Source organism: Epinephelus moara, chromosome 12 (genome assembly GCF_006386435.1).
Source record: "Epinephelus moara isolate mb chromosome 12, YSFRI_EMoa_1.0, whole genome shotgun sequence".
Taxonomy (NCBI): domain Eukaryota; kingdom Metazoa; phylum Chordata; class Actinopteri; order Perciformes; family Serranidae; genus Epinephelus; species Epinephelus moara.
The window spans coordinates 31,731,001-31,875,179 of record NC_065517.1 but is presented as its reverse complement, the minus strand read 5'-3'; the positions used below and the strand labels follow the sequence as shown (position 1 = coordinate 31,875,179).

Genomic DNA, 144,179 nt, shown 5'->3' with positions numbered 1-144,179 from the left:
ATTTTTATTACTGCGCACGTGATTGTTTTTTTTTTTTTTTTCATGTGCATGCATGGAAACTGCTGAGCTAACCATTTCTCCCTCTGTCTCTCCCCTCCATCACCCTCCCTTTGTTTTGATCCAGGCTGAGAATGATCTCAATGAGCTGAGAGCACTGATGCATTCTCCCAACGCCATTGTGGTAAGCTCCCCTTGAACTGAACTGAATGGCAGGCAGTCGGTTAGAAGGCACAACTGGAGGTTCTAGAACGGCGCCGTGACAATGCGGGGCCGCAGGTTCTTGTTGTAAAACACTGAAAGCGAAAAATGTTCTGGATGACTCCTCAGGAAGTGTGGCAGCGGCAGGAATAGACACCAGGTCTAGGGAATGAAAGCTTGGGTCTTTTGCTTGTTGAGCAAAATGTAGTCCGAGTTTGCAAGCAGGATGTATTTCCTGTTCTGTTCCTTTAGCTTTTCCTTAAGATTATTAAGTAAATAACGCAAATTAGGCAGATTTGATTTGTTTTACATACATATATATACCGTATATTTTTCATGGAACTAGAGCTCTGCTGATTGGCTGTTATCAGGCTATTGCAGATATATCGTATTAGTGTGTATGGCAGCACCTACATAACAAACTGCAGGACAGAACTGTGTCATTGGAAATGGTTTTAACACTTCTCCATTATATACAATATCTTGTTTAGTACATATCATTGTCACAATTAATTTTAACAAATTAGGGGATACTTAAAATGTGTCTTTGTGTAAAAAGAAAAGAGAAAAAAAAGCCAATATATTGTGATGAGAATTTTTAAAATCTAAAATATTAATATCAGCTTTAAAACATATTTTAATTTAGATGTTACTGCAAGAGTATAATTACAGCTGCGTCCCAATCAGACACTAGTATAGTGTCATTTCAATAACGTTTAGAGTATGTGTTGCATCCGAACTGGAAAGTGATAAAAATTAAGTGTACTCATCACTCAGAGATTTAAGTGTGCATGCCAAATTTGCTTCATTCTTGAGTGTGGAGTAGGGTTGCAGTGATATACTGGTTTCAAGGTATGCTGTGATATAAAAGTTGACCGTTATCATATCGTGCACATTTGCTTATTATGATATTGGGGGGGAAAATGCAACTGGGTGGAGAATCTGTACTTTATTTTTTTTTTTTTTCAAAGAGGAGGCTTTTTACACATACTTCCTTTAACAAACTGGTTTCAACTTTCAATATAGTAATTTAACGTTTGTTCAATCAAAAATAACCTTTCCTTTTTTATGCCTTAACGGGTCAATCTAACTGATAGTTACATAAATGAAAAAAGATGGTTATTGCACTGTGAAAGCCTCATACAGTTGCAGCCCTAGTGTGGCGTTAATCTCTACAATGTCTTGTCCCACAATGCATTGCTCATTGGAAATAAGGAGCTATTAACAGCTGGGAAAAATGAAAATTAACAGTGAATGGAGGAAAGAGAGCTCCGGCAACTTCCTTGGAAAATATTATAAAAATAAAATAAATAAATATTATGCTTGCAATTCTAATTTTAATTGGCAGTTTGGGGAAAGTCTGTAATTCCTCTAATAATATTTCTTGTTAATACAAAGTCATAAATTGCATGTATACTAACTGTTAAAATGATCCACTGAAAGATTTCTACATACTCTAAAAAGTCTTAAAATGTCCTTTATTTACCAGTAAAAGGCCTTAAATTCAGATTGGATGTGTCCTAAATGTTTTTTAAATCACGTCACTGAGAATTTCTGGTGTTGTTGCTATGGGAAACATTATTTTGAGACAAGGGGAACACCGTTCAACAGGGGGGGAAAGACTTTGGCACAACACCTGTACACGTGCAATGTCATTTTCACCCCCTCTACATATTTAGATCACACAGTGAGTCTGCATCATTAAATTTAGGCTTTGCAAGGCAGTCTGCTTGTCAGTTTATTTTTTCTGCATAAGCCCAGAGAGTATCATAGTGTCATTTTACAGCACAGTACTTGGAAAGTTTGTATTTTCCTTTCTGGTGTGTATTTCCATCACATTAGTCTTAAATGTAGCTTAAAGTGATATTAAAAATTGAACTTGTTTACACCTGCAGACCCCCTGATACTGTGTAGCATTAGTATGGAAATGAGGCTTAGCTCCGGCTAATTAGCCCCAGCTAGCATGCTAATTAGCAGACGAGATGAGCTCCGAAAATGGTCCCATGTGTCTCAGTCAAGTGCCTGCTGCTCTGTGTGTCAGAGGTCTGTCTAACTGCCACTACCAGTCGGGTTATTGAGAGAATGGCTGCAGCTGTTGGTTGTTCAGCTGCATGTACAATGTGGGTAGCCATTTTAGGTCTTGAGTTGTAGCAGGTTAGTGTCGTCATTGTCAACACTGCAGGTCTGGTAGGCAGTTTACTTCTATCGCAGGCCTGGTTGGAGAGTAAGAAGATGTATGTGTGTTCATGCACTCTTTATTTGCAGACCTTTGTGGGTGGATGTTTTTTTTTTTTTTTGAATTTATGTGTAGTAGATTTTAACTGTGCTTTGCACCCGTTGTCAGGGCTTCACCTCCCACTGCATACCTGACATAAGAGAGAATCTTGGTAGCACACATGTTAAAGGAGCTGTATGCGACATTCAGAGCATATCTATGATTCAGTGCGAGCAGGGATTGACATGGAGGTGGTTGAGCTGGTGGCTAGCAGCTAACAGAGCTAACAGAGAACAGAAGGGCAGGCATTACACCTCTGTAACGCTACATTTGGCCACCATGGGTTGGGGCAGTATTATCAGCGATAACTGCAAGCGACTAGCTAGCCAGTGCACATGCTGTCGGACCGTCTACCACAACAAAGAAAAGAGAATCTCTGACTACATAACACAGAGAGGGAGCGTGACTTCATTCCCTGGGCAGGACGCCATTACTCCACTGTATCTTTACATAGCAAATAGTTGTTAATGCTATATTAATGCTCTGAATGTCACATACAGCTCCTTTAACGCTGATCAGCAGTAGCAGCAGCGACTGGTAGACACTTGCCGGTGGTCTTCAGTATGAAGTATGAAGGAAGAGGGCTACTGACATTACCATACGTCTTGGTTACATCTATAAATATGTTGTGATAATGAGAGCATGCTGCCCTGCAATATGCTGCCACCATTTCAAGCTTTAGTGGCAAATGACAGCAGAAATTTCACATAGGGATTTTTTAGATGTTGTTTGCAGCTTTACCTCTACAAACATGAAGCTTTTTATGCCCCTCTGTAGTCGTGCAGACCAGCTGTTGTCTGATCAGCGGTTGAAATCGCTTCTTATCAGTGTCAAAGGGAAACCTGTCGCAGTGCCATAAGCCTATTTGTCATTCTTTTCTTCCTTCCTTCCTCTCTGGTTTTTGATGAAATCTCTTCTGTGTACCTACTGTATGTCTCTCTTCTTTTTCTACTCAGCGTATGAAGTTCCTGCTGCTGCAGCAGAAGTACCTAGAATATCTGGAGGACGGCAAAGTCCTGGAGGCTCTGCAGGTGCTCCGGGGAGAGCTGACGCCACTCAAGTACAACACAGACCGCATCCACGTACTTAGCGGGTACGGTCACAAGTTCAATACCATATCTGTCTCATAAAAGTCATCAGACAGTTCCAACAGTTAACACAAATACACACCTACGAACTTAGATAGCTCTGTAATCACTAATGATGCAGCTCCCACTGCTAAGCCAACTATAGAGCCTGGCTTCTTAACGGAGGCTGGTTAGTCAGAAGAATGGAATATACCTCTCAAGTGACAGGACAGTTTTTAACCCGTCAAATCCACCAGGAAAATGATACGGTAAACAGGTATTTTTAATGTCCACTGTTGTCACACTGCTATTGTTTATCAGGTTACACAACAGATTGTAGGGGAGGATGCTGCTTCTTGCTAGAGATGTGTATAATCTTACAGAGTCAGGGAAAGCGTGACTCTTGACTGTAATCACGAGGCCTTTAAAAACTAGTTTTGACTCATATTTGTAGATAGCTTTCACCGAATGTTAAAAATCAATGGCTTGGATCAATATCCCTCCCTGAGCTTAAGGTTGTGATTTAATATGGTTCTCAAATATACATATTACTTTGAATTCTTTCCTTCTTCTTCATATCAGTAGCTATAGGATCAGTTAATCCATGGTCTTAATGTGCATTGATCACTCAACACTGTCGACGAGCCTGTTTGTCTTAACAGACTGTTACTCAGTTGACAGAACCATCTATTGATTTGTCACTTGTCTTAGGTCGATCTGTTGCCTGTATCCAAACGTGTCCTTGACTGTGTCATTGTGTTTCTGTCAGCTCCTTCCTCAAACGATACCTGAAACGTTGTTTTCTTTTGTATTAAAACTTAAGTACTAATCAGACGTGTAGCACTGCAGCAGTAGAATAAAAATGTTCACCCTATTGTCACTGATTCCCACTGTAATCACTGTATCGTGCTTCAGCTCTTGCTGACAACTTTTTGTTGTATATTTACTGTGATAATCTCACTCTGTATGTTATTTACTGTGTGTTAGAGGAGGGCGATATGGCCAAAACTGTTTTGCAATGTTTTAATTTATATCAGTGGTACCAGAATATATCAAGAAACAGTAATTGTTTTGTGTATTCAATTAAGAAATGCTTTGGAATAAATAGGGCTTCACAATTAATCATGATATTATCGAAAACATAAAATGGCAAATCCAATATCCAACTCGCAGAAGCTGCAAGTTTTTTTAAGAACCTCTGAGACTCTCATTTTCAATAATGTCAGGCAAAAACAAAGACATTAAAAACAATCAATAAGCAAACAAAGAAGCATCATGCATATCAATTAAAACAGAACCTGTTCTGTGAGTGAGCACCAAATATCAATGCTCTTCCCTCAAAGCCAAATGTGGCAGTGAAGAATCACCTGTAATGAACCTTAGGGCTGAGCGGTAGACAGCATCCACTGATTTCAGTGTAGAGGCAGCAGCCTTTCTGTGTATAAAATACCATTATAAATGAAGCACTGTGGTGCTACTGAGATGCCCCGGCCTACTAATCATAATCCAGATGTAAGGGAATATGCTTGTTTGGTACAGACTCCAGCAAAAATCACATCATCATCATTTCTATATTTTTGTTTCTCTGAAAAACAGATGCAAAAATTACCATTCCCTCTGAAATCACCGCTCATATCGCCATCACAATATCTGTCAAAGATCGCGATATGATTTTCTGGCATATCGTGCAGCCCCAAAATAACCATGCTGTACTTCATCACATTTAAGTCAAAAAAGCAAAGAAACAACTTGAGTTAAAAACAAAAGACTCAAAACACTACAACTAAAATTCTTAGGAACAGTCATTTTAAGTCTTTCAGGTTTTTGTATTTACAACTTCACTCTCCCCCTCCATGTCTGCCCAAATCACGTTACCTTATGAGGCAGCTCAATTCGCAGGACCACAAATTCACTCGAGAATCCGCCCCTGATTTGCTGCATACCCTGATCGAATAGCTTCCACAGTAGAAACAGCACTGCCAAATCTCTACCAGTGGACACATTTCTACCAGTAGACAATATATACGGTCATAATGCTTAACCCTACTGTGTATGTTGTTTTGCTTGAGCTGTGTGCTTGTGTCTCCCTGCAGGTACCTAATGTGCAGCCATGCTGAGGACCTGAGGGCAAAGGCAGAGTGGGAGGGCAAAGGCACCGCCTCACGCTGCCGACTGCTGGACAAACTACAGAGTGAGTCTATACACTGGCACAAATACTGCATGACTACAACACTACTTCATGCATCACTCAAATGTCTGCTTTTACCTCTCCTTGTAGCATACCTGCCACCTTCTGTGATGCTACCCCCGCGGCGGCTGCAGACCCTGCTGCGGCAAGCGGTGGAGCTGCAGAGGGACCGCTGCCTCTATCACAACACCAAGCTGGACAGTAATCTGGACTCGGTCTCTCTCCTCCTCGATCACGTCTGCAGCAGGTTGGTACAGCTAGCACGCTGCTCGGGCTTCTCAAGACCTCAGTGTTAAATTATTCTGCTGTTGGCTTCCTGTTATAAAAGTAAACTTTTCAGACATGCACTGAAGGCCTTGCTTTGCGTTTGTCCTCTGTGTCTGAAGTCTTAACTTATTTACTTTTTTATATCTCGTCTCTCTCACTATACGAGTCTAGCTGCACAACTCTTGTTTCATCATTTTTAACCTTTCTTATTTTCTCCCTCTTATCCTCGCCACATACTGTATATTTGATTTTACTGCGATTGCAACATGTTGCAGTATAGACGATACAAGCTGTCAGTGAAGATCTTAACCTTTGGTCTTTGTCCAAATTACAGGAAGCAGTTCCCCTGCTACACCCAACAGATTCTGACAGAGCACTGTAACGAGGTGTGGTTCTGCAAATTCTCAAACGACGGCACCAAACTAGCCACTGGCTCCAAAGACACTACAGTCATAATTTGGCAAGTGGACCCGGTGAGTGTGAAACCAACGCTACCACTTTTTTACGATCTTGTCCACAGCTAAAATTACCCAACAGGAATTTGGTGGTCATGACTTTTATATTCACAGGCAGGTTTTTCCTGGCATTTTAAAATATGTATCTTAGAGTGATGAACTTTCTTTGAATTTACCATGATAACACTTATGTACATGTAGCTGTTTGAAGGACTTTTATTTTCTGTCTTAGATTATGAGATATTATATACAGAAATACAGAAGTTACCACTCTGTAGCTGTTTGGTGAAGTCTGTCATTGTCATTAATATGGTATTCTTCATTCATTGCATGCTAAACAGAAACTCTGATCGGCTATCTCTTTCTGTAAGAAACACTGGTGTCTGTTTTTATATAAAGTAGAAAGTCTGTTTACAGAACATCTACTAAATAAGACAAATGGCATCAATTCAATGAAGTCTTCACCAGGTTCTGTTATATTGACTTGGAAAATGCTTTAAAAACTCTTTAGTGCACTTTTGACATGGATTTAGGAAAATTCATTTGTCACGCTGACTGGACTCAGTTATACCTTCAGAGCAGTCTGGAATCTCTTTGAATTTACTAGAGCTGCACAGATGAATCGATTAGCTGTCAACTATTAAATTAATTGCCAACTATTTGATAGTTGAGTAATTTGGAGTTGAAATTCTGTGATCCCAGCTTCTTAAATGTGAATATTTTTTAGTGTCTGTTCTCCTCTATGACAGTAGATTAAATATCTTTGGGTTGTGGACAAAACAAGACATTTGAATGTATCACCTTGGGCCCTTTTTACACAGAGATCGCGCTACAGGGCCTCTATGAAGTCCTTTATTTATGCCCCCTATGTTTCTTTACACAGAACCAAACAAAAGTAGCATCATGTCCCTCCCGTGTGTGATTTTAGATAGCATACTGCCATCGTGGAGGCAAAAGAGGCGTGAGGGCATGACATGTAACACAACAGCATCGGCTGCCAGTGTGACCAGCAACGTACACATCGGCAAAACACGTCAATAACAATCATTTACTGTTTCTGTTACATGATGGCTGATCTTGTCCTCTGCTCTGAGAGGAAGGAGCTCCCGGACATCAGTGTTTTCCCAATTTGCACACATCTTCGCCAGCATTCTTCTTCGAGTTAGCTGCTAACTGCTTTTAAAATCTCCCGTGATGGGTCATACATAACACGTCTTCAAGAAGTCACATTATAATCAACTGAAGCTGCCACACTGACCACGAAAGCCACATGCACTCACGCTGACACTGCAAGGCTCAACTTAATTTTCATGCAGCTGGTCTATTTCTTTCTCTGTATGCGGCTGCACGGCCCTTTAACACATTAAAACTACATAATACTGTGTAAAACTCAGTTCAGTCTGTTTAAATTGATTTAAATGAATAGTTTATTGTGCCAGAGGCAGCGTGACGCACAGAGCAACCTTGTGTGTGTGTTTTTTCATTCCGTATTAAAATAAATCCATCAGATCCATTTCATTAATTTAGTACCAGATAATATAATCCAAGCTTCCAAACCCTGCATTATCACTTAGCATAGCCACATGGTGCACACACCTGGTGTAGCAGGTAAAAACCTGCTCTGTCCCGCATATAAGATGTGTCACATCCATGCTGCATGTGTCTGCAAACAAGGGTCCAACCTTAAATGTGTCTGAATTAATTTGATCGTAGTCCTCTTGGTCTTGTCTTTGTGTAGGAGAGCCACCAGTTGAAGCTGCTGCGAACCCTGGAGGGTCACGCGTACGGTGTCTCCTACTTAGCATGGAGTCCCGATGACACCTACCTGATCGCCTGTGGACCTGACGACTGCTCTGAGCTGTGGCTCTGGAATGTTCAGGTAACATTTCTGCATGTTTCCGACCCTTACCGCACATAATCATAATCCTATACTTGTGATACCTCTTAACGGATCATGTTTCCATGTGCCAGCCCCGTTTTTCATGTGAAATATTGCACAAAAGCATAGATCGGTGATGTCAGAGACTTGAGCTGTCTAATTCAAATTCAGTAAACAAGCGAGGAAAGAAAAACACGCCTTCAGCCTCCTATGGATACTCCGTAGGCTGTGTGTACTCAATGACCTCTCCCTTCTCCTCCCCTCCTCTTTCCTTTATCCACCCCTCCCCCACCCTTACTTAATGTTTCTTCTTGCTGTCCCCCTCCCCCCCTATTTTTCTCTGCTCTGTTTTTCCACTGTCTCTGCCAATCCCGGTGATGAGCAGACGGGGGAGCTGCGGACCAAAATGTCCCAGTCCCATGAAGACAGTCTGACCAGTGTGGCATGGAACCCCGACGGCAAACGCTTTGTCACAGGAGGACAGAGGGGACAGTTTTATCAGTGTGTAAGTGGACAGTATTGTTTTTAATGGAATGTGTTAGAAAGAGTAAATGCTTCCAATATTTATCATCCATTTCCTCTCAAGACCCATGAATCACCTCTGTATTCAATCAGAGCTAATGCCTGGTGTGTTTTCAAAACAGGTGAGGAGGGTAAAAAAAAAAAAAGGAAGACACTGTATGTGAGTCATGTCTGTTAAACATCTGCTCGAGTGCTGTTCTGACCTTAAGCAGGCCGCTTCTAGATAATTGGATCTTTCGGTGTATTGATTTTTCCAGCCATGAACCCGATGAACCCATAAAGATGATTTTTTATCATGTTGTGTTAGGAAGATGGTGCATGCCTGTGTCCATGTGTGTTGTGCATGGCCAGGTCTCTGTGTAGTTGATAATGTCTATAAATGTTCCTAAGCTGGAAATGAAAATTTTGACTGTCAAGCTGCAGAAATGGCTCCGAAATATGTATCGTAGAGATGTCTAAATGTATAGCAGTTTCAGTGGTGTTCTTTGAGGAATCTGTGATATGTTGTTGAGAGGAGGGAAAGCAATTTGACCTTACATGTTCGTCAAATCTAACCTTTTTTTTAACCCTCTGAGACCCACCGTTGACCCCTTTTTATCATAGCAGGTTAACAGTATATGCCACATAGAAGTGGTAGACATAAAGCAGGAAACCTTAAGATTAATTCGATACTCTGTCACCATGTTGTTTTGATCAGCATCTAGTCAGATTTGTAAAGTTTATAATGTACAGGGGCTTAGAACAGTGTGTTTTAAGTATAGATGGCCATTCCTGCTCAATGCTCAATTATGTCTCATAAGTTGTTGCAGCAATTTTGGGGTTTATATAATTTGTTATGAAGACTTGATGCAAAATTCAACCATTTTCACCATTCAAGAATTGATAAAAAATGGTCAGAAATCCCTCCAGAATAAAATATTAATACACAAAGACCTTGAGGGACACCATAGAAAATCCATGCTGTGATCCGGTTTTTAAAACTTTTGACATTTGGTGATTTCTCCAATCAGATGGCGAGCACTTCTGTCCTGGAAACTACTCATGGACCCTCTTAATGTCAATATACCTATAAAAGCCATCCGCCCTCTAAATGCATGAGGTCTCTAGTTTGTGGCTGTGAAGTTTTATGAGGCTTTGTTTATCCCAGGGGTCACAATAGGTCATTTTATACAGTGACGTCCATTTCCAAACAGTGGTCATGCTACAATGAAATGGCTCCTATTTGAGCTAGCACAATTATATATGAATACATTTGGGCTTATTGAATCCACAACAATCTCAGCTGTCTAGTGATACCCAATTGATGCAAACTAAGACAGTGGTTCCCAACTGGTGGGTCACGGTCCAAAAGTTGGCCGCAGGTCCATTTTTGAATGGGCAGCAAGTGATTCGAGAACGTGTCGAGTTTGTAAAAAAAAAAAACGCTTTATTTTGGAGTACATTAAATTTCCGGCAGAGCTTTTATTTCAAAGTGCTGTATCCTGCTGTAGAGTGAGTGATTAACAGACAGCTACTTGACAGAGACAGCAAAGTAGCTCGACGACATAGCCAAACACAAGTATGATGCTAAATAGAATAAACTGTGTGGACCTTGAACTATTGACTAAGGAGAAATCCAGACCCCGTGGCTGGACCAGTTGGGAACCACTGATCCAAGACATTTTAGGGACCTTATTATGCAGAAAGATTCAAATACACCAATTTTAAAATAGGTGGAAATTATACATTTATGCTGCATGGGAAAAAGTGCACAGTTTTTGCCAAAAGATACATGGGATTAGCATTTAATGGGCATGTCTGTAAGAGACATTTAGGTAACCAGAGAACCTGTTTTCATTCACATATCTTGAGGTGAAGGGTCAAGAGACCCCATTGAAAATGGCAATGCCAGTTTTTCCTTCACCAAAGTTTAGCTTAAACTTGGAACGTTATTTAGCTCCTTCCCGACAAGCTAGCATGACATGACTGGTACCTTCCCCCTAGCTTTGAAAATGAGCACTCCTCAGCCTCTCAAAGACAGTAATGTTGGCCAAGAACACCAGAGCTCCTGCTGTCTCTAAGGGTTAAATTGTCTGCTTGTTTTACTGTGTTGGTGCCTGAGCAGAAAGAGAGTGCATCTAACAGGTCTTCTTTTTAAAAAAGGGTAGCTATTTTCCTGAGATGAGAGCTCTGCTGCATTTGTTGTCAGGACCTGGACGGTAACTTGCTGGACTCCTGGGAGGGTGTGAGAGTGCAGTGCCTGTGGTGCCTGGGCGATGGCAGAGCAGTGCTGGCCTCGGACACACACCAGCGTATCCGGGGGTACAACTTCGAGGACCTTACTGACAGAAACATGTACGTGTCAGCCCTAATAGTCCCTGTACTGCAGTGTGTCTAGATGAAGGAGTGATATTTAAAGCTTTTATGCAGCCACACCTACACAGGTGTTTAGTATATTTGCACTTCTCAAAATGGCTGACTGTGTGCTGTTAACATGTCCTTTACAGAGTTCAGGAGGACCACCCTATCATGTCTTTTACTGTTTCAAAGAACGGAAGATTAGCTTTGTTAAATGTAGCAACTCAGGTAAGCTTTCTGACCAACTCACTGTTTATTTGCTCCTAAAGCGCACCACCATTTTGTTTCTAGAAACATGCAGGACGTTTCAGCAGTCTGTTCTTTTACAACCTTCTGCAGGGAGTGCACCTGTGGGACCTTCAGGACCGGGTGCTGGTGAGGAAATACCAAGGTGTGACCCAAGGCTTCTACACCATCCACTCCTGCTTCGGAGGACACAACGAAGACTTTATTGCCAGTGGCAGTGAAGGTACAGTATATATGATATTGACAGAGATAACACTGTGGCTCTTTGTAATAAACTGTAGCACGTCCCCGCTGACTTTGTGGGAGTAATGTGGCTGTGTTTTGATTGTGTTTAGTAAAAAAAACATAGAGCTTCCTGCACTATAAGTCATCTCTCAGAGTGGTGTGATATGGAGCCATTACAGGGAAATAAAAATAATATCTTCCTTACTGCCTGTTGCACAGGATCTCTGCAGTATTGCCTCATATGGACAGGTTTCTTTCTTCTTCATATTGCTCTAATCTCTAACAGTTATCTATGTGTTCTTATATTTCCTCCTGTGCACTGACTATCTGTACTTCCGCCTGTTTTATTGGCCGTCCCTTCTCTACAGACCACAAAGTGTACATCTGGCACCGGCGTGGCGAACTTCCCATCGCCGAGCTAACAGGCCACACGCGTACCGTTAACTGTGTGAGCTGGAACCCGGTCATCCCAGGACTAATGGCTTCCGCCTCAGATGATGGCACAGTGCGTGTCTGGGGTCCTGCACCCTTCCTCGACTCGCAAGAGGCGGACGGACTCAACGGTAATTGTCAGATCTGTTTTTAGCATAGTGCAAGTGATCGTCGTTTGCTCGAAAACTGTCATTGTAAAGCTAGTGTTGGTAGATTTTGTCATATTTGCTGACACTGTCACTTCATCCGCACAGTATTTTATGAGATAAATAGTGTAGGGAAGAAGTCATCTTCCTCCTGCTCCTCGTATTAGTGCTTCTTTAGGCATTCGCTAGTGTAGGATCCATGAATTAATTTGGAAAGGAATGGATTTTGCAAGATTTGAGATGGTTTATATTTTTTTATTGTTTGTGATTGTGGTTATTGGGAGAGTCTGCTCACATGGATATGGGTGGTGTAACTTATAATCTTTATGAGCATCTCATATTCACCTGTGTGCTTTTTTGGTTGGAGAGAGAGGGTGAGTGGGTCGCCATATTTGTTGTTGACCGCACTCTTTTTCTTCACTGTGATCATTTTGATTATACGTTTAAACATTTTTTTTGGATCTCCGTGAAGCTTTTATTGGCATGTCAGACCAGTAAACCAGGCCCAGCGTCCACCTCTCAGCTACTTCTAGTTTGTTTCCTGCAGTCGCTACATAAAGAATCTACCACAGCTGAAGGAAAACAACCAAACAAAGTCGAGGAGTTTCTAACACAGCTGTAGATCATGTCAATCACTGCTCATGAACTGCGGACAAACTAGGCAGCTCTGCTAAAATACGAATCAGGATTCTGTTACTGTGTTGCCTATTTCTCACCTTAAATGTTTTCAGAAACATGTTTTAGTGTACTGTTTAGCTGTAAAATGAGAACATTTGTGACCCGGCCAGTGGGCGGATCTTTGTTTTGGCTTGACTGTTTTCATCATGGCGGCCAGGTCACATAGAATAGGCGATGCGGTACCACAGTCTTGATTCAGATTTGGTCTGTGCTGCCTAGTTTGACAGTTTGAGCTCAGTTCATGAGCAGTGATTGACAGCTGTGTAGGGAACCCTAGGCTGTGATTAGCCGCTTTCATTTAGCAAATGCCATTTGAAGCACCATGAGTAGGAATATGATTTTTCAGACTGTGTGTATGAATGACTGCTGTAGCAAATATGACAACATGTTATTTTATAAGTTACCAACCACAGCTTTAACCACCAAAATTATCATTGCAGCTTATGTTGACTATTTAATAGAGTGGATCCCAACTTGTCCAGCCACAGGGTCTGAATTTCTCCTTAGTCGTTAGTTCACTAGTCAGTCCGTCACTCATTAGTTCAGTTTACTACACTCAGCATCGTACTTGTGTTTGGCCAGGTTGTCGAGCTATTTTGCTGTCTCTGTTAAGTAGCTGTCCATTAGTCACTCACTCTACAACAGGAAACAGCACTTCAGAATAAAAGCTCTGTGCTAGAATTATCTGTGCTTCAGAATAAAGTGTGTTTTTTACAATCATTCAGTATGGACCTGTAACCCACTTTTGGACCGTGACCCATCAGTTGGGAACCACCGATTTAAAACTTTCTGTACAGAGTTATGGCTAGGGTTGGGTATTGGTATGCAATACCTTAAAGTTATTGACAGAAATAACCCAGTTCCAAGTATTATCAACACAACTCCAGTCAGATGATACCTGAATGCGATCCTTTTTGCTCTGGGGGTCTGATCCCAAACCGTCCCAACTGCCCACCGGATCTGCAAACTCTCTGTCGCTGCCGTCTCTGAAGCGTTCACATTACGGGTATCAAATGAACCACTGGAAGCTTTGGTATCAGTGTCACTTAAAGGGTACTCTCATCAGTACTGGTATCACAATTCTTTTAAATGATACAGAGCTATAAGTAAGAGCTTTTTGGTGTCAGGTTACCTTTTGTTCAATGTTCTTAAATGACATCTCTTTATTTACCTGATGTTTTCCCTCTCTTCAGAAAACTGCAGTAACATGGACAGTTGATGGTCACTTATGGAGCAGATGACATCTCTCTTTAACAACAACCCAAGAACCCCACAATAAAACAAAAATAGAAACGGGCGAATCGAATCTCAACACCAACCTAAAGCAAGACGAGAATAACAAACAAAAAGCCACCAAGATGAAAAATAAGAGAAAACAAAAGTGAGAAAAAAACGTCTCCCGACTGGCCTAGACAAAACGGTGGAGGTGACGACGGACATTCTGAAGATTCGGGTGTTCATCCAAAACCTGACCCCTGACCCAGAGGAAGACCAGCCAGTGTCCCCAGCGGGCTACGACCGCCATCCACTGGCGAGCTGTAACGGCTGCTTCTCCTCCTCCAACTGACCCGTCTTCCCCCCACCTCGCCGCATGGCCACCAGCCGTGCCAGGTCCTCACAGAGTTTCCCAGGAAACCTCCACCTTGAGCTTGGAGCACATCAATTTCCCCCCTGTGATGCCTCCGGACAGACACCGCAGACCAGCCGTCTATCATTGGACTACACCTGTCTGCCTGTTTGTCTCTCACATTACCTGTATAATGTCTCCATGGACATGGGTGGGGTGTTGCTGGGGGAGGATGGTGCATCGGGAGGGGGGGGGATATAGCAACTCTTCTGTATGTATGTTTTCCTCCTCTTCCCCACTCTCTTGCTATATTCTTCGATCTGTTGGACAAAAGGCTGAAAACCCATCGTACAAACACTGACCGACCAGCTGACAAAGAACACACACACACAGAAAAAAAGGCTATGCTAAATGTTGGAATTTTTTTATGATAGTCATAGCGTAATTCTCATTTAAGAGGTGAATCTTAGCTCAAGTAGTGCCCGTGGAACGCTTTAGCTTGAAGATTCCACTTTGTGTTTCTCGACATTAGGAAACTTTTTATTCCTTAATTTAACTTCTAACAAGGACAGTCGCTGTAACGTTTCCAGCTGACGGCCTCCCCTCCTCTCCTCCTTCGTCCCCCCTCCCCCCCTCTGTCGAGCTAGCAACCGCACAAACTCCATTACATCTGCCTAAGAGGAGCCGGACAGAGGGATTCACAGGTCACATATCAACGGTGAGGGGGGCGGGGGTCACACGTTGGTGGTGAGGTGGGGTTTCCACTGTCAGGACACATGACCTTTCTAAAAGACGTGAAAAAGTGCAACTCGGGATTGCACGCCGCTGACTGCTGTCCCTCCTCTGTTCGTGTGCGTGTGTGTGTGTGTGTGTGCGTGTGTGTGAGAGTGACTGAGAGCGATTATGCATGCACACATTAGTGTGAGAGTTGACATTTTGTGGGTGAAGGTTTAATTGGCGCGTGTTTTTTTGTACGTGTGTTCAATTCACACCAGCAGAAGATTCACACCCCTCCTCCTCCTCCTCCTCCTCCTCCTCCTCCCCCACGCTCCTAATCCCATAGTAAAATTGTAAAGAGGATTTTAAACCAATTCTAAGTTATCCAAAGCCCCATAGGGACCTCTATCTGTGGAACAAAGAATACTTGAGAGCCATTTTGTAAAAGAAAAACTTTTATTTAATCTGGGGCTTTAATTTTTACATTTTGAACTCTTTTTTTTCTCCTCCTTAACCACGTGGCATTCAAACGGCACTGAGTTATTGGCAATGAATCATCTCTGTGGGGGAAAAAAAGAAAATTTAAAAAAGTGACTGAGGCATGTTTCAAAAAGCTGTAAAACTGTTGTTTATTAGCAAAGGGTCATTTCATAAGAGGAGTGAATGATTGTAATTATTGGAGTAGTTAGCACGGCCCTAGAGATGAGAGGCACCAATAACCAGAGGCACTCTGCCAACCCAGAACACACACAAACTGCCTTCCTGTTCATACAGTTGCACACAAACCTTCAGTATGTATGACACCCCCGACCGCACTTCTTTGAGTGGTCTTTTGTTTTTTTGCTCTCTCGCACCTACTGCTAGCATAAATCCATAAGCTCCTTATGGTCGCCACACTTGCTGTTCTGATGGCTTAAAAGGTCGCATTGGCAGATTGCTAAAGGAATCGAACCCTCACTACGCCTCTATGCACCCAAAAGCAGTGACTGATCATCTTGTAGACGTTATAAAAAACTGAACCTCGCGCATACAAGGCACAGCAGCCTCACATCGAGGGCACCACTCTTGGAGCTTAGAGAGAATTCAGCATTAACACCCCCCCCCTCCCCCCTTCGCTCTCCAGCCAAGTTACCCAGTGGTCAGTGCGCCATTCAAAGCTTTCTTCCTCCCTTTTTCAGGGTATGTAATGACTATTTGCTACAGACTGATATACAGTAAAACATGTTTAAAATCAGTGCTTTTCTGTCTGTTTTTATTGAACTTTTTTGTTACTTAAATTTTTTGTTCACATTATATCATTTTTTTTGGTTGACCTCTATCCCTGTATGATCATATTAAAATATAACCAGACATTTGGAGTCCTCATTTCTTTTTATTTTTCAAGTCTTTATAACCCCGTTATCTTTCTTTTCTATATATATATATTTGTTCGTTTTTTTTGCATTTTTATCCACCACTACTACAAACGAATATGCACAGTAACACCCATGCCAACTGGAGTGGGAAGAGTTTTTAGGAAGTGTGTTACCTACAATCAAATCAGGTTTGAACTTCTCCACCCCTCGCCTTTAAAGAGTTTCCTTCACGTGAGAATCTACTTTATCGCATGTCTGTTGTAATTGACCGTAATTGACTCTTTGGTGTGCCATTGTTGATCGATCCGACCCTTAACCAAATCTCTCGAGGCACACTTGGTGTTTTCTGTAGGTTTAACGTGTGTGTGTCATTGGTCTGATATTCACACTTTGGAAACCTCTTATCTCCACTCCTGGACTGCAGAATGGACTCCTCCTCCATTTCCTACATTGTTTCAGAAGACTTGAGGCAAATATCACACACACACACACACAGTAACAAAGAGTGTCAGTAAAGCCCATCGTTCACCTGCTGGTGACAAATGCTATGTCTGTATGCAACCTGGTGTTTGCTCTTCTTTTGTCTGAGTTTACCAAGGGAGTTGTTTCTGATTTAACTATGTCTTATTTCTCTCTCAGAGTCAGTGGTGGTGGTGGTGGTGGTGGGAAGGGGCAGGGTGGGGAATACTAAGGGCTTACTGTAGCATCTCTAAGTTCCTTGGGCTGTGGCGGGAAAAGGGGTGATGTGTGGCTTTGCGTTCAATGTGTTATTTACAAAAGTGATTGTACTGTTTTGTATTGTTGTGTAGGAAAAGTGTTATGTATGCATATTTTCAATAAAGCATTCAGGGTTTTGAAAAAAAAGAAAAAGGCCCGTGGAAGTTTGATGGGGCGAGAAATTGTGAAGGCCCCCCCCCACCCCCTAGAACAAAGTATCCAGAAACCCCCCGAAACATCAAGAGGGGATCCAGGATCCAGGTCGACCCTGAATCACTGCTTTAGGCAAAGCGTGTGTGGAAGGGTCTGTAGTTTCAAAACCACTGGGTTGAATTTCTGTCTACTTTGTATTCAGTCATTTATTTCTAAATGTCTTGAGAGCAGTTTCTGGAGCCAGAACATCTGGTGAGAGGCTATCTACGATGCCATTAGGAACAATAACGACAATTGCCAATAAAGTGACGTTATTTTGAGTAAGTGTTGTTGTTGGCCGTACGTTTCTGTACAAAACCTGCCATTTAGTTTGGGAAATGGGTGCACGAGGCATGGGTGCTGCTAACGTGAGAATATCTTCTGTTGGGAACCAAAGTGCTTCATATTTAACATAAAAATAAGAAATTATAGAGTAAATCAGGAGTAAAACCACGATATTGTGACATATTTCCATACAGTTTTTCCACCATTTTGTCGCTTTACTTGATTAAAAGAAAATGGCTTTGTGATGAAAAGTGGGTTATTGGGGAGAAAGTGTCGTCATCATCAAATTAAAAAAAAAGTTAAGAGAAACCTTTGAACATTCAAACTGCTGGACTGAAATTTCAGACAAAAAAAATGGTCTACAGGTGTCAGACACGTACATTTAATGCTTTAAAAGATCTTTTCAAGATGATTTTTAATCAAATTTAAGACACAAATAATATTTTTCATACTCAAACACTGCAGGTAAGTATAACTACATGTGTAGTGTCGTGCAGAGGTGGGTTTTATGTTGGTATATGGTTTCTAGACTGAGTTACTACACTGACATCACACAGCCAGTAATATCTAATATTTATACTTACATCATGTGCAGTAACTTTGTTCATTTATTCATTTTATGTGCAATAATTTTATTTTATGTTCATGGCATATGTTGGCACTGCTTGTGTGTGTGTTTATGTGTAGACTATGAATGAATGATATCTTATCCCCCCTTTATTATCTATTTATTACTTTTAGAGTTCTGTTTTATTCCGTGCATTGAATTTCATTGTATTTATTTACAGTGACAATAGAGGGAATTGAATAGTGTTAATCTACATTTCACCAACAGGTGCCCAATAAGACAGTATTAGTTTCAGTGGTGGATTTAAAGACTTGTAACATCAGAAATAAGGACTTCAACACAGAAGAGCTCGACTCAGTTTGACAAAAAGAACTCTAAAAGATGTATAAATTAAATGAGATAAAAACGTTTGTGGCAATTGAGACCTCACAAGTACAATGTGTGGTTACTTAATGACATTTCATGCTTAATATTCATAAAATGACATTTAAGACATTTTAAAGCAGGGGTGTCAAACATACGGCCCGGGGGCCAGAACTGACCTACCAAAGGGTCCAATGCGGCCCACTAGATGACTCTGCACACCTCATATTGATGCACATGTGAAGGTTAAGACTTGCCAGGTTTCAGGAGCAAGTTAAACAGTGAGTAGATACTTTATGTAAAATGCTGCCTCAGAGGCTTTTTCCACCCTGACCAGAATACTGTGGTTGTACTCGTACTCGTCGTCCTCCGCTTATCCGGGTCCGGGTCGCGGGGGCAGCAGCCTCAGCAAAGAANCTCATTTCGGCCGCTTGTACTCGCAATCTCGTTCTTTCAGTCACTACCCAGAGCTCGTGACCAATCGAGAGCTTCACTTTCTGGCTAAGCTCCCTTTTCACCACAACGGACTGTGTGGTTGTGTTTAAAGATATTAAAACATTGTGCAAAATATTGTCAAGCAGCAGCTTCAGTACAAAAGAATCTGTATCAGACTTCTCTCTTAAAACAATGTTGTGGGACCCTGCTGCTGAGGCACTGACAAAACTTCAGACTGTAAATAGTTTATAAGGCAGGAGACGACTTCACCTGCTTCTTCAACAGCTTTCACTTTAGTGGAAACTTATGAAAAAAGTCACATGTAATGAAACAGTAGGCTGACTGGCTGAATGTGGAATAACTGAGACATAGTAGTAAGCTTGCACATATTTTAGGATATCTTGGGCTGTTCATTTGTTTTGTAAATGGATGAACATTCTCACATTGTACTTCTTTACACTAAAAAAAAGGGGAAACATTTGAAGGGGTTATTATTTATTTTTATTATGCAGCAGTTTTGCTTGAGATCAGATTGGGCTGTATGTGGCCCCTGAACTAAGATGAGTTAAACACCCCTGTTTTAAAGCCTTTTAAGTTACTGTAGACACTCTGTAATCTGTTATTTTGGAAAAACACATTGTGAAATGTGTCATGATGAGATAATTTTTAAAAATTTTATTTCACTATTTGTGGTTATAAAAAACATTTTGCTTATAATATTTGGATCATTTTAATATAAACCACTGTGGGGGCTCTATCAGTCTCCACCATCAGACTCATTGCACCACCTGGTGGTGTATTTTAATCCTAAGTAAAAACAACAGCCACCACCTGAGGGTGCAGCAGAGCAAAATATAATGGAGAGATAATCATATATTGGGAGCTGAGAAAGTAGAGACAGAGTGAAACCTTGATCAAGGACCCTCAGGAGGACAAGTGCAAACCTAACTTGATAAATTATTTTAGTGGAATAACCCTTTAATTAGTTTTACATCCTGGTGGCTCGTTCAAAACAGATTTTGAACTGGATGCTCTGCAGCCTTTTCAGCATGTAAAGTGTTGAACAGTGACTTTGAGGAGTCTTCCTGATGACTTAAGGAAAATAACAGGTACTGCTGTAGTGGTGCTGGCTGCAGATGAAAACCATGAAAACTTTACTGAAAAAAATCTAAAATATTAATCCTGTTAATTCAGAAAAACAGAGCAGATTATTTTCTAAAGTGACTGCATTACGCCTTCATAACTGCCTATTAAACATGGCAGCCAGAGGCAGTTACATCTCCTGCAGCAGTAATTACACTAAGACAGAATACAGGATATGAACTTTCGCAGGTGGTGGGAGAAATGGCCCGTGCGTCTCAGAAGATCTCAGGCAGCACATGAGCACAGGAAGTCTGTTAGTCAGTCTGTCACCTCCATCAGGCCTGATGTAGCAGCAGCTGTCACACTGTGACACAGTCAGTCACTTTCTATCAGATGCAGATAAAAGACACAAAGAGCTGCTCCCTGTTAACTGCACAGCTCGTATAAAGAGATCAATAAACATTAATTTACATACAGCCATGTACAGCAGAGTATGAGTGAGCAATGCTGAGGAGCTTTGTATTTGGTTAACAGACTTCAGTGACATTTGGTGGACAGTTAGGCCTTCATCCAGGGAACAAGTGATTGGCTTTGATGTGGACAGCACCACCACATGGCCATTTATAAAGCTGTTTCTATGTCCTGAAACACAAGGTCAAAAATCAAACTTTGTTTACCTGGCTTCCAGTGAACAGGAGGTTAAGGACACTATTTACTTTGCACCACTGCAAATCAGCCATAAGAAGCAGCTGATCCAACTTCAAATCCTGCTGCAGTTTGGTTCATCTGAGTGGAGCAAAACACATTTTACCAAGCATGTAGGAAAGCAGTGACGATGTCTTTTCTGCAGAAGAGAAGCAAATGTATGGACTGTTTCTCTAAATTGGCTTTATAGTACAGGCTAATAAAACTGCACAACATCTTTTTCTAACTTTTTCTTTTAACCTGTATTGAAAACAGTGATTTAAAGTCAGACATCATGGAAAGTGTCAAAAAATAAAATTAAAAACTAAAGTGACTGAAATTGACCAATAAGAAAAGATGGGGAAAACAGAGAGACAGCATTTAAAATCCAATAGTAGACAAATTACAATATAGAATGTTATAATGTGGTGTGGTTGATATATTTTTTCTTGGTATTTACATGTTTGAGAGATTTAATTAGATTAAAAAAAATCTATCAAAAAACTTTTAAACAGGATGATTTTGATTAACAATACTTTCAAAAAAGAAAAAATAACAGTTTGAACTTTACAGAGTGACCAGTAATTCTAAAAATATAAATTCCCAAATCTGTCCAAAACTGATATATAAAACAAATGTACTAATTATTCAGATTCACTGTTGCAAAATGTGCATTGTTCTTCTAAGTCAGCAAATATTGACACTGTTACATTAGAAGGGTGGAAGTTGTGCAAAATGTCAAAATGGATCTCTGTAATCTTGTTAGAAAAACAGAATTTGAAGGGGCAATTTTTTTTTATTTGTAAGTTCCAAGATGGTTCCCCTTTTGGTAAAATTTTCTTTTCTTTTTTTTCCTTATTTATTCATTTATTCCATTAGTTAGTTAATTATTCATCTTATTTTATTTCATTTAATTTCATTTTAATTTATTTTTTTTACTTTATTTTATTATTTTATTTTATTTTATTCATTATTTTATTTCATTTTATTCTATTTTATTTTATTTTATTTTATTTTATTTTTTATTTTATTTTATTCTGTTTTATTATATTCTATTTCGTTTTATTTCATAGGGTCGATGCAATTTAACATAGTTCCTGTACAGAGTATGAGACTAATGAGAGTTTATAGTTACTGCTCATTTTTAACTCTTGTCCCTAGTTAGGCTTTTACATGTAGATCTAAAGTGTTATTAAAAATGTACAGTTTTAAACCTCATGAAACCGCAATTCACTGTAAACATGGAAGGCACAATAAAATACATATACCACAATATATCTAATAGACACACCACTATAGCTACACCAATCCATTTACACTAATACCCCTAAAGTACATTTTAAATTTTTAATATCTGTCCCAGTAATGAGTAACACAGGCTCTAATATAAGTGTATCTGGGTGAAACATGTAGTTTTTATTAACTGTCATAAACCTGTGGAGCAACAGTCATATATTATATTATTATTATAGAGACCCAGCTGACGTGGTTTTGTTTTGCTCCATCTGGAGGGGGCGGAGCGTCCACAGTGACGTCACACCCTCCCGTCTCTCCCTCGCCCTCTCCGCCTCTCCGTCTCGTCCAGTGTCTCGAAGCCGAGAACAGAGCACCATCGCGCGGTCCGACTGGCTGGCAACCGAGGAGCTCCCACGGCAGTCATGGCGGCGCCGTTAGCCCACTTCGACGAGGACTGGCAGGATTTCAACGAGTTCAAGCCGGCCTCGGCGTCGGCCGACCAGCTGGACCAGCTCAACTCCAACGTGGGCGATCCGTCGTCGGGCCTAGACGATTTCTCAGACCTGGACAACAGTTTCTCCGGGGAGATCTGCAGCTTCAAATCCATGGAGGACCTCGTCCACGACTTCGACGAGAAGCTGACAGTGTGTTTCCGAAACTACAACACCACGACGGAGAACATTGCCCCCATTAAACCCATCACAGAGGACAACTACTTGAAAGACGACGAGTGAGTGTGACATTTATTTTATTTACGCTAACTTTTAATCTCTTAGCTAGCTAGCATTGTTAGCCTCAGCAAGCTAACCTACCGTTGATATTACAGTGAGGGGCTGTTAGCTTAGCCGCAATCAGTGTCGTTCAAAGTTTAGCCAGCTAGCAAGGGCATGTTTGTGTAAGGAGTGTGCACTTTATGTGGTATTATATCAAAATATGTTCACATGTGTCATTATTTAACTAATTGATATCATTAATAACAGGAGAAGCAGCAATATAATGCAGTGTTATAAACGACAAACACAAAGTTATATCATATTTTGACTGTTTGGTCCTTGAATGGATGAATCAAGAGTTTGTATGTGTGTGTGCAGAGGAGAGGGGAGGGGTCATGCCACGTTTCCACTACATGATTTCACACTAAATTAATGTTAGCTATTAAACCACTGATCCATACACTGAATGAAAGTTGCTCCCTGCACACTTGCTCTTTATCCTGTGTTTAAATCACCTTCATTATATGACACACAAAAATTGACTTCACTTTTAGGATCCCTGCAGCTCCTCTCACAGCAAACACACACAACATGTCACGTTTCATACAGTACCACTGAAAGGTTGCCCTGTCAGCGTCTGTTCCCACCACCTCTACAGCCCCTCTTATCACAGCCGGAGGTCCTCAGCAGTTGTTGTATCTCACAGACACTCAAATGTCACAACTGCACATTCACATGACAACATGTTATTACTTCCCAGCAGTTAGCCACATTAATCCCACACCGAGCACAGGCTTCACTGTGACTACAGAGCTGTGTGGGCTGTGTATCGCCCTCCTGTTGCCTTCTGCTTTCCTCTGCATGTACCATTGCAACATTAGTGATATTGTTAGATCTAGTTACAGAAGCTTCCCCTTTTCTACCGATAGGGAAGTTATTCATGTCTTTTTGAAAGTGTTGCTTGGATCTGACTGATCTAGGACATGACTGTTAAGCTATCTCCGCAGACAGACGCAGACGACTATCATGCATTGAGAGCTTTGCTTACATAACTTTTACATTAACTGGGTTGAAGAGTTGTGCCAAGTGCACAATTTTTTGTACAGTCTTTTGTATTTTTTTGCCACAGAGCAGCAACATTTAGTCGATATATTTATTTGGCGAATGGCAGAAAATGAATCGGCAACTGATTTTAAAACGGGTGTCGATAATTGATCAGTCGGTTCAAACATTCATCTGTCAAAAATGCTGAATTTCTCAAATGCAGCTTATACAATGCTGCTTTTCCTATGTGTTGTCTATATAAGGGGTTTCACTAAGGTACAAAATTAGCAACATCCACCAGCCAAATGCAGGTAAATATTCAAGTGGCTGGTAGATTTGCTTCACTCACCAGTCAAAAAGTAATCTATGGAGTGGCTGGTATAATTTGAACATTCATTAGCCATTTGTCCAGTGGACAAAAAAATTAAATTTAAAAAGCCCGGTATAATAGTGCACAATATTCATGGTTCTGTTTCGGGTTTACAGTTTGGTACATTTCTGAATAATCAAAAATAATATAACAATAATGATGATTATTCAATGGTGGATCATTGGCCTCTATTCTTACGTTTTAAGGCACTCAAATATTGGCATGCTGTCAATAAGAAAAGATAAGTAACAAAAATAAACATCGCAGAATATAATGCTCCATTGTAAAGCTCCTAGCTGTTGATAATACCTGAAACCTGTCTACCCAGGCTAAGACAACGAGCAGCTGACAGACTACAACTGGTGCACTGCCAAAACCTTCCTGGTAAAACTTGTGCTCCAGAATTTTACTTCTGCACATGCCAGTGATAGGCATAAATTGATGTTTTTGACAGTAATTTTTTGGGGGCACAGAACCGAGAAAGCTACATACCAAATTGAACTTCCTGTACTGAATGCCTCAGGACAAATACACAGCATACCGTTACACCTCTAGTTTATACTATAGCTTTTTCTTCCTCTACATAGTTGTAAACTGAATACCTTTGGGTTGGACGATTTAGGACATTTAAAGATTTCATTCTGGACCCAGCTGGTCACTTGGACATGAGAACTGAAGACTCAGACAAGACCTTGGAGCTTGGACATTAGGTTTTTATTTGGACATTTTATTACCTAACTGCAACTTAGCCACACACGTACACACAGTGACAGTCATAGAAGAGAGCTTGTCTCAGCAAAGCAGTAACAATCCTGCACTTAAAAGGTAACTTAAGTGTTTTTCAACGTTTTTTTTTATTTATTTACATGTTTTTGTGTCTTAGTGACTAAAAGGAACACCACTTTTTAAAATTGATCCAGTATTGCAGTCGGCATCCGTATTACAGGCTTGGTGCACGTTCGCACCATCAGTTAACGTCCACTAAAAGTGTTTGGTTTTGCCACTGACGGGCGCAGCGGACTTCACTCAGAGGCAATAGCAACTAGTTAAAACTCACAAAAGCTGTCTTGGTTTGTCTTTTCACTGTTCCAATAATCACCAACTATGGTTTGGTTCATATAAACCTTCCATTCACCCACTTAGATGTGAAAATATGTAGGCTGTGTACACACTAAAATTATTGTTTATTTAAATGGCATCTGTTGGGTTTGGCGAAAGTGATTATGGGGCTGTTTCTGGTTTAACAAAAAAGGTCTGTCTCTGTAAGGATCATTTCCATAATGTTGCCAGACACTTAAAATAACAATCTGGGCCTGTCAGTGGCAAAACAAGCACTTCTAGTGGATGTAAATTGAGGGTGCGCAGAAACCTTGAGTGGTTACATTACAGCTTGTGTTATTGTTGTTGTTGCTGCTGCTGGCTGCAGCGCTCTCCTTCAATACTGGGCCAGTTTCAAAAATTGTTGTTCCCATTAGTCACTCAGACACAACAAGTCAGCAAATACAGAGGTTTCCTTTTAATAGTGATCTAAATGTTAAGGGGGGATGTAGGAGAGCTGGTCAGACAGGGTGAGAAGCATCTATGGTTGTTGTAGGTAAAGACACAGCGGAAGGAAGAAACAGAATAATTGGACAGCAGCCTGGCGAAGCCCAAAGAGCAGCGCCAAGCTCAGTGAGAGTCTTTTCTGGATGACTGCACTTTTGCAGGACGTGCCTAGCCGCTTAACAAGTTCTCCAGAAAGACCGTGGCTGAGACGAACAACGGGGATGACAGGGAGGAAATGTGGGTGTGGGTGTGGGTGTGAATGAAGAAAGGGAAATGCGTTTGTTTTAAAGCCAAGTCGTGCATGTGGATTATACATATGCAACAGAAAACAACATCCACATGAATATATTCACGCAAGTGAATCAGACAAATTGGCAGCATCGAAGTAGAAACGAGGAAATTGGTCCCCTGAAATCTAGACTGGCCTCATTTTGAAATGTAAATGCTCTCAGTGAAGCTAATCGTGTATTTTGGCATGCACTCACGTGCCCGGCACAGTGTCATTGCTCGAGGCAAAAAAAATGCATCCTGCCAGCCTTTGCCCTATTTAGAGCAACCCCTCAGTCCCCCGCTCCCCAAGCTGTGCACAAGCACTTCAGGGGGAAACATGCAAGTTATGTAAACACTTGTCCGTTTGTGTGTGTGTACGTGTGTGTGAGGAAGAGGGTATGACGATGCAGAGCCACTCTGACACATGGGTTCACAGCATCCATCCTCTCCGCTCGCAGCAGTCACCAGGAATAAAAACACAGTGACTTGCACGTGCAGTTAAATTTAATATTCTGCAGAGACTTGATTATCTGTCATAGTGTTTGAAAACATGCACATGCACACAACTGTTCCACATGAAGGGGCAGTTTATTATATTGTTGTAAAATATATATCCTTTTAATTAAGTCTCCAACAAATCCTGAATAACATAAAATGAATCAGGATGTATTAAATCATCCTGACCCATAATCATCTGGTCACTCCTTACCTGAATAACTACGCACAAGTCGAGTATGATATTTAGAGCTTAACAAACACTGAGTGTTTTGAGCTGGAACATTTGGCACCGAAATAATTCAGATTTCTTACATTGTGTGCATACATACTTGCACATATTTTGCAACAGCCCCTCAAATCCAGATGGATTTCACAGTCGAACAGTAAACTTGTTTGTCTAACAGACTCGGCGCCACCATCTGCTCAACAGTGATAGCTTCTCTGCCAACGTGCGTGCTGCAGAGTATTGTAAACATTCAACAGTCTGCTGGTGTAATGATGACACTGTGTCTGAATCAGCCGATATTATAGCAGACTTGTAAAAAAGACTCTACTGATCTGAACACACAGTTTTCACAGAGATGAATTCCATATGGGCCGCCGAAAACATTGCGGACCTTTGCTTTTAGGTTGAGCCACCGTATGTGCGTCAGCGTTTCTCACCAGGGAATGTTTACTGAGGGAAGATGACGTGTGATTAAGGATTTGTTACATTCGTCATTGGTTTTAAGGAGCTAATTTGAGATGCAGCAGCAGGAACGCAGTGAAGTGGTAAGGGGGTGGTCAGAGGACAGGACATCACACTGCCAAGTAATGCTGTGTCACAGTAAAAAGAGAAGGAAGCAGAGTTTGTCTTATCTGTGGTGAGATGAAAATGTCTTACTTAAGCCCTTTTTCCACAAGACAAAAAAACAAACTAACACCCACCAACTTTTGCCTTTAGTGGGAAAGGTTATAGTCGATATTCTTCCCGCGAAAATTGACTCTGCAGCAGTGGCGGCTGCTGGTCTTTCAAACAGGGGAAGCTCACTTTAAGTTTACATCATAAAATTTGTCACATTGTAGCGAGGCAGTAACTTATAAAAGCAACATTTAATTGAAGCCATTTTCCAACCACCCTCATGCCATAGAACCACAGCAAAACACACCTCAAAGATTTTCAGATGGTTTAAACACCTGAACTGTGTACAAACGGTAAATATGAGCTATATTGCTTATGGAAATAAGGAACTCCAGACAGCACTCTGTCAGAAGACTCCACTCCAATATCTGCATGGGACTGAGCTCGAAATGCGACGATGCCGATGTGTATTTCCAAAGTGCTGTCAATCACAAAGGGGTTAAGCCTTTTAGACAATTCCTCCAATCATCATGCAGACACCGAGCGTCCTCTCCCGCCTACCACTCCATTAGGTCCCAGGGAAGCTGAGCCTCCCAGGAAGTGACGATTTTGTCGCATTTATCCAATGACCGCCTCGCTATGCTGCATGAAAAAAACCTGCTCAGCGCTGTCTCATAGGAATGCTTGGAGGCTCTGCGTCCACCGTGCTGACACGAGAATGTATGACAGGGAGGTCGCATTTGAAAACTGGTGATGAACAGCTGACGTTTGAACGCATCCTAGCGCACGTTTAATGCAATGTAAATTCTTATTTTAATGTAAATTCAGTAGTGCATATTTGATCATTTCTTCTATGATGCCTTGTCAGCATCTGTTATCTAATAAGATAACAGCCTGTTCATCTCCCCTCAGTCATTTCTTTGCAGCAGTAAAAAGTATCTAGTGGACTAAAAGTAATTAATTATGTTATTCTAGTAGACTACCTTAAGTTTAATTTGTATTTTTTGACAATAATAACTTCTATAATAAAAAAATACTATGATATTTACACACAAAAATATCGCGAAACTATGCAGAAATATGTGACCCAAGCTGCATGCTAATATAAACATGACACCTGGTTGGACATGCAGATTTTTCCAGAGCAACTGTTAATAACTTTTGCGTTTCTTTCTCATCTCAGCCACAAACTTCTTCCATCTTTGTCCAGGCAGTGCTCAAAAATCGTTCTGAATAAGTCAGCACTGAGTTTGAAAGAGAGGCTGAATAAGTAACATATAAAAAGAAGCAGCCACCGTAACATTTTAACTGGCTTCCACGCTGCTTTCTAACTAACCCTGTTTTCTGCTGCGCTCATGACGTCAAACATGACACACCAGTAAAGAAACAGGAAGGCATACTCATCTCCTGATAGTGGGAAAAGAGTCTGTCACTTATTTATAGTTGGTTTCCTGTGTTTATAAAACCTGCATACATGTGCTGATTTGGGGCGGAAAGGGTGTTAAATTCTGTCCCTTAGTCACAACATTATTCTGTTTACTCTTCATTCTTAATTAAATCATGAACTCCTCTGTCTTTCCTCCAGGGTCTGGAACGCTCTGACAGATAATTATGGCAACGTGATGGCTGTGGACTGGAAGACATCGCACACTCGCTCCCTACACCTGCCCACCCTCAACATCACAGAGCACGAGGTACCACTGAGACACACACACACGCACACACACACGCACGCACACACACAGTCCTTTAGCGTAACATTTCAAGCACACAGTAAAATGCACAGGCTCCATTTCCATAATCCTGCGCTGCTTTTAAACCTCGCAGAAGAGAAGCCAAGATACAAATGTAAGCAGTTTGCTCCCCTGCCTTCAATCTGCTTAACCACCTGTTTGTTGTCTCATCCAAGTTGCATCTCGCTCTGTCTTTCTCGTCCTCCTAAATCTCTGCCCTCCTTTCCCCGATGGACAGAAGTTGGATAACCAGTCTCTGGATCTGTCTGACGATGAGGAGCTCAGGGAGCAGATGGATATGCACTCGATCATCGTGTCCTGCATCAACGATGAGCCGCTCTTCACAGCCGAGCAGGTAACACGCTCACAGTGGGATGTGTTGCTGTGTGTCTGTCATATGGAAAACTCTTGAGGGCTGAGAACATTTCGGCTTCTTGGGGAGGTGGCATGAATCAAATGTGAATAAATATGCACTGCAGTTTCCTGTATTTGGGGCCTTTCCTATCTTAGGTTGGGTACCAAACTCGGTACTTTTAAGGACACTGAATAAATTATGTCGGCACTACCAAGTACCAGCTCACGTTAAATCCATCAGTGCCACATATCAGTACCTGAGAGCGCATCTGGGTGAGAACGCCGGGTTTAGACAAGAGGCAGAAGTGGCCGAGGTGCCCCAAAGCCTGGAAGCTGGCCACGGAGCTCAGAGGCTGGCAACAGAGCTCCGTGGAGCTGCTTGGTTCAACTTCACACAGGAGGCGGAGGCACCCTAAAGCCAGGAAGCTGCTCCATTGGCTAGTGGGCCAAAACTGCAACCAGTCTGCCGCGAGTTTTGGCGTCTGGTCTGTTTTCTTATCAGTATCATTTTAGCAATAGCCTGTTGTCACTGCTAGACGGGCAGACACACTCACAAACAGAGACAGATTAGCTCTGTGTGTGATTAGAAAAGTCACCCCTGCAAAAATTGAATTTTTTGTTATTACAGAAAAAAGGTATTGTTTGGTACCAGTACCCAATTACAGGTAGCATACGGTTATTGGTTCAAATGTAAATGGTACCCAACCCTATTTGTATCTGCAACACACTTGCATAATATGCAAATTTCTGGTTCATGTTAAAACAGATATGGCCTAAAGAAGTTGCTTCCTTTTCTTTTCTTCTGGCCTAATAATTACTATGAAGTCCAGCCTGTTTGTTCAGTTATGTTTTTCAGTTGTGTTTCAGCTCAGTTTTTTTGTGTTTGCATGCATACACACACAGATGTCAGGTTGTGGATGGGATATTTCTTCCTGGGATGCTTTTATAAACCATTTGCAAATGTCATGATGAGCTGAAATAGCACTCAGAGAGGCAAACTACAAACAGACTGAAGTGAGCAGAACCAAAATAGCATCCTGGAAGAATGGATTTACTGCTCCCAGTTCGCTGGTTATTTTTCATCTGAGGGACTTGAAGTTGTTGCATCTCTAAACATCTAATAATGTAACAACTCACAGCAGACTCCTGCAGTCGTCCTGACACTCTTCATGTGTCTTACACAAACATCAGCTGTGGTGAGACATGCAGGTCAGACTGGACCAGTGTTAATTTTGTTTTTAAAGGGACAGTTCACTCCAAAATGAAAAGCACAGACCTTGATGTAAGCAGTTTCAATGGGGAACTATTTTCTTTCTATTAAACTATACCAGCCAACAATATCACCGAGCAGAAGGAAGCATGCATCTACTCATGGATGATAGGCTCGTGCTCGTGACAGAATGAGATGTAAACTTTACTGTCGTCCTCCTTGGCTGAGCTGTAACGTTAGCTAGCTCAGTGGTGCTAGGTGAGCTAGCAGTAGATGCACGCTTCCTTCTGCACGGTGATACAGTTGGTGGGTTTAGTTTGGTAGAAAGAAACTACATGAAACAGCTCGCAACAAGGTCTGTGGATTATCTTGAGTAACCAGGTCATGATTTCTGGAAAGAGACATTGATGTGATGTCATTGATGAGTTTTTCAAATGTATTTTTTTGGCACTTTGAGCACCACAAGCTGAGTGCCATCTAGTTCCATTATATTGGAGAGAAGGCAGACATCTCTACAGCTGATATCTCCAACACTCTGCAACTCACACCAAAACCATCTAGATGAATAAATGGCACTACAAGCAAGAGGAAAATATGTATCTTTGTGATTTGGGGGTGAACTGTCCCTTTAAATATAATTTTCTTTTGCTGGTAAGCTTGAACTTTAACAGGCAATAATATACAGGAAAACACACCTTCAGGCTGTAAATATCAGTGTGTGAACTACAGCTGAGAAATGACAAACCTCATAAAACACAGAGAGCGATCACACAGTCACATTACATCCTTATGTAAACCTATAAACGACAAACTTACGACATATAAAAATCTAAAACACACTACCATACCCGTGTGAACATATTTGTGTGTCTATTTTTGGGGGTGTCGTTTAGGTGATAGAGGAGATAGAGGAGATGATGCAGGAGTCTCCAGACCCAGAGGACGACGAGAGCCCCTCACAGTCTGACCTGTCCATGCTCTCTCAGGACCTCCACACCATGAAACGCTCCGGCTCCAACACCAGCTACGAGGACCGTGAGTATTGTTGTGTACATTAACAAGAAAAGAAAAAATGTTTTAGTGTTTGTGCTCATCCCTTTATGAAGCAGCAGTGCTTTTTCACACTCTGCTGCCATTTGACAGTTATCTAAACCACTCAGTGAAGTGTAATAGGTCGCGCTGTCTGGTACACGAAGAAACGGCTACACTCACATGCACTAACGTTCTTACGTAATGTGTAACAAATGCAAACCGACAGCAATTACGCTGTTCTTACATGTTATATAATCAACAGCATATATTTGGCTTGAACACTGTTTCTATTGCTACACTGGTGCAGAATGAGCAGTCGCACCAAGTTTGCCTTCAGGCTAAAGATTTTGTTTTAGATATCTCCTTATATTAACGTATTTTTTCCCTACATTCATGTCACTTCCACCTTTGATTCGTCGCACATAGAGGAGATTTTCACACATGCTTTAAAGGGTAAGCATTTCTGTGTCTAAGTGACTAACAGGAACTACAATTTCTGAATCTGGTCCAGCTGCAAAATGGGCTGCAATGCATTGGGGCATTTGTACATCGTCAATTGACTTCCTTTAAATGTGCTTGTTTTTGCCACTGACTGTGGAAAGGATCCATACAGAGATAGAAGTAAGAGTAAGATCCTTTTTGTTCAACCAGAAACAGCCACTAAATCGCCATCGCCAAACCCACCACTCCATTTTAATAAACAGTAATTATATCATCATAAAAAACACGACAGAAACAAAATAAAACTCACAAAAGCCGCCTTTGTTAATCTTTCCACTGTTCCAACAATCATCAACTGTGGTTTGGCTAAAATAAACTTTTAATTCACCCAGTAAGATTTGAAAATATGCTTGCTTTATACACGCTAAAATGACTATTTATTTAAATCTGGTGATTGGTTTGGTGATTCAATTCAATTCAAAACACTTAATTTGTCCCTGAGGGACAATTAAAATGCCCATAGAGTAGCACAACAACACATACAGACAATTGACAAGACAACATAGACAATTAAAAGGATGCTACATGATATGCATTAAAGTGCTGGAAGTGCTTAAGTCCATGAAAAATACTATAAGTCAATATAAAGTGCATGGTGGTGGTGGGGGGGCAATGGTGTGGATACTGAATCAGTGGGGTTGGGAGTTCAGGAGCTGGACAGCCCTGAGTCCTGCAGCCTGGGCAGCGAAGTCTGCGTCCTGAGGGGAGCCACTCAAACACCGGGAACAGGACATGAGAGGGGTCCTGAAGGATTATGAGGATAGTGCTTTTAGGGCTGTTTCTGGTTTAACAAAAAGGATCTTACTCTTTAAGAAAAACTCTATCTCTGTAGGGATCCTGTGCATAATGTTTTCAGACACTTGGAATAACAATCTCAGCCCTTCCGTGGAAGAAACAAGCACTTTTAGTGGACGTAAATTAAAGTGGGTGGTTTAAATTGCTGCCTGTGCAGCTGTCTCGCTTAATACGGGACCAATTTCAAAAACTGTTGCTCCCATTAGTCTTAGACACATAATGTGTCTTAAATCGCGTACTTCTGTACTTACACTTAATATTTTGAGTGCATAAGTGTGTTCACACTGAGAAGTAACACTACCCTGTCGAAATTCGCGCACTACGCCAATGAGAACATAGTGCACATAGTATACTACATAGAAGTGTACTAACGGAACTATGTGATTTGAGACACAGCGACGGCAACATGGGGAAATCAGGTTGAAAAATATCAAACTTACCCATATCTAAGCATCAGAGGCCACTACTTAAATGTGATTATGAATGTTCAACATTGTAATATTGCTTGTTCCAGAAATTCATACACACAACAAGTACATAAATATACTACGTCCTAATCTATGTACACCCTATCCTCAGGGCTGCGTCAGCTGTCTGTGTCCGAGCTGACCGAGACTCTGGAGGAAGTGGAAACGGCAATTCGCCGCTACAGTGAAGAGCTGATCCAGGCTCTGGCCCTGCGAGACGAACTGGACTATGAGAAGGAGGTACTTTGATTTTGATCCTCTTAACTGCGTCAGCTCAGCATCACAACAACGAGGTGACAACATAAACTGCATGTGGGTCTGTTGAGATATTATGAAGCTAAGAACCAGTCCAAAACTGACCCAGTTATTAACAGCATTATGCCGTCTGTACAGTCAGAATCAGTCAGACAGTTCCACAGTAATGCTTGGTTGTAAGGAAGCGTTTAAATGTTAGATTTAATTTGAAGATAACATGGCCATTTGAATGTCTGTTGTGTGTGCTCACAGTGTTGTGTAGGCTGGTGAGAGGTCAGTGAATTGCCCACAGCTTTTCTTTTACATTGTAATTTGCTTCAATGTCATGACGGTGTATTTTTAGCAGCAGATAAAAATAGATTCGTCAAACAGCATTACATCCATCAAGAAGGAATTAAAAAAATAATTTGCAGTTTGATCTTGAAACACATAAATTAAGGACTTCTGTTTGAATAAAAAACAGGTGAAGAACAGCTTCATCTCGCTGTTGATCGACGTGCAGAACAGACAGAAGGAGCACCGCGAGCTGCTGAGGAAGAAGAAGAAGATCAGAAGTACGACGACAACTGGGCCCAACGGCCAGAGGACAGCCAGCACGCACATACCAGGCACGGTGAGTCATGTGGTGACACGGTGTGGGAGGCATCAGCAAAGACAAAAACATATGCCCTGAATGCATGATTATAATGACGATCAGTGGAATAGACACGCAGCCACACACTTCTTCTTCAGAGTATCAGCAGCATGATGCATGAGCTGACAGTTTGCGTGGGAGAGCTGCTTTCACTCGAGCACCAAGACTTTCCTTCTTTCCCTTTAATACAGAAACCGCCTTATCTCTCTTTACTCTCTTTTTCCTTCCTTCCTCTCGCTCCTTGTAGCTCCTCACTCTGGAGGGACTCTCCAATGTCATTCAAAATGGCCTCCGTCAAACTTTTGGCAACACTGGAGGGGACAAACAGGTGCCCCTGCTCTTTCTTTCAACACAATGTGTTTTTTCTTTGCAGACATTTTTCTGTCCTCTTATTTTTTTCCTTTTAACCACTTTACAGCTTCTGCTGGAGTTTGATGTCATATATTCCATCATTGACTTCATCTGTTTTCTCTTTGTGGTTGATTTTAATTGTCGGTTTTGCTTTACTTAGTCATGATTTATCTTTTTTAATAACTTGATTTCTTTCTTCAGTTGTCATTTTATTTATTTTATTTCATCACTTGTCATATTTTGCAGTTTTTACTGTGTTGTCATTTTGTTGTTCCTTTGTTTGAAGTCAAAAGGACACTGTTGCATAACCACTGCCTCTTTAGCTCACATCAGAAAACATTTACTTCATTGAAGGAGCTGTGTGTAGGATTTAGTGACATCTAGTGGTGAGGTTGGAGATTCCAACCAACTGAATGGAAATATAATTCTGACAATATATCCCCCTAAATCCTACGCACTGCTCCTCTAAGTCACTAAGGGTTGAAACAAGCCTGTACTTGTTCATATGTTGACCGTCATGACACTGACATTATATTATATCACCCTCTAACACTTGAGCCTTTTGTGTTTAAGATTAAATTAAAACATTGTACACATAAAAATCTATGTTGTCACTTTAACCATCCACCTGCATGTGTAACAGTATTCTTCTGTTGTGTCTTACATGATGTTCCTTTTTTCAGTACTTGACCACAGTAATCCCATATGAGAAGAAAGCCGGCTCCCCGGCAGTAGAAGACCTCCAGATTCTCACAAAGAGTGAGTGTATTGACCCCTCATTACAATATACACACCAACTGGACCATAATGACAAATTAAATGTGGTCGTCTCCACAGCTTGTTGGTCTTAAAAACAGTTTTCTGTGTTTTGTTTTAGTGCATGTTATGTATTCAAAATGTAATGAGCTGCTCTGTCCTTGTTAGTCCTCCACGCCATGAGGGACGACAGTGAGAAGGTACCCGCTCTGCTAACAGACTACATTCTCAAAGGTAAACACACAGCACATCCTCAGTCAGTTTTAACAGCTTCCTGTGAGTGGGGTAGAAATCTGAGTCAGTCATATTAAGTTGGTTCATTGCAGTAATGAAAAGTGTTCCAATAGTCTTTTTCCATAGACTGTATATAAAGATGGACGACACGTCGTCACTTTCTCCCACTATTCAAAAATGAAGCCAAAATATTCTTTATACGGCCGCTGCCATCTTGTGCTGGTGATGTCATTTGGAGCCAGAGTCAGGACAGTAGCGATCTCCATGGTATTGAGTTCCAGCCCATACACCTGCCCAACCAATCATGAGCAAAGCCATTGATAGCAAGCACACTGATTGGCACGTTCAGCCGTCAATAATGACTTCCTGTTCATAGCATCAAATAAATAGTTATACCCAAATTTATCAGAAAAACGAACACTTGAACAAACACCAGTCTGATAGAAACTACCTTCAATGACAGATGGCGTATTTGAGAACAAATTTGATGAGTCCTAGTTTGGCCCATGTCCCATGTGCCAACATGAAGGGGGCGGGGTTTATGACCTATATTGCAGCCAGCTACCTGGGAGCGATTGAGGTGTTTTGGCTTCACTGTCATGCCGTCTGTCTTTGTTATACAGTCTGTGATTTAGAGGTGTGTGTCAGGGGCAGGTGACTTTTGTTTGTGTCTGTTCCGCCTGACATTCAGACATCCTGCCCCCTGTTGTTTAAAATCAGAGATGCAAAATTCACTTCTCCATTTTCAGGGAAGCTGACAGTAGAAAAAAAAGATGGCACATAGAAAAGTAGCACTCAGCACAAACATTAATTAAAGGGAGGGGAGAAATGCTTTCCTTGCCACCCTTCACTGTTGACCTGTACCTTCCTTGTCTTTCGTCTGTGCTGCATTGTCCTCTGGGTAGCTCTGGTATGAGAGCAGTGGAAACTTGAGGTTTGTGAGGCACTGACACATTAACACAGATTCTTCACCTTCAGCCTTCTCTTCAGAGCCCTGTCAAACGCCCTGCTCTCTTTCTCTCCTCTTTGTAGTTTCACTTTCTTTACCCCCTCAATGCAGCAGCCTTCCCTCACTCACTCTTCGCTGTAGTGCCTCTCGTGCTGTGCGGTGCTTGTGGCTGCACTACACCTACCCTGAAACACATTAATACACCCATGCATATAACTCCCCTTTTCTGCGAGCTTGTAGTAGCAGCTGTTCTCGTGTCTGCTTCTCACTTGTTTCTTCTCTTTACTCACCCCACATTTTTCCCCGTGGTAGTCGCTCTTCCATAGTTTCACAGCTCTCCTTCATGTGCCACAGTGGGTATCAAAGCAGCACTGATCACACTCTGATGTTATCTTGTCTCCACAGTGCTTTGTCCCACGTAGAGCCAAAGGCGAAGCTCCTGTTTCCAGAACCAGTCGTCGGACCATCAGAAGAAAGTTCTGGTAATCTGGAAGAACCCAGACAATGGATTCAAAAATCTTCCTTCCTCCTCAGTTTTCAACATAGACTTTCTTTCCTTGTGGCTTTTTTTTTACTCTGCCACTGTTGTTGTTCCTAAGATTTTAACTCTAGCTATAACTCCTCGGTCTGTATAGTTCTTTTCATATGTAATGTTTTAACTTTTTAATGCCTGAGTGCTACAACCCTGTATATCCTGACTGCATGATGACTCGTCTATGGATGCCAGTAATCAGTATTAGTCCGAACACCTCACTTCCTGATTGGCTCTCGAATGGAGAAAGGTCATGTGTGGGTTTTTTTAATTCCACCGGCTTTATCAGCAGCAGGCCTGTGAGAGAGACGCAGTCTGTTTTGTAAATTGAATGCATTTGCATCCGTGTAGTTCATGCCAGACGGGGAAAACAAATCCTGGCAGAATCTGTGAATATCTAAGTGCCAGGCTGGTCGTGGTGTCGAGCGTAAATCCTGTTTTTCCTGTATGGAAACCTTCGCTTTAACAGCATTAGTTGAATGATTGCGTTTAATATCTCGGGGTTGATAACTCTGCTTGCTAAGGATCAAAGAGCAAACCCTTTAATTTTAAAATCCAAAATCAAGATCCACCCGTCTCTGCATGTTGATTTTGGGTTTATGCTCGGTTTTGGCTGTTAGATGAATGTTCAGAATGAAATATTTTGTATACGATTAAGAGAAATTGCACAGTTTGGGGAACTTTTTACTTTTTGAAAAAGGGAAAAGAAAACATGAAACGACTTGAGAAAGTACACGCTGGATGAACAAACATGTAAAGCATATTTTTGGAGATGGAATAGTTTTTAGTGAGATTAGAAACTTGCCAGTAGCCACCTTTTTGTGACCACGTTGCTACACCATTTTGTAAATGCTGTCCATTGACCTCTGAGCCCTCGAGTAGTGACCGCCACCCCCAACAACTTTATCACGTCCCCAGGAGTCGTCATTACATGAGTCTGAAAATACCTCGTATAACATTATTGCATTAGTAGAAAATGACAGAAATGGTCGTATCATTAAGATAAATAGTGTAGATTGAGATTATGTTAGCTTTGATAAATGTGTAGTTAAGCTTCTGTTATAACCTGTGGGGTTTTATCTATCTGTTAACCCTTTAACTGTTGTGTAAAGTTTGTGGTAGCGCTTTAGTCTGTCAGTGATCTGGTCATGTAGTAGAGGAATATGTGGTGGATGTACTTAAGAGTACGTCCCACTAGATTAGCGTTAGATGAGGCTTAGAAGCTTTAGCTAGTGGTGCCAAAACACGTCAACATGAGGATTTGTTGTCATCCATCTATTTACCTTATGAGACATATGAGAACTTAAACAACCTTAAAGGGGTGCTCCACTGATTTTACACATCTCAATTTAGACGTCATACAGAGGACTACTCAACTACTCAGCCCTGCAATATTATGTTTTGTGACACTGAATGGATTCTCTTAAAGCACTGTATCAATTTTTACTTAATAATTTACGTGCAAAGAGTTGCGGCAGTGGTTCATTTTTATGTTCTGATCTTCAACGATTTGACTCTTATATTTCAACGTAACAACGTAGCACTTGTGTAAAAACAAATAACGGGCCAGTGAAACAGGCAGCATCATAAAGGACGCACTGCAAGCTCCTAAAATTAGATTTTAAAAAAACGCTGTGTACCGCCCATAGCAATATGTTGAATCGTTTAACGGTTAAAGGTAGAGAATGTTTTTGACAGGTTATGCATTTCAGTATATAGTTTAATTTAGCAGTTTTTCAGTTTACTTTCTTGTGCACCACCCAGGACTGTTGGTAGCTAGCTAGTGGGGCAGCTCATTTGACGATTGCCGCTAATAATGCCTTCCTGACCGAAGAGCGTTACTGTGGAAACATTGCACCCACCCTTCAGTTTCCCCCAATGTCGCCCTGTTGATTAACAACGGTACATTGTTAACTATGTTATCACTGTTTAGCTCCGTTAGCACCATTAGCTGTGTTAGCATAGCTAGTGGTGCTAGCTTAGTTAACAATGCTAAAGGAGGTTTGCAGCTCAAAAAGAAGCCACTTATTCACCAGAGTGACCTAGGAGGAGACCAAAGGGTGGCAACCATGTTTCTGCAGCAGTGCACAGGATAGCATTACAAGTGGTGCCACTAGCTAGCTCCCACCGGACCCAGGTTATGCCCAGTTCAGTGCAGCCATGGCTAGCTAACAGTAGAGACCAAACGGTCGGTAGTGGGCACTGTGTTTCTACATGTTAATGCAGCTAGCCAGGTGTCAGTCAACACAGCCAAAATAAAATAAAATAAAAGATAAAACATTTATAAAACAAAACATTTCTCCACCTCTAAATGGATAGCACTTGTGGCCCTAACCCTCTCTGAGTCAATAGAGTGCTGGACTAAAAGGGAAGGTCTTTTGTATTTCAAGTTTTTATCTTTGAAATTAACTGGTTAGTTACCGATTACTGGGTGTCGGGCTAAAGCAAAATTAGCCGGAACTGACTTCCCTACCTTGTATCATATATGTATTTTATCACCAGATTCTTGTGAACCTAAAACAGTTGTTTAATGTCGTCAGTAGTTCCGGAGAGACTTTGTCAAAGATGAGGAAGTAACCCTAATGATGTCACCGGGGTCATCTTGGCCTGACTACAAATTTATAGCAGAAAGCTTATGTTACAAACTCAAGGCATTGAGTTTAAAAGATGTGTTTGTTCACCCAAATGAAAATACTCTATTGAGTTGCATTATGGGAATTTTAGGACCCAGTGTTTTTGGAACTAAAACTCAGGTAGCTCAGCCTGTTGTTTTTTTTTTAATGTGTCCTTTGCAAGTCTCCCAACACATCATTGCAATGCAATATTAAATCACTGTAGCACCCCTTTAAAACAGCGTACCACCAATCTAACACTGCATATCTGTTGGTACACTGATGTTCAGATCACCAGCGACTACAGGTGCACCACACACTGTCGGATCAGGTCTAGTCTAGCTCTCAGGTACGATCATCAGTGTTTCAAAATCTCTTTCTGAAAGGTACTGACATTCCTGAGTCTTTGTATGTTTCTGGAAACTTTTTATCAGCTAGACTCGCTGCACTTTTCACAAATTTCTCTAAATACCTTGACGAGCCAGTGGAGGTCATCACGGCAGCCTCTTGTACTAAACCAGGGTAGCATTACAGATGTTGATTACGCCGTGATTTGTTGAAACACAAGTTAATGCTTTAAGGCCTAGACTCCACTTAGTAGTAACAGTAGTAGGTGTAGCTAGCAGTTAAACAGCACAGTAGCATCCGCTTGGTGTAGCAGTCTAGTGACGATAGCGTAGATGCAGTTGTAACATCCAGCGACAAACTTTAATGTGAGAAGGTGAAACTTGTACGAAGGAATTTAATTTCACGGGTTAAACATTTTAAGCATGTTTTTGGTGCATGTGGCCAGAAGAAAAGGGCATAGGAAGATGACAAGGGGTGTGATAAAGTTAACGGATGTTGGGGAAGATTGCACAAAGTTTCTTAAATTTAAGGGGTCTGTTTTATTCTTTTGTAAAGGAAGACAGAAGCTTGTAGTGCTATATTTAACTATTTATATGTAACTGTTGTTTCTACTGTTGCCAGCTTGCAAACATTCACAATCTAGCATGTGCTACATGCACTTTACTGCTGCAAACATTTCTAATAATGATCAATTTGTTTACAGACGTATAAATATCACACTAAAGGGACAAGTGCATGTCGCAGTGGAATGCAGAAGAACTTAAATAAGCATTAAATTAACCTGTTAAGAAGTTATCAAAAAGGGTTAAACATCAAATGGCTTGAGGCCATTTAAAGGGAAATAAAAAATCCTAAATTGATCTTAATCTTACAAAAGCTTAAATAAAATCTGTTTAGTTTTATAATGAAATGGCAGTCGGCATGGAAGGATCTGGATCTCGTCTCAGGCCAGAGCTCCTCATCTGGTCTCTCGTTAGCAGACATATCAGTGTAACTACAATTTAGAGATTTATATTTATACACATACAACAAGACAAGCAACAGAAGAAGAGGCTGCCTTTGTAAATGCCTGAAAATTTTTGTACATTAAACCGACTCCTTTTTGTTTTTAATGCGATATAATTCCCCAGTTTGGGGTTTTATGTTTACTGTCTCATGTGGTACTGCAGTATATTAATTTATTATGTAAATGTTCAGTTTTGTAACCATATTATTGACTGTCATGGTACAAGTGTTTGTGCCCACATTGCATTGCAACTCATTTCAAATAAATTAATATGTGAAGACTTTTATGTGGTTTTGGTTCACTGTGAGGTATGTCTGTGTGTGTTTCTACTTGTTCTTGTGACATACTGAGGACCGCGGCAAGTTTTTGACCAGCAGAATGAGGACATTTGTGGAAGTGAGGACATTTTGGTCGGCCTTCACTTCTTCAAAGGCCTCTTTGAGGGACCGGGTGTGTGCTTGTGTGTGTGAATTGTGTAACCCACAATTTTATCACAATTTTATTAGATCCATTCTGTACCCACAAATATGCTTTCCTGTTAAAACTACGTATGTCCTAAACACAAGCTTTTCCTGAGCTGAGACAGCCTGTTTTTAGCTTTGCGACAATTTTAAATAACATTACGGGTTTTCTCATGGTTTATCTTAGAAAACATTTTTTTCAGCCAATAAAGGGATACTTTGGAGATGCATGGTTTTCAGTAAACAGTGACATTGGTGATGCTGAAACAGGTACACTTATAATGATTATAAATAAGCTATAAAAAAAAAAAAAAACATTAGTTTTAAAGGTTTTTGTTTTTTACCTCCTACAACAAAGTCTCACATACTTAAAGCAACCCAGTGGCCCCAAAAAAAATTCTGGCATTGTTTTTTTCTGCAAACTACAGATATGTTGCATTTGCACACTATTCTGTACCGGATACGTTGAAATTTCATGTTTCAGTAATGCTGTGGTTAACACGTGGTTAGGTCAGGGGTCAGAAACCTTTAATATAAAAAAACATTTTGGGTCAAAAAAGCTCTCAAATAATCTGCCTGGAGCCACAAAACATATTTTAGCCTTATAATCAAGGTAACAATGAGTCTAAATGAGCAATTAAAATATATGTTTCACCACAAGTAGTGGGGTATTTATGATTGTTTGGTACTTTAACTTTGCAGGGTTGGTGGTAAAAGCAAACAAATACGTCCATGCACTGTTTAATTCTCTGTTGTCCTCCAAGACTTTTTTGGATCTGGAATCCATAGCTAGCTAAACGAGGGAGATCCAAGACAAGCCATCGCTGTTGAGGTTCGGCAATATTTAAAGGAAAAGGCGATTGGCCATATGATGCACATATAGTTGTGTAAAAACACAAAACATTTTTTTTCTTCTGTAATTAGGCTACACATTTTACAATGGAGAATGTAAGAATCACTCAAGGCCTACAACAGTGAAAAATTAAAATGTTAAAAGATAGCTGTTATTAATTTCTATGTATTGTCAAAGCCACAGGGAGCCACTGAAGAGGGGCGAAAGAGCCACATGTGCAAGTCTCACCTAGGAGACTCACCATACACCATCCCTTCCATCTCCGGATGACAAAGTCAGCTCATATACTACATCACTTCAGAAACACTGATACCATACATATGTATGTGCAAATGTAACATATATTGGAGGTTTTTCAGAAATGTACAATGCCCACATTTTGTCATGGCAACTGGACTGCCCGAGGAGAACCTGATATGTAAAATTCTAAAAGCTGCATCCACTAGACAGATTAAAGTTTCCTCAGATTCACCAGACAGACAGATTTATTGCATCACCAAAAAACATCCAAAGACATTTCAAGATGACAAAAGTTTCCAGGCATGCAGAGCTGGATGGAAATTTATGTATGTAAAATAAAAAATAAAAATTATAAATATGCCTCTTACAAAATTACCAAATAAAGGTATACTCTCTCTATAGAATGAAAAATAGACAACTACATTCTGTTGCATCATCAGACGTTATCTTTGGTTTCTTTTGTCTTTTTCTCAGTGTGTGCTCTGAGTTTGTATCCTCAGTTCTCAGCACTAACAGGTGCTTCCTGCTTCCCTCTCAAAAGTAATAGATCTTGACCAGTTTAACATCAGGACTGTCACATCCTCACTTCCTTTTTCCTCCCAGTTGCCACAGTTTCTCCCGTGATCTTGTCATTAGGTACGTTTCCTTTGTTTTCACGGTGTTGTTACCAGCGACACTGGTACTTCAACTGGTCAGGATTTTAGTGAGTAAGTGACCTCGCTTGTCAAAATGTTAAACATCCAAAGCCAGCGCCCTGTCAGGTTCAAAGGTCACCCTCAGGTCACAGGTTGGTGTCAGTGAACATGGTGTGCTCCTTCCTCACTGTGCTGAAACCTTTGACAGTGTCAACGAATTCCTCGTCGTCCATAAACTGTGTAGGAGAAGGACAGGGCTCGTTAAACAGGAGTCAGAGCCTGATTTAAAGTCACTTAAAAGTGTTTTGGCTTGTCTGTGGGCCTAGTTGATTTCCCCATGTTGGGATTTTGGTGCACAGCTGTGGAAATGTGTGCAACACCAGCATTATTGTAAACGACAGCACATGCTTCATCTCTGTAATGTGACGGCATACGTTTTTGGGGTCTCTCACCATCCCACTGTCATGGCCTGAAATGTCTGGGTCCCACGTTTCCTCGTCTCCTGTGAGGGACTTCCCGTCCATCACCTGGCTGACGCTGCGTCTCAGAGAGTTTACACTGAGGATCCCCAGCTCGCCCTGTGGTGGGACCTCATCAATGGGCTCACATTTAGCTTCCAGCACTTCCTGGTGGGAGCAGGGAGAGATAGATATTTATGCCATGCACGTGTGCAGCTGTGTTTCTGTATCTGTGTTGGTGAGACTGGTTTTTACCTCAGTCTTCATGGTGAAGCCCTTGAGTGTTACACTGTTGGAGAAGCCTGTTGTGTCAGGCACAGTGTCGAACTGAAAACAAGAGGATGAGGCTTTAGCAAGGTGTTTCTAAGTAAATTCTGTCTGACTGGCAAACAGAAAACCTCAACTATGTATGAAAATATTCACTGTCAATTATTCTGTGGTCCAGTTTAGTTCATCTGCCTATACTCGCTTGATAATAATGCCTCGATAACATTTAATTGTTTGTATAAGTATTTTTTCTGTGCTCAAAATCAAAGCTGAGGCACGAATAGATCTCCATAGTCAAGTGGCTCAGACCTCAGATAGTTGACTTATCCCTCAGTACCAACTAGGAAGAGACAATCACTGCTGTTTGTGTCTCATGATTAGACAGGATGTGAGTTAAGTAGGAACAGTCCCATCAGAGCTGAAAAAGTGAAAATTGGGAGCTGGTTCTTTTGCTGTATTCGTATGTAAGTTCCTTTTTTTTTAGTATGTCATGAAATGTCATACTATGGTATGTCACAAGAAATTCCATAGTATAGTATGCCCAAAAAATGTTAAAAAGAAACAGTAATAATAATATAGTAGGCCCATGCCATAAAATTTAAAAGAACGTATTATATCATAAAAAATAATTTAAAAAGGCATAGTGTAGTTTGTCATAAAAAGTAAAACAAAAAAGAAAGTCATAGTATCTCAAAAAAGTTTATTATGCCATAAACAAGTTTTTGTCATTGTCATTGAATTAAAAAAAAGTAAAAAATGAAATAAAAATTAAAATAAAATAAAAATGTCGAAATATTTCATAAAGTAGTATGCCATTAAAAATATTATTACAAAAAACTCATAGTATAGTATGTCATAAAAAAGTCACAGAATAGTATAAAAAAAGTAAAAAAAAAAAGTCATAAAAAAGTTATTGTATATTATTCCATATAGTTTTTTGTTTTTTGAAAAAAAAAATCATAGTATTGTATGCCATTAAAAGTCAAATAAAGTAAAAGTATAAACTCATAAAAAAGCCACAGTATATTATGTCATAAAATGTATTTTAAAAATTAATGTATGGTATTCCATTAAAATGTTACAGTATAGTATGTTAAAATGTCAAAACATTTCATAAAATAGTATGCCATTAAAAAAATGTTATTAAAGAACTCATAGTATAGCATGTCATAAAAAGTCACAGAATAGTATTAAAAAAAGAAGTCATAGTATAGTATATCATAATAAGTTTTTCTTTTTTTAAAAAAAGAAAAAAGTCATAGTGTAGTATTTCATTAAAGTAAAAAAAATCATAGTATTGTAAGTCATGAAAATGTCATAGTACAGAATGTCATAAAATAGTTAAAGTTTCGTATGTCAAAAAATGTCATAATATGGTGTCATAAAAATGTTACTGAGAACTTAGACCCCTGATTCTTGTTTCAAAATCATTTAAAATGGTCAGTATAGCTACAGTGCAAATTTAACAGGATGAGTTAATTTTATATTTTAACTAAATACAGCTCAAAAAGAGCGTTCTTTATAATTGAAAATGTCATATTCTACATAGGTCGTTTTCACGGTCACAGCAGATACTGTGTTTTATCATTTCCATGTCAGTAATTAGTACTGTTAGTGATGGCTGCATTCCAGTTAGGTGTTCCAGTTGAGGGGCCATAGCACTGTGTGTTCTAGCTCACTTGTAATTAGTCACACATTTATACAGGCTTATATCTGATGTAGTGAAGAGTGATTATAAAATAAAAGTCACACTCACTAGAACAGAGTTGCTGGGTGGGTAAACAGCCATGGGGCTCCTCTTCTGCATGGGCAGGGCCACCAGCGGGGGCCTCTCTCTGGTGAAGGGAGGTTTGTTCAGGGCCTGGTGTAAAGATCATGGAGGCAAAAGATAAACACTGACCTGCGCTGTTGGGGTCAGACCTCTCATGGCTGTCAACCCTGACATGTAACACAAAATAACTGTCTCTTACCTTATGGAGCATGACGCCCAACACGATGGCCAGCAGCAGCAAAGCCACGGCTGCCATCACTACGATGAACCAAAGCTCACGGACGAGCGGCTGGTCGCCCTGACCTCCCTCTGCCCACTCGCCATCCCCACCACCTCCATCTCCTCCTGCTGCAGGAGGAGTGAGGCTCGGTGAATCTGGAGGGAAGAACGACATTTTAGTAATCAACTATTCCCAGGCTGTAACTGTCCCAACTAACCCAGAATAAAGTATCTCCTCACAATCATACAATCTTTAAGACCTTGTTTTGATATTACACTCTTAAATCATTAAAGGGACAGTTCACCCCCAAATCAAAAATACATATTTTCACTCTTAACTGCAGAACTATTTAGCAGTCTAGATTGTTTTGGTGTGAGCTGCAGAGTGTTGGAGATATTGGCCATAGAGATGTCTGCCTTCTCTCCAGTATAATGGAACTAGACGGTGCTCAAAGCGCCAAAAAATATATTTTATAAACTCGACATTAACAGCAACAATACAACACATAGACATGGACATACAAGATAAATAAAAAGCTGACAATGACAAACGACAGCACAAAAAACAAACCAAAGCCAAAGAAGCAAAAAGGCCAAAAAAGGGTCAGGGTTAGCTAGATCAAAAACAGTCCTTAGCCTGCTTGGCCGCCAAATTCACCCACATTTATTAATGTGGAACTGCAGGGAGTCTATGTTACAGAGAATTTCTTTAAGGATCCTTTGAGAGTATGTCTGATTTTTTTCCAATTTTATGCAATTTAAAACTGCTTGAATCCAAAGAGCATGGGAAGGGGGCAGAGAAGACGTCTATTGTAGCAACATTAAACATCTCGTCAGCAGAGTGACAAAAGCGATTACATCTTTTTTTGGCTTAGTCAGTTGTAGTGTAGGTAGAGTGGCCCCAAATAGGGCAGTAAGACAAAATGGTTCAATCTGTGTACCAGTGAGAACTATTTATTTATGACCGTATCACTGCGCAGGAGGAAGAGTGCATCTACTCATGGACAAGAGGCTCATGCACATGATGGTGTAAGATCTAAATGTTAATGGCTTCTTCCTCAGCTGAGCTGGAACATTAGCTAGCTCAGTTGTGCTAGGTGAGCTAGCAGTAGATGCACTCTTCCTTCTGAGGGGTGTAGTTCAGCAGAAAGAAAATAGTTCCTCCATGAAACTGCTCACAACAAGGTCTGTGGATTATCTTGAGTAACCAGGTCATGATTCCTGGAAAGAGACATTGTTGTTGAGTTTTTCAAATTTGTTTTTTGGCACTTTGAGCACCACAAGCTGAGTGCCATCTAGTTCCATTATATTGGAGAGAAGGCAGACATCTCTACGGCTGATATCCCCAACACTCTGCAACTAAAAAAACTGGGGGTGATTTTAACCAAAGTTCTGTCCAACAACATATGTAGAAATATGTCAGATAATTTGTTTAACAACGACCCTTCTTGTCTAAATGTCTCCTTGGCCTTTTTTGTCCAAACCTCTTTTTCTCCTACATGTATTCAGACTTCTGTTGGGTTTACATTTGATAGGAATACATCACAAGTCAACACTGTGAGATAGAAAGACGATCACACGTGCTGCAGAAGAGATAACACTGTAACTGGAGACATACTTGTTCTATGGCCTAGTTTCTGCTCTGCAGATAGCACCACACACACACACACACACACACACACACACTTAATCAGCCGCTTTTAATCAATTCCTTCAGACTTCTGCACACTTAGATATGTCAGTTTATAAACTGGTGCATTATACAGTGGGTTGGTAGATCCTAAAGGCAACATGATGCTTTAAGGATGATCAGAGAGTGCTAATGTTCCGTGCTTTTACAGAGAAAGCTACATATATATAGTAAAGGTTTAGAGATTCTTGAAAAATAAGTTTAAACTCTGGATGGGCTGATGGAAACAAAAGTGTGTCCATCCAGAGACTCACCAGTACTGACGTCCGTGGTTCGGCCTGTGGCGGGGGTGCTGGCAGCCCCTCGCTGTGTGATACATCGATCAGAAGGGCAAAGACCCGCCGGGCGTTTAGGATCACACCTGTTGCACCATCAATATTTTACACCTGATACTTTTACTTGCCGACTCCTCAGCAGCTCACAGGTGAGAAGCAACTGAAGAGAAATGTCCCCATGTCTTGTTCCCTGCCCCGAGGCTAATGTTTCCCAGAGAGCAGAAGGTACAAACAAAGCACCAGAGCTATATAAAAGAGAGCCTCACATAAACTGCATGTGTGTTCTGCTAACGCTCCAAAACTCCCATCAACCTTTGCTTTTTTCAGCAGTGCCATGGTAACAGCCAGGTGTCAGGTTTCAGTTTACCTGAAGAGGCATCTGATCCTCAGGTGCACTGTTTGTATGTCCACTCTTAGAAGGATAAATGCCCCATGTGTGTTATGTTGACTTCTCATGTAGAAATTATATAATAATACATAACACATTCCCAGAGTCAATATGTAGGGGAGACTGGGGTTGGTTGGCACACTTTTACTCCCTTACACATTTCTCTGGCATAATTTATGTTGAAATATTTAAGCCAAAAGAAAGGTTATAGTCTCAGCTATAGATAAATATGTTTCAATGAACACACATGTTTTCCAAAATTAGCTGAATTGTGATTAAAGTTATGTTGTGCCAAACAGCCCCGTCACATCAGTAAATGAGTGGAAGTTAAGAAAGAAACATTTTGATGTTACATTTTTGTTTCTGTGACCTTCAAAGGACATGAGGGAGGTGGAGCGTGAGCATGCGCGAGAGGACCTGAAAGATAGTGAACTATGCCTGGGCAGGGCGAAGCCAGAGAAAACTTTGGTGGAGGCCCGTGGCGGTCCTGAATTGGTCATCCGACTTAGGTATAGGGGCGAAAGACTAATTGAAGCATCTAGTAGCTGGTTCCCTCCAAAGTTTTCTTCAGGATAGCTGGCGCTCAGAGTCTCGCATGATTAGAGGTCTTGGGGCCTCGACCTACTCTCAAACTCTCGAATAGTTGTGCCAACCAACCCTGGTCTCCCCTACTACTGTCATGATGTACATCCTGTGTGAACTGGATGGAACAGTTTGAGCTCACTGGTTGCATGTCTCTTCCCTGTTGCTCCTGCTGATAATAATACAAAACAGAAAAAGATGTGACTTAATGAGTTCAGGTGCAGTACACATTGAAAGCTATGAGCACAATTACTATTGCCCTAATATGATGTGATAACAGCTACAAATATTATCTGATTAATGCATTAATTATCTTAATTACCTCATTAGCAAAATGTCATCTTATAATTACTCTCTGTGAGTTTAGAGGAAATTCTCTTTTCTCTCTCAAACAATGACACAACTATGTTAGCTCTTATGTTCTTATGTATGTTGTTGGATATTTAACTGCAACCAACCAAGTGTCTTTAACTGTATATAATGTTGCTACAGAATAATTGTGTTTTTATAGTCTGTCTTTGGCTCCAACAAACCGGCTGAAGTGTCTGGAAGTCACTCGTGAATGTTACTGTATTTGTTCCATCAGTGTCTACTTGAATGCCTAGTTTAGTTTTTTGCAATACGCCTTTTCTTGTTTGTTTGTTTGTTTATTGGCAGTTAGAGGATATACAGAAGATAATTTTAAATAGTAAGGATGTATGATACTGCATGTTTTGCCGATATCCAATATGCTGATATATAACAACCTATTTGACCGATAACCGATATCGATATATCCGCTTCTTTCCATACCTAATTTTAGTCATCATCAAGTCTCTTCTGTAGTGGAATCATATTATACATGCATACTCTTACGGTGATGGCCCACCAGCAGATGGAGACATGAAATGCAACACTTTTCAATGTATGTAACAGTAATTGTACAAATTAATTCTGATGTCAATGTCAGACGATACTGATGACATGCTGATGTTATTGTGCATCTCTATTAAAGTTCTATTAGTTAGTTTTAGGTTGTTGTTGTTTTTGGCAATTGTATATCAAAGCACATTCAAGTGCTAAAGGGAGAGAAAAATAAATCAATTAACAAGCCAAAACCTGAACAAAAATCAATAAATAGAAACAAATGACAACAACAAGGTCTAAGTCAGTTTCTTGGACCTTGATGCCATCTCTATTTTCTGAGGGAATATTTTACTTTCCTTATCTTGAACTGTCTTAACTGTCTCACACTTTGACCAATAAGATCCCAAATAAAGAGAAAATTTAATTGAAATAATAGTAGAAATATGAGAAATCACACTTTTACTTGTAACTTTTTAATTGTTGACAAAAACAAGGAAATACAATAAAATTACCAAATAAAAACGTATTAAGTTTGTTCCAGCCAAACAGAAGTAGAACAGAAGTGTGACATTGATATGTTCATGATGCATATTAATAAAAGTTTTAGGTGATATTTGACCTTGTTAAAAAATCAGCTTGAGGAAAATGTAGGCAACAAATGACATTTTTTGTGGTAAATAATCTTCTTAAAATCCCTCTCTCTTACTTAGATAAACATTTTAAAATCTAATGCAGGGTTTAACTGTTTTTGAGAATAGCATGACCTCATTGCTCAAACCAGAGTGAACATGGTTCTCCTTGCAATGCGCTGTATAACCACATGATGGCGCTGAGCAGCAGCTGCTGTGAGTCCAGTTTAATGAGCAGCAGAGGAGAAACTCAATTTGCAAGTACAGCTGCAGTGCCTCTTATCCTCAGTCCCAGCTGTTATTGCAGTCGCACACGTGCACGCATGCTCAAACATACACACTCCTTTTGTCGTCCCGCTCAGGACAAAGCAACACAGCTGAGCTAAAGAAAGTCACTTCTCTCTGCGTCGTCCTCGAATGACCTCTAACTGTACATGTACTGTTGTCCGTCTGCTGTGAGGGAATGATTGAGGATGACAGGCCAGAGGTGCAGCAGCAGATTTAGTAACAGTTTGTCAGGGTGTTCATGGTAGCGCCGCAGGACGCCATGAAACTTTTAAACGTGTGAGCAACTCGGGGGTGGAATCCTGGGATGATTTGTGGTCTTGTTTTCTTCTTCTACCTCAAAATTGTTAAATTAAACATGATTCTGCACAGTGTGCTGGACAATGGAGGCTCCCAGACAATAGGTTTGAATATGATGTATTTTCTGTCTTAAAGTTCCCACCATTAACCAAAAAAAGTGTTTTTCTCTTTGTCACTTTGTTTGGACATTTGACCTTCAGTGTGCGGAATAATGTATGTGCAGAGTTTAACATGAGAAGACCGGTATCACATTCGTCTTGTTGTCTGTGCTCACCTTAAATTGGAGTTTAGGACGTGTTTGTAAGACCAGGATTTGTGACATCACAAATTGTCTGGGAGCCAATTGAAATTAATAAATATTTACATTTCCATAGATTCTTTTCAGTTAGGGAAAAGGAGTAGATGTATTAGAGTAGAGTATTTTTTTTAATAATAATAATACTAAGAATAATAATACTTTCAATTCAATAAAAATACATATTGAAAAATCATCACAATAAATAAAATAAATAAAATCTGACAAATGTTTTTTAAAGCAGGGTATTTTCATGATAATAATAATAAATTCAATAACAATAAATGTTGAAAAATCATCACAACTAATAAAATAAATAAATAAATTCAGATAAAGGTGGTTGTTTTTTAAAGCAGAGTATTTTGTATTTTGTTTTTCTACCACCCATATATTGCAGGTTATGTTGGACTGATATCTGAGGCTGGCCGGGGCCTCTCAACGTTTCTTTTAAACTAACGACTTTAAACATTTTATTGGGGGTCCTGAATGAAAACTGGCCGCAGATAATAAATACAATTATTATGTTTTGTAAAATATTTTTGTTTAAAGCTCAATCAAGAAAAAAATTGAATTTAAGTTTTCTGAAAAATACAGCGCAGTGTCAATTTCTTATGGGAAAAAAGTATCACTACAAAACATTGCAAAGTAGCACAACATAACATAAAATGGGAAGAAAGTTTGCTCTATTGAAAAGTGGGACTATACAGAATTATAATTACACTATACCTGTCATATAAATGTAATTAATTTATTAGTTTTTTCTAGTACTATTAACTTCAGATTCAGATTCTATTTATTGTTATTTTTATGATGAAACATAAAAACAAAATACTGTTTCACATCTAAAACCGGCAAAATTAAAAGCTTTCAGCGCAGTAAAATTATTCAATTGATAAATAGGTAAATAAAAAAATGCAAAAAAGAAAGGTAGAAAATAAAATAGAACTTAATCATTTGAATTACTGATTTGATCCTATTAACTTTTATATGGCTTTTATTTTATCGTCTTTTGTTTTGTTTGTTTTTGTTTTGTTTTGTTTTGTGAAACCATATTGTCATATCATGTTGTGATCTGTGCTTTGTGTATTATCATTTCCCTGTCATAAAGAAAATTAAAAAAAAAATTAATTAAATTGAATAAATATAATATTAAACTTCACTTCTATTGCGCTTGTTTGTTTGTTTTACATAGTGGGTCACAATACAATAAGAAAAACAAAAATCAAAGAACATAATAAACAGAAAATGCCATAAAAGACAAACCAAACTTTAATGAAGCACATCAAAAATTTGAAGATGAAAAGAATGTATGTCTTAAAACATATCTGAAGAGGACCTTTACGAGTGAAATATTTGATATTCAGTAACTTTGTAGAAAAACCCCAATTGAGACAGAAGCTAGTGGAACATGTAAAGGAGTTTTAAATCATCAGGTGTAATATGCAGTTCATTTTCCAATTTATATTTTATTTCAGTTTTATGACAACATTCTCAGACTCCTGATCCAGTGACGGGGTGTTCACTCTGGTAGCAACAATGTCCTTCAAAAGTCCATTAGAAATAAACTTTTTAAGATGACAGACAAAAGCTATTAATCAAAACAAAAATACACTTCTCAGAATCGTTGCATCATTTTCTTGTTAATCACCTCAAGAGTTTGGACTAAACGTGGACATTTAAGGACCTTTATTTTGTGATGAAAGTCAGCAGTGTTAGCTGAACGTTAAGACGCATTTCCTGCAATAAAACAAGGACGACTTAATGTCTGAAACCAACGCTGCCACATAATAATTCCACCAAAACAAGGCGATTATTTAACACTTTCCTTGAATCTGCAGCCATCGCTCCAAAGTCCCAGACATCACCACTCTGGATAAGAGGGGGGCCTCACATTAACTAACTGCTCATTTGATTTATTTTTACAGAAGAGCTCTCCTCAGTCTAATACCCTAATCAGCATTCATACCTTGCCGTGATGATTCGGGACAATGCTTTTTTATTGAGGAAGTGATCTCACCCTTGAGTGCCAGAATCAGCCTTTTTTTACAGCCCATCTCCTCAGGGCCTCATCCATCACCAAGGTGTCTGGGCGACACGGCCGCTAGACACATACTAACTCATTTAAGGAGAGGGACATACGGGGATGTATCACTCAAAATCACTAACTCACTTACTGACGGCTGATGTGGTGAAACATCTCCAGCCTGTTCCAAATCCCTCGGTACACTATGTGAGTTTTAACCACAGGAAAATGAGGAGATTATTTAGCTTCTGCTGACAGATGAGGGGGGATGAAAGACAAATGGGTTCCCTTGGACTGGGATTTGCATCTTTCTTCTTCAGGTGTTGCTGGCTTTGTCTCGTCTCCTTGTATATACAAACAAGATCACATGCTTCATGTTACAGAACCAGTCATGACTGATTGCCACTGAACACTGCACGTCTCCACAGCTGATACTTCCTTTATCGATCATGAACTCAATCAAAAAACATGTAATCCTACAGAATATCTGCTGGTTCAATCACCAGTCTCACACAGGCAGAGCGCTGCTCATCATCCCAATCATTTCCAATTACAATTTCAAAATGAGTAGCATCAAACATGGCTGCTGGAAACAAGCATTAGCAGTTGTGGTGTACTGGGGGAATTCCCTCAAGGAGAAATTTTAACTAACCATTGTAATGGATTTATTAGAAGAAAAAAAAAACAATCCTACATAAGAGGTCGTCAGTGTTTTAATAACAGAGTGCCAAATTTAGGAAACAGGATAAAAACAGCACTGACTTCTTCAATGACATTTTTTTATGGCAACTTATATTGGACTTCTTCATGACATATGATAATATCACGTTTTTATTACTTTTTCAGACACACAATGAGATGACTTTGCTATGACTTTTAACAACTCTTAATAGCACTACACTATGAATCTTATTTTTTTGACTTTGGAGCGACATACTATGATTTTTGTTGATGACATACTATCACTTCTTTTAAGTGCATGGCATAATGACCCTCTCTGTCAAACAATATTATGACATTTTAATAACTTAAAGACATAATATACTATTACTTTTTAATGACTTCTTTTTAGCACACAATTCTATTACTTTTTAAAAAGCATTTTTATCATACTATACTTTTACTTTTTAACACATCACATACTATACTATGACATTTTTCATGATTTCAGATGACGTGACTTTTCATAATGATTTTGGACAACATACTATACTGTGACATTTTTTCATAATTTTGGACGACATACTATACTATGGCATTTTGTGATGTTTTTGCAAGACATACTATACTATGACAATTTTTCATGATTTTTGACGACATACTATGACGTTTTTTGATGGTTTCGGACAACATAAAATACTATGACTATTTTTCATGATTTTGGATGAAATACTATTCTATGACGTTTTTTCATGATTTTGGACGCCATGCGATTCTATGAAGTTTTCTCATGATTTTTGACGACATTACTATACTATGACTTTTTTTTCATGATTTTGGACAACATACTATACTATGACTTTTATTCATGGTTTTTGACGACATACTATACGATGATGTTTTTCATGATTTTGGTCAACATTCTATACTGTTACTAGTTTTTCATGATTTTTGATGACATACTATACTATGACTTTTTTCATGATTTTGGACGGCATACTATACTATGACTTTTATTCATGGTTTTTGATGACATACTATACGATGATGTTTTTCATGATTTTGGTCAACATTCTATACTGTTACTAGTTTTTCATGATTTTTGATGACATACTATACTATGACTTTTTTCATGATTTTGGACGGCATACTATACTATCACTTTTGTTCATTGTTTTTGACGACATTACTATACTATGACTTTTTTTTCATGATTTTGGACTACATTACTATACTATGACTTTTTTTTCATGATTTTGGACGGCATACTATACTATGACTTTTATTCATGGTTTTTGACGACATACTATACGATGATGTTTTTCATGATTTTGGTCAACATTCTATACTGTTACTAGTTTTTCATGATTTTTGATGACATACTATACTATGACTTTTATTCATGATTTTGACGACATACTATACTATGACTATTTTTCATAATTTTGGTCAACATTCTATACTGTTACTAGTTTTTCATGATTTTTGATTACATACTATACTATGACTTTTTTTCATGATTTTGGACGGCATACTATACTATGACTATTTTTCATGATTTTGGACGACATGCTATACTATGAAGTCTTTTCATGATTTTGGATGACATGCTATACTATGACTATTTTTCATGATTTTGGACGACATACTATACTATGGAGTTTTTTCATGATTTTTGGACGACATAGTATAGTATGTCATCCAAAATCATGAAAAAAAGTCATAGTATTTTATGACTATTTTTCATGATTTTGGATGACATACTATACTATCACTTTTGTTCATGGTTTTTGACGACATTACTATACTATGACTTTTATTCATGGTTTTTGATGACATACTATACTATGATGTTTTTCATGATTTTGGACGACATACTATACTATGACGTTTTTTCATGATTTTGGACACCATAAAATACTGTGACTTTTTTTAATGATTTTTGACGACATATTATACTATGAAGTTTTTTCATGATTTTGGATAACATACTATACTATGACGTTTTTTCATGATTTTGGACGAAATACTATGAAGTTTTTTTTATGTTTTTGGACGACATACTATACTATGACTATTTTTTATAATTTTGGACGACATATTATACTATGACTATTTTTCATGATTTTGGATGACATACTATACTATGACTTTTCTTCATGATTTTGGACGACATACTATACTATGACTATTTTTCATGATTTTGGACGACATACTGTACTACGATGTTTTTTCAGTTTTTTGGACGACATACTATACTATGACTTTTCATAATGATTTTGGACGACATACAATACTACAATGTTTTTTTTATGTTTTTGGACGACATACTATAGTAAGACTATTTTTTATAATTTTGGACGACATACTATACTATGACTATTTTTCATGATTTAGGATGACATACTATACTATGAGTTTTCTTCATGATTTTGGACGACGTACTATACTATGACTATTTTTCATGATTTTGGACGACATACTGTACTACTATGTTTTTTCATGTTTTTGGACGACATACTATTCTATGCCTTTTTTTTCATGATTTTGGACATCATAAAATACTGTGACTTTTTTTCATGATTTTTGACGACATACTATACTATGGAGTTTTTTCATGATTTTTGGACGACATAGTATAGTATGTCATCCAAAATCATGAAAAAAAGTCATAGTATTTTATGACTTTTTTTCATGATTTTGGATGACATGCTATACTATGACTATTTTTCATGATTTTGGACGACATACTATTCTATGACTATTTTTCATGATTTTGGACGACATGCTATACTATGACTATTTTTCATGATTTTGGACGACATACTATACTATGACTATTTTTCATGATTTTGGACGACATACTATACTATGAAGTTTTTTTTATGATTTTTGATGACATACTATACTATGACTATTTTTCATGATTTTGGACGACATACTATACTATGACTATTTTTCATGATTTTGGACGACATACTATACTATGAAGTTTTTTCATGATTTTGGATGACATACTGTAACCTTTTTTTCATGATTTTGGACGACATACTATACTATGACTATTTTTTATGATTTTGGATGACATACTATACTATGACTATTTTTCATGATTTTGGACGACATACTATACTATGAAGTTTTTTCATGATTTTGGACGACATTCTGTAACCTTTTTTTTATGATTTTTGACGACATACTATACTATGACTATTTTTCATGATTTTGGACGACATACTATACTATGAAGTTTTTTCATGATTTTGGATGACATTCTGTAACCTTTTTTTTTATGATTTTTGACGACATACTATACTATGACTATTTTTCATGATTTTGGATGACATACTTTACTATGAATATTTTTCATGATTTTGGACGAGATACTATACTATGATGTTTTTTCATGATTTTTGACAACACAATATACTATGACCATTCTTAATGATTTTGGATGACATACTATACTATGTCTATTTTACATGACTTTGGACGGCATACTACACTGTGACATTTTTTCATGATTTTGGACGACATACTATCCTATGGCGTTTTTTCATGATTTTGGACGACATACTATACTATGATGTTTTTTCATGATTTTGGACGACATTCTATACTATGACGTTTTTTCATGATTTTGGACAACATACTATACTATGACTATTTTTCATGATTTTGGACAACATACTATACTACGAAATTCTTTCATGATTTTTGACAACATACAGTATTTGTATGTTTTTTTATGATTTTGGATGAACTACTATACTATGACTTATTTAAATGAGTTTTAATGTCATACTATGCTGTGATTTTTTTTCATGATTTCTGGACGATGTGCTATACTTTGGCGTTTTTTAATCATACTATGCTGTTTTTTTGACACACTTTTTTGACATTCTATGACTTCTTTTAACATATTTTTCGACATGCTATACTCTAACATTTTTCTACATACTATACTCAGATTTTAATCATGCTTCCATATGATATTTTTTGCATCATACTATATTATGATTTTTTTAACGTACTCTTCTATGATATTTATAACTGTTTTTTTGACATGCTCTCCTATGACTTCTTAAATTATACTATGTTATGAATAAGCACTATCACCCTTTTACTAAAGCTATATGTTTATAGTGAGTTTCATTTTCTCAGGATGATTGTATGATGAGAAGATGAGTCAACTTCCTCTGCTTCCATCAGCCTCAACAGGCATCTGATGACCAGCGCTACCCGGAGCCACTGCTGGACTTCATTACATTATAGCTGTTAATTATAAATCTCCATCCAACTGAGCTCTGATGGCCTAAATGTGCCATAACGGGCCTCATTTGAAAATGACAGTCCATTGTCAGGCTGTGCAGAATAGACTGCACCCACGTCCTCGCTCTTAATAAATTTATTTCAAAGCCTTTCTTCTTTTTATCAAGAAAGATGACACTCAGATGATATGAGCTTTGCATTAAGGGGATCATCTTTATTGCCCAAGAATCCACCTGAGAATGAAATAGCACGGCACAGCTCATCCAAACAATGCTTATTTGCATCTTAAAACATCTCTGTTGGCATAAGACATGACGTATATACAGCAAAACGTACAGTACATACATTTAAACCGGCATATTGCTGCCGTCATCTTGTCACAAAAATATGCACATTATAGCGTCACAGTACCTTGAGTAAAATAAGGAGCAAGACTTTTATTCATTGTACTGAGATTCCTTCTGATTTCACCCCTTCATTTAACGTGTGCAAAAAAAAAAGACAAATTTTTAGGTATAACTACTCTTCACACAAAACACACTAACAGATAAACAGAGCGCCATCACCCGTTTCCCCAAACTTTATGGCTAAAAGAAAAAGTAGTGCACAAATTTCATCCTACACATAGACTTCTACCATTGAAAGGACATCAAATGCCTCCCTAATCCAGATTATACAGTATGGCAGCCATTTTACATAGTTAAAGTTATATCTACGGGTCTACAACAACTCTACAACATTATGATTTTCAAGTCCAATTATAATCATGTTGCCTTGAATTTTCACGATATGGTTTACATAGGTATCAGTGCTGTAGCAGAGAAGCTAGTAAAAAATTATCTTACAATGATATCGTTTAAAAATCTTTTTAAAAAATTATTATCCACTGTAATTGCTTTAACCTACTCTTCATTAATGCCACATTAGTAAATAAAAAACAGCAAACGAACAGAGCCACTTTTAAATAAATATCACTTTGCTGTCGTACATTTGTATTAATGTATCATTAAGTACTCTTTCCCTGAAATGTTCTACTAAAATCAGGCCAGTTATAGATTTATGAGATGCTGACCACTTAATAGCGTCCCTTTAATTACTTATATATGGATGTAGTGTAGATAGATACTTTTGCGATACACAACACAGCAGGGATGCAGGTTTATGTGAATGACTTACAGGCCACATTATATTACTGTGGACATATGCTGGTATTAATAGTACGAGTCTTTACTCTTTGGCAAGACTTACCTCTTAGGACACATTTACCTTTTCTATACAAAAAGGACGAACAAAATCAAATCATCAAAAGGCTCCCTAAATGCACTAGATTGCAGATTAACAGGCTTCAAGATGGATCAAAAATAATCCATGAGGATCTTCAAGTATCAGGTGGTCTTTGACAAAAGAAGCTCTACATTTGGCATGTTACTGTTAATATGTCTAGAAGGCGATTTCTTCTGCGTTTATGCTGTTTGTCCATCTGCCTTCGACCTTTGGAAGCAGGTCAACACGCTTAAATTAGTGTCACGAAAAGCAAAGATGACAGTGTCCTCATCGTCGAGAAGACGCTCAATGCAAATTAAACTGCTCCGTTCAAACTGTCATTTAGAGTAGGAAGGGTGTTGCTCTAAAATGTTCCACTGCTTGCCTCTAGAACACGCTCCCCGGCGACTGCAGATTCAAAACCTTATTGTCAAAGCTGAAATGGACAAATACATGGTGTCAAACCCCACCATTACCCGTTATCCTTCACTTCCTGTCCTCCTGACCGCCTGCGTTGGGGGTTAGGACGAACCTGATGGCTGTCTGTGTTGGGGTCAAGCTTTGGCCTCCAGCAGTTCGAGGAACAGTTTGTGCATGGGCACGCGGCCGTCCTGTTTGATGCTGCAGAAGTGCTGGACAGCACGAGCAGCCGTCTGACGGAGGAGAGGGAGGGTCATGATCAGTTTGCCGGCCCGCCGAGGGTCCTCTGGGTGGTGGGTGGCCTCGTAGTCCTGTAGAGCCCCGTGAAGGACGTCCTGGAGTCTCTGAACGGCCTCTGAGTCCTCAATTTGCATCGAGTCTGTAAGGAGAGATGGAATTGAGGAGTTGAAGTATGTCAACAATTTAAATATGTAAAACTTTATTTTTACAAAGTCATAGCAGAATTTCAAAACACCTGATTGTAGATTTTAATTTAAAGGAATACTTCACCCAAAAAATGCGCATTTGTTATCAATTATTTGATCTGTGTTATGTTGAATTTGTGAAAAAACTTTGTTTATTCTCACATGCCTACACGGTAAACGAAGAATCCAAAAACAGAGAAAATTTTTGATGACTTTGCAATTGATCATGTAGTTGTAGAGATATTTCAGTTTGGACAAATCTGTGGACCAACCTACTGTCTGGCCTTACCATCCACAGAGCCATATGCTGTACTGGCTAAATATTGTGCAGGTACAGAGCTAAAGAGCCTAATCTCTGTAGCAACTGACCTGAGTTAGCGAGCGCGATAGCCTTGAGAACCACAAACTCCTCCTTTTCCAGCCCCATGGCTTTATACTTCTTCACCAGCTGCAGGATGGCATTGTTGAGGTCGAGCAGCCCGGCCAGCTTCGACTGCTCCTCGTCCATGATGTAGTCCTCAGCGTACACCAGCTTGTCCTCCAAGGCCAGCGAGCGGAACACCACCCGCAGGATCAAAATCTCCATCCAGCCGCTCTGCAGCAGACTCATCTGGTCGGCCAGAGAGAGGGAGGGGAAGCCTGGGGAGACAAGAGGGACAACATGGACCAGTTATTTGGGGTGCAGAAGAGAGAGATCTTAAACGGACACTCCACATAGGGATGCATTTTATGAAAAAAAGTCTATTTACTTATCAGCTATATGATATCATCGGCCTCTGTGAAGGGAGCTTTATAAAACCTGAGAAAAAAATCACTGATGATGTCATCAGGGTCATTTTGGAATGTGTGCTAGATGACAAATATATCACAGAAATCTGCTTTATAAATTGAGGTATCGTGTTTAAAAGAGGTGAACATTTAATGGTAAGAAAAGGTCTATTATGTTCTGGAAATTAAGGGATCCAGCATTTTTGAAGACTGATCTAATTCAATAGCCCCCTTGCCCCTACCACTTTGCCCTTACCCCTCCGTTTTACGCGTCATGTCTGATTCTTATTGGGATAGAAGTGTAGGGCGAAGTGTTGGGGCTGCATGATCCTCTAAATGAAGGCTTTTCAGAGGCGCACTTCAAAATGAGTTGATTTTCTTTGTTAATAAAGATTTTAAATTATATTATCTTAAGTTTAATGTCATTTCAATGTAATACGGTCATTTTCTTTAGAACAAGCAGAACAACAACAAAAAAAACGATGCTAGTAGTATGCCGAAGTCTCGTTAGCTCACTAGCTAGCTAGCTAACTTTACATTGTTAGCACTGAGGCAGTCCAACAAATTTTATTGTTTTTAGATTTAAAATTTCAATGGGAAAAAACTTTTTTATATCTATATGTGTAGAAAATACTTCCAATATCTCTGAAACTGATCGAAACAGAAAGAAAATTAAAGCAAGCTTTGAAGAAATGGTTAGCAAGTAGTCTCTCATGATAGGGACCTAACAAAAAATAATACAGTGTTGTCCTTTTATGTGTCTTTTATTTCTGTATGTAATCGTTTATATTGTATTAGCACCTGGATTTGCATTTTTGAGGGCATATAGCCTATGATAGATGGCACTGTTTCTTTTTAAATTTAATGTGAGTTCTTTGAACACAAGTGTAGTTCCAAGGTGGCAATCTGAATCATTTGTAAGGGCCCTCCCCCAATCCCACGGACCCCAGTGCAACCCCACAGCCCACATTGTCTATATTTACGTCCCTGGTGTAGGCTGGCAGGGTACATGGGGACAGGGGTCGCTTACATTAGCATGTTGCTAACAGTAGCCAATAGAGCACCGCTAGTTGCCTGGTATTGAAGCAGTTTTCTTATCTGATGACTTGTTTGATTGACTGATAGCATTCAATTTAGGTTGTGAGCAAATCCTGAGCGTCCTGATAACGGCAAATACATGCCTGTAGCCCACACAGAAGAAATCACTGCAGCAGAAGACGAAGAAATCAACGACTACCGATGATGTAGATATTAACCAATACCTCTTGTAACATCGCTCTGAGAGGCAAAGGGGTAAAAATAAGAAACGGGATTGGGCTGAAAGTCATAATGATTCAGCATCTGCTGCACAAATTATTCTTTTAATCTGTCGCCATTTCATAAAGTTCCCAGACTTTATGAAATGGCAGTAGTAAATTGCTGAAGTACCCCTTTCAGTAATTTGGTTAAATCATGTCTTATATTGTATCCAAATTCCCCACTACTTCTGTTTAAATCAGTGATTTCCAGCAGTTTCCAGCATTAATATTAATATCTATTCAGTATAGTAATATCAATGATACAGAATTCCTGCAGCAGAATGATCGGCTCATAAGAAGGCCACATTGCAAAGGGCATAACAAAGGACAGAGGGAGTGAATAGATGTTGAATTTAATTACACTCTGTGGGACACACCCACTTTGATTGACAATTACACCCCACAGGAGCGTGATTAAACCTGCTCACGTCCCCCGCATAAACCCGCATACACACGCTCACACACACGTTTACTGTAATTAAACAGATGATTTTACAGAGCGAGGGGAGGAAGGGGAGGCGTTTGTGTTTTTGACACCATCGGGTGATTGTTATCAGGATCCACTGCTCTTTACAATCACCACGGGGACGTGAGTGGCGCCCGTTTCCCCACTATCGCTCCCTGATTGATTGGAAACGCTGTCTGTGCACAATTTCATTGGTCGATAGGGATCAGTATTCTGGCACTGGACCATCGATCAGGGACAGAGACCTGTGTGAGTGTGTGTTTGGGCGTGTGTGATGAAATCTGAGGCAATATATTGATAGATTTTAAGGACAAATACAAGTTAAACCTTCCATAAAGAGAGAAGAGCGTGTTGTAAAGTGGCGAGGCAGAGGGCACTGAGGGCAGGAAGGAGTGCTGACATTTGGGGAGAATCCTCTTGCCAGCGTTGGCTGTATCATATCAACAGCAACAACACACAGCCAGTCACACCACAGTCGTCTTTAACACACACATTTGACAGCCAACTTGCAGCACGGACTCAAAAAGGCCAAAAGCAAAGAGGGCAGTTGGTCTTTAGCCAGCTCATCTGCCAGTCTGGCCCTCAGACTTCAGCCCACATCACCGTCAATCTGCCTGATAAGAGCGGACGCAGAGGAGGGGGAGCAGCCAGGACAGTAGCCCCATCACACTCACCTCCCCCTGGGCAGAGAACTCAGATGGCCCAGGCCACTTTGCCCAAGACCCTGCTTCTCCCAGCGATGGGGGCCGTGTGGCCTGCCACTCATCCAGAGCTGATGTGACATGGCCATTACGCTGCTAGGAGGGGGCAGTCTTTTTTTTTTAATATCCAGTCTCTGTGTGTTTGTCTTTTATATCTATCTTTCTTTCTTTGTCTCCCGTCAGCCATCGTCGTCTCTTTTACCTCCTCAACCTGTCCCGTCCATGATGCTACTGCCCCATCGTTTCATTTCCTCTTGTCTCGTGATCTCTGTCATTTCATCTCAAGTCACTATTTCTATCTTTTCCTTTATCATTTCTCTCTTTCTGTCTCTGCCTCTGTGTTTCAGTTTTTCTCTCTGTCGTTATCTATTAAACTGCAAAAGTAAAAATTCCCACTCACTGGAGCGACAATGTTTTCAGGCAACAGTGTCATTTTGTTTGCCAAAAGGTCCAACCAATTATTCTAATAATGTTTGTAAGGCTCCAACTTGCACTTTATTTTCAGTATATTCAGTACAGATAATTAATTAATTCACTATTATCATCATTGTTATTATTATTATTTAATAACTGTAATAAAATTTATCATGTAGGGATCTAATATTGTTCGTTTAATGGGTTGTCACTATTGATTTATAATGTGTATTTTTGTACTGGTTGTGTAATTTTTTGCACCTCTGACCAAATTAAATCCTTTTTTAAATAATAAAGTTAAATGTAATTATTTGTTTAACTTGATAGAGTCTTAGAAGTGAAAAAAAGCCTTTCAGATGTCATGTGAGCACAAAATAATTTATGTATTTCTTATTTTATTGAAAGGTCACGTTTGCTGTGGCCAAGTTCGGCAAAGAAATAAATTTTAAAAAACATGTAAACCAGCTGGCCTGATTGTATTGTTCTTGTATTGTTTCCTCCTGTTTCCAGTCTCTGTGCTAAGCTAAGCTAAAGAGCTGCTGGTTCCAGCTTCATATTTATTGTACAGACGTGAGAGTGGTATTGATCTTCTCGTCAAACTCTCTGTAATTAACTGACACTAATGAACACCAACAAACTGCCTGCTACTGATCAGGTCTTTCAAGGTCACCTGTTATGCCTCTCCTTATTTGGTGTCATATATATGTTACCATATCGGATGTTCATGTTAAAAGTCACCAACGTTTGAAATAATGAGATTAATGCATCTAAATGTTTTCTACATTGGCTGCACCATGAGGTCAGATTGTGACAAATTTTAAATAGTGATCTGCAGGCACACTATGGCAAGAGTTTACATTACGTACACTGCTACATGTAGCTACATGCTAATGGCAGTGTAATCTTGCTCGCTGATGTGGTTGATTTCTCCTGGATTTCGGATTATATTCCGCTTGGAACCAACACATTCTCACCAAACACAACAAAGCGAATTGATGTTTTTGTTTCTTCAACGACAAACGCACGTGATTAGGTTTAGGAAAAAAGAACAGGGTTTAGCTTTAAAATCTTACAGGACACAAACAGCGCTCTCCCGGGTGAAAGTCAGTGTTTGTTGGACCCATCCACCAACGGCCTCACCCACCCTACTTGGACTTTGGACTATCCTATGATCTGCAAATTCGAGTCTGGTTTGTGTTTAGGAGCTAGAAGTAGTAACTTTGTTACAGTCATTCACTGGCTGCCATAATGGAGATACAGAATATCTGAAAATGCTGACAAATCAGAGGAGATTGGGCTTTTCGGGAGGGAGTCTTAAAGGGACAGGCACTAAAATGGGGCATTTCAGAACGAATGTGAATACAGGTATTCCAGCACCGACAGTATGATGAAAATTAAGTGTTTTTTGAACATTAAAGCTTGTAAACATGTTCCAGTAGAGACCCAAAATACAAGTATGAATCTGAAAATGAACACTATAGGTCCCCTTTAAAACTCCTCTCCTCTGTCTTAAACAGATGTGAATTGTTTCATGTAAGAAGCCTCTTTATTGGCCTCAACTCATCCGATCTAAGTGCACCTTTTGTTGCATTTTACTTGGTTTTCGTGACGTTTCATAACTTTAAGTAAAATTAGTTTGACAGCTGGATGAATGCACGGCTCCCTGTCTCTCCCTCCCCTCAGGTGGGTATCTGCTGTGTGTACGGGCGCTCTCCCAGCCAAACACTCCACTGGCAAAGGGCTACAAATACACCCATCAGTCGGACTACGTCTGTCTCGTGCGCTGACAGTAAAGAGCCGTCAACGGGAGAAAGGAGGCAGACAGCAACGGCCCGGGGGGTGAGAAGGAGAAGGAGGAGGAGGAGGAGGAGGCGACGATGCTCTCCTTCCTTTTCTAACTGAACAATGGAAATGCTGATGAGAGACACCAAACACCAACACTGACTCAAATGGCAGCTTTATGTCCACTTTGTAGGAAGAAATACGGGGACAAATATAGTACACACACACACACACACACACACACACACACACACGCACACACACACACGCACACACACCTGCTTTGTTTGTTTTGTAAGCATTTCAGAGATAGGACATCAAAAAAAAGCCCAGGTGTTTCCCTGGTGATGTTTTGGGTGTGGATAACCACGGCTGATAAAGCAGCAGGGCTTCAGTTAGAGGAAACAGACGATAAGAAAACAGCACCAAGGAGAAATCGAGACAGATGATAAAGCCTTTAGTGTGCTGGAGCCTGCAGGGTAAATACTGATTAATTTCATTATTAATTAACTCATTGCAGCTGGAAACTTTGAGATCTACGCTAGAATTTAAAACGCATTTCTGAGGTTTTTCTGACTGATCTACAGATAGACCATCGCTTTAAATTTATATTATGTCAAAAACATATAAAAAATGCCCATCATTACTCACTAAAGCTTGAGGTGACATCTTCAAACAGCTTGTTTCATCCAACCAACAGTCCAGAAGACAGCAACTTCCAGCAGGTCAGACTGAGGCTGTCTGTCTGAACAATGACTTAAAATGCCTGTGCAGTGTTAACATACTAATATTAATGTCATCCATATTAAAGGTCCAGTGTGTAGGATTTAGGGACATCTATTGGCAGAGATGGTGCATAATATTCATAAATGTGTTTTCATCAGTTAGTCACCTGAAAATAAGAAGTTCAGAGCAATTATTTGTGACGAGATGAAACTGTTTTAGAACGTTGCAGAGAAAAGTTGCAGCGGTGTGAACTGGCTGGTCTGAGCTCGACTCAAGCCGACTGATGGCGTCACCTGCAACTCTGCTGGTCAAATCGCAGGCGGCTGGTTTTAGAGCGTAAAGCACGTCACCTGTTTCTACAGCAAATCAGCTTTCAATAAAGTTGTCCGTCAAAATGATTGTAGACGCGTGTTTCCTCCGTCCCAGCCAAGACCTCTGTTTCCATCCTCATGGTGTGCCAGTGTCAGATGGTGGGACCCTGCTGCTCGCAGCCGTTTCATCACTACTACAAATGCAGCTGTAGCCAGTATCTCACTATTACTATCCTCATTTACATTTTAAGAAGCTACAAATTATATTCAGCCACAAAATAAACCTGAAAAGCTGCAAATCAGAACAGAAGTACAGAGAGTTGTTGCATAGAGATGATACACCGTCTCATCTAGTTGCATTGGTGTGAACCAGCAGACAGCGCATTGCAAGTAGATGCCTGTTTCAACTCGTCTCGTCCCAAGTCTTTGGTCTGAACTGGGCTTTAGACTGAGCTGTTAATATCTACATACAGAGCAGGTCCTCTTCCAGGGAGTCCACCATGTTGTTTCTACAGTAGCCCAGAGAGGACAAACCAAACACTGGCTCTAGATAGGGCCATTTGTGTTTTTGCATTAGCCTTCATAATTCTCCTACATGCACGCTTTACATGCAAGTTTCAGTTGGTTGCAATCTGCAAACTCACCACTAGATGCCACTAAATCCAACACACTAGACCTTTAAATACAGTCATTAACAAGCAAGAGAACGGAGAATGAAAACAAGCTAAGCAAAATTAAAGCAGGTATAAAATACTTTGTTACAGTGCCGTGTAACAAATTATCAAATATTGGATTTGCTAAAAGGCAGCAAAGAGAAAAGTCTTTAGCCTTGATTTAAAAGAACTTCTAGTGGCAGCAGATCGGCCATTTTGCTGAGTTTGTACCAGATATGTGTTGCATGAAAACTGAACGCAGCAGGACCTGCCCCAGACGACCTCAGCGGTCTCGGCGGTTCATAATGTAGCAGAAGATCAGAAATGTATTATGGTGCTTTGTAAACCAACAGTGGTTTGCTGACAGATAAGAAGCCAGTGTAAAAACCTGCAGACATCAGCTTACTAAGACATCACCTTGTGCTATGTGAGACTGTAATGGAAGAGAAGAAATTAATTTGTCAAATTAGAGCAGCTCAAAAAAAGAAATAGAGCTTCTGAATAAGTGCACGTGCTGCTTTCCATTTGTGTGTGTGTGTGTGTGTGTGTGTGATTTGTGAGTCTCCAAAACAAAGTATCGAAAGCAGACCTGCAAACCTCTGTTGCCACCGCATACGATTACGACCGCCAACATAGCTGCATACCAGCGTTTTAATCCCACTAAGCTGTCAGAATGCACTTCCCCTCTCCTTTCCACCATCTCATCCAAAGGAAAAAAAAACTCAGAACATCCCTTCTGCTGTTCCTGTGTCAGAGGAGAAGCTAATTGTGTTCCAAGTGTCAGGAGGATTTCCGTAATTCAGAGACGGCTGTGGCCCAGGAAATGAATTAAAACTTCCAGGTGGCCACTGGTCATCTGGTTGATATACTAAGAACCCACATTGGTCAGCAAGGGCATGCCACACACACACAGTCACAGTCACAGTCACACACACACACTGAGGATGACTGACAGATAACACACAGCCGCGCCAACATGCCCCCTCTCCTCTGGGCATCTTGGCAACCACAAGTCACAACAATCTCCTCCTCTGATCTGATTATAGACTTAATGTGAGCTAGTGTGTGTGTGTGTGTGTGTGTGTGTGTGTGTGTGTGTGTGGTGGAGTGTGTGAGCGACCAACTGCCCGACTCCACTGACTGACTGAGCGATCGTACCTGGGATGTGTTTGGCCCAGCCGATGTTGACCACCAGCTCTCGATCAGCCAGGTCACACAGCGTGGTCAGAGCCTTGATGTCGCTCTCGGGTACGGTGGGGTCCGGCATGGCGAAGATGCCCTCTGGCTCGGCCACCAGCAGCAGAGACACCACCTTGTTCTCTATCGCGCCACCAACAATGACTGAGAAAGATGGAGAGAGTGAAATTAGATTTTTAATATCATAACCACCTCTATTTAATCATTATTTATCATATGACCAGGTAATTTAGGCCGTTACACAAAAGCACATGTAAAGAAGCACCATCAGAAACAATCACAGACTTTGAGATTAAAGTCACAAATTTATGAGAAAAAATTGGAAAAAATAGTGGAGGTATTTTATTAAGGAAACACTTTGCTTCTCTTTGTAAGGTTGGATCAGCCTCATCACACCGCCTACGCTGGCTGAGGCAGATGGCCAGAGGTTGATGTTGTTTCCTCATCCAATCCATTTCTCTGCAATTTTTGACTTAACAATTTAAGGGAATTAATTTGAATTAATTTCAAGTTTTTTCTTGTACATTTACGACTTAAATTTCAGAAAAAAAAATATGTTTTTTCTCATAAATTTGTGAGGGTTTTTTAGAGCAAATTCATGAATTTAATCTGAGACAATATCAGAGTTTTCTTCTATTAAATTCATCAGTTTTTCCTTGTTTATATATACGTGTTTGATTTAAAAGAAACTCTCATAAATTTGTGACATTTTTCTTGTAAATTTACAACTAAAATCTCAGAGAAAATGTGAGTTTTTTCTAGTAAATTTATGAGATTTATTTCTTCTATTTATTTCTATAATCAAAGTTTTTTCCAGTAAATTATTTTTGTAAATTTACGACTTTAATCTTAAAGGATATCTGAAGTTTTTCATGTAAATTTATGACTTTAAACTCAGACAATAACAGTCTTTTTTCTTTCTTGTAAATTTGTGATTTTTTTTCTTGGAAATTTATGCCTTTAATTTCAGAGAATATTATTGGAAATTTGTGAGTTTTGTCTAGTAAATTTATGACAAATCTCAAATAATCTCAGACAATATCCAAGTTTTTTTTTTCTCAAATATTTTTGATTTTTTTCTCTTGTTTTTTCCTTTGCTCTTGCAAATTTTTGATTTTAATCTGAGCATATTACCTCCCTCCCCTGACTTTTGTGACCCCTGCAGTGCTGTCTTGTGAAAACCATATACCTCCAAATTCAGTGATTTTAAAGCAAAGGGGTTAAAGTGTTCCTCTATGGGTTGAGAAAACCCATAAAGCCATTGAAACCACTCAGGAATATCTGAAAAACTGCATGGTATTATGTAAAAAAAGCTAGAGATGGGTCTTTTTTTTTTAGCTCATCAAAAGTTGAGGTTTTGGAGATACATGGTTTTCACAGGATGGCAGTGTAGTTCATTGCAGCCATTCAAAGCTTCTTCCTACTTCTCACTTCAAAACTACAGCTGGCGTTGATTAATGTCGACTCATTAGCAAATACAAGCTATAAAGATGATGAAGTGTTACAGCAGACAACATCACAGAGAGCATGATTTGACTGTTCTGAACTCTCAGACCACAAATAAAAACAGATCCTCTCATATCAACAACAAACAACCATTATGTACAATAGTCACATTCATCCACCACAGTTAATAGTTTGTACACTTACATGTTTTTTTCTGGGGCAAGGCGTTCTGTGGGTGCAGATACGGGCTGTTCTCAGCGTCTATTCTCCTCTTGTACTTCTGTCTGCCGCCTCGAACCCGGTCCAGACGCACACCTACAACAACACAAACACCACGACATTAATGTTGTAACGATGTAGTTTAACACAAACTGCTGGCACACTCTTAGTATACACTCCATGAAGGCAGACTTTGATGTTTTTCAATCTGGACCCTATTTTCTCATGTTTAAGTGTCTAAATGACTAATGGCAACAACAATTTTTAAATTTGGAAATTTTGGAAACATCAACAGAATAGTTAGAATTTCCGTCGACCAAGATTTTCTGTGGTTGATCACCGCCCTAGTTCAAACAGGTGATCAGTTAACCATCACAATGTCGCCCAATCATCAACTCCCACGTCTTAACGCCTCCTAGGAGACATGAACGGGACGCGTCTAACGCCTGCACAGCAGCATGCATCCTGTAACACGACACCCAGGAACTTCAGAGCAGCCGATGACAACTGCTCATCTTAACGAGCATTGTGGTGGCCTCGTCGCCACGGCGATGGGGATTTAAGAGTGTGTGTGTGTGTGTGTGTGCAGGGGGTAGCAGTCAGTACAGAGAGTAACAGTCACCAGGTGTATCTCTAAAGAAAATGTGTCCAGCGAGTGTGAACGTGACTCAGGCAGCCTTCAGTAGTGGTGTTGGGTTTCCTGATCTACACAGTGTAAACGGCCATAGTGACCCTGAATAGATCTATAATGGCACTCTGAGGGTATTATTTGCCCACTTGACACCTCTCAGTGACACTTCATCCCTTTGAGCCTGCTGCCTCCTGCGCTCACTCTTACCTATGCAGATATTTATGGAGCGCATACATGAACATCCACGTTAAATAACATAATGTCCTCTTAATCAGGCGTGTAAATGTGTTGTAGGGTTGAAGGGTTCTTAGTTTTTTGCATCATTGGTTTGTAAAGCTATTTTGTGTGTCATTTTATAGTTAAGCTATTACCATAACAACATTTTTATAGAATTTCTGCTTTATTAGTTAATGGGCCGTGAACACAGAGAGGAAAGATGGAAAGAGGAGGACACTCGTAACGAAGCGGTGGTGTGAGAACGTGGCCTGTGACCTTTGCTGTGAGCCAACGGACTCTTCCACAAGACCACTATGAAATACCATGCTCAGATGCTGCATGACTGGTTACTGTCATATTTAAAGGTGGACAATTTTGACAGATAGATGCTTGCAGAATCCCCACTGGCCCACATCCTTACAGGTCCTATTACAGTGCTGTATGTAAGCCTATTTATCGGACATGAAGACAAAAAATCCTGTAAATATAGACCTATTTTACATTAGAGATTTCTGTATTTCATTTTTCCTCTAAGCTCCTCTCACTGGTATGAGGTGGGTAGGACTTTGCAAAAGGTGGTGCCATGTATTTCCCTGCACCAATCAGGGTTTAACAATATTTGAATCAAAATCTGAAGACAGTTGTTTGCTAATGTTTTGAGACCTCTGTCAATCAAACCACACCTATTAAACTCTTGATAAGTCATAAATACTTAAGAAATCTTAAAGGCAAACTACTTCAATTTTCAAAATCCATATATGTTATTTGTATGGTCTAAGGCAGTCCAAAAAGTTTAGTAATTAGAACTACCACCCCATGGTTGTATGCCTTCGCCCACCAGTCAAGTTTCATTACAGTTTATGTCCATGTGTGTGAAAACGCAGATCCTTCACACACAGAAGATCTATACAGTCAGCTCAGTTTTGGGATGATATAACGTTGAATAATGGCCAGAAATATATTTTATGCAAAATATTATGATGTCACAGTGAGGGTGACCTTTGACCTTTTGGATATAAAATGACATCACTTCATTATTTTATCCTGTTAGACATTTGGGTGAAGTTTTGTTATAATTACTGTATTAATTCTTGAGTTATGGCCAAAAACATGTTTTGTGAGGTCACACTGATCTTGACCTTTGACCACCAAAATCCAATCTGTTCATTGTTGAGTCCAAGTGAACATTTGTGCCAAATTTGAAGAAATTCCCTCAAGCTGTTCTTGAGATATCACACTCACCAAAATGAGACAGACAAGGTCACAGTGACCTTGACCTTTGACCCTTGACTATATAAATCAAACCACTTCATCGTCAACTTCAAGTGAATGTTTGTGCCAAATTTGGAGAAATTCCCTCATGATCACCACAGTTGCATGGTGCAGGAACAGGTATGGGGCACAGAGTGGGAATTTAATAGCCACCATTCTCCCTGTAGATCAGTTCACTGGAACTGTATTGCCAGACAACAGCGTGGGTCCATGTTTACCTCCTGTCAGCTCATGTCATTCAACTACACTGCAAAACATTGCAACAGGAAAAAGAAGCGAATTTAGGCCCTGATCACATGCGAGGCGCACTGCACCGTTGTTTTTGTTTTAATTGTATGCTACTAATAAAAAATGCTTGCTATGTGTTTTTATTGTTGCCAGGCAACCATGCAATTTCTTTTCACAGTAATCAGTAGTTGGTTCCTAAAATGTTGAGGCAGAGGGTACTTGCTGTAGCTCTGGTTGAGGGTGAGAGGCTGTCAGCAGATAAACAGAGATCTGTGTGGGTACATGAGACCCTATAAAAGAGGGTGGATCACGGGGAGTACCACCAGTTGGTCCAAGGGCTTCGCATCCATGATGGCTGTTTCCAGGCATATTTTAGGATGACTCAGGGGCAGTTTGACAACCTGCTGTCTATCGTCGGGCCGTCTAGCTCTGGGTATCCAGCAACCGCTACCACCAGTCTCTCCTCCATTGTTTACCAACTGTAAACTTGCTGTCGTGACCACCACAGAAGCCCCGCCTCTCAAATCATTCGATTGGACAATAGGAAAAAAGCGGAGATGGTGTGGGGCGCTTTCATTTCAACTCGAGAAAATGCTAGGCACCTAAAAAAAGCCAACAAAAAGCTTCATTCTCATTGAAAACAATTACAAAAAGTCGACTTCAGCTGCTTAAATGCTTTCTGTGTCATCAGGGTCTTAGAATACTGCTGTTGTCAGGATTGAAATGGTCTGTGACAAGTCAGGGGACCATCTAAATGATTCTGAAGCAGTTATTTTAGGGGTCCCCATGTGCAAATACTCCATCAAAATAAGTTCCTTCCCAAGACTTCTTTGCAAAGGTGCCGCCAAAGACGATAGTGCAGAATTCTGATGGGTTCAGACAGATCTTTCCCCAGCGCTGGCACGGGGCGAGAAAGGACTGGCTACGGAGACTACTTTTGGTCCGATGACGGTGAGATGTGAGTTGGCAGTTTTGGGGCTCAAAGGAAGAAGTGAAGAGCTTGCACTCAGGAAGATGAGTGGGGTATTAGAGAAGAGATTGGTCGGGCAAACTCAGTGCCCCCTGACCCCGTGGTGATGTCATGAGGGGCAAACAGTAAGTGTGGATTATCCCGGGCTGTTGGCAGGTGCCTCTCCGAGGTGTGAGATGAGGGATGAGGGTGCTCACTTGTGCATCAGATTAAACACAAACTGCTGGCAAACACTGGACTAAATGAAGCGACTTTGGTCACTTGATATGTAAGTAAAGTATGTTTTATACGGGTTTAATTGTGTGCGCTCAGATCTGACAGTTATTCCAACACACACATCAGAGCTAAGTGTAACTCTTCACAGTGGAATGTGCTGACAACCAAAAGGCCAAGAATAGCTTTGGTGGATAACAGACACACACACCTCCTCCCTGTTCTTCTGTACAGCCCATCAGAGTTCGATAAACACCGACTACTCAGACATTGATCTATTTTTTGCTGCTTTCATCACTCAGCCTTCTTTTGAGAGCGTCTGGATCTTCACATGGGAGGCTTTACAGGTTCCCAAAACGCACATGGTGCAGCAGGATCAGGAACACGGACATCCAGCCGCTGATCCGGACTGATCCTGGTTACCGTGCCCCCCCCGTCCACCACCCACTGCCTCCATCACGGCTGCCTCCACCAGCATGTGTTCAGTATAAACAATCTGCTGAGATATTGTGACAAATGTACACAACACCGCTGTGGCGTTACATTCCCTGCACACTGCCTCTCAGATGAAAAGGATTTGGAAAGTTGGCAGTGAAAAGCACACACATAGTCTCTGTGTTCTGTTCTGATGCTTTTCTCAGAATACAGATTAGCACAGCGTGATTAACACACCTGAGACCAAGTAACGTCAGGCGGCAGGAAGTGGGGATGAGATAACGAGACAAAGGACGGTACTTTACTGACGTATCGCTGCACCACTGACCATTTCTCTTTGGAGCATACATTAAAATACAGGACCACACATTTAGTGGAGAACGGGGTTGGTTGTCATATTCATTAGATCTCGCTACCTAGAGGGCGCTGTAAAGAAATGTAGGTACTGAAATTTCACTGCCTTTGGTTTTGAGGTTTGAGGTCACCTACAGGGTCATTTCAGGGGTGTTGTTGCATTCACAGCGGGCGCAAGAACAATGCGCGCAAGCGAATTTCATATAAAGTCAATGTAAAGACGCAATTAGATGTGAATTCCTGCTGGGCAGGATCTTGAGATCTTGAGACATATGACGCCGATGAGTTTATAATAAAATAATTACTACCATTAAACAGTATGAAGGGAGAGCTAGTCTTGCGTAGCCAGACCTATCTCCAGTTTTGGTTGTTCAGCCAGTGCAGGGCTACAGTCGACCTCCATGGCTTAGAAGAGCTCACCTTTGGGTGGGGTGTATTTCCTGGAGCTTTAAGTTGTTGTGCTGTCGGTCGTAGTAGCCGAGTTGTTTCAGACCAAAGGTTTGAGGATGTGTTTTTCGCAGCGGAAAGAGTTTTAGTCCAACTACCTGCAGCAACAGTGTTCAAAGTCAAAGTAATGGGAATACTTCCAGCCGCTAAGGTAAGTTTTAAATCTTCCAAACTAGCTTGCTGTTTTGTGACGTGCCTGCACAGAGCAACGATTACATAAATGAGTCCGCCGATGTGATAGTTGTATTTCAAGTCAAGTAAAGTTGTAACAAGTTGTTTGATTTTGGGGTAACTATAATATTATTACTGAAATTTTATTAGTAATAAGTGACACTAATATATAAGTGACATAAGTGACGAAAAAGTAATATTATTAGTGTAACGCGTTACTGCCCAACACTAGCCACAACATGTGGTTATTAGCTTAGTCGCTAGCAAAAAGTCACAGTTGAGGATGCTCGTCAAATCCTGTTCTGGGTTGGTTGTTCTTTGTTTTGTTAAATAAGGCTGAAAAGTGCACCAATAGTAATGATTGTTTTCTTGATGCATGAGCTGCTTCAATTTTCCTATGTGCAGTTTGTCTGCACAGCCTGGTCAACCCATAGAGTATTTAGAGATGTCTCTTGTGGGGCGCCTTCTAGTTCACTTAGTAGAGCAGGCGTCCCATGTACAAAGGCTGTGTCCTTAACGCAGCAGCTGCAAGTTTGATTCCAACTCTGGCTCTTTGTTGCATGCCCCCCCCCCCCCCACTCTCTCTTTCCCCATGCCACGCTAGACTTTCCTGTCTAATAAAGGCAAAAATGGCAAAAAATAATCTTAAAAAAAAGAGAAATGTCTCTTGTGCTTCGAGACTTTTACTTTTGTTCAGAATTCAGCTCGTTGCTCCGAGAAAAATTAAATGTTCTCTTTGGGATTGATCATAATGATTATAATTATTAGCTGTTTCAAAGCCATCTTGCTCTTTAACAAGAGAATAAAAGGACAGGGTTTTTTTTGGGGAGTTTTTCCTTATCCACTGTGAGGGTCCAAAGGACAGAGGGATGTCGTATGCTGTAAAGCCCTGTGAGGCAAATTGTGATTTGTGATATTGGGCTTTATAAATAAAATTGATAGATTGATACAAAATATCTGAATAATTGTTCAAAATTAAAAAATATGAAACATGTTTTGTTTTTTCCCTTTAAAATAACACTGGGACAACCAACCCCACAATGGGGATGGGTATTCTCAGTGCACATATCATATTTGACAGTCCATATCTTTAAAACAGAATAAGCGTAAGGACAATAAGGTCACTCGATTCCTTTAGGCCTCCATTACACATTGAAAGAGAATCTATTAGAGATACCGTTTTTGAGGGATTCAAATAAAAGTTAAAAAGTGTGACAACCAGCCCCGCTCTCCCCCACATCTGGATGATAAACTGCATTTTTAAAATATTGCGCACATTTTGCAAACATACATGTTTTTACTGCCCTGTGAGGCGACAGCGACCACAGTATAGAGCACTAAACAGGGCTTAATCAAATCCTGCCCGGGGTCTATATGTCTTTTAGCCATGTATTTAATACGGCTCTGACTCTCCCCATTAAACCTCACAGCTCCTCTGTCTCAGCCTTTACTGCGGCCTCTCCGGGGAAGAGGGGCATTACGAGACACGATGAAGCGCGTTACGAGGGCGCTTACGACGGGAGTTACGAGGGGCAGTTCGCATTTCACGGAGGTCCAGGAATCCCACAAGGCATCTGGAGGAATTTACGAGGGGGGAGGGAAAGCAGGAGGGGGGGTTGGTGAGAGGAGACGGGGGGTTGAGAGGCGGACTGGGATGCTGTTGATGCCCCTACCCTATTAAAAGCAGCTAATTTAGAAAAATGGCAGACACACACACTCTGTCACAAAAACACACAGAGGTGTGTTCATAAATGTGAGTGCAGGCTGACAAAACAAACTCATATACACAAAGTGATACGCGTGTAAAGATGCTATAACTCTGTGTATCCATAACTCACACACACATTTAGGAACACACACGGCAGCAATAAACAGACGCTGCTGTTTGGAGATGAGTAGGTGGGATTAAAGGATCATTCCAGTTTATTACAAGTGGGATCTTATTATCATGGTTTTGGCCGCCATTACTATCACATTATATCAGTGACACTGAGTGCTGAGATCAGGGAATATGGCGACATCGCTACAACAAACTCCAACAGTGCAAAAAAGTTGTCAGTTGATCACACAGGTCGTAAAATAGTCAACAATTTAGCCACATTCTGACTTCATTTAGAGGTAAAAACCAAAAGTGATGCACCTAAAATTATGTGTATATGCACATCTAGATGTGCTGTGTCCATATAAAATGTTTGGATTGTAATTTTATGGTTCACTTTCTTTTCTCTTCCAAATATGTGTGGCTAACATGAAGCTTTGTATAAAGGCCTGGTCATAGCTGCATTCAAAATGACACTATTTTTCATTAAAATCAATTAATTTAACCCAATAGCTGGAATAAATCAGCCATAGTTAGGTTACATTTGTGTAATATTACATTGTGAACAGGCTACGTTAAATCTCTATGTTTCTTTATGTTTCAACAACGCCTTGGTTAACATGTTTAGGCACAACTAGAATTACTACCCTGCAGTTATAGGTTTCCACGCACCGGTCAAGTTTCCTCTCGACAGTTTCCCACAGAAGCACGGTTTCAAAGTGGACACCCAAGATGAGTGTCACCAATTCAGTATCTGACCAAATGACTCTCTGTTTGTTCCTGAGATATGACATTGAGTCATGGCCTGAAAAGTGTTTTTGCAGAGCATTACGATGTCACAGGTGAATTTTGACCTTTTGGATATAAAATGTCATCATTTTATCCCATTTGACATTTCTCATAATCAGAGTATGAATTCTTGAGTTAGAGCCAAAAACATGTCTTGTAAGGTCACAGTAACCTTGACCTTTGACCGCCAAAATCTAATCAGTTCATTGCACACTTGGTGGCTATTTGCACATTTTTTTTACAACCTCCACCTCATTTCTCACTGTGTTGTGTATATAATTGAGCTTCTTTTTTTTTTACAATTGTGATATTATTTTTATATTATTCCTGTATATTTCTCTTGTATATTCAAAATTTTAGTACTACTTATTTTTGTATATATTTTATATTTCTATATTCTCATATATTTCATTGTGATCTGTTTTTGTCTTCTATCTATCTATCTATCTATCTATCTATCTATCTATCTATCATTGTTGAGCCCGTGTGGACGTTTGTGCCAAATTTGAAGAAATCCCCTTCAGGCGTTCTTGAGATATCGCGTTCACGAGAATGAGACAGATGGACAACCCAAAAACAAAATGCCTCCAGCTACGGCTATCACTGGCGTAGAGGCATAAAAACCACCTGGTTATGAATAGGAAAAGATCGTGTTTTGGCTCAAGACTCCCACATTTAGTGGCACAAACGCAGCTGGAAACGCAGCAACGAGTTGTTTGTTGCTCTGTATATACAAACGTAGATCAAAATCTTGTGCCGGGTGTTTGTGGAGAACAGGAAGCAATAGGATCGACAGGAAGGCATCCCAGGCACTCCGAAAAAGTAGAAAAAACGAGGAAGGAAATATTATAAAGCCTTAATTGTAGTGGCTAAATCAATAAAAGAGCCAACATGTTTCGACCACTGCAGGTCTTCATCAGGGCTTTCAAAACATACATTGTGGTGTGGCAATATCTGTGCTGTAGGTTTTGTGCCTGGATTGCCTTCCTGTTGATCCTGTGTTGTTGTTTGTTGGTCTCGAACAGTAATCTGTAGTGGTCTCCACAGTTTGGTAGCTGTCTCTCCTCAAGAGATCAGCTCATATGCTACGTCACTTCAGAGACGTTGATATTATATGTATGAAACGTACAAATGTAACGTATTTTCAGTTTACAGAAAACTCATGATGCCAACATTTTCTCCTGGTGACCGGGCTGATTAATCTCAAGTTTGACTTTAAGAACTATGAAATGCAAATTCACGCAGTTAAACATTAGCAAGCCGTCGTTACAGCGGCGTCCTGTGAGGGGCTGTGAGCTGTAGAGTCCAAAATGGAGGAAGCTACCGTGGATTTTCGTGCTTCAATTTACCTCCTCTGTCAGAGTATAAACTGTTCCACAAAAGACGCACAGTTTACATTAATGAAAACAGGAGTCGAGGGTACAGATAAGTTCTCTAAATAAACTGTGTTGTGACGACCCCTCCTGTGTCTCTGCTCTGCTTCGCCTGCTTGTGTTTCCTCCTCCCCTTGCAGGTAGTGGACTGGCAGTGCAGATCGTGAGCGAGCTGATGAGCTCACAGGCCTACAGAGCTGACCAGTTCAGTCTGCCTCGGTCTCTCGGTCCGCTCTCTCAGCTCCTACACAGCTCCTTTTCCACTCGTACTTGAACTCACACAATTACACGCCTCATCTTTACATTTACTATCCCTTCATCCTATAATTGCACCCACCACAGACTAACACACACACGTTTTATCTCCTCTCCCCTCTTTATTATCATCTCTGGGTCCTACACAGCGTGCAGCAAGTGGCCGGTACAGTAGGAGGTCGCTAATGTTTTCCTTTTTGAGTCACTTCTAAATCTGGACAACAATATGTCAGCAGACAGGCACACAGCCAGACTAAAGGAGCACCTGACCGCTGCCACAGACTCCCTGTGTGGTATGTATACAGTATGTCACCACTCGGGCCATATTTTAAAGCATGTGTAATGAAGTTTGAGGGCATCTGTTGAAAAGATATTGGAATATGAAGCTTGTCACAAAACTATTTGGCCTATTTTACATTTATTCCACCTTAATTTTGTCTGTACATGAGCATAAATATACTGTAAGGCACCACTGTGTCTATCCAGAGATAATGAATTAAAAAAACTTGACTGTACATAAAGCAATTGTCTGGGTTTGTGAGGAAACTTGTCCCATCCTCATTAAATTCCCCACTTGTAAAAATGTATCTCAAACTTTCCCTGCATTTAAATTTTTGGAAAGTCTCGTCCCAGGAGCCCCTAGCAACAACTCGCTCCATTATCTCCCTAGCTGCTGCACACACACTCTTACACACACACTTACACACACACACACACTGGCGGATTTCCAGAAACTATTTCAGAGGAACACTGCTGAAGTAACGACACAATTGAACAGTTAGAAACCCTCTCCTCCTTCTCTAAGACGCGGCTCTGCATTGTTCAACCCTGTGTTTACAGCACATACACAGACCCACACACACGCATCAAGGCTGGCACGGAGGGGCTGAAGTTTAACTGTCAGAAGTTTTAGGTTTCACTGGAGTCTACAGAACTACAGTACGTGCTGTCGCCAGTTTCTCAGGTGAGACATTTAAAGAACCTCAGCTGGTAATCAGGGTATTGTTTCCAGGAATGCAGGACACAGAAACTGCAGTCAGACTTGAGTTCGCCTTCGCTCTCCGGGTGCTTTTTCTCTGTCTCAACCGTCTGAAGGACGAGGTTTGAACCTCTGCCAAGACCAGCAGCCGATCAATCCCTGAAAAAGCAGCTCCAACAATGTTTTGACCCGAGTCTGAGAGTGATTTTTGGTGTATGGCTGACCTTCTCTCAACATGCCCACAGACAGACATTTCACGAATCGACAGGCCTGGCAGGATTTCCTTCTCCTCTTGGTGATTTCACATTCATTGGACGCTGGGCAGCTGTATTCAATGTTACCTGGAGGAGATAAGAGACAAATATTTTTAAAATTGCATTGGAACATTAATTCAACATTACTGTTCATCTTTTTATTGAAATCTGACAAAATTCTCTTACTGAGATTCACAGTTTGTCACATACATCATGTCAAATGTTGACTAATGTGCACATATCATCTCATCACATAATAGACTTGACATTGGATAACATCAACATACATAGTTTGCCTTTTTAAGGGCATATATAGCAAATGGCACTGGTTTTAATCTAATGAGAGTTCTTCTTTGAACCCCGGCATATTTCAAGGTGGCAATCACTCATAAGGGCCCATTCTCCACCTAACACACTCAGTACGTTTACATGCACAGCTTAATCGAGCTATGCTCAAAATTCGATTTTGGCATCTAATCGGACTTCGGTCCTTGTCCCAGTTTACAAGCAACTGAGAAAATCGAATTACTGACGGGAACGTGTCTTCCTCCTCAACACTAGGTGGCGATATGCGTCGTTTCAGCGGGTTAATACGGCCCCCTTTCCGGTTGACCTATTACGTCACTTAATAATAAACAACTGGAGTCAGGCGGCAGACCGGCATTTTCGAACAACAGCAAGATGGATAACCGTACAGCTTTGTTCATCTCGTACGTAATGTACGCGTTACTGATTGTGCAGATAAGGTGCATGCTATCCCTCGTGGTCATGGTGATTTCGAGAGGCAGACAAGAACGCCGTATGCTGTTGGAGGGCTACAACAATAGCATGTCTTGTCTGTTCCGGGGTCATACGCCAGCGCGGGGGGGTGTGGAGCATGCGCACATGCATTGTCTAGTTTAACTCCGATTACGGCGTATACATGCTGGAGAAAATCGAATTCCAATCGCATTATCTGGGTGTCTTAATCGGAGTTGGAGAACTCCGATATTAGTCGGAGTAACGCGTTTACATGCACTTCAGTTGTCCAGTTATAGTCGGATTAAGGCAATAATTCGTTTTTTTCAAGTGTCATGTAAACGTACTGACTATTGGAGAGCCCACTCTCTCTATGGGCTGCCCACCTCAAGGGCCCCAATGCAACCACACTGCCTGCACTGTCTAGATTTACGCCCCTGGATACTTCAGAGAATTAGTGTTGTATATACTGCATAGTGCTGGGGGTATTACGAGAATCAGATTTAAAAAAAGAATGGTCAAAATTGAAGTAGAAGCCGAGATATCCTGACTTTTAGGCCCCCTTTCCCACGGGAGAAACTTAATTTTGGGTGTTGTTCTAGCGCTGCTTGGACGGAGGTGGACAGAAGTTTGTGGCAGTGCATCATTATATAGCGGCAGAAAAGGGGCTAAAATTAGCATGTCCACCCAGGTGTCGTATTCCCATCACTGTCGATCGGACAGCCCTCATACTTTGACACGTCTTTTATGTTGGCATATACACAGCCAATAGATGGCACTAGTTTGCAGAAAACCAAATGAGGCAACAGTGGAAGAAGTCATAATTTTGTACCTTTAAACAGAGGCAGCGGTGTAGGCGCAGTGGTCTGTGCAGCCATTACGTACATCTGACATGTTGATGAAGAATTCTTTTCACTAAATTACCAATTAGTTTCCTTCCACCATTATTTATATTTCTTCAACATCTCCTACAGTTGTATCTCCCTTGAACTACACTACACTGCCTCCATGATCTCAGGTGGCACTGCTCCGTTTCGCCCGTAAAACAGACAAAAGACAAAAAAGAGACAAAAGGCTCTGTCCGTCTCCATATCTAACATTGAGCATAAATGAACCCTTAGTGGGGGATTTTTCTCCAGTAGTAAAGAGGCCTAATAGTTTATTGGCTCCAACTCCAATTTGCAGTGATGGAAACATGACATCCAGTTGGATTCACTCATTTTTGGCACTTTATTTCGACACAACCATCTGTAACTCCTGCAACTCTTTGACACCACAGCCATAAATTCCATCTGTCTTCATCCAAGCAGCACTCAAACATCATTCCAAATTAGCTGGCATCGAGATTGAAAGAGAGACTGAATAAATAAAAACGTTTTCCTCGGCCTCCATGCTGCTTTCTACTGTTTACTAACCCTGTTTAACAGTGTGTTCATGAAGTCAAAGGTGAGACACCAGGGGGAAAAAACAGAAAGGCAAACTCATTCACTGGAAATGAGAAAGGAGTCTATTGCCTATTTTTTAGCAGGTTTTCCTGAGTTTAAAAAAACGTCATATACGTGCTAATTCTGGTTGAAAAAGGCTATTACTTTCTTGTGTGAGTCATGCCCTCAAAACACAGGATCCTACACCTCCCATGATGCAACTGGAAAGGGTCTTTCATTAGACTGTTCCTGCCTGGAAAGTATTCAAACCCTCTAAACTCCACACCTCTTGTTTTTGTGCCCCACGCTTTCTTTCATTAATCTGTAACCTCAAGCAGAAACTGACCGTGATGACATCACTATGACATCATCAGGATTGGTTTCTCAGGCTTGACAAAGCTCCCTCCAAGCTACAGAGGACATAATACAACAGGCTGTGAAATACTCCTCATGATGAGTCAACTGATGCCTATGTGTGAATTCAGTTCAGTGAACCTTTAAATTATGGACACTAAACATTAAATCTTATTTTCATCATGACATTTTGACTTTAACTCACAATCAGTGCAATCACACACACAAAAACACATGTTCCTAACACCTAATTGAGAGTAATAGCCATGGCAGCCAAAAGTGCGCGTTAAGCCCGATGGCGTCCAGCCAGTTGCAGGAGCTCTCAGCTGCCACCCTCGATCAGAAACAGGAAGTATCTGATGAGCCAGACATCAGATCTCCCTGGCTGATCTGACAGCCGTTCATCCTGTTTGCCCTTTGAATCCATCTAGCCAACTTCTAGAGGCCTAAACACATCGCAGCCTGCCGGGTCCTCGACCTGGGCCCGGAGCCCACAGAGCACAGGACAATCCTTTTAAAACACCCAAACTGCCTGCCGCTGCCTCTCACCACTAACGGCTTTCAGGGGTGAAGCGCACACACACACACACACACATTCAGCAGCACCATATGTTATCTAGAGCTTTAAAGCCTAAACTCAAACATGTTGACTATACACATGACACGCTGTAAGTTCAACCGCATATCAGCTGTTTGCAAACAGGTCTTTATTTAAAGCCTTTCTGCAGTTTCGTGTGCACCCCTTTCGGGGTTTGTTTATACCAAAACAAACGACTGCATCTGCACAATGTTGCTAGTAAAACAGGTTTATATGATGCAGCAAGCCACGCACAATAAATTCTGTTACTAAGTATAAAACTGAGCATGAAACCTGCGCCTACGTGTGTTGTGTGTGTGTGTTTTGTCTGTCTCTTACCCTGGATGGTCCTCTTGAAGAAGGCCTTGCAGGCTTCACAGGAGGCCACACCGTAGTGGTAGCCCGAGGCAACATCACCGCACACCAGACACACACGCTTGGCCACCGAGCCCAGCATGAATTCACACTTCACTTGGCTTTCTTCCTCCACAAACCTCCTGGAAAGAAGTGGAGAGGAAGAGAGGAAGGGAGGAAGTGAAGGAGACAAATTAAGAGGAATGTGATCAGATAGCAATGGTGCTTCCATTTAACGTCCGTGAGGCAAAACACACAAAATAAAGGACAGTATAATGTGAGATTTCCATTGGGAACAGAGGGGAAATATCCCCCCACCCTTTTCAAACACATGTTAAACAAATGCCTAACACACAACTGTTTAGAGGTTGTCAGCTTCTGGATGTGAATGTAAACTGAGCTCCTGATTTTGAGCAGATATACCCTAAAAAATGTGACAGAGGAGAAGCATATTTGGAATCAGTACTATTCTGGCAGACTTTAACATGATGCCCTACTTAAATGTCCAGTGTGTTGGAAATAAGGGGACATATTGACAGAAATTGAATATAATAAGTATCTTTCTTTAGTGTATAATCACCATAAAATAAGAATCGTTGAGTTTTTGTAACCTTAGAATGAGCCGTTTATATCTACAAAGGCACCGGGTCATTATCCACAGAGACCACCATGTTACACCTCCATGTTTCTACAGTAGCCCAGAAGGGACAAACCAAACACTGGCTCTAGATAGGGCCATTCACATTTTTGCACTGACCATTGTCATTAGCAGCTCCTCGGTTGGTAAAAACACTGTTAAATGCGTAACTGCTTTATTCTGTGTTTTTACTGGTTGTAATCACCTGGTCTGTTTGTTTTGAGAGGAAGAGACCTCTGTGGATAATTTGTCTCCTGGTAAAAACCTCCTGAACAATGAGTACTGAAGGAATTCTAACCGGGAGAAGTTTCAGCTGGTTGCAATCTGCAATACTCACCACTAGATGCCACTAAATCCCCGGAAATCGTACACACTGCTCCTTTAACTATATTCTGGATTTTTAATTTCTCCTAGCTATTTGGGATCAGCAGGACCCGATAAGTATAAAAAACGTAACATTGTTAATGATAATTAAGTCCCAATGTCCTCAAATTAGACAACAATAAAGTCCCAATATCTTCAAACTAGCCCTTCCTAATTAACAGCCTCTTGTTGCTGTTACATCCACCAACCTGTTAGCTCCTCCATTGTTGACCAGTCCCGCTGTGTGACCATAGAGGCTTGGCGAGTCCAGCCCATTGCTGTGAATGTGGCCTTTCGGGGGCCCGTAGCTGGAGTTCGTGTCCGAGGAAGTGCTTCCAGGACTGGGCTGAGCCGGGCTGACATCGCCCTGAGAGCTGGGGCTGGGGCTGGAGGGCTCACGCTTTATAGTGGAGGGACAGGTGGGGTCCAAGCCCCTCACTGACATCCTGCCCAGATGTCTGGAGAACAGAGAGGAGAGAGGAAACACAGGAGAAGCTTTATTACCACTCTATATGATCCTATATGCACCTTATTGTGATCCATATTCATGAGGGTGAAGGATGTGACTCTCAGGTCAGCTATATATGAAGAGTCACCTTGGTATTAATATTAATGAGTGGCTAGTTTTATTAAGTCAGGCATCATTTACACAGGAAGTAATAATGTGATAAGCAGCTTTGAAAAATCATTAGCATTAAAGCTACGGTAGGTAATTTTTATTAAAAGAAAATAGCTGTCATATTTGCTGAAACTGTCACCACATCCTGACAGTGTCACACAACACACATAATCTGTAAAATTTAAAAATAAAATCAGGTTACTTTGACTCCTTCTGGTGCTGCTAATAGCGCTTGCAAGAATATACAGCACCTGAGTGAAAACAACCAACCGACCCGAGTTTTGTCTAGCGTCCATTTTCCTTAGTTCAGTCTGAATATTTACCACCTCCTGCCTGAAACGTAACTATTGGCCTGTGTTGCGTTCAGGCGTTGTCACGTAAATAACAAATTCCTGCACTTGAATAGACCATAGCACAACACAGCAGCGTGACAAGTGGGCCAAACCCGAACCGAACCCGAGCAAAATGTCTGATTTGTTATCCGAACCTAGTCAGACAGGTTGGCTATCCACACTTTATTAAAGACCCCTGCTTTAATCTATGGATTCATATATCTATTCACAACCACATACAGAGCTACAGTGCACTCTGTTTTGTTCCATCCGTCTCCCAAAGCCTCGAAGACCTCCACCTCTCCACCTCTCCACCTCTCCACCTCCACGCCCCTTCATCCATGCGTCCATCCATCCCCCGCCTTATCTAAACCAGCCGTTTGTGATTTCCCACATATGCAAAGCTGCCGTCCATTACACTGCTTTGTTTTTAAAGTTGGAGATTGCTTAAGCAAACGTAGGGAAATTGCCAAACCAGCAATCATCCGCTTCATTATCGCCATTATGTTCAATCCAAACATGATCATCTTTCCTCTCTCTCTCTCTATTGTCTCTCTGTGTCTCTCAGTTACTCATCATACTCGACCTGTCAAACACTCTGCGGCCTTCAACAGTTAACAGGCTGTTACGACAGTTAACAGCTTTTTTACTGTTAGAAGATGTGGAGAATGAGACACAAATAAATGCTCTGCAGTGCAATTACAGAGAAAATGTTACTGCTAGTTCATTTTTGGGTGTATTGTGCACTTAAGGCAGTCCAAAAAACACAAAAAGTGCAATGAAGAATGGTTTCAAGAACAATATGCTCAAAAAATACACACGTCTTTTGTCTTAGCATTTTCAAAACTATATTTTTAGATGTACTTTCTATGCATAGCTCCATTCTAACTGCTTGAAATAACTGCTGCATGTTGAAGTGTGCATCATTACTTTATTATTGGATCGAGATGTGACCACAACAGACTCTCTGTCACCACAACGACAAGAAAAAAGCATCTGAAACCAGCTGAGGTGTACACTTGGCTCACAGGCATGTGATGAGTGCTCACACACACACACACACACACACACATACACTCACTCCCACAGTGGCGTCAGGCGTTCATGTGCGTGGATGTAAAAATAAAAACCATAGACTGGCTCCTCCACTTCTCTACACACACACTTCAGATTCACGTGATCAGGAACATGCTCCAGCTCCCCCCCCGCACACACACACACTTACAGACACATTTTAAAGCAAGTGTCTTCATAAACACTCCGACACATACAGGCATGCAACTCTTTGTCGCCAGGCCAACTTTAAAAAGACCCCCTTGCTGTCTCACTCGTGTCACACACTTCCACATGTAGAGAAACACACACACACACGTTCAGTATCCACACAGCCGTACGTCTCTCCCACTCTAATCTTGGCCTGGTGTGGTGGATGTCGGCCTCGGTCTGTTTCCTGCCATGTAAATCAGAGTTCGCTCGGCCACAAGTCATTTGGTAGGCAAAAGGACTGGCTGCTGTTAACCACCTCCAGAGTAAACCATGGGCACGCGCTATTGACCCCTCTACAAGCCCACAAAGACAGACGCACGGGCGCACAGTAAGAGACAGACTGACAGCAAATAAACACTCCACAAGAGCCCAAAGTAGACGTTTCTATAAGAAAATCAAGCATCTGCTGTCTTAAAGGGACAGTTCACGCCAAAATCAAAATGACGTATGTTTCTTCTTACCTGTAGTGCTATTTTTCAGTCTAGATTGTTTTGGTGTGAGTTGCAGAGTGTTGGAGATATCAGCTGTAGAGATGTCTGCCTTCTCTCTGATATAATGGAACTAGATGGCACTCAGCTTGTGGTGCTCAAAGTGCCAAAAAAGTACATTTGGAAAACTCAACAGCAATGTCTCTTTCCAGAAATCATGACCCGGTTACTCAAGATAATCCACAGACCTTGTTGTGAGCATTTTCATGTAAGAACTATTTTCTACTACACTACATCCACCAGCCGAATCACTGCACAGAAGGAAGAGTACATCTACTGTTAGTTCACCTAACACCACTGTAGCTAATGTTACAGCTCGGCGGACAAGGACACCATTAATGTTTACATCTTGCTCTGGGTACATAAAGTTCTATCCGACATATTTTCCCCTTATAAAGGTGTTAGGGCGAACACGCTAGCAAATGTTAGCAACATTAGCACTTATGTGGAGTTGTGTTCCTGATCATTTGACGAATGTAGGTCCAATGTTTGCTCCGCTTTTAGCTCTGTTTTGGTCTCCTCCGACTTTTAAAAGAAATATCTGGTTCTTTAGCTGTTAAGTGCTGCAATAATTTATCACTTTTTCACTGAAAACATCCGCCCTCTGGGGCTGGAAATGACCTCAATGAGAGCGCTAACAGTGAAACAGTAAAGTTGTGGGCCTTTATCAACAAAGCAATTAGCCTAAGGACACTAAAAAGCTTCATAGAGTTAGTGGGGACTGTGGCAAAAATTGCTGGGGGGTTTTCGCATTCAACTGAGAAATCTGATCCATCTGTAGAAAAGCATTCTTTAAGATAAGGTAGCCAAAAATATATATATAGTTTTGAGATTAGGACTAAAATTCAGGTATAACGCTGGCACTAGTATTTAAATATTCCCAAAACACCCAACTCTTGTCTTAAAGGAATACTTAACCCCCTCCGAATGACCATTTGTATGTCAATTACTCACCCTGTGTAACTTTGCATTTGTGAACGAAGAATCCAAAAAACTTGCAGTATAATCCAAGTCTCATTTATACAGTCGTGTGCTCGGTGCTTCCCAAACAGACAGCCTTTCCCACGGGAACTTAAGTAAAATTGAAACTTATCAATGCTCTCTCTTCAAAGCCAGACTCCATTGACAAAAACAGTAATTTTACCTTGCTGAACACAGGAGCTGCTGGTCTACCACTGCCTTGATGAGGTAGTTTGTTTGAGTTGTCGTGTGACTTTGGTGAATCCGTACTAACCCTTTAAAACACCAAAGTCACACAGTAACACAAGCAAGCTAACTGATCAAGGCAGTGGTAGACCAGCAGCTCCTGTGTTCAGCAAGGTAAAATTACTGTTTTTGTCAATGGAGTCTGGCTTTGAAGAGAGCAGAGGTAAGTTTCACTTTAAATTCCGTTTCCTGAGAGAAAGGGCTGTCTGTTTGAGAAGCACTGAGCATACGACTGGATAAATGAGACTTGGATTATACTGGGCGACTTGTGTGAGAGTTTGTCAACAAAAGCTTTGAAACAGTTTTGCTGTTGTTAAACGCGGACCCCTATGACTTCAATTAATCAAGAACTTTCTCAGTTTTTGGATTCTCCGTTCAACTTTGAAACATGCAGAAAAAACATTTTCTTAGCGAATCCAATGTAACACAGGATGAGTAACTGACACACAAATGGCCATTTGGAGGGTGAAGAATTCCTCTAAGTGCCCAAATTTTACCTTAATATCCAATGAACAAGCCTTGTAACTCCTCCCCCTCCCCTGTTGCCATGTCTCACCTCTCCAATCCACTTTGAGGACTATAAAAACAGAACACTGAAGAGATTTCAGTTTGCTTTTAAGGTGACTCACTGGTTTACTTATTGGCTATCCATCACAGGCGTCCATATTGGCGTGTCAGGTCTCTGACAGGTACAGAGTGAGATATACTTTGTGCTCTCCCATTATAATGCATCACCGGGTGGAAGATGAGGGGGAGGAGGAGGTGGAGGGGGGGGTTGGTGTTTTGCCTTCATAATGAAATGGCATTAGAGTGGGGTGATCAGATGTGATGTAATATTCACTCTGACAGATTACTAATCTACAACTCAACATAAAAGCCCATCAAAAGACTGTTGGTGCGGCTTCTACAGCGGGGATAAATCAGTGTGTGTGTGTGTGTGTGTGTGTGTGTGGGTCAGTGGGTATTCAAAGTTATCCTACCTTAGCCTTTTGTGTCCCAGTATCCAAAACAACTCTAATTGCACCGTGGCAACAAAGGCCAAAAAAATCCGGCGTGAAACGACAGGGAGACAGAAAGAGAGAAGAAGAAGAGAGGCGGGGAGGAAATTACAAGAGAAGGCAGACAGATAGAGGGAGTGTGAAAAAGCCGGGAAGGGACAGAAAGAAAGGGGGCAGTCCGGTGGCTCATTAACCTGGGGGTGTTGAAAGAAAAGAGAGACGGCGACACTCACTTTCAAATGAGCGCGGTCATAATGCAGACAATGACCCGACGGATGAAGGAGGGTGAGAAGAAGACAAGGACGGGAGGAAAAATAAGAGGGAAGTGACCAAGGGATGTAAAGAAAATGGAGGGGAAGTGAAATAAAACACAAGGCGACAGATACTCTCTGCAATATCACAAAAACAAACTAAGTAACCTTTTAGCCCTAACCCCGAACCCTGAGGAGCAGCTATGTAGGTCAGTGGGGTCTCAGAGGAGGTGGGTTTTTTTGACTAATAAGGAGATGAGCAGGGATCAGCGGCACCCCGAGCCAGCCGTAAGAGCCTTAGTCAGGGTTTGGATGAGGCTGTTAGCAGTGAGATGAGGTGCCTGTGGCTGCAGCTTTGGACCCGCAGGCTCTGGAAACATGGATCGCGTGCCATACAGGGGATCATCTGCAGCCTTTTCTCCCATTATCTGTCTGATTCTGTCACCAGCAATCAGCCGACCTGTACGTCCACATGTCCGCTCATCTTCTGCCCGGCTGTCTTTCCTTTTTATCCTACAATTCCTCTCATTTCTTTGAGCTGGGGGAATGTTATTTCCAATCCTTAACAATGCTGGATGAGATGTTTTCTCAGAGGCGGGTGATTATGCCACAGCTGATAAAAGCACAGCGGTGATGATAATGAACATGATTTTCTTTTATGATTACAGAAAAGAAAGGCAATCAAAAAGCTGTTGCCGGGGTAATCAAACAGCTGCTTCGCACAGCTTTCCACAGGCTTGTTCGCGTCAGGGAGATTTTCACCAACCGGCCTCGGATGACCCGATCTGTTCTCAAACTGGTTGCACCCACTCGTCCTCACTATCAACAAACAAACAGGCTGAACAATCACAACTGTAAGTGATGCAAACAAACCGCCACAAACTATGGGAAGTTTCCATCAAAGTTTTCCCAAAACACTTATTTATGCAAATCCCTGTTCCTACTATCCAATTATTGATTAATCAATCAACAGACAATGATTCAGCAACTATTTTTGATCATTGGTTGATGGTTTGAGACATTTTTAAGCAAATATGCAAAACAAGGGATCAGGTTTTGTTTCTACATTGGGAGGGACACATATGAAACCGGGGTTTGGGGTCCTCTGCTAGGCAATTTTGAGCATCCTGATGAATTCAATGCACCACTTGTTGCCTTTTCTGCATCAGTTTATGGTGAAAATGTCTAATTTTGTCAAAACAAAAGTCCTCTGCTATATCTCTCTATCGTAGGCTTTGGACTTCCTTGAGTCTCGAAGACGTTTTACCTCTCATCCAAGAGGCTTCTTCAGTTCAGTCCTCTTGGATGAGAGGTGAAACGTCTTCAAGAAACTCAAGGAAGTCCAAAGCCTACGACATACCACTTAAGATAAACTTGACTTGGATAATTGAGAATCTTCACCAACATACTGCGGAGGATATATCTGAAATCTACGCCTATGATGCCAAACGTTCTCTACTTTCAAATCTTCTCCAATTCATATCATTGTAAACTTTTCAATGGGAGGTTCTGACTTGATTTGACAAAACAAGACGTCATCTTGGAGTTTAGGAGACACAATTAATTGACTAATCGAGAAAATGATCGTACAATTAAATGCTGAAATTCTAGAAGACTGCAGGTCTATGGCGAATATTTACAGTGGCTAAATTCAAGAGAAGATACATTAAATGCCAAATAAGAGGACGATTTTAAATGTTTATGTGGAATGTATGCATTCCTCTGAAAAAGACGTGGATGAGCAACTACCGCAAAAGTCAGGGCTGGACGATACATCCTGAAAATTATATCGTAGTATTTTCAGGCTAGATATATATCTCGATATATTTTTAAATCTCCCCAAAAGCACTTTATCAATGTTAGGACTGGGAGACAAAATCTAACATAACAATATTTCTGACCAAATACCCTCTTTCATGCGACAAAGTTGTCTGTATGACGAATGGTTTTTTTTGTTATTGTTGTTGTTTTTCAGAAAATATTAATACAATTAAAAAAAAATTCAATTTTCCTTGTCTTTTTTTTACATAGTGACATAAAATCCAAATATAAACATAAGTACATTCATACATCAGTCACAGCTGTCTATAGTAAATCTACATCGTAATTTGCTCCAAGTGAGAATCAATTACGAAACATCGCACAGTTTTAGCGTTTTCATATATATCAGAAATGGTCCTGTGGAATTCACCTGTAGTACCACCCAGCTTACACCTTATTTCCCCAGCGTATAGAAAACTCATAAGATCACCAGCCCACTGGGCATGTGTGAGAGACGCCTCCTGCTTCCACTTAGTAAGAATAAGGCATCTAGCAATGAAGGAGGCAAAGGCAACAGCATTTGTGTAGTGTCTAGGAGGAGGCATGTTCTCTGGGGAAGGGGCAAATTTGACTCCAAAAACCACAGAAAATGTATTAAATATCCAATAATTATTAAGATTTGGACGAGTCCAGAAAGTACAAATGAGGGATCCTGTTACTGCAATTAGATTTTTGATCAATAATCATCAATAATGTGAACATAACGGCTGAGTGGGTTAAGGTAAGGGTTGAAACAAATAGTACAGTCTGGCAAGTTGATACATTTACCTCATTTTGCTGTAATACAGCCTTTAAAACGACAGGAAAAAAAACACAATTTATTCCACATCACGATGCAACGATATCCAGAATCGAAGACGATATATAGTGTTGTATCTCAATATAATATCGTCATATTGCTCAATCTGAGTAAAGGTACAACAATTCTTTCCATAAAGCTGGAAGGAATAGTGGCAATGCTAAGCATGGGCTGGGCAATATATCAATATTATCTGGATACCCAGCTACCAGACGAGATGATGTATCAGATTTGGGGATCAGGATTTCGCAAGGGTCGTCTTTTCCTGGCTTTATTAAAGGCTGCATTACAATTAAGTGACGTTCGAGTTATTCTACCATTTACCCACGTAGTCATTATATCCACATTACTTGTGATTATTTAGCAGAAAGCTCATTGCGTAAAAATTTGGTGAAAGCACCAATAGTCAACCCTACAATATTGTCGCAATATCATCATCAAGGTATTTGATTTGCACCTGTGATGGACCCTGATTCACATCCACCAACTTTCTCAATGTCCTGAGTCATTTTACAAGGTTTATTTCAGACACACAGATGTGTTATGAATCAAACTGACTCTCTGAAGTATTCAAATCAACAGCGTACAGATCATGATACCTGTGCAGCACAAGCAGACACTTCAGAGGCATAAACACACCGATCAGACATCTGAAGGAAAATCTTATCTCACACAGTCTGGCTCAGTTTGCTGCTACACCTCTGAGATACACTTCATGCTGGTTGCAGTCCCTCTGCAGGGTGAAAGTACTTACTCTGTGTCAGAGTGGTAGGTGAAACACTCTGGGAGGTAGAGGTCGACTAAATCCATGTGCACTCTGCCACCATGCTCTGAAGAGAAGAAAAAAAATGAACGTCTGTTTCTGTCTGTGTCTTTTTCTTCTTCCTCTCCTCTGCTGGTTTAATAAACTGTGTCTCTCACTGCACTTGTTTGTCACTTTCTCTTTCCTCTGCCTCCAAACTTTGTCTCCATCTACAGCCTGCTCCTGTGTTGGATCACACTCTCAGCTCGTCTCATTGTCCCTGCGTCTGTCTCCCTGTCACTCGCACTTCTCACCGACAGCCCCCCTACGGCCACTGGCTGCCTTTGAAGTCCTGACTGTTGTGACTAGCTGGCTGTGTGTGACAAGGGTCTCCAAGGGAAGCTGGCCCTCATGAATACACAGCCACACACACACACATTTGAATGGCCTTCCCCCAGAACGCTGAGCTGGCAGCTGATAGGCTGTGCTCTGAGCCAATGGGAGGCAGCCTCTCAGTGGGGCAGGTGGATATGACAACAGAGGATGTTTTAGCTTTGGTTCTTTGAGAGAAGTTCATGTGGGAATGTGGGAGGTGAGTTCTCACATTACCGTCAGCAGATTTTGTTTTTATTGTGGTTTAGAAAAAAAAGACAAATAATTATACACTATGTGTGAATTAAAGGATAAATCTTTGCTCATATTCTGCCCCTAACACGCAGTTTGTATGATCTTAATCAATTAATTTACTCTAATGAATCTAATGTTCAGTTGATTAATAGTTCCAAAAAAGTCTATCCACTTTGATTGTCAGTTATAGGCATTTATCAATGGAAAAAAATCTGATTTTAGATTTTAAATAAGCTCCTAATTTCTGTTTTATATCACTGTAAGTTGAATATGTTTGCGGTTTTACACTGCCGGTAGGACAAAACAAGCATTACATTGGGCTCTGGGAAAATGTGATGACCATTTTTCACTGTAAATATAATAAGATGTAATTAAGAGATGACTTGATAATGAATCATTAGTTGTAGCTTTACTCAGCTTGGTAGAAAGAGCTTAAATACCTAAACAAATCATACTAAATCAGCCCAGTCACCAGAATAAAATGTTAGCATTGTACGTTTCTGCAAACCACAGATATGTTACATTTGTATGTTTCATATGTATCATATTATGACACATCAGGACATTTACAGCTGTGTTCATGGTAAAAAACAACAACTTATTTTTAACCAAATATTGGGACATTTCGAGCTGGGTTTGTGACAAAAAACAGGTATTTTTTCATGTGACTTCAGGACATTTCCAGCTGGGTTTGTAGCGACAAACCTGTATTTTTAACAAGATATCAGCACATTTCCAGTCATGTTTGTGGTGGGGAGAAAAAAAAGTATTTTTAACTAAATATTGGGACATTTCTAGCCAGGTTTGTGGCAATAAAATCAGGTATTTTTTAACATGACTTTTGAACATTTTCAGCCGTGTTTGTGTCGACAAAACTGGGTATTTTTAAAAAGACATCGGGACATATCTCCAGCTATGTTCATAGCTACAAAAGCAGGTGTTTGCTGCATTTCCAGTTGATTTCATGGCAACAATACCGGGTATTTTTTTTACAAGACATCAGGACATTTCTAGCCGTGTTTGTGGCGATAAAACTGAGTATTTTTAACAAGACATCGGGACTTCTTAGGCTGTGTTCACTGTGACAAAAGCAGGTATTTTTTCAACAAGACAAGACATCTCCAAACATGTTTGTGTCAACAATACCACGTACTGGATGTCAGGACATTTCCAGCTGTATTTGTGGCGAAAAAAAAGGGTATTTTTTAATAAGACATCAGGACATTTCCAGCTGGGTTTGCGGCGATAAAACCAGGTATTTTTTTAATGTGACTTCGGGACATTTTCAGCTATGTTTGCAGCAACAAAGCCGAGTATATTTAACCAAACATTAGGACATTTCCTCTCAGGTTTGTTGCGACAAAACTGAGTATTTTTTTTAACAAGACACCAAGACATTTCCAGTTCATGGCAACTAAAGCAGGTATTTTTTTAATGAAATGTAAAGACATTTCCAGCCATGTTTGTGGTGACAACACCAGGTATTTTTTAACGTGACTTCAGGACATTTAAAGCCAGGTTTGTCGCAACAAAACTGGGTATTTTTGAGCCAGACACCACAACATCTCCAAACGTGTTTGTGTCAACTAAACTGGATATCGTTTTTACAAGGTTTCGGGACCTCTGGCCACGTTTGTGGTGACAAAACTGGTCATTTTAAGCCAAAACATAATGTTTTCCTAACCCTAACCAACACATTTTTGTGTCTAAACCTATTCACATGTTAAAGATCAGGGTTGTCACAATATAAAATTGAAAATCAAAACATAAAGAAATGTAAAGTTTTAACATTGGCTACTTAATAAATCTAACATATCTGTGGTTTTCAGAGACATACAATGCCAACATTTATTCTGACGACTGGTTTGGACAAATAATGTCAGAATGCTGCATATGAGCTGAATAATTTCCTCCAAAATCTACACTTTTTAATTCAATGCCACATCCAAAAAAAAAAAGTCATCACCTTCCCACAGTGATTGGAGTAAACATATGGACAACCGTACAAAGAAACACACATGCAGAGTTTATAATCAAGCTTACTGCTACAGTACTTTTATCTGATCTAATCAGCTATGGCTATGTGCCTAATGTGATGCTTTTCGCCTTTCGTTAACAGCACACACACGTGCACTCGAAATGAGAGCCACAGTAAGTAGTGCTTGGCATGGAAAAAAAGGTTAAACGGTGCAACAAGATATAGAGTGATCAGCAGAAACAACACAGCATGGGAAACTGAAGAAAAATAAAATAACTTTAAACTTGCAGTTACACTTTCCGGTGTCCAAATGGATATTCTTCTTCCCTTTATGTTGCTGCTGTAGTGTTTCATATGTCTGGTGTTGCAGTGACTGCAGACCAAATGTGTTCTATAAATCATTTTTAACACATGAAGTGCTACTTCAAAGGGACAGTTTATCACAAAATCAAAATTACATATCTTTCCTCTTACCTGCAGTGCCACTTATCAGTCTGGATTGTTTTGGTGTGAGTTGCAGAGTGTTGGAGATATCAGCTGTAGAGATGTCTGTCTTCTCTCCAATATAATGGAACTAGATGGCACTCAGCTTGTCGTGCTCAAAGTGCAAAAAAAATAAATTTGAAAAACTCAACAGCAATGTCTCTTTACAGAAATCATGACCTGGTTACTTGAGATAATCCACAGACCTTGTTGTGAGCAGCTTCATGTAGGAACTATTTCTACTGAACTTCACCCTCGAACAATATCACCACACAGAAGGAATTGTACATCTACTGCTCGCTCACCTAGCACTACTAAGCTAGCTAACGTTACAGCTTGGCCAAGGTGGATGCTATTAATGTTTACATCTCGTACTGTCACGAGCATGAGCCTCTCGTCCATGAGTAGATGCACGCTTCCTTCTGCGCAGCGATACAGTCGGTAGGTGTAGTTTGATAGAAAAAAGTAGTTCCTACATGAAACTGCTCACAATGTCTTTTCATGCACAAATTGAAAATCTGTATAGAAACAGGTGGATTTAAACGCACCTACTGAGATAACAGTAACACTGGATTACACGCATGCCTCATTCTCTCTGAATCACCAGTGCGAGTGAAGGCAATTTGAATGGCGGACCCCGCCACTAACAGTGAAAACTACTCTGTGGATTGTGAGTAACCGGGTCATGATTTCGGGAAAGAGACATTGCTGTTGAGTTTTTCAAATGTATTCCAAGGTCATTTCCAGCCCCAGAGGGCGGCAGTTTTCAGTGAAAAAGTGACAAATTAGTGCAGCATTTAACATCTTAAGAACCAGCTATTTATTTCAGAAGTTGGTGGAGACCAAAAGAGAGCTAAAACTAGAGCAATCATTGGACTTACACTCGTAAATAGGCAAATGTTTGCTAGCCTGTTCACCATAAAACCTTTATAAGGGGAAAATATGTCAGATAGAATTATTTTATTTATTTACCCTGAACAAGATGTAAACATTAATGGCATTAGCTACAGTGGTGTTAGGTGAACTAGCAGTAGATGTACGTTTCCGTCTGCGTGGTGATTCGGCTGGTGGATTTAGTTTGGTAGAAAGAAAATAGTTCCTACATGAAACTGCTCACAACAAGGTCTGTGGATTATCTTGAGTAACCAGGTCATGATTTCTGGAAAGAGACATTGCTGTTGAGTTTTTCAAATGTATTTGTTTGGCGCTTTGAGCACCACAAGCCGAGTGCCATCTAGTTCCATTATATTGGAGAGAAGGCAGACATCTCTACGGCTGATATCTCCAACACTCTGCAACTCACACCAAAACAATCTAGACTGATAAAAAAACAAGCACTACAGATAAGAGGAAAAATGTGCATATGTATATTTGACTTTGAGGTGAACCATCCCTTTAAGTTGCATTCTCCAATTTGTGATTAGATTTGACGAAAACTCAGATTACACAAACAAAACAGTTACTCAGCTAATCAGTCCGCTAATGAACAGTCATTTCTCCAGTGAGAGTAAAGTCGCCTGAGGTTAAACGAGTCTTATGCAACCTGTGTCACTACGTCCTAATCCACTTAAAAGACAGATGCACTGGTCATCTGTCAGAGGCCATGTCAACATAAATCCCTCTGTATGCAGAAAACACAAAAACACACAAGCCTTACAGTGCATTTGGCCGTGTGGAGATACACACAGATTCGCTGCTTGTTGAGAAGTCAGGGGTCAAATTCAAATCATGATGGTGCACCCCGAGGTCCCAACACAAGCCTCAGTGTGGATGCCTGCCACGGAGCGCTGAATAAATCATAGTAGTATTGCAGTGTAGAGTGCATCAAATATTTTGTTTGCACATTGCTCCAGGTGTTTCTGAATTAATACCTGACACAATATCAGCTTGTAACAACTCTCAATCAGTGTACGAATACAGAGACATATTTCACTATTCAAGTTTTCAAAGGAAGTCCAGCAGATGGCCAATTTTGAGAATTTACATCCTCACTAAACATGTAAAAGTTGCAGAAAATGCTGTCTTTTAACACACAGTGATGGATGAACAATCACCAAAAGCATCCCCAAATTATTACAGTTTGAAATCATATCATAGCTTCAAAACTGCACAGATGTCACAGGGGCTTTGGTGCATGCAACCTCTAATTTTCTCCCCTTTTCACGTCAGTCACAGTCCGTCTCTTTCCCTCTCGTCGACACATGACGCTGTGCTCGTGCTCCGAGCTGACCCTCGCCTAACCAAACTCCACAGGAATGAAATCACCTGCGCTAATCTGCTGCCCAGATAAAAGCCAGACAGCAGACTGCATGGAGTGGGCCTTATCTCATTACGCACCACATGAAACAGCTCGCCAAACAGAAATGCAGCAGCCACATACACAGACATGCTACACGTGTAAATAAACATACGAACGCAAGCACATGCAAACACAAAGGAGAGAGCGCACATTATAAAAACCCATAAAAGATAAAGAGCGTGATTTGTAATGGTAGATAATTTTATCTCAGCCATAAAATACAAAAAGCCAGACACTGAGTGCTGCTATCATATCAAATCTCCTACAGTTAATGTATCACATAAAACATTATCTGCGCTCAGAAATTATCTTTTATAAACCATTTAGGAAACTGAATGTTGACGTTAACGCGGAGTGGCTCTTATCGCTCGGTGGCTTTTAGTTTGGCAGCTGCCATCAATGGATTCTTTATTTGCTCAAACAAAGCTGAGGAGTTTTGTCACACATTCAGGTTGAAATCAAAACTTGAGATTAATATTTTTATCAATGGTTATTTTCCTTGGCACCGGCCGAGACGCACCAAAACAATAGTAAGGCACACTTGAGTCAAGCCGGAGTGGCGTCGAGCGAACCACTTGAAAGGCTGAACGCTCCTGAGTGGATTATTTTTTCTGATAATTTCCTAATTACTGTGTGCCAACGTACAAAAGCTTTTTGTTTCACTTAGCAGTAGCTCTGTGTCAGAGGTTGATGTCATTCCAGGTAATGCAAATAAAAAGGTTACAGACTGAACTTAAGTCACACTCATTAAAGTTCATACGTTGTTTTAACCGTTATCATCAAATGCTGTGTCTCAAATCAGATCCTTCTGTACATAGACTCATTATTTTGAGTGCGTATGTGCATTCATACTGAGAAGATTGGCCAAATGCAGAACACCATGAGTACAGGGAACTAAAAGTGTGGACCTTGGGGTGCTATTCATCCTCTATGATAGCCTACGTAGCAGAAAGGGCTGGACCACAAACACTTGTAAAATGGCGGCCAAGGAGGAGACTATAGCTGTGTCTCAATTTAGGGGCTGCAGCCTTTGAAGGACGCAGCCATCGCGGTCTACGTTGGCCATGTCCTTTGAAGACCGCATCACCAAACCCAATGGTCTCCGAAACGGGACGGTCTGGTCTGCGGAGGATTTCCTGGTTGCACTACCAGTTGTTTTCGCCCAACCCACTGGCGTTCCTATTCCTGTTAGCATCACGTACCTTAGTCTGTTATTTGAACAAAACTTCTTGTGTTTAATAACATTTGTATTCGAGCTATTCGAGTGACTTGAAACCCAGCATTTACATTTGGTGTGTCAGACGCCATAATTAAAACAACACAATTATCACCAGCTCCCAGTGCACCTTGGGATAGGCTGGGCCACGAAGGATTCATCCATTGCATCCTCCAAATTCTGGGAAAGAAGGCTGCATTTGAAGGAGCCTTGGAAATGAGTAAGCCTTGGTTGCGCCGATGTGACGCAATCGGTCTTCAAACGCAGCCTTTGAAGGCTGCAGCCCCTGAATTGAGACACAGCCTCTGTCAGTGAACATGGAAGCATTGTTAACACTTAGGCTACAGACTTTCAGATCAGGGCTGCACATAATGACTATCAAATAATCTGTTTAATTTTTAGCCATGCTAGCAGCGTGGCTTCAGGGATGGTAATGTCAGTGTGTCAGTCGGTTGGTCCAACATTTTGGTCCTTGGTATCATCAAGTGACATCATCATGTCAAGGGTTTAATTTGTCTAATGCTTTATGACCAAATATCTCCAAAATTAACGATATTCCCATCAGCCTCACATCAGCACTTTGTGTTTTTAGAACTCCTGGGAAGTCCTCATTGGCCCCTCCCACTGCCGCATACGTCACACGTACTTTTCTGCATTAACCATGCCCACTTCAAATTTCTGACCAATCACACAATGGTTCTTGGACACCACACAAGAAAAACGTTATGCCCAGATGATGTGTCGAGAACAAGCTGCAAGAACTCCCAAACCAGGGCTGCAAGAATAGAATGACGTCATTCTTTTCTTGCAGCCCTGCGAGAGAGAGCAAATTTCTCTGTTCTTGTGGAGTATGTAAAGGCCAGAATCTTATAGTATCATCAGAGTATCATAAATGTTTGTTTGCCACAGAGCTTATTTCTGGCAATAATCCAATCTCCAATGGAAAAATCCCATTGGATTTTTGTTGACGGAACCAAGGCGACACTAACTTCCACGTCAGCCTGCAAAAAAACGGCATTCCTGCAGCACTCTATGATAGTTTTAACCAGAGAGCACTGACAAGTTTATTTTGGATTCATAAATATTGGATGGATGGTCATCAAAAATAACTGCTTAAACCGGTCTTTTGTCTTTCTTTTTCATCCAAATATTAATAGCGGTCTCAAAGATCAACTATGATTCAGGCTATAAAGGAGTTCTAGAGTTACTGAAACCAACTGAAACCTCCTGCTGGACGTAAAAAATGTGTTTAGTTAAAAAATAAAAGGGACAAAAAGGCAGAAGAAAAATGACAAATAAACTGAGCAAACAGGACAACGACATAAAACCAAAGCAAAACTGAGAAATAACAAGAAATGGAAACAAGCTATGTGAAACTGAACGCGCATGGCTGCAGTTAAACATCAAAAATATTTTTACACCGCCGAGGCCGAACCAAAGACAGGAGCTCAATAGCTGCTCCGGAGGGACGCTGCCTGTAACAGAGCGCCCAGCTGCCAGCTATTGACCCCCGCACACCAGATGCATCACGTATTCTCTAAAGAAAAGCAAAAAGTACAAGTGAAGCAGACACCCTTTGCATGTGTGTGTGTGATTGTGGGTGTGTGTCCACCCCTTTTCTCTTCATCCCTAAACTCACAGCCACCAAATCTCAGCCTCCGGGGACAGCTGTCGGATTGACTTCCAAAACTGGACAGTCACTCTGCAACTCCACCCCCCACCGCCACCACCGCCGCCACCACACACACTCACATTAGCATCAGCCCTCAGATCTGGTGAGTGTAATCTGCTTAGTTTATGCCTGACTCACAGTCATCCATCAATTACTGAGACAGAGGGAAAGACTATTGACACTGTGTGCAAACACCATTGTCTCGCTGCAGCGTCACAGCACCTCTCAGACACTTAAATGGTTCACAAAATGAGCGGGGGGAAGAGAGAAAAAGGAGGAAAGCGGAGACGAAAAACGAGACGAACATGAGAGAAATATGATACAGAAATGGAAGAGATTCGTTCTGTCTGCACGCTGTACAGTCTGATTCCTTTAAAAAGATGAATGGGAGGGAAATGATGCATAAGATGATGGATTGAGTGACAGATTGGGACGGGATCAGTTTCACTGTATTGATCCGCTGCACACTGTACAGGGATCAGAGGTCACAGAAACCTTAGAAAGCCTCTGGGAGAAGCTTAAAGCAACGTAACCATAGAAATGTCACTTAGAGCTACTGGGTCGTGCTGCCGAGCTCCTCAGAGGGTCAATGGTCTTTAAATGGTTTTCACTTATCTGGATATCCTCGGTCCCACTGGGGAGGAAGTGCTGGGAAACATATATGCACAGGAAGGCATTCGGGCAGGCAGGATTTCATTAGAGCTAATTTTGGATCATTTTATGTACAAATTGAGACTAAACACAGAGAAACGCTGCACAATCACAGCCTCTTACAGCTGCTTTACATACCCTAATAACTTGGCTGCACTGCCCCCTAGTGGACGAATATCTGTGACATTTCCACCAGCTTCTCAGCCCGCCTTGAGCTGACCACAAGCTTGACAAGGGCTGATTATTTAAAAGCACTGTAAAGGACTCTAATGGAGCTGTAATGTCGCTGAAGTTTGCTTTGATTATGGAGTCGAGTCCATTTAATTGTTCCCCCTCGTCCACTCATCATGTCATGTCGACTTCTGGCAGGTGCCCATCTGGAGGCTCTTAGGGCGATTATGTAACCAAGCCTACCCTAACTACATAATGTGGATTACAGTAAGGTAAGGGCCCTTCATATTCTCAACAACCTGTATTGGATTAACCGGTCAGCTGCTGGTCTCCAGCTCATTACCCTCACTTGACCCACCTCAGGTTCTCAGTATGTTTCAGAGAATCAGAGAGGTAAAAAGGGAATATCTCTTGACTCTTCCGCCTCTGTGTTAATGGTGTTGATGAGTCTTGAGTCTGTGCTTAAGTCAAATTCTGTCCAGAGGTTAATAGTCCAGGTGCAATGTTACATGGTGGAGGTTTTTTTGTACACAATCTTCCATAAGCCAGTGTCACCGTGTGTCTTAGCTGGTCTTTGTAATCATGTGTAGTTGCCATTTTTGCATTTGCATGGTTCACTTCTGACACATATACTATCATACTTTTTGTTTTTTTTCTTCATAGTAATCTTATTTTGTGTTTTATATTGTTGTTTTAGGGCTATACTTTTTTTTCTGTATTTTTGTTATACGTTGTCTGTAACTTTATGTTGCTGCCCTAACCCATCTCAAAAGTTTTTTCTGGTTAAAGAAATAAATGAAATAAATTTCAACATTGTGGGGACACATATGAAACAGGGCGTTTGGGGTGCTCTGCCAGAAAACTTTGAGCGTCACACACTTAATTTCCTGCACTCTGGTGACATTTTATGCACCAATTCATAGCGTAAATATCGTCTTCTCTGATTCATATTTTTTATATATTTGCAGTTTTACTAACCTGATATTGTCATTCTGTTTTTTGATCATGTAAATATTGCGATTATTTCAGTCTTCTCTATATATGACATCATACTTATGTCTGTCCATCCTGAGAGTGAGTTCTCTCCTCTTTTACGCTTCCCTTTTATTCTTTGACTTTAGGGCTGGGTATTTGTTCTCGATACCTTTAAGTTATTAACCAAGCAGGGGCGTCATAGTGGGGGGAAATGTGGGACTGATAACCCAGGGCACAATGTGAGGGGGGCCCTCAAAAAGCCTGGAATGAAATGTTTGGTTTGTTTGCAAATTTGTATTTCTTAATATTAGTGCCATAAATAAATTAAGAAAAGGCTGAATAAATTCAAGTTCAAGTTCAAAGAACGAACTTTGAATAAAAAGAAATAGTGAGAGATCTCTGAGGCCCCTTTCCCCCCTTGAAGGCGCAAAATGGTTCAGTCCACCCCTGCACTAGGATTCATCTCTAAACTGAGCTGGAGCTGAGTGAGTGACGGCTTATGCTGCTCATATCTTTCCCCAAAAAAGGGAAATCAGGATTCCTAGAAAGAGAGAAAAGAAAGAAAGCGGGGAAAGGGAAAGCAGCAAACTGACTTAGAAAAACAACCAATCAACCCAAGCTATCTCCCTTTCTTTATTTAATGCGACATGTGATGGGCCTACTGCCGAAGCAGCTACAACACAGTCTGTGGTGTGGTGAATTTGTGCACAGTGTATTTGACGGAGTTGATGGTTCAGTGTGCTGAGATGTCACTAAAACGTTGGAATGTATGGCTATACTACACATCTGTAGTAGAAAAAAAGGTAACAGATAAAGTACTCTGTTGTAACAGTATCACTTTAAGGATACTGGTATTTTTTTAAACAATACCCAACCCTGTTTGACCTTCAGATTTATGTTATGACCCTTTAGCTTGGAAACTACTGGACAAGTCTACCTAAGCTACAGCAGTAATATGCTACTCACACATCAGTATTAACAATCTAATATTTTATATAATATCAGTCAGAGGGGCTATTTTTTCTGCACAATGAGTACTTTTATTTTGAAACTTTAAATCTATTTATCATTTAACTTTCAAGAGAAACTTTAGTATTTTTCAACCTTGACCCTATTTTCCCATGTTTGTGTGTTGAAGTGACTAATGGTAACAGCAATATTTGAAATAAGTGTTGAGTGAGAGGGTTGCGAACGGCAGCTTCAAAAAGGCTGCAATCTAATCCTTCAGGGCAATTTATGTCCACTAAATGTGTTTATTTTTGCCACTGAAAGGCTCAGATTGTTTGTATAAGTGTCTGACAATGTTATGGAAAGGATCCCTACAGAGAAATAAAATGTTTTTCTTTAACTTTCCCTTGATCTGGTCTGTTTGTTGTTGTTTTTCTACAACAGCTCAACACCTGTGAGGCTTCAGAGCGAGACTTCTATTTGAACAAGACTTGGTTTGTCACAGTAACAAACTGACCAAATATCAATCTGAGCCTGTCAGTGGCAAAAACAAGCACTTTTAGTGGACGCACATTTACGGTGCCCAGATGCCCCGACTGGTTGCATTGCACCCCGTCGGCTGCAGTGCCCTCTCTAAATACTGAACCAATGTCAAAAATTGTTGCTCCCAGTAATAAATAAGACACAAAAGCATCGGAAAAAACTTAGCCGTAGATTTCAGGGGGGAAACAGGGGTCACGTCACTCTCAATATTTAGAACATTTGCATTTATCCATCCATCAATTTTGAACCGCTTATCCGGGGCTGGGTCGCGGGGGCTGTGCAAAGTACTATGGACATCTGCCCAGCAACGCTTTCCAGCTCTTCCTGGGGGACCCCAAGGCGTACCCAGGCCAGATGAGATATGTAATCCCTCCAGGGTGTTCTGGGTCTGCCCCGGGGCCTCCTACCAGTGGGACATGCCTGAAACACCTCCTGCCCAGGAGGCATCCTGATCAGATGTGCGAACCACCTCAACTGACCCCTTTCGGCGCGGAGGACCAGTGGCTCTACTCCGAGCTCCCTCCACATGTCCGAGCTGCATTTATCTTCCCCAATAAAAACATGAAGGTAGCCGAGGACTTTTATTTTGACAAAATTGAATTATTTCAAATTTATTTTCATTTAACTTGATTTTTTTTATTATTTTATTTTGACAAAATTATATGCTATTTACACAAAAATTGATGCAGAAAATGACCAAATTTGTGCAAAAAAATTAACCAGAATGCAGAAAATTGAGTGTTTGATGCTCAAAATTATCTGGCGGACGACCTCCAGACACCTTGTTTCATATTTGTTCCCCCATATGTTGAAACAAAATCTACGCCCTTGTAAAACATGTTTAACATTGAAAAATACCAAAGTTTCCCTTTAATACTTCTGGACTAGGTAGGATATTAAATGCGGGACTTTTTAATGTAATTAAGTGACGTCACGTTTTGGTACTGGTACTTTTATTCCTTCTACCAGTGAGATTTTGATCTGTAAGATTAAAATTAAACAGCTGTGGTTCATACACGTGCTTTTTCACAACTTAATACCCACCCGGAGACACACACCTGGTTCCCAGACCCGTCTCAGGTAAGGAGCCGCTGGTGCGGGCCAAACACACACATGAAATCCTGGGAGTCAGCACCACAAACCTACTGCTGATGTCAGGAACTATTATACACACTCTCACATACCCACCCACACACACACACACACACACAAACTCAGCACGCAGTCTATCTCATCATATCACTTTTATCTCCACAGGTGGCAAATTTAGCCCTCTGGCTCACTGTCAGCATGTCTACAATAAACAAATCAACACAGACGCTCACAGAGACTAAAAGAGCTATCCTGTCATGTCGGGTAAAAAAAAAAAAAAGTCTACCACAGCTTTATGAATTCGCCTTCTGGCTTTCTTTCTATCGCCCCATCCATCTAGAGCCGCCCCTCTAAACGTGGCCTAACACATCCTGTCAGCAGCTCCACAGGTGAGCCAGTCTCGACTCACGACAGCGTCTCACACCACAGAGTGCCAATACTCGTCTATCTCTCTCTGATTCCATCACCTGCTTCTTCTTTGTAATCTTTCACACTGTGTCGCCATCCGTTCCTTCCTGTCCTTCCTCATCTGATCACATGGATGCACCCACCGGGGCGCTGCTGGGATTTCCTCGCTTTCGGGCAAAAATGTGACACCACGCAGGCCCCGTCGCCTCACGGCTCTGCCCTTCCCTTTCCCTCACCCTACACCACCCTTGTCCAAGCTTTGGGGTCCTCTTGCAAGTAACCCCACCTTCTGGTCATCCTTCAGCCGGCTCGGCGCAGTCCGCTGGTTCCTGGCCACGCCAAGGTACACCAGTCAGAATGTAATTTTCTGCAAGATTACACATGATAATGACTCGCTTTGGAGGGTCGCCATAAACGATGACTTCCAATTATAGATGCATAACTATCGATCTGTCAACAGAAGCAGGGAGGGTGAGGAGAGACGGGCTGTAGGGATGTACAGTAATGTTGTGTTTACTGACATCTTTCTTGACGCCACACACACACACGCACGCACGCACACACACACACACACACACACACACACACACACACAAAGACAGTGGACGCTGCTGCAGACAAACTGAATAGCTGAATAATTGCAACTTACAAAGTCTCACAAAGGCTGAAAAGCAAGTATCGATGGGAGCCAATAAAAAGCCTGAGAGATGAGTTCACCTGGGAGCAGAGTAGACCTTCACCTGGTCACACACACATACACACACACACACACACACATTGTGCGCACCTCTGTTTCCATTCAAACACCACACTGGACTGTTTCTAAGCAGACGGGAACAAAAACACACTGGTCCATTTGCTGCAATTAAAAGAAACCAGCGCCTACTTCGTCCCTTTCGCTCGTCTTACAGCTTTCGCTCAGCACTTACTGTCAGTTTCATCCACTGGCTGGACGGCTGGTCCTCCGCTCTACAGCTGCAGTCAGTCAGTCAGTCAGTCTCAAGGACAAACGCTCCAGCTCTCCTCGCCTCCGGTCTCTGTAGCTCAGCGATGCAGCAGCGCACACACACTCTCCCAACACACACACACACTCACAAACACACACACATTCCCCCCCTTCTCCCTCTTCCTCTTCCTCTCAGCGTCTCACTCTGATCCAGTGCTGAGTTTACCTACCTACCTGCCTTGCTCGCTGGCTCGCAGGGGAGTCCTGAGAGAGTGTGTCAGACAGAAAGTGTGTCTAAGAGAAGAGGGGAGGTGTGTGGGGGGGGCAGCCAGCGTTCCCTTATATGCAGAGAGGGAGGTGGTGAGTAGAGGGGAGGATAGAGGACACACAGCGCTCTTGTATTCCCATAGATACAGAGGAGGGATTTCTATTGCAGCCTCGCAAAGATGGGAGAGAGGGAGAGGAAAGAGGGAGGTGGAGGGGGGGCAGAGAGAGCATCATGTTTCAGCGATGTTGAGTCAGCATGTGAATGTGATGCATGTGTTGATAGAGTTGGAAATATTTAGAGGGCATGTGTTCCTATGGGCAGTTAAGGGGCCGCGAGTGTGTTTGGACCAGGAAGTTCTGCTGGTTTGTGTTTAATAAGTAGAAATCATGGTTGTAGTGAGACGTTCAAGTGTTGACTCACAGTGATGAATCAGATTTACTATCTCTGGACCATAAATATATTTCAACAGGTTTGATTTTACAACACCGGCCGCTTGTCGAACCTCGGATTCAGAAGGAGCATTGCTAATTCTGTCTTGGCCGTGGAACAGCGGACCAGCTCTTTACCCTTGTGGGGCTGCTGGAAGGGTCGTGAGAGTTCGCCCATCCAGTCTACATGTGTTTTGTGGACTTGGAGAAGAGTCTTGTGGGGGGTACTGCGGGACTACAGGTTACTGGGGTCACTGCTACGAGCCATCCAATCCCTGTATGACCAAAGTGAGAGCTGCGTCCGTATATTCGGCGTACAGTCAAACACGTTCTCAGTGGGTATTGGCCTTCACCAGGGTTGTCCCTTGTCACCGATCCTGTTTGTGATTTTCATGGACAGGATCTCGAGGTGCAGCTAGGAGAAGGAAGGGGTCCAGCTTGGGGACCTCAGAATTGCATCTATGCTTTTCGCAGATGATGTGGTTCTGTTGGCTTCATCACACCGTGACCTCCAGCAGGCACTGGGGCGGTTTGAGTGTGAAGCGGTCGGGATAAGAGTCAGCACCTCCAAATCTGAGGTTGTGGTTCTCTGCTGGAGACCAGTGGATTGGCCCCTCCAGGTTTGGAGAGAGTTACTGCCTCAAGAGAAGGAGTTCAAGTATCTCCGGGTCTTGTTCACAGGTGAGGGTAGAACGTGAGATGGATCGGGCGATGCGCCTGACCGTAATGCTGAAGAGGGAGCTGAGCCAGAAGGCAAAGCTTTACCTCACCAATGGTCATGGGCTCTGGGTAGTGACCGAGAGAATGAGATCGCGGATACAAGCGGCTGACATGAGTTTCCTTCCGTGGGTGTCTGGGCTCAGCTTTAGAGATAGCATAAGGAGCTCGGACATATGGAGGGAGATCGAAGTAGAGACGATGTTCCCTCGCGTCAAAAGGGTTCAGTTGAGGTGGTTCGCACATCTGATCAGGATGCCTCCCGGGCGCCTCCCGTTCAAAGTGCTCCGGGCACGTCCCACTGGTAGGAGGCACCAGGGCAGACCCAGAACACACTGGAGGGATTACATGTCTCATCATTGCTCCACCTGCTGCTCCCGTGACCCGGCCCCGGATGGATGAAAATGGATGGACAGATTTTACAGTGGCATTTCAGTTTGATAAGTAACAACTGACTGTGAAAAAGTAATTTCAAGCAATAACTAAGGCCTCCGTCAACAGCTGTAGGAAGCTGAGTCCTTTTGAAAATGTAACAGACATGGGTCAAAATATTGGCATTGCTGATACAATGGCTTGTTTGACATCATGTGACTATAATGACGCGGAAAAATCACATGGAGGGCAAGAAGAATCCAAATGGTGTGAATTCAAAAATAGAGGAAAGTGACGTCATATAGGGTTGGATGAACCTGCAGGCAGCAGGTTTCATCAGAAAACTGAAACTCATGTTGGTGAGATACTTCTTGACCCCAGAGACTATCTCAAAATATAAGAGATCGAGCTCTCAGTGATGGAGGAACTGTGAAGAAGATCATGCTGTAAAGTATTAAATACATATTGGTTAAAGTGTTTACGCTGATGGAAGAGATTAAAAAACTGCTGTGATTACGAGCACAGCATATCATTTTGGGTCCAGCGACTCTTTGTCAAGATGAAAAATACCTATTCAGAACTTTGAGAATCACAGCATTGAAACAGATAAGCAAAGGGTGGAAAAAAAACACTAACCCCCAGATTAAATAAAATGGAAAAGTATGATTCAACAAGTAAAGTTCATGGAGACAGTGACTCACAAAATAGGGAAAAGGGAAGATGTGTTTGAGAAAAGGTGGCTTATAGCACTGGACTGTAACTATACTGTCATTGCATTAAATTAATGTGTACAGTGTATGAAATATTACAACTTATTATCTTCTACGATTAGTTAGCCCACATCTCTTCAACTGCTTTTTTTCCTCTCTGTTGATATTATACTGTGACTATACTGGTTGTTTATATCTTTAATATTTTATGTTTTGTATTCGTATTTTTGTATTTTGCCTTGTGTTTACACGATCGTCGCCTCAAATGACCTCATCCTCCAGACCTCTTAACGTTACTAACGCTATACAGCGAACAGATGAAAGAGTTCAGTGGACTGTAACTATTTTGTGTGCAGTAAGGGCTGTTTTTGGCCAAGTGAGTGAATGTGCTTGAATTTAACGGTCTAACTGTACATGGATGCACCACGGTCAGGCTAACGTTACTTGCTAACGTTAGCTAACTTTAGCTACTATTAATATAGCCAACTACTGGGTCAACTGTTCTAAAAGGTCTAATGGAACGCTGTTAAAAATCTGGGTCATGGCCAAAAGCACAGAGAAGTTGTTGCAGTAAATTGTAATTGCATCCAACTTGAGGCGTATTTAACTCAAACGCTTTAACGGTAACGTTTAACGTTTAGTTGACTCCGCTCCTCTAGAATGAAAACAGGTTTTCATCGACACCTGCCAGTTTCTCAATGAGTTTTTTTTTTTCTTTTCTATTTCTCCCCTTTACATCCTCCTATTTTCAGGACTTTAAGTTGCCTTTATGTTTTCCCAATTTGATTAACTCGAACAGCCATAAACCGCAAGAATCAGGCAACTGTTAGCTCAGTGGGTAGAGCTGGCAGCCCATGTACAAAGGCAATGTTTTTGCTGCAGTCGCCGCAGATTCGATTTCAGACCATGGCCCTTTGCTGTGTGTCATCTCCTCTCCCTTTCTCCCCCTTTCACACTTTATCTGTCCTGTCCAGTAAAGACCAAAAGCCAGAAAAAACACTGTAAGAATGATAGGCATTTGTGCAGTGTTGGTAGTCTTTGCCTCCAGTTGCCTCCAGCTGTATTGGCATAAACGTTAGCCAATACAAAGTAAGACAAGGGGAAATCGTTGGCCCATCCAACGATTTGGCTCATAAATTATGAGAGAGTAATCCAACATTATTCATTACGCATTAACATTCATTATTTTGAGATATTTAAACTTAGTGATAGTTTTATGACTCCAACTCATGACTTCAGTTCTCCAGCGTCAATGGCTTTTTGGGATGTACTGAGCATATGAATGGATAAATGGGACTTGGATTATACTGCACGAGCTGCGTGAGAGTTTGTAAACGGATGTTTTGATATAGTTTTGCTGTTGTTAAACATGGACCCCAATGGCTTCTATTCATCATGAATTTTCTCAGTTTTTAGATTCTTCAGTCACTGAGGAAGCGTTTAAGAAAAACACATTTATCTTCACAAATACAATGTAACACAGGGTGAGTAACTGATATGCAAATCGTAATGTTGGGGGTGAAGTATTCCTTTAAGGGTTGCTTTTTTTAAAATGCACACATGGGAGATAATCTAATTATCCTTTGTTTTTGACTCTCAAAATGTTATATTAATATTGGCTTCAAAACTCCAGCCTGGATCAGGCTCCAGTCAAAATGAATAATGAAATGAAATGAACTTGGGGGTGAGACCGGCCTCACAGGACAACAACTACCACAGAGTTTCGGCAGTCTCTGAGTTTAATACTTGTTTCTGTCACTGATATCTCACACTTCTCTGAACAGGCCTAGAGGGGCACAAGACCATAAATCTGGTGTTCCGTGGTTACAACAACAGAGCAGAGGAAACAAATATCGTTACAGTACAACTTCCTGCACATTTTTAATTCATAATTTGTTTTTCTAGACTTTAATCTCTCTACCTGCACTTAGAATAATTTCAAATCTGTTTTCAGGATAATCTATGGTTGCAGGTAAGCTATATTACTCACCAGTCTAAATAAACACAAGAAACAATATCACAGTGAAGTCAATGACAATGGGGCTAAAACTAATACAACAATGGAATTAAAGTAGCACTTCCTCTACTATTTTGAGTTAAAGGCCCTGCAAAGTCTTACAGGTGTTTTCACGTCAGGCTGATCAAGTGAAAACACATGTAAAACAACGGTATGTAGGACCTTTACGTGTGTATAATGACAGAAATATTCCTTCATTTTTTAACTTATGAAGACATTGAAAAGAGAGAAATTATTAATTCTCTTCCGCTGGAATTTGGAGATGCTAAAATGCTTGTAGTCTGACAATCAGTCATGTTTCCATATACTGTATTTCAAGTCTGAGTACGGTTATGTTCGCCTAAATGCGGCACAAACATGTCGGTTTCACGTTCCTAAACTGAGTAAAATACAACTTTCAAGCTAGTCGTATGCAAGACTTTAGCTCACGTGTCTGAATGTGTTTCTTCCTAAACATCAGCAGACCCCGCAGAAGCCACAGCTGCAGCATGCATACATAGTGGTGCTAAATAAAGGGAAAATTGTGGGTTTGATTTTTATCTTTCTTTGTGTTTTTGGGTAGATAAAAACATTCTGCTGACATGACGTCTTCCATTAAATGAACAATAAAACAGATGGGAAACGATCCACATATTCCGACACACATCCAGTACAGTGTACCCTTCATTACCCTAAAAAGGAACCTAAAATGAATCTTGAGGTACGGCCTTTTTGTGCGATATCAGACCAAAACCATTTATCGTTAATTCACTAACCAACACAGCTGACTGAGAACAAGCCACACTGTCGTCATTGGCTCAGTATATGGTCATCACTACCCCAGTTTTCCGGCCAGTGACGATGGCAGCTGAGGTAACGGGGCTGAGGCAGCATGCCAGCTTAACACACTAACAACGAGGCATCAATGTAGTTTATTTTCTCCAACATGGAGCTTCTTGAGAGGACACGTCTGCAACAAGTCTTTCCTCCTGCTCAGTTTTATTCACCTTCACGTCACTCTCTCGCTGTGGATATCCCAGGCTTCTTGCAGTTTCCCCAATATGGGAAAGTTTCTCTTTCATCACAGACTCTGTTGCTAGGCAAAGCCTCATTCCTTCCCTTCTTATGAGTCACATGTCTGGATTATTCTGGGCCGTTTTTTATCGTTCATCACCCTGAGCAGCATTTTTATCTTCCTCGCTCCTTGTAGCTCTCGAGGCATCTTGTCCCAGCCGGTGTCAGGTTCAGGATCCACAAACCAGGTGTTCAGTTGAAACCTAGACCTGTGCCTTTAGGTCTCTGCGTGGCCCGGATGGGCTCAGTGATGCCCCTGCCCTCTGGACCCAGGCCCATGCCCGGGCTCCAGCCCATGGTCTGTAACATGCGGCTCCCCATGTTCGTGTCAGGGATGGGAGGCGCATTCTCACCGACCACTCCTGAAAGAAGAGGGCACAAGTTAGAATAGAGGGAGATTTTAACGGCTTGTGTCTAAAGCCCCATTTTCACCGAGCAGTACGGTTCAGTTCAGTTTGGTGCGCATTTTTTCTGTTTCCACTGTGAAAAGTTGTGGATGGTACCAATGGAACCGTTCCACACTGTCCCCATTTTTGGTCCCCCCTCTGTTGGGGTACCTAGCACACAGATCTGGTAAAAGGTGGAGCTGTGAACACTGCAGTCTGTTGATTGGTCAATAGAGGACGGTCACTCTGCTCAGGGCTGAGTTGTGGCTGGTTTTGAAAGTTATGTAACCACTGTCCATACCGTGGAGAGTTTTATTAGTAAAAAAAAGTAAACAAAAATTGCGCTGCCAGTGAACAATAGCACAAACCATAAGGAAACGTTTCTGCTAAAGAGAAAAATTATCTTACCTTATATACCAACTTTGTTCTGACCTCACTCCCTCTTAGCTTTCTTTGTTTACTTTCCTCACTTCTGTTTCAGAGGGATTGCATTCACTGACGGGCTCTGCCTTCACCATCACTGATTCAACACAATGAATCAGGAGGAAAAAAAGCCTACTACTGAGTGCCAACTGTGTGGGACACACCGCAACAACTCAGACGACGGAGGCTCACTGACAGCCGACCGACGCCTTGATGTGTCAGGGCCTTAATGTTGACACTACCTCTAACAATGTCTCACAAAGATTTTTTTTCCTGAGAGCAATCAACTCTTTTGTCCTCAGGATGTCATTTTAGGATGTTAGGAGGAGCAAGAGATTTCATGTCTCCATCCTAAGTGCTTTTGAGACACTTAATAGCAAATAAAGCACTCTGGCTGCACTCCTTGCACTTCCCTTGCACACTTACACATTTGCACTCTTGTATATGGGTAGTTTACTTGGTATGAATTTCCATTTACCAGCTCTAGCTCTGTGTTTTAGTGTGTCGTCTTTGTATTCTGTCTTTATGTTTCCCTTCAGGTGCAATGAAGTTAACCTTGAACCTTGGGCGTAAGGAACTTGCGATGAGCATGTTTTTAATGTTAATAGATAAATAAATAATGAAAATAAGAAGTCAGCTGCTCATCTGTCTACAGTCTGGTACTGCCTCTGTATATAAAATCATGTATAATGATTATATGATATAAGAATTTTTCTCTCGTGACACCATCACTCCATTAAAACTGTTCAGTTCCTCTGATACATCTGAGAATAACAGTAAAGTAATCACCACAGTCCTGAATCAAATACATCCAGTGAGTAAGAGTACACCCAAGTCTGCCTCAAACAGACATTGGCCATTTTGTCATCGACCTTCCTCGAGGTTCACGGTCCAGTCACAGATGCCGACCTATTGCCCTTTTTAATCCAATCTTGATTTGTAAGATGCACAGGGTGAAGCCGCACGCTCATTTACACACATGCCGGTTGAGTCCCATGTGGGTTCGAGCCAAAGTGTCAGGACGTGAGTTTGGCAGGCCTTCGCTGCCACCCTTCTGTGAGGTCAGCACCTGCTGTTCCTGAGCACCGCACCAGTGTCTGGAGCAAATATTAAATGTCTTGATATTTGCAACGCATCACTAATTGTGTCACTTTGGACAAAAAAAAATTAACACATGAAATTTACATGAAAATGTAGGCGGATACCAATTCTCTCCTGGACCCTATCAAAGGAGTGCTACTGATTGGATACACATGCTGCTAGTTGGGCAGTCTCTGGTTCTCTGCTAGCCATTTCAAACAGGAAACCACATGGTGGCATGCTCATAAACTCTGCTATTTCATCTTAACAATCCATCAAAATCTATTTCTCAAAACATCTGACGCAGGAAGTGGGCGGGGTCATTGAATTATGTTTCATTTTAGAACTACTTCACAGAGTTTGACAGCTTGGTCCAAGTCTCGTGAGTCAGTAACATTGTGTTAGACTAGTTCATTTTGGTTAATTTTGCTTTCGATAGCCAGGCACCCACTAACAAATAACTAAAAGCAAACACAAAAAGACATGAAATACAAGAGGCCTTTCCTTTTAGACTGCCATTCTATTGACTCAGTGAGTTTTAGCGCCACATTTCAAAGCACTATCCATTTAGAGGTGTTGAAATTTTAATGTTTTGTGCTGTAAATGTCTTGCCTTTTATTGTATTTTATATTGGCTTTGCTGACAGACAGCCGGCTAGCCATGTTAACATGCGGAAACGTTGTGCCTGTTGCCCACTCTCTGTTTTCCACTGTTCAGCAAACATTAGCACTGACTGCACGGCACTGCGCACCACATGGGTTGGTTGAGAGCTAGCTTAAGGTGCTGCACATTCAGCGATTACCACTGGTAATGCCATCCCAGTGGCAGGACAGTGTTGCTGCAAAAAGATGGTGGCCATCCTTTGGTCTGCCCCCAGGTAGCCCCGGTGAGTAAGCTGCTTAATTTTGAGGTGCAAACCCCTCAAGCATTGTTAACTATGTGAGCACCATGAACTGTGCAGACACTGCTAACAGAGCTAACTGTGACTTTAACAATGCTAAAGGGGGTTTGTGGCTCAGTGCTCACAGGGGTGACCTAGGGGGAGACCAGAGGGTGGGCACAGTGTTTCTTCATCATCATCAAATGTGAGGCACCGCTAACTAGCTCCCACCAGACCCTTTTTGTGCGCAATGCAGTCAACTTAAGAGCATCAAACTTAACCTATACACCAACATACAAAACCAATCATCTGGTGGAAATGCGCCGTAACAGTATTAGGCTTTGCTACCACGTCCTTCCTCCTCCAAAAGCATCAGCTGGCCCAGAGGTAAAGAGAGTGTTTTGGAGGAGGGGGGTGATGCACAAGTGTTACTGGCTAAGAGCTAATCCAGTATCTCTGCTCTGACAGCATGACTAGCCAGCTGACTCTTGTCCAACAAAGCTTAGGAGGAAAGGGGGTTAAGAGCTAAAGCACAGTTTAATAATCAGAAAGGAGGAGAGAGGGAGCAATATGAAGGATGAGGGACTCCCATCTCTCTATTAATTCTTTTAAAAATGCGTAGTGTGGCCGTCATTTTTTTCATCCCGGTCCCTTGTGTTTACATCAGTGTATGTGCGAGACAGAAGGCAATGAGGAAAGCAGGCTGGTGAACATACTGAGCTCAACCAAGAGGGGGAGGAAAACAAGCGAGAAAGTGAGAGCCAAAAATACAATAAAAGGGGCAGTTGGCAAAAAGTGCCAGATGGTGTGTTAGGTGTAGCTAGGGTTGCATCCAATACCTGAGGGGGCGGTGGAACCGAGGGGGGCTGCCTTTCGCCTCCGCTTGACATCCCCTGTACATAGAGAGCCGAGGTGCCCGCTGGTCTGTCTGCAAAACCAGCCAGGCGAGACAAAAATATGGGAGCATTAGTTTGATCTCAAATAACACAGTGGATAGTATTCTTTTTCATTTGAAAAATACCTAAAGGTTGTGAAACCAGTGGGGAGTTATGTCGATGAGACTGCAGCAGAGACAAAAGCAGGTACTAAAGGAAATGAGTCGGAGTTCTGGTCATAAATCATCCGTGTTTTAAGTTAAACTGTTGTTCTCACCTGCTGGCTGTTTTCACTGAACAGCTTCTCCGATGCCCTCTGTCTGACCGCGGGTCCCAATGCAACTGAAGTGGCAGTGAGGCAAAGAGGAGGAAAAACTTAAGTTAATGTTCAAGCTGTTAGTAAGCAATACTTGGAATAACACAACACTACTGTGTTTAACACCTACCTATATTCAGTCCCTCCAGGATTTCACTGGCTTTTTTGAGGATTGTTGCGTCCTAGCAAGCCTGATATCACGACAGCTTTACTAAAAAAATTATGGTGCATGTTTCGATGTTTTTGGGTGTTTTTATGTGATGACATTGTAGGAGCAGGTGAAAATTGCAAAAATAGCTTTTTGTATAATTAATTAAAGATCAGTGGCAAGTTGCTCCAAGGAAAATAAAATGGCATTGTTCTGAATTTGTGATTTATACTACACTACAGGGCTGCCCCCTGATAGTTGACCAAACGTTAGTCGACCAAAAAGGTCATGTGTATGGCCCCTAATTTCCAGGGCTGGTACCTGCGGTTATTCCACAGGCTAGTTAATAACATGTCGGGCAGGAAATCCAAAGTGTGGGATCATTTTGAGAAGGTGAAGGACGAACCCAAGGTGATATGTAAACTCATCTTCATTGGTCGACTACAAACATGACGTATCATCTGAAACATGGAAGTAGCTACATGCCCATTAGCCCACAGCGTCATTAACAGGCGGCTCGCTCAGTGTGTGACGTGCACTTGTAGATAAAATATAGGCCTATATTAATGAAGGTTCATTAGTACGGTTTTGTATTTCTCTGTAATGTAGCACAGTGTTAACAATGTTACTGATACTATTCTTTCTCACACCTTCAACTCAAACCATTGTGTTGCCCCGCCAAAAATATATCATTTAATAATTAGGAGGAGCTGTCTACAAATTCTTTTTTTTCTTTAGCAGCACTTTGTGAGTCACAAGGTGGATAATTAATCTGTCGATTCGTTCAGAGCTGATCAAATCAGATCGATGAAGAGGAGCAGCTGCTGCAGAGGCAAGTTCGACCCAGTAGAATGAACAGTTAAGTTCAATGCTTCCAACATTCTGCTGCTCCATCTTTGCCAATATTGTGCACTGCACTTCGACAGTGTGGTGCTATAAATGACCTAACGATGTATTTATTTCAACAGTGCTTCTAATGAATGTTACAGCTCCAAAACTGCAAAATCTATTTGTGGCAATAAACTACAAGGATTGGTCAAAATTTCAGAAAAGTTGCCGTGACTGGACAAAATTGCCAAGTCTTGCAGAATTCACAGGGATTGGTTGACTTAACATTGTTACAATTGCAAAATCCTGGAGGGACTTCTATACTGGGTCCTTACAACAGATCAAAATCTAAACTTTCATTTGAGAGGGATAAAATTGAAGTAAAGGAACACGGCTCACCTGTCCATGTTCTCTCCTTGAGCCTGAGCTAAACCAAGGCCTGTTGGAGATATAATAGTGTCATTAAGGCCCTCAAATTCCCATCAAGGCAGCAGAAACCAGACTGCTATTAATCACAGAGTCTTGCCTTAAGTGAACTGTTGGCCCTTGTCCATCACAGAAACTTTAACAGAAACCCAAGAACCTTTTTAGACATTAACTTGGAAACATTACTTGCATTTAGATTGCAGGAATTTACAATTTAATACTTTAAATTGACTTGGGACAAATGTGGAATGGTAACATGAAAATGACGAAATTTATCTATGATCCAGTTCACTTTGCTTTTATATTATTTTTAGTACTTATTTAAGGACATGTTATTGTGTTGTTGTTTATGCTGTCTGCAAAGCAAATGTGTATACTAGACAATTAAATCTGAACTGACTTTAGAAGAAAACTGAGACTCGCAGGTGGCACCTTTTCTCAGTTTCAACCACTTTACTTCTACAACACCTTTCATAAAATAAAAATGCAACTTAAATAGTTAAAGAAATCAACAGCATTTTAAATGGATGAAGACTCACTCGTGGGAGTCCTGGGTTTGTCTGCCCAGTCTGTCACTGAAGCCTTGGCTGGAGTTGCCCTGCAGCCCCGCCTGAGACGCCTGCTGGTTTCCATGGAGACGACTCAGCCGGGCCTGGAACCCTGACAAAAACAGGGCCGGTTCGTCAGCGATAAAACTCAGGGCATGATTATAGAAATGATAAGAGTAGTTTGATCATTCTACCATTTAAGAGCAGCAGTCCTTTGATATATCAGTGAGCAAAATAAATGCATTATGCCTACTGCTACACTATAAGGGGACCACTGAGGATGGACTGCATTCTTTGGGATATTTATGTGACAATTAATCTGGTTTGTATAAATCATTTTTTCTATTTAGCACTGCTAGCTAAAGCAGCTAAAGATAGGAGATTTTATTCTCTGTATTCACTACTCAACAACACTCTCCTGCCATGCTGCTGAACATTGCCTTGATTTGTGTTTGCCTCCTACTGGTCATGAGTGAGACTGCAACAACACTGTCAAATGCGTGTGACTGTACATTACAACTGACATCCAAACCCTTATCTTTTTTCAAAATATGTTACCAGTCAAACATTAGAGTGCTTTTTTTTCCTGAGTGTACCGTCTGTGTGTTTCCAGCCTACCTCTCTGTGCCCCAGGGCTCATGAGTGGGAAGGATCCAGTGAGGATGCTATTGAAAACAGGGTCAGCAAGGTCCAGCTCCTCTGACCCTGTCTCTCTCTCCCACCAAGGAACCACTCCTGCTATCCCACACGCACCTCCGGGCCCTGAACCGGAGCCTGGCTCCCCTTCATAGAACCAGTCGCTCTGCTCGTCGTCAGCTGGAGGAAGACAAGAGGGCAGAGGCAGGAAATGTGACCCTTGGTTCATGAGCAACACTGCAGGTGTTTTCACTGTATAATTCTACATTTTTTTGTGCTTGCAAAAGATGCTACGGTGAGGAAACTTTCTGTCTGGTTAATAATTTTGTCACAACATCAGTGTTACTGATGACACCGGACGTTTCGCAAGAAAGGATATTCGTAGATGACGCTCAGTATTTGTAGAGTGCTTATTTGGATCTTTAGATCTTCCCCTTACTTTGAACAAAACGGTATTGGAGCAGTTGGTGTGGCAGCACCTGCTTTTATCTTTAATAAACTTGCAAGTGTTTTTTTTCTTTTGGGCTGCACTTGGACTCGGCAGCAGCTCCCTCCTCCTCTTAATCTCCCTCTTCTCTCCCTGTGTGCGCTCACTGCCTGAGGATGACCGCTTCCTCCTCTATCATCCACTTGGCCTCTTCAACATTCGGGCCACAGTAACCCTGGTAGCACAGGACCATAAATGTCGCCCTGCGCATAAGGTCCCTGTTTGCTTCTGGCACAGTTCTGTGCTGCAACTCTGCTGCTGTGCGGAGCAGACACTTTCAGTTGATAATTGCAGCATCCGCCATCCAGCTAAGTAGGCTATTGATAACACACTTAGTATTTTACAAATTACAGTTTTGCAGAGATAGTAACAGAGCTGAATATCTGTGTAAGAGGGAAAGCCAGCAGGATGGGACGGGTGTGACATGTTTAATACGTTATGTATGCGACCCACCAGCAGCAGATTTAAACAGCAGCTTGTAGCAGTTAGCAGCTAACTCAATTCACAGAAGAACAGCAAACGAAAATGTCCACATATTGGGAAAACAATGAAGTCTGGAAGCTCCTTACCCCCTGGACAGAGGATGAAATAAGGACATAAGAGATATTTTTGGGTGGGCTTTTTTGCCTTTATTTGATAGGACAGCAATGGCATGAAGGGGGGGATAACATGCAGCAAGGGGCTGCATGTTGAAATCGAGCCCAAGGACACAGCCTTTGTACACGGGACGCCTGTTCTACCAGTTGAGCTAGTGGGGGCCTCGAGGGATGGTAAATTACTGTTGTTGTTATGGCATTGCTATTGTTTAGAAATTGCTGCCCATTGCAAGTGTTATATGTCACATCAGAGGCTGACGCTGTTGTCAAAAGGCCCCCCTTTTTTTTGCTCCCCAAATGCCAGCATGCTATCTAAAAATCTTTGGGTTTGTTTGGTTTCCTTTAAAATAGCAAAGCCAGTGTAATAAACGGTCTTTGTTGCAGTCCTACTGCGGGATCTCTGTGTAAAAAGGACTAAAGAGACGCACTCAAACAGAACCCACCGGTAATTTAACTTTTAAATTATGTCTCCAAAGGTTTGACAACAGCCAATTTTTCTGTGACATGTATTCATATTTCATCAAACGCAGAAAATACTTAACCAACATAGGGTATGCCTGATGTGTACGCGTCTTTTGAGCTCGACCAATACTTTAAACATATACAAGTACCTTGACGCCCCTCATCATTGGTGTAGAGGCCTCCATCACTGCTGTTACTGACGCTGCTGGTCTCACTGAAAAAGGAGCGTAGAAAATGGGGGGAAATAATTAACTTAACCTGCAAGAAGGATGTCAATAACAAGTCAATTATCGTCTACTAAAAGGACAACTAGCTAGCTCTCACGCACCATGGGGCAGTACTTAAGTTTGTTATACTAGCACCAATAAGCTGCATGTGTTTTGGTATCAATATCAAAATTCTACGTTTGATACCTCATAAATATGTTTTTCTACCAACCCTTTCTTACATTTATCAACATATGCCAATCTTTTTAAATGTTGCATGTCGTCTAAACACAAACAGAAAGACATCTTCCTATAAAACCCTTCTCGGTTACTGGCAAAATGTTAATTCCAATCAGGAACCTTCTGATCAGTAAGTAAACAAGATGATGAGACTGACTAAAAACTATATAAAAACTCTATGCCAGCTTTTGATATCTGACTGTTACTGACACTTGTTGGAGCAACAGACACATTTTTGTCACATAGTGTTGATGTTTTGTACCCAGCCTAACACAGACCAGTTCTTCCTCACCTGTTGGCCCACAATGTCACAGTATACAGAGGCATAGATAGAGCAGTTGCAACTTCTGGAAACAGAGGGCATCAAAAAACAAAAGTCAAAACACTAACCACCTGTCACTCATGTCCTCATCCGAGCCCTTCTGCTCCTCCAACTCCATCTTGTCCTTGGACCCTTCCGTTGGAGAACAGATGGGGTCCTCACTCTCCACCACCACACCTTCATCTGCAGCCTCCATTCCCAGCCTGTGGGGAGCCAGCTTCCTCTTCTTCACCCTGTTCTTCCCTCCTCCTGTTCCTATCAGTCCACCTCCACACAGCTCCATGGCCCCCCTGACATCACTTGCACCCAGTCTGTGCGGCCTGCCGCCAAGGCGGGCTTTGGGGACAGGTGGGGGCCCTAGCATGGTGGAGGAGGGGGGCTCTGGCTCTGCAGGTGGGTCTACAGCCATACGTTTGACCTTACGTCTCCGTCTAAGGCTGCGGGTTCCCTCTGCGGACCCCAGGACACCCAAGTCGTCCGGCCAAAGCGGCCGCTTGCTACGTCCAGCATCAGCTGTTAGAAGGCTGCGCCGTTTGGGGCCAAGTTGTTCATCCGAGTCGCTGTTGTCGCGGGCATGGCTGTTGGCAGCAGAGACTCCCCCTGTGCTGGCACGATAGTCCTGTAACACACGTCATGGTGAATATCAGACAGTGATTCTGATGCTTAATTAAGAAACAAACTTGAGGATGTTGATAAGTCCAACGCCTCATCTGAGTGAGGCTAAATTTAGGCCACATCTCCACCAGTACATTTTTATTTTAAAATGGTATTTTCAGACAAAAATGATCTCCACACACACAAGTGTTTTCACAACACTTCAGAAATGATTTCCATCCATACTAACATGCCATGACTATTCACGTACACTGGGCTTGTGTGTGCCAGTGTAAACAGGAAGCAGATTCTCTACTCTGTGGTTGTATACTTTGTTAAAGAAAAAAGGAGATGGCGTAATGTAAAACCAGAGATTTCTTTGCTTGGATCGACAACGAGGTGGAACTGTAACTGAAAGTAATACGAGTATAAGGCGGTAAAGGTGGCAGAAAACAGATCAGAAGTCCTTGCAAAGCAAATGCAGTGACATATCAGAGTTGTTTTTCCATCGCCGGCGGACGCCATGGCAATGAGAAAGGAGCAACGTTGTCCACACAAGAAGTATGAAATCACAAAAGGTACGCAGACCGAGCTATAATATTTTGACTTGACACATTATGACGGATAAGACCCTATCTGGAAGCAAACATGGGGGTCTTGTCGTTGTTTTCAAAAGTCTCTGTTTCCAGCCATCCAGACTACAAAACTACCCGGAGTTGTCACACTAAGACATGGCCTGCAGCGTTTTAAATAATCCAAAATGCCGGCGTAGTGTGGACACTAGCTCTAAACGTAGCAATAGTTATGTAGCCTAAGGGGCCGTACACATGCCACGTCTTTAACCGCCTGGAAAACACAAGGTCAGGCACTGGGTGCTACTCTTGTGCCTTTTTTGTGCCAGCTTTCAAGAGTGCAGCAGCAGGTTGTGTCTGAGGTTGCTAAGCAACTGTAACAAGCACTGTATCATAGCCTGTTTACCTGAAATCCTGAGTGCAGAGCTGATCTTCTTCCAGGAGCTGTTTATAAGTGTGTAGGCCTATCGTCTGTGGGACAGATGTAAAGCTCTGGGTAGCCCTGCACTAACATGATCAACTTTTCCATATTTATCACAGACTGATATTTACGGAGGAAGGGAAAGATATCTGTCGGCTGTGTTTGGTTGTTCCTAGTCACATGACATGTAGTGTACGCTGCTGCATTCCAAAAGCTGAACTCGGTTTTACTGTTTACCAGGATCAGGGATGAAAGTAGTACAGAGAAAGATTTTCCTTGTGACACATCTATATAGTCAGGTTCCATCAGGAGCACTCTGCTAAAGAACAGGGTGAGCAAGAAAACAAAATTTCTGGATGTGTTTTTTCCCTCGAGGACATTTCAGTTTTTTCACAAGGCTGTCACAGGAACTGAAAGGTCCTGGGTGATGAATTGTCTTTATAACCACTGACTCATTGCCCTCCATCCACCCACCTTGTGTTCCTCCACACTGGACTCTGAGCCCTCACTGAGGTGACCGGTCTCCCAAGGCGGGTGTGGGTTGTCAGAGCGCCGTTTCCTGCCCCTCCGCTTCCGAGCCTGCCTCTTCAGCAGACAGCCCACGGCCAGGGCATGGTCCCCTCCATCACCAAAACCACCACGGGCAGCTTGCTCAGAGCTCTCCTCCAGTGCTGACACCAGGTCATGGACCAGCTCGTCCATCGTCCGGCGAAAGTGCCTGGGGTGGAGGAGAAGAGAGGACATTACTTAAGACATTTTGTCACATGTAGAGACACTTCCAAGTGTGTAAGTATGCAGCTTGTATTTTATTGGGGCTATAAGCAGTGTGTGCAGGACAGTTATGGGTGATGCTGGAATAATTATTGGCATAGCAGGCCGTAAAAAAAATCTGTGTGTGTGTGTGTGTGTGAGTGTGTGTGTGTGTGTAGGGATGATTTGCAAACTGCCACTGGGGAAGGAAGTATGAGACTATCACTGTCAATGAATCCTAGCATGATAACGTTAATTAGCTTCACTGTTGAGAAGGCTAACTGACAAGGCTAACGGTCGAAAGGGCAGCTGTGGAACTCACAATAGCATGTTAGCTAATTCTTCGCATTTTATCCATTACTCATCTCTTGTCGTCGAGTAAAGTTTTATTAAACAACCCATGAGTTCACTGCGTAATACTTACGTTAATAAAACTTCAGAAGTCTGGTTTAAAAAGCCTGATATGTAGTTTGCAAACTCCTCTGGAATTAGCACTGATATTACTCTTTTTTAAGCTAGCTGTTTTGGTTGTTATCAGCTTCCTGAGCTAACGTTTTCTTGCTAGTTAGCTAGCTAAGTTAACTACACTAACCTCCAACTGCCACTAAAGATAATTAGCCAACGTTAACTACCGTTAAAAACGCAGACTCACAGCTTTAAATTGCGGTAATTGTAACGACTGTCGTTGGAAAAAAAAAACGACGAAGAACCCCTTCGATATTCACACGAGCGTTGCTGCTAGCTAGCCAGTTAGCATAGCTAGCTTTAGCTCCCCTAGCTGTCTGATTTCACGAGAGTTGAGTGGACGTGAACAATATGTTACGTCTCAGTGATTTCAAACACCACCTACCAGCCGGTTCCCGCTTTGCCGATGGTTTTTAGATTACCTGCACGGAACATTAAAGCCTCCAAATGCCGGATACCTTTAGCCAGAAAGTACGGACAAACATTTACACACCACAGACAACATCCTGACACAAAAGCTAACGATCAGCTAGCTGGATCAATATGCGACAAGAGGACACCGTGAAAGCAGCAGGAGGTATTATGCTGCCTTCAAGGACTGCAGGATTTATTTTGTTTGTTTGTTTGTTTGTTTGTCAGATTAATTAACACAATTTCACCTAACCTAAATCAAAACAATGACGAAACTGTATTTGTCACATTTTGTTTTTTTGTCACATATCCTGTGTGACTCTGGATAAATAAATAGTGATTTTTATATGGAAATGTAATATATTCACTCAAGAAGGAGAATTGTCCTGTTTTGCTTAATTAACATGATAATCATTTCAGAATTCTGAAAAGTTTTGTTTGAAATATATTTGTGTTTTTTTTCTGAGTTAATTAGATTATTATCTCAGAAATCTGAAAAAAGGTTCTATGATAAAAGTTTTATCCAAAAAAAAAAAAAAAATCGACTTTTTATTTAAATTAACAAGATTATTATCATCTCAGAATTCAGGGAAAGGTTATATGGTTAAAAAATGTTTTTTCTAGTTATTATCTTGTTAAAAAACATTATTTATTAAATATGGGAAAAATATGTTCTTGTTTTTCTGAATTAGCTAGATTGTTATCACAGAATTCTGAGACAATTTTTATTTAAAAAATTAATTCTGTTTCTCTGAGTTAATGAGATTATATCTCAGAATTCTGACAAAAGTTTCATGGGGAAAAAAGTTTTTATGAAAAAAATTATTCTTGATTTTCCGAATTAAGGAAAATATTATCATTAATTCTGGGACAGTTTTATATAAACAAAAAAAAAACTATTTCTCTTTTTCCTGAGTAAACAAGATTATTATCTCAGAAATCTGTGAAAAACTTAGGAGAAAAAAAAACGTTTTATGAAAGAAATCTTTTTTTAGATATTTTGAATTAACAAGATTTTTACCTTGTAAATTAACTGGATTATTATGTCGTTAATTCAGAAAACAGGGCAAATATTCCCATTAAAACTCTTCTTAAAATTCTGACATAATAACCTAATTAATTTAGAAAAACAAAAGCAGAATTTTTTTTCCCCCCATTAAAATATTTCTCAGTTTTCTTAGATAATAATAGTGTTAATTCAGAAGAACAGAGCACATGTTTTTTACTCTCAAAAGAATGTGTCACACTTCGGGCCGTTTCCTACCAAAGCCACATGACGTTTAACAACCTGAATACATCTTCATAATTCAGAGTTTAGCAAGTGAATGCAACTCTGGGCCTTTAATTCCAAGTCTGCGTGTATTAACCTGTTCTGACCACTGGATGGCAGTACAGACTATTATTGAAAAGTCTCCACATTAGCTATGGATGGCATGGTTGCATGCAGTCAGCTGGCCTATCAAATAAACACCAAAGGTCACGAGTTCAAACTCATCAGTGGCAACAGTGTCATATTAATTACAGTGGTCACTGGAAGAGTCACCGGGTACCAGGGAGACTTGGACTTCACCCCATGCGACAGGTGTTCTGTCTGAATGACAGTGACGGCACCACCGTGGTCAACACGGGGCCATGGGCAACAACAGGTGTCACAGTGGCCGTGTTAACTAATGAGAAATTTTACACATTGAAAACGCTGTCAGGCATGCATTAGGACGGGGAGCTGTGCCAAGGTAATTTGTTGTCTGGCTGGTGTGTGTGATTACGTGTGACTCGCTGTGTGTGTGTGTGTGTGTGTGTGTGTGTGTGTCCACTTAGACTAGAATTCTGACAAACAATCCTAACAGGTGTCCCCCTTCCCAAATGCCTAAGAAGTCAGGGGGTCTGGTGGAGGATGACCACCCCAGGACAGTCTCAGGTTTCTGAACATGGGGCCCAGGTAAATTTAGTAAGACGCTGTCCACTTCTACCCGGCAGTCAGACACTTGACATGCTCGCAGAGTGAGGACACGAGTTGTAGAGTGGACCAAACTTGGGGCGTTCTTATACATACACATCGGTTCAGAGGTAGCAAAGACCGGAGAGCTGCAGCTGGGATCAAACACATTATGGAATCATGATATCAGAAGAGGATGATGAAGAGTTTGAGGCTGTGGAGCAGTATGTCTCTGACACCACCTGGAGCTGGGTAAAGTGATCCGTATATCACATGCATGTGTGGAAGAAGAGCATGAATAAAATGCACACAATCAGTGGATGTAAAGGTGAAGGATTATGATTTTACATGCATCTAGTTGAAAGCAGGAAGGGAGAAAAATGCAAAGATGAAAAGCAATGTATTCATGTATCAGGACAGAGCAGGACTAAAGACATAATTTGAAGACGAATAATGTTCTGCTTTGATAAATTAAAGATCAGAAATAGTGTTTTAAAGCAGGTCCCAAATCCTGAAGCTGGTTTGTAGGCCAGCAGAGACAGTGACACCAGGGCCGTGTGTTTCAGTAATCCCCCTGTAAGGCGATCTGCTCCGACTGAAACTTGGGCAGAAGGAAAAGTGTGTGAAAGGGGGACGAGAGAGGACAGGGGTAATGCAGGGTGGAGGGGTAGCCTGATGGGTGAGCTGATCTTGTCACCCAGTCTGTGGTTTTCTGAGTTTGGGTTATTTAGTAAAAAGGAGCTCTACATGTGTCATACCAACACATTTTCAGCCCGACCTCGTCACATATTGACGTTCGGTCATGGACTTTCCACGTCCAGATACGATGTGAAAGGTTGGTTGTTAATGTTCTGGGACACCGTGTCAAGTTCTGCCTTTTACATACATTGTCTTCATTCAAAATACACAGGAAATGTAACGTTACGCACTGCGTTGGTACATCACTGCAAATTGAAGTTTTTTACTTGCAGCAACAAAAACACGTGGTTAGGTTTAGGAAAAAAGAACAGGGATTGGCTTTAGAATCTTACGGGACACAAACACTGCTCTCTCAGGTGAAAGTCGTGGGTTGTTGGACCCATCCACTATCCCTCCTTCCCGCCCCCAGTCGGACTTTCGCCACCTTAACTTTTGTCCTTGTCCCGCTGCGTTTCCCCTGCGCTAGATGCCGTTACACTATATCGGCAATCAGCCGCGTATCATGCCAACGTTAAAAGACGCCTTTTTCATTGGGTTCTGACACCGCAAGTCACTGCCCAAGCACCAGATTTCGACGACTTCGCAGTGAGACCGGGTTTGTCATACAAAATGATAGTTTGCAACTCTTGCAACTCTCTGGCAATTGTTTCCAAACATTGTCGAATCTGTCACAATATATCAGTTTCAACAGGTATTGACGATTAGGTTCTTAATCATGTGCCATTTTGTTTTGATGAAAACCAGTAGCATCCCCAGAAATTTTTCATAGGGGTGGTCAGATGGGGTTGGTGAAAACCTTGGGGTGGAACCAACACCGAAAACCACAACTGAATTTCAGGAATTCTTTTATGCTCTGGCAGTGCGGTTGTAGAGTGGTTAGCATTGTTGCCTCATTGCTAGACGGTTCCTGGTTTAAACCGGGCGTTGGGGAGCCCTATTATGTGGAGTTTACATGTTCTCCCTGTGTCTGTGGGATTTCTCCAGGTATTCCAGCTTCCTCCCACAGTCCAAAGACATGCAGGTTAATTGGTGACTCTAAATTGTCCGTAGGTGTGAATGTGAGTGTGAATGGTTGTCTGTCTCTATGTGTCAGCCCTGTGATAGTCTGGTGACCTGTCCAGGGTGAACCCTGCCTCTTGTCCAATGTCAGCTGGGATAGCTGTGTATTTTTGGACGGACAAAATGTACAGAGCTGTAAAGTTGTCCACCATGGTACGGGTTTGCTGCTAGCTTACCGATTTGTCTGTTGTTTGATCTGTGACGGAATAGGTCAACTGGAAAAATCCAATACTAACAAGCTGAAAGGGGCATATCACCTATCGTAGTGGAGTCGGACATTCTTTGGTCAATTAACTGGTTCCCCTTCTTTGCATGTATACTGGTACAAGGACAATAGTCCAATTAAATGGCCTAGTCAAGCTATAACCGTAACTCGACTTAACTGTGCGTGTAAACTTACTTAATGTGTTGTGTATCTGTACATGTTAGGCAATTCATTGTTCTTTAAACAGGCTTGTGTTTCCTTTTCTTAAAAAGACAAATATAAAACTTTAATCTGAAGGAGTATATCGATTGTAAGGAACAAAACATAGGGGAGACTGGTGTGTATCCATAGAACCCACTGTCATTCAGATGTCTTGAGGTGAGAGTTTGAGGGACCCCTTTGAAAATGGCCATGCCAGTTTTTTCCTTGCCAAAATTGAGTCTAATCTTGGAGCATTACTTAGCCTCCTTACCAAAAAGAAGGGTACCCTTGTGCTTCTTAAAAACAGTAATGTCAGCTTCTAATTATTTTTGCCAGTGGGGTGCCAGCAATTGTGTCAGGGGAGCCATGGCTCCCTCGGCCCCCCCTTGGGAGCACCACTGACCAAAACACCATAAAAGTTATTTGTCCTGAGTGGATAAACATTGTTGACCTCATTTCTCCTCCTCTCACAATCCCCAGCTGTAACTCAACAATGTTTTGCCTGAGAGGCTGTTGTACACTCATAATCTTACGCATTAAGGACAAAGAGTTTTTTTCCTTTAATCACTGTATCAGAGTTTAACAGCTCCAGCTCATGTTTCTGTCGGTCTCATGACTCTCAGGCCAGAGTAGCCTGAGCCAATCAGAGGCCTTGATATCAACCAAGTGTGTAAAAAGATTATGCAATAACTTTGTCAAAGCACCGTGCCCTCGCTGACTCAGCTGAAATGACGTCTAAACACCATGACTAGTACTTGAATGTGTTGTTGAACACGCTCTCCCACAGATTCAAAATAAGAACTTTAAGAGACCTGCAGGCTGCTGGCAATCCCAGCCGGCATCCCCGTCTTAAAGAGGCTGTAGTGGACTGAGTTTTAAAGCTAGTTAGAAGATGCTGGTATCATATGAAACTAGAGGACCCAAGGAATCCAGTGTCATGTTAGCTTCTCAGGAAGGGGGCTAAATAACACTCCACAGTTAGGCTACATTTTGGCAAGTGAAAACGGGTATGCCCATTTTCACAGGAGTCCCTTGACCTCTCACCTCAGATATCTGAATGAAAATAAGTTCTGCGGGTACCCATAAGTCTCCCTCTTACAGATATGCCCACTTTATGCTAGTCCTGTACAGTTTTGGGCAATAACAATGCAGATTTTTCACATGCAGTATAAATGCATTCTTTTGTCTTTTTTCTCTTTGAATATTTCAGTATACTGGAGTCCCAAAACAGTCTTGGAATTGCATGAATTGGGTATGACTGGAAAGCTGAGACTCTTGTGGGTTCAGTTTTTTTCACGTGTGATGATGTTAGCCCCTTTTGGAAAAGGACCTGACAGTACAAAATGACAGATTGTGACCATTGGGATAATCACAGCCTTGTGAAACTTATAGCCACAAACTAGAGAGCTTGGGTAGTCATAGATATACTGATAATAAGGAGGTTTCTCAGCAGTTTCCAGAAGTGCTCGCCATTCAATTGCTGAAAAATTTAATTTATAGAGAAATCTCTGGATATATTTTTTAAATCAAATCACAGCATGGATTTTTCTGTGGTGTTCCTCTAGGTCTTTGTGAGTTAATGTGGAATTTTGGAGGGATTTTTGATCACTTTTATCAAGTCTTGAGTGGTAAAACATGCTGAAATTAAGCACTAAAACTGGTATCAACCCAAAAATTGCAGCAACAACTTATGAGACATAATTGTGACATATTCAGCTATGTCTCAAGACAGTCTAAACCCAGCTCACATTCCTATTAGTGGATTCAGCTTCACAATGATAGGAAGAGCTGACATTGAAGGATCAAAAAGCAATGTCACTATGAACGCTTGGTTGCCACAAGCCAGTCATCCCTGTGGTAACTCTTCTAATGCCCCCTGCTTAAAACCCAAAATGTCAGTAGGATTCCCATGAGAATGACCATCATATCCTCCTGAGACCCTGTGTCCTCATATGAGGACATCCCATTTTGGGTTTACTTGACCTACTTGACATCATTCTACTTAATTTAGACCTGTTGTCCTCTCATGGACCTTTTTTGTGCCATCTAGTGGCAGTACGAGCACAATACACTAATCCATGGAAAAACAAGTCTGCAGTTGACCCCGATACAAAAGTGGACAAGGTCCAAAACCTGATCACATTTTATGGTTGAAACTTGTTTATTTATGATTAATGATGTTTGTAGTTTGATATGGCAGCAAAGTTGACTAATTTTAGCAACAGTAACAAGTAAAGACACTGTTAATTAGGAAGTACTTGTTTGAAGACAGTAGAACTTTATTATCGTCTCGTTGAAGGACATTGGGACTTAATTATCATTGACAGTGTTTAGTTTTTTATACTTATCCGGTCCTATTGATCCCAAATAGCTAGGAGAAATTACAAAAGCATACCTAACAAAAGTTTGGGTCTCTGGAGGATATACTTCCATCGTAATGCTCTAAGCCCCTACACACTCTTAAAAGTTTAAATAGACGCCTAAACAAAACACAGTGGTTATAGAATTATGACTCAATAAAACTTCCCACACAGTGCTGAGTTGCATCTCAAATTAATCTTCAGGTTCCTAGCTTTCAGATGATGTGTACCACTTCAATGTGTCGTATACCGCTGACCTGCTACCTCCTGCTAAATGTCCCCTGCTCTCCTAAAATATGGGTCCATGGTGGGCCTCAGAGGGTTAATAATCCCTGCACTCTTCTATATGAATGCAAAGTAAACAAATGATTGCCGTACCATAATGTGATTGGTGCACAGGAAGCAGTCAGCTCATAGCTACAGATCTGTATATACAAAGCTGTGATTGGCTGAACTGAGTGTGAGACAACCACACCAGCCAAGACACTCCTCTGAGCAGAGAAGGGGAATTTTTGTTGCATTTCTAAATTAGGTCAGCCTCAGGTACCGAATAAGGCCTGCTGTAAGTCTGTGTGACAACATGTGGTTTTGTTTTCACTCTGCTGATAAATGTTGCAGTGTGGTTCAGAGTCATATGTCAACTTGTTTGTCGGAGCTTGATACCGGTCACACCACTGACCATACGTGATGAATGTGAAATTGTTACCATATGCCGTTTGGTGTCCAGAGTACATCGACTGAACTGAGCTCTTCCTGGCAAAGCAGCTCGTTCTTAGAGGCATGTCTGAGGGCAGCTGGACAGCTCAAATATCCTCAGAGAATCTCTGTGACACTGACAAAAAGACTGATGTGAGGCCGGTGTGGTGCCAGTATGGGCTGTTCACTGCTGGTGTTGAAATACAGTATAATGGTATGTGTCATGCCTGGGTCTGGTTCTGGCTCACTGTTACACTTTCTGTAAAGGTCATGTCTGCAGAGCATCGTACACACAGTCATAAGACATTATGATGCATTAAGGAACTTTCAGTTCAATGAGGAACTTTCTAAAAAATAAAAACTTAGTCTTGTTTCTCATCATTTTAAGATTCTAATAATAATTCTGAGTTAATACATTATTTCAAAATACTAATTCATTATTTTTGAGATAGTAACTCATTTCCTTCGGGATCAATAAAGTGTCTGTCTGTCTGTCTGTCTGTCAATCTATCTATCTCATTACTTTGAGAAATTCTGTAATTTTTTAGCACACTAAGTCATTGTTTTGAGTTACAAAGTAATTATTTTGGGACACTAAATCAGTATTTAGAGGTTTTACATAATACTTTTTGGATACTGAGTCATTGTTTTGAGATACCAAGTCACTATTTTGAGATACTAAGTCGTTATTTTTTAGATACTATGTCAATATTTTGAGATACTAAGTCATTATTTTGAGATACCAAGTCACTATTTTGAGATACTAAGTCATTATTTTTGAGATACCAAGTCACTATTTTGAGATAAGTCATTATTTTTGAGATACTAAGTCACTATTTTGAGATACCAAGTCACTATTTTGAGATAATAAGTCATTGTTTTGAGATACCAAGTCACTATTTTGAGATACTAGGTCATTATTTTTGAGATACTATGTCAATATTTTGAGAAACTAAGTCATTATTTTTGAGATACTAAGTCATTATTTTTAGATACTAAGTCACTATTCTGAGCTACTAAGTCATTATTTTTGAGATACTAAGTCATTATTTTTGAGCTACCAAGTCATTATTTTGAGATACTAAGTCATTATTTTGAGATACCAAGTCATTATTTTTGAGCTACCAAGTCAATATTTTTGAGATACTACGTAAATATTTTTGAGCTACTAAGTCATTATTTTGAGATAATAAGTCAATATTTTGAGATACCAAGTCATTTTTTTAGATACTAGGTCATTATTTTGAGATACCAAGTCACTATTTTAAGATACTAAGTCATTATTTTTGAGATACCAAGTCACTATTTTAAGATACTAAGTCATTGTTTTTATGTACTAAGTCATCAATTTTGAGATACTAAGATACTAATTCATTATCTCAACATACTACAACATTGTTTCAAGATAGTGTCTTTATTTTGAGATACTACATCATGTTGAGATACCAAGTCATTATTTGGAGATATTACATCAATATTTTCTGAAACACTACATCAATATTTTGATATACTAAGTCAATATTTTGAAACAAAGATATTAACTTATCATTTTGAGATACTTAGGGACTCCTCTTTCAAACACTGTAATGCATTTCTATGGCTTCATAAAACTCTTTGTAAATGTTTATTTTCATGCATCACAACCTACAACATAGTTCATAAAGCATTACAAGTGGTAGATATAATGTATGACGTAATACTTTGATAATGCTTATGCTTTACACCTCCATGCCAAAGTGACAACTGTGTTTGAAAGAAGAATCCAAGTCCTGTCTTACACAGCACAGTATAACTACCATAACTATATAAAGACACATGGAGGATTACTGTAACATATCATAACAGATTAATGCTCAGGGTTAATATCTTTCACATGTGGTTATTTAATATAATGCAACAACACACGGCACATTCAGGGTGTAACAAGTGTCACGCTAGCTGAACTGTAGCTGCACAGCAGAGAAGAGCTTCCTTACAAGAATTTGTCCATTGCTTATTTTTTTAAATTTGCAATGAGGGAAAAAATACTGCCACATTAAAGTGCATTTTACATCATTAATTATACAGTCAAATCTAGTCATCTATCCATTCATAAAACTGCCTCATGTCAGCTGAGGCTGCAGGTTGGTGCAGGGTCAGCAGATTAAAGTTCTCAGGAAACAAACCTGACATGGTGACATGTACTGCCTGCTACTCAAGAAGTTATCAACTAGCTCAAATTTATGAGTGGAACATTCTTTGTTTTAAATCTGATTGGTTTTTATCTTTAATTTGATTCCCCTACTTTCACAACAGAGTCATTCGACATGACAGTACGAACATTTCAAAAGTACAAAACAGTCCCCCAAGATAACAACACACAGGCCTCAGCGTTGGTAGGCTGTGGTGGAAAACCGCTCACAAAGACACACATTCTTCCTTTTCTGGTTTAGCCCAGAAAGTCTGTTCGCAGTCTGGAAAAACAATTAGTTCCCTTACACACACACACACACACACACACACATACACACACTGAACTGGCTCTTGTCGGAGAAGAGCTGCACGTGAGGCTGCTGTAGCATGTAGCCCATCAAATATTTGGGCTGCCACAGGGAGGTTTCCATGAAGAAAGATATTTCACTGTCTAAGTTGTAGCTGTGTTCCCACTTTCACGTACACACAAACGCACGCACACACGCACACACGCACACACGCACACAGACGCACACACAAAAAGAGTAGCTTTGGCAATAACTTTAACATCCATGCCAACAAAGTTTTTTTTTAAAATTTGATTTAGACTATGTTATTATCTGTTAAGTGTGCAAATGTATGGAAGCACATTTCCCCGTGTGAGATAAAAAAAAAAACTATAAGTCATTATGAGAAACTTTCTTTTGTTAGTGTTAGTATCTAAAAAAAAGTAAAACCGTCTCAAACAATGAGTTAGTAACAATGACTTAGTATCTCAAAATAATGAAAAATAACACAAAGTCAATATTTTGAGATACAAACTCACTAAGTCATTATTTTTAGAGTTTGTCATTATTTTGAGATACTGAGTCATTATATTGAGACACTAAGTCACTGTTTTGAGATACTAAGTCATTGTTTTGAGATACCAAGTCATCATTTTGAGACACAAAGTCATTATTTTCAGATACTAAGTTATTGGTTTCGGATACTACGTCATGATTTTAAGATACTAAGTCATTATTTTGAGACACTAAGTCATTATTTTTGAGATACTAAGTTAATATTTTGAGACACTAAGTCATTATTTTGAGATACTAAGTCATTGTTTTGAGATACTAAGTCAGTATTTAGACACTAAGTCATTATTTTGAGATACTAAGTCATTATTTTGAGATACTAAGTCAGTATTTTGAGAAACTAAGTCACAATTTTGAGATACTAAGTCATTATTTTGAGCTACTAAGTCATTATTTTGAGATACTAAGTCATTATTTAGACACCAAGTCACAGTTTTGAGATACTAAGTCATTATTTTGAGACACCAAGTCACAGTTTTGAGATACTAAGTCATTATTTTGAGAAACTAAGTCACAATTTTGAGATACTAAGTCATTATTTTGAGACACTAAGTCATTATTTTGAGACACTAAGTCATTATTTTGAGATACTAAGTCATTATTTTGAGATATTAAGTCATTGTTTTGAGATACTAAGTCATTATTTAGACACCAAGTCACAATTTTGAGATACTAAGTCATTATTTTGAGAAACTAAGTCACAATTTTGAGATACTAAGTCATTATTTTGATACACTAAGTCATTATTTTGAGAAACTAAGTCACAATTTTGAGATACTAAGTCATTATTTTGAGATACTAAGTCATTATTTTGAGACACTAAGTCATTATTTTGAGATACTAAGTCATTGTTTTGAGATACTAAGTCATTATTTTTGAGATACTAAGTCATTATTTTGAGATACTAAGTCACTGTGTTGAGATACTAAGTTATTGTTTTGAGATACTAAGTCATTATTTTGAGATACTAAGTCATTATTTTTTAGATAGTTTGTTGTTATTAAGAGACACCAACTGATAATTTTGAGATAATGAATCATTATTTTTGAGATGCCAACTCATTTTTCGAGATGTGAGTAATTATTTTGAGGTACTGATTCTTTTTGTAATACTAAATCATTATTTTGAGATGCTAAGCCATTATTTTGAGATAAGTAATTTATTACTTAAAAAAGCTTTTTCCATTACAATGACTTCCTGGATCCTTTTTTGCTGGGCTTGCAGTGGGGGAAGGTTTGCCTTGTGCTTTTTTTTTGTTTGTTTAACCAGAGAGTGATTTTTTTGGTAAAGCTTATGGGGAGAAAGTCCTGGTTTGGGTTAAAATCTGTCATAAATAACTTTCTGAACAAAAACCAATGAGGAAAACTTCTCCCGTGTGCAGCCACAGCACCACCCTCCTCTCATACAGTCATTAAATGTCAGATGTAGCTGGTGCTGAGTTCCCCATGATGACTCCACCGGTCAGGTCCACCACCACATCCTCCTGACACACAGTAACTCTACTGGGCCTCAGCACACAGAGGCTCGTCTGCCAACATCGCATGTGCTCTCATGCAGACCTGTGATTGGCTGAGAGGATCACCTCACTGCATCACACTGAATGGGTAACTTCAAGCGCTGACGTAGCGCCGCTATTTCCCGCCGTCACAGCACGGCTGCTGCTGGTTACAGTTTCCTTAAGTGCCCTTTAAACTGAGACAGTATGGCGCTGTAGGCTCGTTCCAATTACACAGTCTTTAAATAAAAAACATGGACTAATATATGTTTTTATCACTGCAGAGTACAAATTAGCCTGTTTTAGGAAGTTTTAGCCTAAATATCCAGTTAAAAGTTAGCTAAAATTATTAGCTAAATTAATAAATTAGCTAAAATACACATACAACGCTACGTTCACGTCGAAAATACCGATTTTTACGTTTGTTTGCGACAATATAAGCTATTAACTGTAATTCTGTTGCCACTGTGGCAGCTCAACCGATGAGTTTCGCAACGCAGCATCTCAACGCTGATTGGCCAGCGGGCGGGATTCGATGCAGGTGATGTCACCCACTGACGAGGCTCGCTGAGATACACAGAGAGACGGGGAGTCAGAGGCGGACAGAGGGACAAACGAGTATCGCGTTGACTTAACTAGTCCGTTTATTGTCGCTGTTTGTCCGTGACAGCAGGTTTGGGTTTTACCAGACACTCAGACATCACCTCCACCGGGATATGAGGCTTCTTTAGGGTGGTGTCGAGCTGTCATTCACCGCTGAGGAAACGCCAGTCTCCGTGTGTTGGTAAAGACTCAGCAGCTGTAGAAGGTATGAGGCTGTTTTTATGATGTGTATGACTGCACCTGTGTGTCTGATGATATGTGTGATTTTAACACAGTTTTACATGTTTGTTACCATCACTACTCTGACCTTAAACTCAGCATACACTCATCATCAATCATTTATTACATTTTCCATTTGCAGTGTCAGGATGTTATGAGTCAGCTTTTATTCCCCTTGAAATATGTGCATGAAAAAACACAGGCACATATGTTGTCTTTTAAATAACACTAATAACTCATGTAACATCTACTTGCCGGGACTTTTATTCTCTTAAATGCTCATCAGTGCAGATAATAGTATGTGAGGCATAATGTATACTTGCACATTATCTGCTGAGTGGCCCAGCCAGTTTCCAACCTGAAAGGAAATCACAACTGCAGCTTGTAATCCCATTTAACTAATGACCATACAAGCCACTTGCTTTAAAAACAGCATTTCACACAGGCTCTGGTAAGTTTGTATTCACAACTACTCCTTTTTGACACCAAACAGTGCTGTCAGTGTGTTGAGACTGTTCCTCTTTTCTCTCACATCTCATCTGCACCTCAAGAACATCTATTTTTGGATGCGTCTCTGCAGCTCATAGCAGTGTTCACATTAAAAGTGCTTTTGAGAATCAGCTGCAGCTCTGTAACCCAATGCTCCAGTGATGAAAGGGGGAAATTAATAATTAAAGATGGCTGAGGTCGTCTATAAGACTTTGTTATGGCTGGTCTGCTGCTCTAAATTTAGGCCTCGTGTTCCTCTATAAGGGGCCTGAGCTTGTGGTCACATGTTCAAAGAGGGGGGATATGCTGGCATTGAGCCAAATCTTCCCTGTTGCTGCAATCATTTAGGGGCCCGACTGCCAACTGAGTCAAGGTCAGACCCCCTCCATCCTGTTGTGAGACAACTGCAGTCCTCAAGGAGTCTTGATAGCTATGCATGTGGGACTTATCACGTGTGGTCGTGGTGTTTGCATCATAGAAATGTAAATATTTCAGTCATATCATGGTGCTAGCAGGGATGAGGTTTAATAGATGCTCTTGAAATGGCTTTAGTTCTTTACCTTAAGTCTTTACCTTAGCGTATATTCTTAATCCTGAGGCTACTTGCAGAGAGAGATGTCATATTTGCCTTCATTTGCATTTATTTGTTTTAGAGTTGAGCTGTAACGGCTAGTGGGGAAAATGGGATTAATTGAAACAGAAACAGAGGTACATAACAGGATCAATACCACTATGGAGAAGTAGAAATGCATGTGCGTAAGTGTTGTAAAGAAAGAAAAAGACGCCAGTTTAGCTTGTTCCAGTAATTAATTATCAGAAATCCATGCATGAGGTATAATTATGTAACTAGTGACAGGACCTAATGTTACAAATTCAGGGAAGTGTGCGTGCATGGATGAAAACCTGGCTTCAAATCTGAAGTATTTCACAACAACTGCCCCCAAAAAACTTAGGTAATCTGCTTCACCAGGACCAGGACTGTGTGGTTTGATCAGATTAGACAATTATAGAAATCTGTATCAGGAAACAACCAAAAGTGATTAAAGGTTGGCAGGAAATTGTGTGTTCGTGTTAGATCCCAGTACTCATAGTAAGTAGCGGATTGAGAAACAAGTTTTAAGGGTTTTAAAGGAACACTCACCAAAGTCACACAATAACGTAAACAAACTACCTGATCGAGGCAGCAGTAGACCAACAGCTCCTGTGTTCAGTGAGGTAAAATGACTGTTTTTGTCAGTGGAGTCTGGCTTTGAAGAGAGCGTAGATAAGTTTCACTTTAGTTCTTTTCCCCGTCGCAAAGGAGTGTCTGTTTGGGAGGTGCTAAGCGTACAACTGGATAAATGAGGCTTGGATTATACTGTGCGAGTTGTGTGAGAGTTTGTAAACAGATGTTCGATATACTGTAAAACTCAAATTAAAAGCCTGGTCCTAGTTAAACACCAAGTGCCTTTTATCAGCCTGGTGTGGCTACACATCTTGACAAGTAAAGGCCTGTCTCAGTTAGAGGCCTGGTCTGGATGCCAAGCAGTTCTTTGGATGTATAAAACCAGGTTGTTGGCTGCCTCAAATGATGTGTCCATTTCTCGATTACCCTGTAAGTTATTCATATTCCTTTAGTCCATAAGGGTCCTCAGATCATAAGAATCAAAAGGGGTTTTCGTGAAAATTGATCCAACGGGATAAAGTGGTGGTGTGTCGGTACACCAGGTGCTGTGACTCGCCCTTTTTCTGATGTGCTGTCAGTCGGAGCGAGATCAAATGAATGATTCATAACTGATATATTATTCGAAGCCTAATTTTTACACAAGTAATATTCATACTGGTTTAGTTTTGTGTGAAGGGAATTAAAGGCCTGTCCCAAATAAAGGGCCTGTTGGTTTCAGTGAACAGAGCAAATATTAGCCTAGGTTATTAATTGAAGTTTAACAGTAGTCTTGCTGTTAACGTGGACCCCACTGACTTCAATTCATTAAGACTTTACTCCATTTTTGGATTCTTCGTTCACCTTGGAGGCATGTCTGCGAGAAAATGTCTCCTCAACAAATTCATCATAACACGGGTGGAGTAATTGATATACAAGTTGTCATTTGTTGGGTGAACTATTCTTTTAAATACCAAACCTTGTGCCCCCTCCTTCTCTAATGTCACTGTGTTGCTATCACCAAACCAGAAACAGTAATTACAGTGTACAGTGTATGACTGACTGAGGCGTCTGTAGCTGTTAAAGAACAATGACTCATGCATTTAATCTAGTTATCGCGTGACAGTATTCTTTACCTTCAAAAGACATTTGCACATTCTGACATGTCTCTGAGCGCCCAGGTGTTCAGCTGTAGTTCCCATCTCAGCCCATAAATGCCACACAAGGTCACTACACTATATGAGCACAGACTGGTTTAACTTTCCTTGACCTCTGCTTTCGAGGGGTCGCTGAATGGAAAACAGTCAGGTTTCCCAGACTTATCAGGAAGGGGAGAAGCAGGTGGGAAGGTCAAAGTGGCAACAGGTTCTTTCTGCTGTATGTAGGCCGCAGACTGTCCTGGGAGAAGAGTACAGAACAGGAACCAGCCACCGTGTCCTCTTTCCTCAGACATACCAGTCACAGTGCTGCTTGAACACTGACTTCAGAACATAGTATTAGAATAACTCCACCTCATGCCCCCTGAGGGAGCGTTGTACGTCATCGGTGGTTTGATTGACAAGTGCAAAAATGGCACAGTAGATGCTGGTTCATAAACACCTCCTTCTTGGAAGGTTGACTAAGTTCGAGACGGTGATGTGGAGCTTAATGATCTCGACTATTCAATGGATGGTTCACATCGTGTGAAGTGGGGTTGTATGAGGTACTTATACATAGTTAGTGTGTTACATGTGGTAGTTAAATGTCAGTCGGCACGCACCCAGTTTGGAGAAGCAGACAGGAGCGCTGACGTGGAAGCTTAGCAATGTACTGCTGTGGATGAGGCAGCAACACAACATATTGTAGCAACCTAAAATAGTCCCACCTAAACAAACAATATGCATACACTCTATTTAAAGTATTTTCACGGCTTTACCTTGCTGTTAGACAGTGATTTCCAACCAGTAGCTGAAGCCATAATGCTGGTCTCTTCACAGCCAAACTCCATTGAGAAAAACAGTAATTTTAACATCTCTGAAGACAGAAGCTGCTCGTCTACCGCTGCCTCAATCAGTTGGTTTATTTGTCTCATTGTGTGACTTCGGCATTCAAAAGGCTTAGTTCAGATTCACCAAAGTCACACAATAACAGAAACGAACTAACTAATCAAGGCAGTAGTAGACTGGCAGCTCCTGTGTTCTGCAAGCTAAAATTACTTGTTTTTTCAATGGAGTCTGGTGGCTTTGACGAGAGCATCAATGTGGACTGACAAGGGCTTTCTGCGGCCCTGAAAATATTCTTAAAATAGCATACACTTATACTATTATTGATTTTTTAAGGTGGCTAAATTACATTTTCTTGCTGCCCCCGTCAATAGCAGTACATTGCTCAGCTTCCGTGTCAGTACTCCAGTCTGCTTCTCCAAAGTTGGGGTGAGCCGATTGCCATCTACTGTGGGTAATATACTGACTATGGATAAGTACCTCATACAAGCCCAGCTAAAAAGATCCCAATTTTGACCTCTTGGTATGTATGTAGTTTACACTTTCAATGCTGATCATGTTGTCCCCTCTTGTCCCTCCAGACCCGCCAGACCATGAACTACGTGGGCCAGTTGGCGGGCCAGGTGTTCGTCCAGGTCAAAGAGCTCTACCGAGGCCTCAATCCCGCCACGCTCTCTGGCTGCATTGACGTCATCGTAGTGAGACAGCCCGATGGATCCCTGCAGTGCTCACCTTTCCACGTCCGCTTCGGCAAGATGGGAGTCCTCCGCTCCCGAGAGAAAGTGGTAAGGGCAACCGCCTGTCTCCTCCGTCACAGAGAGTTGAGAGAGTTCTAGCTTCTCAGATACTTGATGCTTTGCCCCTTTCTCCTCTCCTCCAGGTGGACATGGAGATCAACGGCGAGCCAGTGGATCTACACATGAAGCTCGGGGACAATGGAGAAGCATTCTTTGTGCAGGAAACAGAAAATGATCAGGTACGTATGACCATGAGCAGCTTTACATACTCCAGGCGAAAGTGTCACAAAACACCTGTTAAATAACGGACATTGATTCAAATAAAACAATATTCAAATGAAAACACACCAGTCTCCTCCCTGCTGACGTCCCTGACACCCAGACACACCCATGTTTACAAGCGAGAACGTTTATCCAAAGTATTTTCCTCCTTACGCGCAGTCATAGTGTAGTAGCTCGAACAAGGTCACGCTGTGTGCAGAGTTGGCACAGCGGCCAAGATTTTTTTTTTTCCTTTCCCTTTTTGGCTGAACAGCATTCCTGTGTTCATCAGTGAGTGAATGAGTCCTGAATGCAGCTTTTACTAACTCAGCCTTTCTGACCTATATTAAATGCAGTGGCCTTATGACTGAGGACAAACCTGCACTTGAGTTTCATGGCAAAGAACTATGCTTTTAAGAAAGTGAATTTGGTTTTTAGTTAGAAAGATGAAGTAAGAAAAACACCCTCCTCCTTCTAAAAATCTTTTTACTTTTTGATTTTCGAACTGCAGGTTGAAGCGTCCAAATCCCGTGTACTGTTATTGTAATATGTGTCTTTGCTACGTGCGCAGCTGAACGACACAAACAAGCGGGGAACTACTGAGACAGTGGGGCGGCACCAACAAGGGAAGAGGGTGATTTATTCTCCCCAGAGTGGTGTCACATTCCCAGGCCTCACAGAGAAACCAGGAGGCGGGGAGACTGTCTCTCTGAACCCTTTTTTTTTTCTTGGCAAAGAGAAGGAAAACGTGAGGGAGCATTGTCCAAACCACAAATCATATGGTTAAACCTCACATTTTCCTCCCTCTCCCTCCCTCTCTGTCTTTTTTTCCCCGTATGTCTGCACACACACACACACATACACATTTATACTCCCCCACGCCGACAGCAGGAGACCCTCCTGGAAAGCCTTTTCTTTTCCTAGAAGGAAGTAGAGTCGCCTCCTTTCACAGAATTGAGGAACAGACTGTTGTGGATTGGCTGTTTGGCAGCTGAGGGTCTCCTTACAGCAGAGGTGGCTGCAAACAGTTTGGCAGCGATTGCCTCGGAACAAAATTGTGCAAAACACTCACAGTTAGAGTCCTGTTCTAGTGGGAGCTGATCCAGATTTCAAAATCTAGTTTTAGCTCGGTTGCGGAAATTGTCAGGGCGGATGCTAGAGAAGATATTTTGGATTTAGTTTTTCAGTGTTTCACATTCATAGCAGAGATAATATTAGTGCTGGTCTGGAAGTGTTCCACTGAACAAACTGCACACAGCAGCACAAATGGGTCTTTGTGTCGCAGGCAGATGCACATAATGCAACAATTAAAGGGTGACTTTGGTATTCTTCAACTTGGAAACTATTTGCCCATGTTTGTGTATCTAAGTGACTAATGAGGACAACAATTTTTGGAAATGGTCCAGTGTTAAGCAAGAGCGCTGCAGCCAGCAGCCGCAAAACAGGCTGCAGTGCAACCACTCGAGGGGTGTTTGCACCGTTAATGTATGTCCACTTAAGTGTTTGTTTTTGCCACTGACAGGCTCAGAGTGTTATCATAAGTCAACTTCAACTTTATCTTGTCACTAGAGGGAAATTAGTCGCACAGCAAATAAAAACACTCATAAAAACACAAGAGAGAACACATTAGCATATAGA

General features: G+C 40.9%; 6 protein-coding genes across 14 annotated transcripts in view; 3 read left to right on the top strand and 3 right to left on the bottom strand.

The window, feature by feature from the left end:
• The window catches only part of wdr26b (WD repeat domain 26b), a 22,909-nt gene extending 6,358 nt beyond the window's left edge, over positions 1-16,551 (top strand). Inside the window, exons 3-14 of the mRNA XM_050057782.1 lie at positions 125-181; positions 3,430-3,566; positions 5,634-5,731; positions 5,819-5,975; positions 6,330-6,468; positions 8,189-8,329; positions 8,715-8,834; positions 11,040-11,185; positions 11,338-11,416; positions 11,528-11,657; positions 12,028-12,222; positions 14,109-16,551. Of these exons, the coding sequence (XP_049913739.1) occupies positions 125-181; positions 3,430-3,566; positions 5,634-5,731; positions 5,819-5,975; positions 6,330-6,468; positions 8,189-8,329; positions 8,715-8,834; positions 11,040-11,185; positions 11,338-11,416; positions 11,528-11,657; positions 12,028-12,222; positions 14,109-14,134 (1,425 nt within the window). The 3' untranslated portion in view covers positions 14,135-16,551. The remainder of the gene's footprint in view (positions 1-124; positions 182-3,429; positions 3,567-5,633; positions 5,732-5,818; positions 5,976-6,329; positions 6,469-8,188; positions 8,330-8,714; positions 8,835-11,039; positions 11,186-11,337; positions 11,417-11,527; positions 11,658-12,027; positions 12,223-14,108) is intronic.
• A 5,910-nt stretch (positions 16,552-22,461) lies between these two features.
• On the top strand, positions 22,462-41,451 carry fez2b (fasciculation and elongation protein zeta 2b). 5 transcript variants are annotated; one of them, XM_050058015.1, is made up of 12 exons: positions 22,462-22,847; positions 28,984-29,092; positions 29,370-29,486; positions 31,589-31,730; positions 32,154-32,180; positions 33,603-33,730; positions 34,209-34,358; positions 34,627-34,707; positions 35,414-35,489; positions 35,655-35,720; positions 36,626-36,654; positions 37,075-41,451. In XM_050058015.1, exons 1-11 carry the CDS (start codon positions 22,540-22,542, stop codon positions 36,634-36,636), a joined length of 1,215 nt encoding a protein of 404 aa, XP_049913972.1. In that variant the 5' UTR covers positions 22,462-22,539; the 3' UTR covers positions 36,637-36,654; positions 37,075-41,451. The 5 variants fall into 5 exon arrangements, with proteins under 5 accessions (XP_049913972.1, XP_049913971.1, XP_049913973.1 ...); XM_050058014.1 differs by lacking the exon at positions 36,626-36,654; XM_050058016.1 differs by lacking the exons at positions 32,154-32,180; positions 36,626-36,654.
• Positions 39,968-48,302, bottom strand: si:ch211-57i17.5 (usherin). The gene is made up of 6 exons (XM_050058019.1): positions 48,016-48,302; positions 46,052-46,227; positions 45,838-45,942; positions 44,070-44,141; positions 43,809-43,982; positions 39,968-43,592 (listed from the first exon to the last, which is right to left on the bottom strand). Exons 2-6 carry the CDS (start codon positions 46,106-46,108, stop codon positions 43,503-43,505), a joined length of 498 nt encoding a protein of 165 aa, XP_049913976.1. The 5' UTR covers positions 46,109-46,227; positions 48,016-48,302; the 3' UTR covers positions 39,968-43,502.
• A 10,207-nt stretch (positions 48,303-58,509) lies between these two features.
• Positions 58,510-108,049, bottom strand: LOC126399034 (estrogen-related receptor gamma-like). 3 transcript variants are annotated; one of them, XM_050058760.1, is made up of 8 exons: positions 107,773-108,049; positions 85,468-85,716; positions 84,244-84,401; positions 80,782-80,898; positions 70,391-70,501; positions 68,702-68,884; positions 60,794-61,063; positions 58,510-60,378 (listed from the first exon to the last, which is right to left on the bottom strand). In XM_050058760.1, exons 2-8 carry the CDS (start codon positions 85,701-85,703, stop codon positions 60,134-60,136), a joined length of 1,320 nt encoding a protein of 439 aa, XP_049914717.1. In that variant the 5' UTR covers positions 85,704-85,716; positions 107,773-108,049; the 3' UTR covers positions 58,510-60,133. The 3 variants fall into 3 exon arrangements, with proteins under 3 accessions (XP_049914717.1, XP_049914714.1, XP_049914716.1); XM_050058757.1 differs by lacking the exon at positions 107,773-108,049 and adding an exon at positions 93,793-94,158; XM_050058759.1 differs by lacking the exon at positions 107,773-108,049 and adding an exon at positions 93,793-94,158 and having other exon boundaries at positions 84,244-84,398.
• Positions 108,050-112,005: 3,956 nt separating this feature from the next.
• Positions 112,006-125,587, bottom strand: gpatch2 (G patch domain containing 2). 2 transcript variants are annotated; one of them, XM_050058279.1, is made up of 10 exons: positions 125,401-125,587; positions 124,275-124,518; positions 122,282-122,832; positions 121,595-121,659; positions 119,883-120,080; positions 119,256-119,376; positions 118,690-118,729; positions 117,276-117,340; positions 116,963-117,051; positions 112,006-113,716 (listed from the first exon to the last, which is right to left on the bottom strand). In XM_050058279.1, the coding sequence occupies exons 1-10, from the start codon at positions 125,448-125,450 to the stop codon at positions 113,547-113,549; spliced, it is 1,593 nt and encodes a 530-aa protein (XP_049914236.1). In that variant the 5' UTR covers positions 125,451-125,587; the 3' UTR covers positions 112,006-113,546. The 2 variants fall into 2 exon arrangements, with proteins under 2 accessions (XP_049914236.1, XP_049914237.1); XM_050058280.1 differs by having other exon boundaries at positions 122,285-122,832; positions 125,401-125,586.
• A 1,870-nt stretch (positions 125,588-127,457) lies between these two features.
• The window catches only part of lpin1b (lipin 1b), a 29,539-nt gene continuing 12,817 nt past the window's right edge, over positions 127,458-144,179 (top strand). The window contains exons 1-3 of one of the 2 annotated variants that reach the window (XM_050058549.1): positions 127,458-127,614; positions 142,125-142,328; positions 142,424-142,519. In XM_050058549.1, the coding sequence (XP_049914506.1) occupies positions 127,543-127,614; positions 142,125-142,328; positions 142,424-142,519 (372 nt within the window). In that variant the 5' untranslated portion in view covers positions 127,458-127,542. Of the gene's footprint in view, positions 127,615-137,701; positions 137,918-142,124; positions 142,329-142,423; positions 142,520-144,179 lie in introns of those variants that run through there. The other variant, XM_050058550.1, reaches the window with a different exon arrangement.

Bases quoted from the DNA above. Each gene is read 5' to 3' on its own strand.
- fez2b (XM_050058014.1), top strand. From the start codon at position 22,540: ATGGCGGCGCCGTTAGCCCACTTCGACGAGGACTGGCAGGATTTCAAC. The intron at 22,848-28,983 runs GTGAGTGTGACA...TCTTTCCTCCAG, and splicing joins AACTACTTGAAAGACGACGA to GGTCTGGAACGCTCTGACAG. The intron at 33,731-34,208 runs GTACTTTGATTT...AATAAAAAACAG, and splicing joins AACTGGACTATGAGAAGGAG to GTGAAGAACAGCTTCATCTC.
- si:ch211-57i17.5 (XM_050058019.1), bottom strand. From the start codon at position 46,108: ATGGCAGCCGTGGCTTTGCTGCTGCTGGCCATCGTGTTGGGCGTCATG. The intron at 45,943-46,051 runs GTAAGAGACAGT...TCTTTACACCAG, and splicing joins TGGGCGTCATGCTCCATAAG to GCCCTGAACAAACCTCCCTT. The intron at 44,142-45,837 runs GTGAGTGTGACT...TCTTGTTTTCAG, and splicing joins CACCCAGCAACTCTGTTCTA to TTCGACACTGTGCCTGACAC.
- gpatch2 (XM_050058279.1), bottom strand. From the start codon at position 125,450: ATGTTCCGTGCAGGTAATCTAAAAACCATCGGCAAAGCGGGAACCGGC. The intron at 119,377-119,882 runs GTAGGCTGGAAA...TGTTTTTGTCAG, and splicing joins GAGCCCTGGGGCACAGAGAG to GGTTCCAGGCCCGGCTGAGT. The intron at 117,341-118,689 runs GTGAGCCGTGTT...CTGCCACTTCAG, and splicing joins CAAGGAGAGAACATGGACAG to TTGCATTGGGACCCGCGGTC.
- LOC126399034 (XM_050058757.1), bottom strand. From the start codon at position 93,848: ATGGATTTAGTCGACCTCTACCTCCCAGAGTGTTTCACCTACCACTCT. The intron at 70,502-80,781 runs GTCAGCCATACA...GTGTTGTTGTAG, and splicing joins TGTGGGCATGTTGAGAGAAG to GTGTGCGTCTGGACCGGGTT. The intron at 68,885-70,390 runs GTAAGTGTACAA...CATCTTTCTCAG, and splicing joins CTTGCCCCAGAAAAAAACAT to TCATTGTTGGTGGCGCGATA.